This window comes from Eschrichtius robustus, chromosome 17 (assembly GCF_028021215.1).
Source record: "Eschrichtius robustus isolate mEscRob2 chromosome 17, mEscRob2.pri, whole genome shotgun sequence".
Classification (NCBI taxonomy): Eukaryota; Metazoa; Chordata; class Mammalia; order Artiodactyla; family Eschrichtiidae; genus Eschrichtius; species Eschrichtius robustus.
In genome coordinates this window covers 47926821-48070999 of record NC_090840.1, presented here as the reverse complement: position 1 = coordinate 48070999, position 144179 = coordinate 47926821, and the positions used below count along the sequence as shown (strand labels likewise).

The following is a 144179-nucleotide window of genomic DNA, read 5'->3' as shown; positions in this document are numbered from 1 at the left end:
AGGTGAGACCAAAGAAAACCTCATAGGTCTCCTCGTGCGCTCTCCACATAAACCAGGGACCCATTCATTCATTCATTCATTCACTCATTTCATGAGCGGGAACTTATCGAGTACCTTCTTGGAGCTAAGCGTGGCTGCCACCTCAGAAAATGAAATAGTCTCTGTCTATAAGGAGCTCACAGTTTAATGAGGCGGACAGAGAAATAAATAGAAAAACGTAATAGCAAGATAAGTGCTAAGATATGTGCAGCACGGAGCGCTATGAGAACCCCAGATCTCAGCTTTGGGAAGGTCAGGGAGGACTTCCCAGAGGTAGTGACAGCTAAATTCAGAATTTTAAGATAAGCTGGAGTTAGCCAGGGAGAGAGACAGAGGACCACCCTGGGCAGGATGGGAGCAGGATATGCAAGCGCCGAGTGGCTGGCGAGCTCCCAAGTTTAGAAGCAGCAACTAGTACAATAGCTGGGGGTTTAACATTTGGAGGGAAAGGAGGAAGAAGAGAGATGGGGCTAAGGAAGTTTTAGCGGTGTCAATTTAGGTAGGGGAGGTAACAGAAGATGAAAAGCTTTTCATGCCGTGTTCCACTGAGGTTTGGAGTATATTTCCTTAGGGAACTTCTGAACCACTGAGGGTTTCATAAATATTAAACCCATATGACTTGAAAAATGGATGTCTCGAGCTTAAGGTACATACAAATGAGATAGGCAGGACCCTCTACCTAACTTGTGGGTCCAGTGCAAACTGAAAATGTGGTGCCTCTTGTTTAAAGGGTATTAAGAATTTCAAGATGGCAACAGTGGAACCTTAAACCAAGTGTGGGCCCTTCAAAGTGTGGGATCCTGTGCTACTGCCCAGGTCACACACCCATGAAGCTGGCCCTAGAGATAGGTCCCATATTTCTCTCAGAAGTTAAAAACCAAACTAAACAACAGCAAAAAAAAAAAAAAAAAAACGGTGAGAGCTCTCTTGTTTCTGTCAAATGACAAAGAAGTGCTTCATGGAGGCTGTGATCGATGCCAATTTTATAGGAGTGTATGGAAGCAAATGTGGATGCCAGATGATTCATTAAAGAATCTGGATCTTGTCCCAGTCAGGGGTCAGGACTCTGAAGGTCAGAATGTGAAGCTGGCTCCAGCCCTGAACTGTAGCCAAGGTGGAAGTCAAAAATCATGATTGACATGCTCTGAGATCCATGTAATGAATCATACATTTATTAAAGCACACATTTGGGGCTTGGTCAGCTTCTGGACTGGGGGTTGGGAGAAAGAGAGACTAAGACACAATCCTTGCCTCCAAGAAACTTATAAAGTAATGAGAGAGACAAGGTGGACAGAGGGATACATTAGCGGTGGGTAGTATGGCTAACAACGGAGCACAGTATTCTGATCAATAGTGATATTAACATGGCACGTCATACAGTTTATCAATGTTTAAAGATTTGGAGTGCAATCGAATGCATCTGTATCCATCAGAGCTCAGTCAGGAAAACAGAAGCCAGTCTAGACATTTTACACAGAGGGAAAGTAGTCAGGGAATTGGTTGCCGTAATAATATATTTCACAAGTGCCATCTTGACCCAGTTTTGAAGACATGGCTGAAAACTCTCAATTCATCTTCTCTCAGTTGCTAGGCCCCCACCCAAACTACTTGCCTTATCAGGCTCTAACATGCCTATGTTACAATACGCACTTACCCAAGGCCAGAGGCCCCAGATACCTAACAACACCCAGGGTGGCGTTTTCTTCCTTAGGTCCACAGAGTTATTCAAAATACCCAATCCCCAGGAAGCCCTCGAAACCTTGCTAACCTCACCCTGCCTGCCATACATAAGCCACCTCCTACAGTTCAGCTTGCTGCTACCCTGTCCCCAGGTGGTCCCGCCTGGATGGCTTCTCTCCTCTGGAGCTTTACGTAACAGAATTCTGCCTATCATCTCTCTGAGGGTCATTGTGTTATGTCCCACCAGTGAAAGAAACCTTACATCTTATATCACAGTTGCACCCAGATGAGAAGGCAGACAACAGACAGTGAGGCAACACAGATATTGGCAAAAATAGGAAGGAAGCTGCCATCACCTCCTGGCTAGAGCTGTGCCCATGGTGGGAAGGGTGGAGCGACACAGGTGGCACAGATGCCTTTAGCCGGGCTGCCGCTGGTGGAAATGCCTCCCAAAGCAGAGAGAGAAGAGGACAGCCTTGGCCTCTCCCCTCCTGCCATCCTCCAGGCTTCTGCCAGAGCTTTCCACTGGCTGAACTCCCGGAAACCAGCTGACAAGGAGTCTGGGAGACATACTTTCCTGCTTATGAAAACAGCAGGGTGTACTCCGTGTTCACAGCAGCATTATTCACAAAAGGAGGAAGCAATCCAAGTGGTGTCCATTGAGATGAATGGATAAACAGAATGGGAGATGTATATATACATATATATATATATATTCCATTACATATGTATCATGGAATATTATTCAGCCTTAAAAAGGAAGGAAGGGACTTCCCTGGTGGTCCAGTGGTAAAGAATCCGCTTTACAATGCAGGGGGCCCGGGTTCCATCCCTGGTCAGGGAACTAGATCCCGCATGCCGTGGGGCAGCTAAGCCCGTGCGCCACAACTACTGAGCTTGCGCGCCTCAACTAGAGAGCCTGCCTGCCGCAAACTACAGAGCCCACGCGCCCTGGAGCTGGCGCACCACAACTAGAGAGAGAAAACCCGCACGCCACAACTAGAGAGAAGGCTGCGTGCTGCAACGAAGAGACTGTGCTGCAACCAAGACCCGATGCAGCCAAAAATAAATAAAATAAATAATAAATAAATCTTTAAAAAAAAAAAAAAAGGAAGGAAATCATGTCATGTGCTACAACACGGGTGAAACTTGAAGACCTTATACTAAGCAAAATAGGCCAGTCACAAAAAAAGGCAAACACTGTCAAACTCATAGAAACAGACGTAGAATGGTGGCTGGGGGGAGAAGGAAATGGGGAGATGTTTTTCACAGGTAGAGAATTTCAGATTTGCAAGATGAAAAAGTTCGGGAGATCCGTTTCACAATAATGTGAATAGACTTAACACTGCTGTACTATACACTTAACAATGGTTAAGATAGTAGATTTTGTGTTAACGTGTTTTTGCCCATAATAAAAAACACTTTTTCAAGGAACGAAATTCTGATACCTGCCACAGCATGGATGAACCTGGAAAATGTTAGGCTAAGTGAAATAAACCTGTCTTAAAAGGACAAATGTTGTATGATTCCACTTAAGTGAGGTATCAAGAGTAGGCAAATTCTTAGAGATGGAGAGTAGACTAGAGGTTACCAGAGGTTACAGGGAGATGGGGAGCTATTGTTTAATGGGTACAGACTTTCTGTTTGGGATGATGAAAAAGTTCTGCAAACAAACAGTCATAACAGTTACACAACATTGTGAATGTATTTAATCCCACTGAATTGTACACTAAAAAGGGTTAAAAGGCTAAATTTTATGTTATGTATATTTTACCACACACGCAAAAGAGCAGGGAAGGGGAATGGAATGGATTGAGAGCAATGCGACATCTGACCCTGAAATGTTTTCAAGTATAATTTATCTTCGTTCACGATCTAGAAAGGCAGAATCTTGCAGTGCCTTAGGTCTTGAAGTAGGAAGACCAGTTAATCTCCTCTTTTTCAGTTTGTAGAATTTTGTAATAAAAGGGCATCAGTTCAAGACATAATTTGCCAATGGCTGTGTCTTTGGAAGAGTCACTTAATCTCTCTGATCTTTACAAAATGTGAATGATAATCCTACTTTTATGGTTGTTAGGAGGTTGTTACAGAATAAAGCATGTTACAGGCCTGGCACACAGTAAGCGTACTAAACCGTAGATTAGACAAAATTAACATTATGTAGCACCTGCTAGTGTTTCACATGTATTAGGTAAAGCTCACAACAAACCATGAGCTAAGTATTAAAATCCCCTTTTTTTCAGATGAGAAAACGGAGGGCCCAAGGCTTCAAGTCACTTGCCCAGTGTCTTGCTGCCAGGCGGTGTTAGCGCCAGGATTTGGATCCAGGATGGTCTCACTGCAGAACTTGAGCGCACTATGCTCTCCGTGGTGCCCCTTAGATACTATCCTCAGGGATTTACAATCTGAGGAAACAGAGCACATGTACAAAGCACTAAATAAAAACATCAGCCAACACAGGGAGCCCCTACATAATATGTTCCTGAAAATATACATATGAAACTAGAATGTCCAAAAGTTGATGCAATAGTTTCTGTTCCCAGAGAGTTAAAAATCTTTTGAATCACAACTTTTTTTTTAAAATTAATTAATTAGTTCATTTATTTTTGACTGTGTTGGGTCTTCATTGCTGCGCGCAGGCTTTCTCTAGTTGCGGCGAGTGGGGGCTACTCTTGGTTGCGGTGCGCGGGCCTCTCACTGCAGTGGCTTCTCTTGTTGTGCAGCAGGGGCTTTAGGCGCGTGGGCTTCAGTAGTTGTAGCTCGTGGGCTCAGTAGTTGTGGCTCACGGGCTCTAGAGCGCAGGCTCAGTAGTTGTGGCACACGGGCTTAGCTGCTTCATGGCATGTGGGATCTTCCTGGACCAGGGCTCGAACCTGTGTCCTCTGCATTGGCAGGCAGATTCTTAACCACTGCGCCACCAGGCAAGTCCTGAATCACAACTTTTAAACACAAGTTTCGTTGATATTGCTCTAGCTCTTTACAAGTTTATTAATTTGCTTCCTTCACAAATGAGCAGAGTCAATTAGCTTAGATTTTCCGGGGAACCTCTGACTGAGACATTCACAGCTCTGGCATACCTGAGGATCCTCTCCAGTGTTTTAAATTATGAGACCTGTGTTCCTTATGACTCATATCGGCACTTTAATTTTCCATTTTCCATCCATGGTTATAAATTAATAAGGGCTAAAATGCAATAAAATATTTAAATGCTTGTACAAAGAGTTCCTTAAGAGGGCAACACTGCTGAAATTGGCCACATCAGCAGGTGAGATCACAGAAAGGTTGTTGGTCAGCTGAGAGTTGAAAGTTCAAATTCAGCAGAAGAAATGTTTCCTAAGGGAATGGTAGATTGTGTTACTGACCTGTTCACCCAACAGCCTGGTTCCCTCTCCGTGGTGCCCCTCCCACCAGGAAGATTAGCCATCCCTGACCTCTTAAACTCAGGAGTCCCCGCGTGACTTGCTTTGGCCAATAAAATACGGTTAGAAGCCAGGTGGATGGAAGTTTTCAGAGTCAGATGACGGTTACCAGGTTATTCCTCTTCTACCTGGAAATAGGCAATGTGACAGGTTAAGACTGCTGCATCAGCAGTCCCAGAGTGAAGATGATATGGATCAAACCCACAGTCAATCCACCGTGGACATGTTGTGTGGGCAAGAAATGACTTGCGGGGTTATTAGCACAGTGACCTTGCCCATCCTGATAACACGGGGTATCAGTGTACCACAGATGAAAATGTGGGTTGTTGCACAAGCAGAGTGTTAAAAAGTAGTGGATTAAGTGCCCAGAAGTGGCACCTTACAACAAAGGCACCAGGCAATGGGCTGAAAGTTTCTGTAGGAGACTGAGGCAAACTGAAAGGCTTTGTAGAGGAGGTGGGACCTAATATGAGCTGTAAAGAGAAAGGAGAACTTAGACACGGGGGTGCTTCACCTCTTCTCTGTCCTATTTTAATTGACTGGCTATGCATTTTCAAATAGCAGATAGAAGGCCAACAAAAGGAAAAAGAAGGATATGAGAAGTTTTTATTCTTAAGAAAATGATTCGAGTGATTCGAGGAAAGTGAGAAATATTCACAATCAATCATGTAACAATTTTTGTATCTGTCACTCAGATTTCATCACATTCTAAGATTTTGCCGTCTGTGCTTCTTGTTTTTTCTAAAGAAATAAAATATTACAGCACAGAGAACTCTATTCAGTGCTCTGTAATGAACTATATGGCAATGGAGTCTAGAAGAGAGTGGATATATGTATATTTATGGCTGATTCACTTTGTTGTACAGCAGAAATTAACACAACATTGTAAATCAACTATACTCCAATAAAAAAAATTAATAAAAAATTTTTTTAAATAAAATAAAGTATTACAGATACAGATTCAAGCTTCCTGCATACACCTCCCTGATCCAATTTTTCTCCTTTAAAAAGCCTACAACTTGGGACTTCCCTGGTGCTGCAGTGGTTAAGAATCCACCTGCCAATGCAGGGGACACAGGTTCAAGCCCAGCAACGAGGACCCAAAGCAGCCAAAAATAAATAAATTAAATAAATTAAAAAGTTCCTGTCTGAAAGAGTTTAAGGTAAAAGATTGCAATTGTGTGGACCACTTCTGTCTGAAACTAAGATGTCTCCTCCTAACAAGCTGAAAACGGTTTCAATAAAAAGCTTTTAAAAAAAAAGCCTACAACTCAGTAAATTAGTCATCTTAAAAAGCTAGATACCATCAAAATAAAAATCCCACTTAGAAAAAAATACACTTAAAAAAAAGTTTATTTATTTTTGGCTGCGTTGGGTCTTCATTGCTGCACGTGGGCTTTCTCTAGTTGCAGCGTGCAGGCTTCTCATTGCGGTAGCTTCTCGTTGCAGAGCACGGGCTCTAGGCGCACAGGCTTCAGTAGTTGTGGCACTCGAGCTCAGTAGTTGTGGCTCGCGGGCTCTAGAGTGCAGGCTCAGTAGTTGTGGCGCACGGGCTTAGTTGCTCCGCAGCATGTGGTATCTTCCCGGACCAGGGCTCAAACCCATGTCCCCTGCATTGGCAGGCGGATTCTTAACCACTGCGCCACAAGGGAAGTCCCAAATACCCCTCTTTGATGGCAAAATTGAGAAGCATACGTCTAAAAAAAATGAAACACAATTTATTATATCTGGGTATAAATACCAGATAATCATTAAAAATGCCCCGGCCAGAAGAGGGAACTAAGGGAAAGATAAGACAATATTTAAGGACTACATCGCTGTTTATCTAGTTGTCCACACAACTGGGAAACAGTATTATCCTGGCCTTTAAGGATTTAACAGGATCATGACATTTCAAAGTGAAAGCGTTTGGAGCTGACTTGAAACCAGTGTCTTCATGTTACACTTGAGAAATTGGCCCAGAGAGGTGAAGCAACTTGCCCAGGGTCACACAGATAATCTGTGTCAGAGCTAGAACTTTGTCTCTGCATAGCATTACCTTCCAAAACTGGTGAGGAAGGGAGACTGGGAGGGGAGGGCCAGCTCTCAGTCAGTGCAGGGTACAGGGGGGCTTTAGGAGGTGTGAGAAGAGGAATCCTGAGGTTCTGGAGGCGGCAGCACAGTGAAAAGAGAGGGAGGGGCTGCCACGTGGAAAGAGGCAGTCTTCCGGGGGCCCAGAGACCATCAGAAGTCAGGAGAGGCCCAGTGAGTGTGCCCCAGACCCACGGCTGTGGTGGTTGTCTGAAGGCAGTGCTGCCTGCTGGCGTCACCCTGACAACCAGGAGCTTCAACGGAAGGCTGAGTGGTCTTAGGACTTGGAAAGACTTACCGTGAAAATGAGTTCTTAGGGCCTCGGGATTCTGAGGGCCCCAGGAAAGCTGTGGGACAGGGAGGTCGCTGCTTCTCCTCCCTGTCTCTCTGACCAAATCATCCCTGAGCATTGTTGGTGGTGGTATTTAATTTAATTTAATTAATTTATTTATTTAGGAATTTTAGCACACACTTTCATCTTCATAGGTGTGTTTTAGTTTTGCTTTTATAGTCTGAGGGAGATTTTCTGTCTTTTTTTTTTTTTAACATTGATTTGTTTATATTTTGCTGTGGTTTAAATAATACGTAGAAACAAAGAATGCATTTAAATTTCATTTTCTTGAAATGAGGGATTTAGATTAAGCAAATACTAGAGAAGTTTTCACGAGGGTGTTTTCATTTAGTGAGTCAACCATTTTGATCACATCAAGCAATCCCTCCTTATCTATGCCAAGTCCCTGGCTACACAGAGGATTTAACACATTCCCGAGATGTGCTTGAGAAAAGGTTGAGGGCACTTTGTTTATGGAAATGTTTGGCAGCGTCTCCTGTTTTCCCCATGGGGAAAAAATTTGCACTTTAAAAAATGAACTGCGCTAATATCCTTGAGTCCATACTGATGTCAATAAATGATTGAATAAATAAATAAATGAGGGAGAAGAGATAAATCCCCTGGTGCAGAAAATTCCAAATAATTTATGTGGATGTTTCGCCCACAGGGAAATGGAGCATAGCTCTCACAGTGTGGGCTGCGCAGAGTGACAGCATAGAGAAGAGCACAGCATAGAAAGCGGGGGAAGAGTGTGACCTGGAGAAACCTGACAAACACTACCCCGGCCAGGTGGTCAAGGTCAGCATCAACAGTGCTAAGTCTTTTTTTTTTTTTTTTTTAAGATAAGGATGTCCACTCTCGCCACTCCTTTTTTTTTTTTTTAATTTTTATTTATTTATTTATTTATTTATTTATTTATTTATTTATTTATTTATGGCTGTGTTGGGTCTTCGTTTCTGTGCGAGGGCTTTCTCCAGTTGCGGCAAGTGGGGGCCACTCTTCATCGTGGTGCGCGGACCTCTCACTATCGCGGCCTCTCTTGTTGCGGAGCACAGGCTCCAGACGCGCAGGCTCAGTAATTGTGGCTCACGGGCCTAGTTGCTCCGCGGCATGTGGGATCTTCCCAGACCAGGGCTCGAACCCGTGTCCCCTGCGTCGGCAGGCAGACTCTCAACCACTGCGCCACCAGGGAAGCCCCCAACAGTGATAAGTCTTATTGATGGCCTGTACCTACCCTTGAATGATGTAATGAGAAGGGCACTTGACCTCTGTGCTTGTCATCCCCCCAAACCCATGACCCCAGTCTCATGAGAAAAGCGTCAACAAATCCCAAATGAGATTCATTCTACGAAATATCTAACCAGTGCTCCTCACAACTGTCAAGGTCATCAAAAACAAGGAAAATGAGAAACTGTCACAGCTAAGAGGAGCCTAAGGAGATTAAAGTAAATATGATGTGGTACCTGGATGGGATCTTGGAACAGCAAAAGGACATTAGGGAAAAACTAAGACTATCTGAATAAAGTGTGTACTTTAGTTAACAATAGTGTACCAGTATTGGTTCTCTAATCGTGACAAACGTACCAGACTACTGTAAGGTGTTACTAATAGGGGACACTGAGTGTGGGGTATGTAGGACCCCTCTGTATTATATTCATAATCCTTCTGTACATCTAAACTGTTCTAAAAAATAAAGTTCATTAAAAACAAAAATAAAAAAGTGAACTGTGCTGTAGTGAGAGAGGGAATTATTTTAAAGCAGTATCAGAGAAATTTTAAAATATACTCAGGTAATCATTAAAACAAAACATTTGAAGAACTCAATTTACTTTAGTATCGCCTATGCCAAGTAATTTAGCATCATTGTCTTTACAGAGAGAAAAGGATGTTTTGTGAGTGGATGAAAATATGATAAATATACATTTTAATAAATTAAATGAATCCATGATACTCCTCAAAGTGTCTTTTGCTTATCATGCTGCAAATGCCCCCTTTAAATCCCTGGTAAATTTATATAAATATTTTTTTATTGGCTAAAGGACTTAAAGCAAAGAAATATGCCATTTTCAACTTCAAATATCTTTCTCATTTAACTCAGCTCTTTGCTGCCTTTTCATTAAGCCTTTATTATTCCAATGGGGACTTACCTGGTGGCGCAGTGGTTAAGACTCTGAGCTCCCAATGCAGGGGGCCTGGGTTCGATCCCTGCATGCCACACGCATGCCACAACTAAGGAACCGGCGAGCCGCAACTAAGGAGCCCACCTGCCGCAACTTAGACCTGGTGCAACCAAATAAATAAATATTTTTTTAAAAAGCCTTTATTATTCTAATAAAAATGCTCATTGTGTGAAAGCTTTTATTTTACAGTTCACTCACCTTTACAGTTTTCTAGGAATTGTTTTTTGGTAACAGTTCCCTTGCCACTCCCCTCTTTTTAAAAAAATGTAACATCAATACATTCTTCATTGTGATCTCTCAAGATTTGACACTTCATGTGCAAGATTGGAGGTTATCATGAACTATTTCAGAAATTGAGAATTCAGTAAATATTTCTTTTGTAGTGTTTGAGAAGAAAAACACATCCACTTTTAAGCAGCCAGTAGCAGTCACGTTGCTATTTGGATAAGCAGCTGAGACCATTTCGTGTTTCTTTCAGGTTCAGAGACAGTGGCGAGCAGAGCAGGAGGAGAGCTCCCTAGTACTCTGCCAGAGATCAGGAGACGGCCTCACTGAAACATGGGAAAAAACCCTCAACTCTAGCGTTAAAAACTCCAGTATGGTGCTTGGGTTGGGCTGAGATTGGGCCAGTAGGACTTCCTCATGTGAATGGCGAGGGGGCCCTTTGGATCAGCCGGTGGAGGTCTTTCAGTCCGTTTCCACAGCATTTATTGGTAACTACTTTGCACCACATCCCTGGGACCCAAGCTGATTAAGACACAGGTGCTCCCCCTTCCCTGAGTGTGGGAACCAGTCAGGGAAAGTCATATCCAAGGCTGCTCTCACCGCGAGACCCAAAGTCACCAGGCCCTGAGTCACATCGGTAGCACTAGTCCCAAGCTTCTGCCCTCGCTTCTATGGGGACCTCCTCCCTCTTTCAAGTCCCCGCCCATCAACCTGAAGGAAGGAGGAGCTTCTCCTTGCTGACAACTAGCCTGTCAGCTTCAGGCTTCTCGCATCCCTCCCATTCCCACATCCCTTGCAGGCATCTCGCATCCCTCCCGTTCCCACATCCCTCGCAGGCTTCTCGCATCCCTCCCATTCCCACACCCTTCCTCTTGCTCCCATGACGCTCACTGGTTACAAAGCAGCTCAGAGGAGCCTCACTTACATCTAGTCCCAGGGCGGTGCTGCCGTTGCTTCCAGACCCCATTTGTCCGGAAGGAACAGAGCAAGACTGGACTCTGCCCAGGGCTGGGGGTGCTGTTCCCTCTTAACTGGGCTGCCCTGTGGTCTTGGGCCCCAGCAGGAGAGCTTCCTTGACTAGTGGATCACTAGTATCTCAGAAGAACAACTCCCTCACCCTCTAGAGACGACTGCTCCACGAAAAACCCAGAGATCTCCAGAAGCACAAACATCGGTGTGTAGGTGTGGCGTCTTCTCTCAGGTGGGACTGAGGGGCCCCCTGAGATGGCCTGTTGGGTCTCTGTGGGTGGCCAGTCTGCTCAGTAGCCCACGTGGATGGTGGACTTGATACAGAGAGGGTGGCACTGGGCCAGAGAGGTTGTGGAAGAACAGAAGCTCAAGGGAGTGCTTCAGTCATCAGCCTGAAAGAAGCATCGTCCAGGAGGATGACGGAGAGACTGAGGGAAGATGGAAGGTCTGAGGGTCTGCGGGCAGCTGCAGGTGGGGAGATGGGTGAGAGACTGCTCGTGTAGAAGCAGCGTTGAACGCGGGCACGGAGGCATGGGGCAGAAGGCCCCAAGGGGAGCCAAGGGACTGAGAGGCAGGGACTTGTACGAGTTGTCCACATGGATGGGTGGTCATTATGACGATGGCAAACGGGCTAAAGGGGGAAACTGAGCCAGGGGCTGGAGCCTTCAATTCCACGTGGAGAGAGACCTGGAACTTGGTAGATGCAGGATGCCCTGTACCTGGATGGGTGTGCTCTGCCCACCTGGGCAACCCAGGGCTGAAACCCAGCCCACACTCCACTGGAAGGGCCAGGCGCCCTGGCATGGGGCTGTGATTAGCTGGAGGGAAGGCACCCTAGTGCAGCCCTGGGTAGATGACCACGATGAGGCAGGGTCAGAGGCATAGTGGGATGGCATGGACCTCAAAGAACGGGGGGCTTTTTACGAGAAGACAGAGGAGAAGTAGTGTGGAGTACCATAAAGAAGGGAGGAGAACGCCCCTGCCTTCTGGCCCTGTAACACTAGATTCTTCTGGTTAATAATAATAATAAAAAAATAATAGTAATGGCCAACATGTCCACAGCTTACTGTATTCCAGGCACTGTGCTAACTGCTTTATATAGAAGCTCAGTTAATCCTCACAACAACCTTCTAAGGTAGTTACAATTATTAGCTCAATTTCACATTGGGGAAACCAAGGCACAGAGATCGGGTTACTTGCTCCAGCTCACGTAGGTAGGAATCAACCCCCAACTGTCTTGACTCCAGAGTTTGCCCCCCTACCCACGATACTAACACATAAGGTCTGCTTTCCTCCAGAAACAGCTCACAAAACTTGTTTTCTATCCTCCAGATTGACAAATGTTGATCCCAGTTTAAATGAACTCTAGTTTAAAAATGCAAATGGGAATCCAAAACTAAACTTTATTTCTTTCAAGACAGAGAAGGCCTCAGTTGACTGTGTTTCTCTCTTCCTCCAGCTTTGCTCACTTGGCCCTTTGTCTCCTTCCCACCTTACGTTCCCCTCTCCTCCTTACACAGCCCCCCTGTAGGGCTCAGATTGCAGCCTGCTCTACCTTCTGCATCTTGCCTTCATTACAGGATTAGCACTAACTATATAGCCTGTAGTGTTGTCTAACTGGTTTTGCTGATGTAAAAGTTTGCCATTGAGCTCCTTCCTCTAATTGTTTAAACACTTAAGCGGTATATGTGCAGGTTGATGGGGCAGCCGACAGCATGGCCTGCGGGGAGGAAACTGAAATTCCAGCTGTAGCCCTTGGTTCTGAAACCTCAGACCAAACACACAATCAACAGTTATTGAGTGTGTAGCACGTGCCAGGTGCTCTACTGGACGTAGATGAATACGAATTCACCAAACCCAGTCCCTCCCCTCTGCACACATGTGTAGACCGTATTTCCCAGGTTTCCTTGCAGTTGAGTGAGGACTTATGCTTGAGTTCGGGCCATGAAATATGGGTGGAAGTGACGTATGCTTCTTTCAGGCCCTGCCCTTAAACAGCCCTCATATAAGCCTCCACGTTCTCTCTTCTCTGAACCTGAAATTCCTGCTAGTGGAGCATATTAGATTTTTTTTTTTTTAACAGTATTTGTGAATACCTGATATGGTTTCTACAGTTGTTAGCTTTGTGTTAGGGCCATCTCTCTGTGAGAGGGTGAACAAATTTTATTTTACATACCGTGGGATTGTTGTTTTTTTTTTTTTAAAAGATTTCAAATTTTATTTATTTATTTATTTATTTATGGCTGTGTTGGGTCTTCGTTTCTGTACGAGGGCTTTCTCTAGTTGCGGCAAGTGGAGGCCACTCTTCATCGCGGTGCGCGGGCCTCTCACTGTCGCGGCCTCTCTTGTTGCAGAGCACAGGCTCCAGACGCGCAGGCTCAGTAATTGCGGCTCACGGGCCTAGTTGCTCCGCGGCATGTGGGATCTTCCCAGACCAGGGCTCGAACCCGTGTCCCCTGCATTGGCAGGCAGATTCTCAACCACTGCGCCACCAGGGAAGCCCTAGATTTTTTTTTTTAATTGGAGTAAAATTGCTTTACAACGTTGTGTTAGTTTCTGCCGTACAATGAAGTGAATCAGCTATATGTTTACATATATCCCCTCCCTCTTGGACCTCCCTCCCACCAACCCCCCCCCCATCCCACCCATCTAGGTCGTCCCAGAGCACCCAGCTGAGCTCCCTGTTCTATACAGCACGTTCCCACTAGCTATCTGTTTTACACATAAACAGCAGATTTTAGACAAATACTTGGTGGTTCATGCACTTAACTCTGTGATTTCCAACGCTAGCACTCGGAAGAGATCTGTTGGTTAGGTGTTGCTGAGACAATTAAAACTGAATTAGCACTTTTTATACTGAATTCCCTCCAAACACATTTTTAGAGTTTGTTTGGCTGAGTGATGATTGAAATAAAATACCGTTTTGCTGAAATCCTGCTTTTGGGGTTTTTTTTTTTTTTTTTTTTTAGTATTTGTTTATTTATTTATTTATGGCTGTGTTGGGTCTTCGTTTCTGTGCGAGGGCTTTCTCTAGTTGCGGCAAGTGGGGGCCACTCTTCATCGCGGTGCGCAGGCCTCTCACTATCGCGACCTCTCTTGTTGCGGAGCACAGGCTCCAGACGCGCAGGCTCAGTAATTGCGGCTCACGGGCCCAGTTGCTCCGCGGCACGTGGGATCTTCCCAGACCAGGGCTTGAACCCGTGTTCCCTGCGTTGGCAGGCAGACTCTCAACCACTGCGCCACCAGGGAAGCCCCTGCTTTTGGTTTTAAGGTTCGTTGGATTCGCTGGCAAAATAAGCACTTGTCTCACACGAAGAAGCAGCTTTAATGAATTCTTTAATGAAAGGTGATTTAACTGAATTCTAATATACAATCATTAGAAGGAAAAGAATAAGATTATTAGGGAAACATAACAGGGTATACATCACCGAATTGGGCCGACACTTCCTTCCAGATCCAAACAGCAGCTGGGTAGTCCCGAGTGACAGCAATCTGGAGCTCCAGCTGGGAAGGGTCCCGGGCAGTGCGTCCACCCCACGGGTGAGACTTCAGTTTACGGTTCTGGGGGCTTTCGTTTATAATTCCAGGCCGCAAACTGATATCATCAGTTTGCGTGCAAAAATGCAGCTCTGGATTCACTTTAACAATGCTGTTGCTTTCACCATGTGAGTCACAAGATTTTCTAGACCCCGGGGGACTGGCCAGGTCCCCAGGGCTCAAGAAATTCCAAGACCCATCCCCCTTTTTACCATAAGCACCGTTTGAGTTGCTAGCGGCAATTGTTAGGTGTGCAAGCAGGCACGCGGTCCAGGCAGGGTCACAGGTCGGGCAGAGGCATGCTTCTGCCTCTGAAGCTTGAACAAGACTATTTTATTAATTTTCCCAACAAATACCTAAATATCATCTGTCTCCTATTAAGTCAACTACTCCTTCTATTATTTATTCCATTTTTATAAACACAATTCTAAAACAGTTTATATTGAAGTCTTAGTCCAATCTTATTTCAAACATTTCTTCCTTGTTACGAGTAATATACTTGGTTACTGGACAGCAAAGCATTGTTATCCCCATAAAACATTTTGCTGCATAGCAAAACCTTCTAGATTCTGTGACCTTATGCCATTTTTTTCCCTGATGCTGTAATTCTCAGATCAGTTACTGCAGTTACTTTTCTTTTGGATTTCAGGGAATGTATAAAGCTTGTAATAAAAATAATAAACACTGTTCATCTTGATACAGCTTTCTTCAAGAAGTCCGGACATTTCAAGGGAAGGGTTATAAAATAAATATGAGATGAGAGCTGGACAGACAGCAGCTGAAGTCAGACAGAATTCCTAAGTGTTTGGAAGGCTATGTATCCACATCGATCTTATTTAAAAGATGGTCCATCATTGTGGTGTTAGGACAGAAAGTCAGAATTCCTCTGTGCTTCATGCAGCTCTCAGTGTCCTGGCCGTGAACAGGTCGAATGATGTCAACCATCAAATGAAGATAATTGTAACGAGAAGGCAAGATTAAGAGACGTAGAATAGGATTGTTTGCATCCAGAGCAAAATGTTATTTTTTGGTCTTTTTTTGTCAATCAAAAGGAATTGCTTTAGACCTTGACCATCATGATTTGTCCTCCTCCTGGAGTTTGGTGGCCTTGTAGTTCTGGTTTACCCAGACTTCTGCTCACAAAGCGTTCCCTAGTGTGATTTCTTTCTTTCTTTTTTTTTTTTTAATTGAAGTATAGTGGGTTTACCATGTTGTATTAGTTTCAGGTACACAGCAAGGTGATTCATTTATGCATATATCTATTCTTTTTCAGATTCTTTTCCATTATAGGTTATTACAAGGTATTGACTATAGTTCCCTGGCTATACAGTAGGACCTTGTTGTTTATCCATTTTATATACACTTGTATGTATCTGTTAATCCTAAACTAATTTATCTCCCCCCTTCCCCTTTAGTAACCATAAGTTTGTTTTCTTTGTCTGTGAATCTTTCTGTTTCGTAAATAAGTTCATTTGTATCATTTTTTAGATTCCACGTATAAGTGATATCCTATGGTATTTGTCTTTCTCTTTCTGACTTACTTCACTTAGTATGATCATCTCTAAATCCATCCAGGTTGCTGCAAATGGCATTATTTCGTGCTCTTTTATGTCTGAAATACGATGTGATTTTTGAGTGCAGGAGCTCTGTCTGAGCAAGAGCAGATAGGTGGCGTTCGTTTCACTGTGCAGTAACCTGGAACCTTCCCTGTATCCTTATCCCTACTGCCATAGTTCTCACCTGGGGTCATGCAGCAGCCTTAGGGTGACCAGCTGTCCCTGCTGGCCCGGGATAGCGGGTGGAGAGAGAGGTTCCTGGAATGCAGAACTCCCAGTTCTAAAATTGGGAGAGTCCTTGGCAAACCAGGATGAGTGGGTTCCCCTGAGCAGCCTCCTACCTACCTCTCCTTGCATTCAGCTAGCTCCCTTCTCTGATCTGTTTTCCACAGAACAGCCAGAAAGATCAGCAAATCTGGTCATGTCACTCCCGTGCTGGAAAGCCTTTGATGGCCTCCTACCATCATTAAGGCTAAGCCCTTTAACCCCGGCATCCGAGGTCTTCCTTATGATTCTGCCCAGCTGTCTCCCCGGCTTCCTCGCTCATCGCTGCTCGCACCCCTGCCCTGCCCTCCGGGCTCCAGTGAGCTGCACTGTCCACTCAACCACACACGCTTCCTTCGCCCCTGCATGAGGCACGCCTTCCCTCCCCGGGCCTTCTTCACTCTCGCTGGTCCCCCTAACCAACACTCTTCCCCACCTCTTTCATTTGTCTGCCAGCGTCTTGCCTTTGATGTTACCTCCTCAGGCAAGTCTTCTCTGATTTACCCTATTTGACTTAGGCGCCTTTATCCTTAGGATGATTTTTGGCTACTCATTACAGAGGCCTGACTACTGTGGCTTAACAGGGTAGAAGTTCGATTTCTCTCTCAAGTGACGTGAATGTGGAGATAGACGGTCCAGGGCGGTTTGGCAGCTTTGCAGTCACTGGGGACCCAGGTTCCTTTCTGTACCCCCTGTGCTAGCATGGATCACCTCATGGTCCAGGCTGACTGTTCCAGCCATCGTGTCCACATTGCAGGTGAAGCATTTTAGATTTTGTGTTTGTCTAACTGGCATCCATTAATCATAAGACAAAACTAACGGCCGAGGTTGTTTGCATCTCCCCTGTGATCCACTCTGAACCATTTCCTTTATCTCACTCTCACACACCAAGCCAACATTTCCCCTGCCCTAATCAACCCGGGGCCAGGTGCCAGGCAACTAAGGACAGCCCTTATGCCCCAAAGCCCACTGGAATTATTCAAGGAGCCAACATTAAGCTTGCCTTTCCCTCGGAAAACACAATAAAGGCTGTGGCCTGTGCTTTCCCCTTGCTCCTGCTTCTGCATCCTGACTGAACCTGGTACTTCTCCACATGGCCCTGGTGGCATGTTGTGCCCCCGCCTCTTGGGAGTTGTGAGTAGTAAGTTCTTCTTCCAATGGTATTAGCCTCTCCACGTCATCGCTCAGTATCCTTTATAAACTAAGACCCAGACACAAATCACAAAGTAAGTCAGATCCCTTCAATCAGCCTTCCCTGGCCTACATACCACTGCAGGGTACTAACTAGTCTGCTCCCCACAACTAGCTCCAGAGGAGGCTGGGAGGGTGCAGTGCTGTCCCAAATAAATCGGGCTCTGTCATGGTGACTTGTGCTCTCCTGGCCTGAGCTCACATTTATCTTCTTGTCCCACCATTACCTGCTTACTTCTGTGATGTCTCTTTAAGGGCAAGTTGGTAAGATGAGGGATTGATTTGTGATGGTACCTTGCTGACTGCTGTATCCCTGCACCTAACATAGCGCCTTGAACATTGGAGGTGCTCAGCACTGCAGAAGGAAAGTGGAGCTGTTGACTGTTAAGTTAGGAACAGAGGCGACACAGGTCTGCATCGTTAGCTTAAGCATACCTTCTTTATAACATGGGCAACACATGTGACATGGATCCCTTTATATATGTAGTCACTGAAAAAAATTTTTTGAGCACCTGAATCAGGCTAATTACTAGTTCTAGGTGCCAGAGATACAGCACTGAGCTAAACAGATGTGGCTGTTTATTCAGTACTATGTTTAGAATAAATTCCTGGCAGCAGATCTGAGCCTTGCTGGGCTCACCTTCCTCTTTCCTTCAGAGTTTAATTCTATGCCTCTTACGGTAAGTATTCAATAATTCTCAATCGAGCCGCTGGTTGAAACAAGAAGGATAAAGTGGGAGATTTTAAATGTCCTCATTATCATCCCAGTTTCCTCTTTAAAATGTTACTTGGTCATTCTTCCCTTTTAAGTTTTACAGCCCTAAAGAAATGAACAATTGGATAATAAGGGCTGGATATAAATTCTTTTTTAAAAATTCATTAATTAATTTTTGGCTGCATTGGGTCTTCGTTGCTGCGCGCAGGCTTTCTCTAGTTGCGGCGAGTGGGGGCTACTCTTTGTTGTGGTGTGTGGGCGTCTCATTGCGGTGGCTTCTCTTTGTTGCGGAGCATGGGATCTAGGCGCACCGGCTTCAGTAGTTGTGGCTCTCGGGCTCTAGAGTGCAGGCTCAGTAGTTGTGGAGCTTGGTCTTCGCTGCTCCGCGGCATGTGGGACCTTCCTGGACCAGGGCTTGAACCCTTGTCTCCTGCATTGGCAGGTGGATTCTTAACCACTGCACCACCAGGGAAGTCCCGAGCTGGATATAAATTCTAATTCTCTTTCCTGGAATGTATCTTTGTAACACTCTGTACTGTTTTCCTTTGAACTTTGGATGGTGTAGAAATTTATGCAGAAGAGGTTTTTAGAGTGAGTTGAGCCATGCAGCATCACACAGTATTTTCTCTCCTGGTCCCACAGCGTCAGGTTTAAGGTCTGGCATGGCATGAAAACCCCCAGCCACCATCACCTCTCTGTACAGATTCTTTAAAGACATTTTTCCTAAGCCTGATATCTGAGAAAATAAGTACACCTCCAACTAGTTATTGGAATAAAAGTAATATTTTTCTATTTTTAATCATTTATATACATTTTTCAAAAATGTTTTTCTCTGCTCACCTGCCTTTTTTTTTTTTTTTAATTTATTTTATTTATTTATTTTTGGCTGCGTTGGGTCTTCGTTGCTGGGTGTGGGCTTTCTCTAGTTGCGGCGAGCGGGGGCTACTCTTCTTTGCGGTGCGCGGGCTTCTCATTGCGGTGGCTTCTCTTGTTGCGGAGCACGGGCTCTAGGCACGCGGGCTTCAGTAGCTGGGGCGCACGGGCTTAGCTGTTCCACGGCATGTGGGATGTTCCCGGACCAGGGCTCAAACCCGTGTCCCCTGCATTGGCAGGCGGATTCTTAACCACTGAACCACCAGAGAAGCCCTCACCTGCCTTTCTTATGGTAATGGTGACAGAAGTGAATTAAAGCAGTGTGTCCTAACTTGGGGGTCTCTCAGACAATATATTACCAGTTTAATGGTGTCAATGCAAATGGAGTATAAACATGAAATTGAAGGACTTCCCCGGCGGTCCAGTGGTTACGGCTCCGAGCTTCCACCGAAGGGGTCACGGGTTCGATCCCTGGTTGGGAAACTAAGTTTCCCATGTGCCGCACTGTGCGACCAAGAAACAAACAAACAAAAAACATGAAATTGAGTCTCTCAAACAAGATACCGCCATTTTTATGCATTAGTGTCAGAGCAGTGGGATCTAAACACAGAATGGTTTCTTTTGCTCCATCCATGACTTCCTTCATCCATTTTCTGTTGAATCTTCCTTTCCTGTCCTTTAGAGACATCCCTGGAAGGTTCCATCATTTCACAGTCACTTTCAGAAATAAAAGTCCGGTCTCATTTATAGCTCCTGTTTAAACTTTACTTGGGAATTCCCTGGCGGCCCAGTGGTTAGGACTCCGCCCTTTCACTGAAGAGGGCCTGGGTTCAATCCCTGGTCAGGGAACTAAGACCCCGCATGCCGCGAGGCATGGCAATAATAATGATGAAGATGATGATGATGATGATAGACTTTATCCCTTGTTCCCTCCACTTCCTCTTCCCACCCCCAAGCACTCACCAGGCTTATGGCTTGCGGGTGTGGAGGTAGATGGAGATTGCTCTGTGCTTTCACTTCTTTCCTCTCCCACCTGGAGTGGAGGAGGGGGCTTGCGATCTACCTTGGGGATTCCGCGCCCTTCCCTACTCCAATTTCCACAATGTGTGAGGGTAGCCAGCTGGGAGAGGGACAGGTTCTGAGTCTTTTTCTAACTGACTGCTGATCCTCTCTTGGGGGTTGTGATGGTTAATTTTATGTGTCACCTCGGCTAGGCTATGGTGCCAGTTATTTGGTCAAACACAAGTCTAGATGTTGCTGTGAAGGCAACTTTTAGTTGTGATTAACATTTAAATCAGTGTACTTTGAGTAAAGAAGATTACCCTCCATAATGTGGATGGGCTTCATCCAATCATTTGAAGGTCTTAAGAGCAAAGACTGAGGTCCCCTCAAGAGGAAGGATTCTGCTTCCCGACTGCCTTTGGACTCAAGACTGCAAATTGACTTCTTCTGCAGGATTTCCAGCCTGCCAGCATGCACTGCCAATTTCAGACTTGCCACCTCCCACAACTGCATGAGCCAATTCCTTAAAATAAATTTCTCTCTCTCTCAGAAATGAGCTATCAAGCCATGAAGAGACACGGAGGAACTTAAATGTATATTCCTAATTGAAAGAAACCAATCAGAAAAGGCTACCTACTGTATGATTCTAACTCTATGATATCTGGAAAAGGCAAAACTATGGGGACAGTAAAAAGATCAGTAGTTGCCAGGGTTTGGGGGTGGGGGATGACCAGGCAGAGCACAGAGGATTTTTAGGGCAGTGAGGATACTCTGTATGATGCTGTAATGGTGGAGAAATGTCATACGTGTCTCCAAACCCGTATAATGTATAACACCAGAGTGAACCTAAAGGGAAACTGTGGACTTTGGGTGATAATTAAGTATCCCTTGTCCTCCCCGAGTAAATGTGCCACTCTGGTGGGAGATGTTGATAATAGGGGGGCAGGGAGTATATGGGAAATATATAATATGTTGATAATAAGGGGGCAGGGAGTATATGGGGGACAGGGAGTATATGGGAAATCTCTACTTTCTGCTCAATTTTGCCGTAAACTTAAAATGTCTCTAAAAAATGAAGTCTTTTTAAAAAAGTATTTATTTATTTATGTATTATTTATTTTGGCTGGGCCAGGTCTTAGTTGCAGCACATGGACTCTCTTAGTTGCAGCATGCATGGGGGATCTAGTTGCCCAACCAGGGATCGAACCAGGGACCCCTGCATTGGGAGCTCGGAGTCTTACCCACTGGACCACCAGGGAAGTCCCTAAAACATGAAGTCTTAATTTAAAAAATTATTTTAGAAGGCTCATATATATATTTTCCCTTAAGGCCATCAACCGATTGGATGAGACCCTCCCACACAGTTACACACACACACACTCTGCTGGTTCTGTTTCTCTAGAGAACCCTGACAAGGGGTTTTCTCTGCCACCACTGACTTGTTTGCGTCAATGGCCTCCTGGCGCAGTACAGGGACCCAAATCTTCAGAAGAGTTTCTCTGGGAGCCCCTCTTCGTTTGGCTGGGGTGGTGGTGAAGGACCTCCACCATCCACCTCACAAAGAGGGCAGGGAAAGCCTGCTCTGAGCCAACAGCCTTCTTCTCTTGTGACTCTTCCCAACTCCCCTCCCCAGTCTTCTTGGGTGGGCTTCGGGGATTGACTTGATGGGAGCGCAGGGACCAGAACAGTGCCCTGGTGATGGCCATTCCCTTTAGAACGCGTGGTACTTAATGTCCTTTGGTCCTCAGCTGGAGGCCTCAGTAGTCGATTCCTCAGTAGAAGTCAACTCAACAGCAATTACAGTAAGTTTCCAGGATGTGACCAGGAATTCCTTGAAAAAAAAAAAAAAAAAGAGTTCCAAGTCCAAACATATTTGGGGACAACTAAGTGAAACAGAGTTTTAAACACTTTTTTTACATGCAACGTTTCTCTGAAACTCTAATATGCTGATATGAATGGCAGACTACAAAGGGAGGATACAGTATACTGGAATTCCTAAACTTTGACTCTGGAACACAATTTTGAGATTCAACTAGTAACTCCCATACAGTGGTCACACAACACTGGCTTGAAAAATACTGAGTTAGCAAGATGCCTGAGATGCCGGTTCGATTCCTTGAGCCCTCACAGCTGCACAGACTCTCTGGGATTTGAGACTATTACTTAAAGTTCCTTAAGTTAGCTTTTGTGAGCATCTGAGATAGCAAACATAAAGCCCCTGCTATGAAATAGATGTTACATACATGATAGCTATGACTAGGAGTAAGATCTGAGATTTGTGGACTTGGAATCAACTCATACTCCATCCTACCATCAGTAAGTATATTTTACTGATGATGTTTTTGTGGTAAGAACAATCAAATGTGTGATGTGCTATTAAGTCCAAATTCTAAACTGTGTTTTAAAAACCTTTCTGCTATAATCATTCTTTACTGGGACTTCCCTGGTGGTCCAGTGGTTAAGACTCCATACTCCCAAGGCAGGGGGCCAGGGTTCAATCCCTGGTCAGGGAACTAGATCCCACATGCATGCCGCAACTAAGAGTTCACATGCCACAACTAAGGAGCCAGTGAACCGCAACTAAGGAGCCCACATGCTGCAACTAAGACCCGGCACACCCAAATAAATAAATAAATAATAAAATTATAATCACTCTTTATCTTTCCATGTTTCAAAATTGGTACGTGGATGAAATCTGGTGCAATTTTCCTAACTCCAAGAAGACCTGAATAGGTTTTCTACTGGCCAAGTCTACTTTAAAGAGATTGGCGAAGGCAGGACTTCCCTGTTGGCGCAGTGGTTAAGAGTTCGCCTGCCAATGCAGGGGACGTGGGTTCGGGCCCTGGTCCGGGAGGATCCTGCGTGCCATGGAGCAGCTGAGCTCGTGTGCCACAACTACTGAGCCTGTGCTTGCTCCTAGAACCCTCAAGCCACAGCTACTGAGCCCGCATGCCACAACTGCTGAAGCCTGTGTGCCTGGAGCCCGTGATTTGCTAGGAGAGAGGCCACCGCAGTGAGAGGTCCGCGCACCGGGGTGAAGAGTGACCCCCCCACTCTCCGCAGCTGGAGAGGGCCCGCGTGCAGCAAAGAAGACACAACACAGCCAAAAATAACTAACTAAATAAATAAATTAAAAAAAAGAGAGATTGGTGAAGGCACAGAGAGTGAGTTAAATAGTAGAAAACTCAATTTCCTATGACAAACATGCAATGAGTAAACACAATTTCCTAGAACAAACAAACAAGGAAAGCCCAGACCTGACAAGCCCTGAGATAACAGGGACTGAAATCTAGTTAGATTTCTTCCCTCCTCTGTCCAGGCCCCATTCTCATTTGGCAAGAGGGGAATAGTGAAGCGGAATTGTTTCCTTCTTCTGGGGGAGGTTGAAAAGGAACTGCCTTGTGATGATCATTCAACACCTACTCAGACCAGGGTTTGGCCAGATGTGATAAAGTCCCTTTATCTTTACTTTTATGCCTTATGAGACAGTATAGATTGGCTGAAAAAAATAGCGTTTTTCATTATTTTGCAAAAACGCCTTAGATTTTATGTGATTTACGTGATGAAATATTTTGGGCTCCATCCCTACGTTATGGCCAGTTGTTTACTGCCTTACACAGCATTGATGTTGAAAGCTATACAATACTTATTCATCAGAGTTCAAATTCTCAGAGAGCTTCTGGCAAATAAACTATTTAAATTTATGCTGATAATAGAGAGAGTGTGTATACACTTTCCAAGAAGGTCTTTTACCTGGAACTGACCACTGTTTATATTGTTGATGACTTCAAGGTCTCTGACTTGTAATATTCTCCAGCCCTTTGTCCTTATGTGAATAATAGAAGGGTAGGGTGTCGGTGCTTTCTCTTTGCACACCTAACATCAGGCCTCAGAGATTCTCAGTCTCTCAAGGATGTTGCTGTTAGAAGTATGTTTTCTTGATTTTTTATAGGTCACCCATCCCCGCACCGTGCGGCATGCGGAACTTCCCGGATCAGGGATCGAACCCATGCCCCCTGCAGTGGAAGCTCGGAGTCTTAACAACTGGACCGCCAGGGAAGTCCTTGTGTTCTTGATTTTCAAGGCTCCGTCAAAGAAAGAGCTTTATTATTTATTTACTTATTAATTTCTGTGATAAGAACACAACATGAGGACTTCCCTGGCCGTCCAGTGGTTAAGACTCCGTGCTTCCACTGCAGGGGGCAGGTTCTGTCCCTGATGGGGGAACTAAGATCCCACATGCCATGTGGTGTGGCACCCCCACCAAAAAATAACACAACATGAAATCTACCCTCTACTTTTGTTTTGTTTTAAATTGATTAATTTATTATTTGTTTTTTGGCTGCGTTGGGTCTTCGTTGCTGCGCGCAGGCTTTCTCTAGTTGCAGCGAGCAGGGGCTATTCATTGCGGTGCACGGGCTTCTCATTGCGGTGGCTTCTCTTGTTGCGGAGCAAGGGCTCTAGGAGCACCGGCTTCAGTAGTTGTGGCGCACGGGCTCTAGAGGGCAGTAGTTGTGGCACACGGACTTAGGTGCTCCGCAGCATGCGGGATCTCCCCCGGTCAAGGTTCGAACCCGTGTCCCCTGCATTGGCAGGCGGATTCTTAACCACTGCACCACCAGGGAGGTCCTGACATTTACCCTCTTAACAAAATTTTAAGTGCACAATACAGTTTTGCTGACCACAGGCACAGTGTTGTACAGCACGTCTCTGGAACTTACTCGTCTTGCATAACTGAAACTTTATACCCATTGAGCAGCAACTCCCCATCTCCCCCTCTCTCAGCCCCTGGCACCCACCATTCTGCTCTCTGTTTCTCTGAGTTTGACTAGTTTAGATTTCTCATGTGAATGGAATCATGCAGTATTTGTCCTTCTGTGACAAGTTTATAAATTTTTTTTTTGATTCAACTGTGCTTAACATTTCACCAGGAAAAAATATCTTTGTTACTTTTACTAATATCCCTAATGATCACTCTCAACCCAGAACTCACCAGCCTCACCGCATTTTTTATCAGCTACCCATAGGGTGCAGAGGAGATGACTATTCAGAACTTTACGTTCACTTCAGTTATTTCTAACAGGATCAAGCTCTAGGTGATAACAAACCAAATCAACCGTCCCCAAGTGCATTTTCTGGTCTAGTATGCAGCAGCAGGATCTAATGGGGAGACCAGAGCTTCCCTGGGTTAAAGCAAATTTATTTTAATAAAACACCTGGTTTTCAACAGAATTTGAACTTATTTCCAAAGTGGCCTTATTTTAAAAGCTTTGGGACTTCCCTGGTGGCGCAGTGATTAAGAATCTGCCTGCCAATGCAGGGGACATGGGTTCGATCCCTGGTTCAGGAAGATCCCACATGCCACAGAGCAACTAAGCCCGCACGCCACAACTACTGAAGCCCGCGCTCCTAGAGCCCGTGCTCTGCAACAAGAGAAGCTACCGCAATGAGAAGCCTGCACACCGCAACAAAGAGTAGCCCCGCTGGCCGCAATTAGAGGAAGCCCACGCGCGGCAGTGAAGACCCAACGCAGCAAAAAATAAATAAGTAAATAAATAAATAAATTAAATAAATAAATAAAAGCTTTGCTTTTGGGGAATGGTATATAGCCACTCTGGAAAATAGTTTAGCAGTTTCTTACAAAATGTAACAAGCAATCACCATACAATGCAGTCATTTCACTCCTGAGCATTTATCACAGATTAATGAAAACTAAAAATATGTACACGAATGTTCACTGCAGCTTTCTTCATAACAGTGCAAATCTGGAAATAATCCAAACGTCCTCAATGGATGGATGGTTAAATAAGCTGTATACAAATATGCCATGGGGTGCCACACAACAACAACAACAACAACAACAGGAATAAACTATTAGTACAATAGTTTGGATGGATCTGAAGGGAATTATGCTTAGTGAAAAAGCCAATCCCCAAAGATACACACTGTATGATTTCATTTATATAACATTCTTGAGATGAAAAAATTATACAGATAAAGAACAGAGTGTGTGTTGCCATGGGTTATGGACAGGGGTGGGGCTGGGAAAGTGTGTGTGATTGTAGAAGGGGAACATTGTGAGATGGGGCTGTTGTGTAGCTTAACTGGTGCTGATTACACAAATCTACGTGTGATTAGATTGCATAGTGTTAAATACACACACAGAAGAGCATCTAAAACTGAGGAAATCTGAATCAGATGTTGAGTCATACCAATGTCAATTTCCTGCTTGCCACGTTGTGCTGGAGTTTTGCAAGATATTGCCTTTGAGGGAAACTGGTGAAGGGGTCTGTATTATTTCTTACAATTGCATATGAATCTACAATTATCTCAAAATAAAAAACGTTTAATTAAATAAAAGGCTTTGCTTATAAAGTTGAATAATATATTGCCGAGCAAGCAATTCTTTCACTCGAAAGACTATTACAGAGCAAAGAAAGTTCTCATCGGTTTCTACTGAGGAATGGCACACATTGCAAAATAGAACTGTAGGCCTCAGGAAAGTTATAAATCACTTGTGTTATTGAGAAAGCAATTTGGTGTCAGTATCCTCTGGAAGTCAATGAGAGGATAAGAGCAGCATAAAATGAGAGTAACCTAGATAAATTCTCAATAAATTCTAAAAATGAGATTTTAATCAACTTTGTTATTCTTTGAGCTCAGAATTGGGCTCTCTACTGATGCAGGTTCAAACTGCAGATTTGCACATGAGCAAATTTCTGTGTTTAGACATTAACAGTTATTCTGGTCACACTTGAAAAGTGTCTATCCAGCGAATGGCTCTCCCATTTTCAACTGTGAGGATGGCACGGTGGAGGCACAGGAAGATAATGGACAGAGAAGGTCTCAAAGAATGCAAAGGAGTCGGCTGAGGAAGACAGGGTAGCAGTGATACCGTGGGCAATGGATCCAGGTACAGGACAGGTATAGATGCAGGCCAGGGCCATGCAGAGGGGGACAGGACAGTCTGTGTGTGTGTGTATAAAAGAGTTAGGGATGAGGACTGAGGAGATCAGGAAAGGATTCCAGGAGATTTAAACTGATCTGGAAGTGACTGCCTATATGGCTCTTGAGAAGGAAATACAATACAATAAATTGAATTATATTATCAGTTTGGTCCCTCGGTTGCACTCGCCACATTTTAGGGACTCAATAGGCTCATGTGGCTAGTGGCTTCCATATTTGGCAGCACAGATATAGGACATTTCTTCCACTGAGAAAGTTCCATAGGGCTGCGCATGCCTGGAATTGACTATGTGTAGCCAGGGAAGGGTATTCTAGGTGAAGCAGGCAAAGAACAGTCAGGAAGGGGTGTGTGCAGGGGAACAGTGGGAGGCAAAGGTAAAGGTAGCTTGGAATCAGATTGTGGAGCGTCCGAAGGAACAGAAGGTCTAGGGGTATGAAGATCAGCACTTACTTTTCTTGCTTAACAATATATCCTGGTGATCATGAGATATCAGGAGATGGAGATTTGCCTTATTCCTTTCTGCAGCCACACAGAATGCCATCACTGCGTGTCACGTAAGTTATTCAGCCAGCACCTCCTGATGGCTCTCTGTGTTCTTCCCAGTCTTCCACTTACAAGCAGTGCCTAATGTCTAAGGCGTTTTGTGTTTTAAGCCATGTCCTCCTGAACTCAGGGCTTCCAGTGGTGGCCTCCAGGAGCCCAGCCTAGAGCCCACTTTTCTAGTTCTTTCGTGTTTGAAAAATGGCAGTCGGGGGATGGGATGGGTATCGTGGTCCGGGCGCAGGTTGGAATAAGAATTTCCAGACACAAAGTATTTTAGAAAAGAGTGAGTTTATGGAGAACAAAGAACAGAGCAGAGTTAGTGAGGGCGCGGCAAGTACAGCGGGCCGACTTCCTGGTAGACCAGGGAGAGCCGACCCCCTTTGTGGGCTAGTAGCCAACTTTTATAGCCTCAAGACAAAGAAAATTCCAGCTGGCAGGATGGCATTAGGTAATTGGTCAGGATGCTACAAGGTTACTACATGGTGATTATTTTGCCTAATATGGAGTCAGGGGTGGGGGGGGTGCTGTCCGGTTAGATTAGGAGCGCCCATGGCAACAGTTGCTATGGGGGTTCGGTTAATTCTGGAATTTCTGTCCTGCGTCCTTTTTTTTTTTTTTTTTATTTTTAAATTAGGTTTATTTAGCGTATGTACACATAAAAGAGAAATCACCCTCTGTTCCCACTCAACAGAAAACATGCACAAACCCAGGGTATACACAAAGGGAAGGGGTCCCAGCCCCAAGTTAGTGGTTGGGTGGGGTGGTGCAATCCTGTAAGTCACAAGCCCCAGTCAGGAGAGGCCCGGACTGAAGTGTTCCGCGGGCTGTACCCCCTGCAGCTGGCCCTAAAATAAGCGTGTGCCATAGCCAAAGGTCTGTTTGAGGCCCTCAAAGTAGTACCGCTGCCAGCCCTGCCGTGTCCTCTCCTCCTCAGGGGCAGGGATGCCTCAGCCTTCCATGCACAGCTCAGTCTCTCCATTCTTGTCAATGAAGGTCAAGGTGATGGTGGCAAAGTGCCCTTCTGGCCAAGATTTAAACCTCCACTTCATCACAATATGTCTCTCAGGGATCAAAGAGATTACAACCTTAAATTTTATCTACAGAGCAGATCAGTGAGTTCTCCAGAGACATTGCCATCTACCAGGTGAAACTTGCCCCCTTTGTCTGCTTCTAACATTGCAGGAGCATGGGTAAAGGCCCAAACAAGCCCCTGGGTGGTAAAAACTCTATGGAGCTCCTCTGGTGATGTCAGGAAGGTTTCTCTAAGGGTGTTCTTACAAGTGGGGATTTTGACACCAACAGGTCTGGCCTGGGTTTTTGAAGGAGCAGGCTTAGCCTTGCGCCCCTCAGTTTTCAGTGCTGGCTGCCCGACTGGGTCTACTGCCTCTCCGTTCATCGTAGGCAAGATCATACCCTGCGTGAACTCTGTTTTGAGGGTGCTGATGTAAATTCCCATTGCTTCTCTTAGAAGTTTCACCCCTTCTTCCCTCATTAAGGCCGCGAGATTCGTGTCAGGCTCACCCTTGGCAGGGCTCACACTAATCTCCACTTCATCCACAGTATTTTCATCAGACAAATTGGGGATCTCCACATGGCCCTTGTACTGCACCCCAGACTTAGAGGTACCTGTCCAGTTTAGTTTGACGTGCCACTCATAAAAGAAGATAAGTTTGCCTTTGCGATTGTTAATAGATGCCTCTCCATCAAGCTTATTCACTTCGGTCACCTCGCACTTGCCTTCCTCATTTTGCACATGCACTGCTAGGAACAGTGTTTTCAGCTTATCTGTGGATCAGTTTGAAGCATCTCTCTCTGTCCTGTGGAGACACAAAGGACACTTCTCATTGTTTCCCTGAACCCTTAATCAGCCATGCTGAGCCTCATGGGAGTTGTAGTCTTGTTGACTGACCCGCCGGATAACCGCAGAAGTGTCCTGTGTCATTGATATAGGGTGTCCTTGATGTAGGGCTGTATAGCGGGGGCTGAGAGCATGCCCTGTATTCTAATTACCATCTGTAGTGGTTTCAGATTCCTCCTTCAGGTTTTAAACCTGCCCTGTGGTAGTAGGCGATGGTAGGCGCACCAGGCTGGAGGGCAGGGGTCTGTCTCAGCACTTACCAGCCAAATTATTTGCTTGGAGTCAAAGATGCCCTTAGTACCTCTTCAGCACCATTATCTTCTCCAGCTGTTACTCTGACTGTAATGTCTCGACTGTCACCTAGGGTCTTTTTTTTTAACGTATTTATTGGAGTATAATTTCTTTACAATGGTGTGTTAGTTTCTGCTGTATAACAAAGTGAATCAGCTATACATGTACATACATCCCCATATCTCCTCCCTCTTGCGGTTCCCTCCCACCCTCCCCATCTCACCCCTCTAGGTGGCCACAAAGCACCGAGCTGATCTCCCTGTGCTATGCGGCTGCTTCCCACTAGCTATCTATTTTACACTTGGTGGTGTATATATGTGCATGCCGGTCTTAAAGAGACTTCCCATTGCTCTGAGTTTGCATTAAAGCCCAGTGAAGGGAGTAGGGTTGTCCCATATTTGAGCTTAGAGTCTCTGCGGGAGTGCATCTTCAGCCATTCTCTCCTACAGTTTTATTTCCCTTTGTTTCCTGCCTCAAAGGACACATAAAATGCCCCTTTATAACAAGGCTAGATACCTTTGTCTTGGTCCCATTCTGCAATTCTCAGAACAACTTTTTATACTTCATACCTTAAAAATCACACTTCTAAATATTAATACCTTGAGTTTATAGCTTTGCTCATGAGCCGCTATCTGTAATTTACTTCTTCTCATTGCAGTGGCTTCTTTTGTTGCGGAGCACGGGCTCTAGGCGCGAAGACTTCAGTAGTTGTGGCACGCGGGCTCAGTAGTTGTGGCTGGCGGGCTCTAGCGCGCAGGCTCAGTAGTTGTGGCACACGGGCTTAGTTGCTCCAGGGCATGTGGGATCTTCCCGGACCAGGGATCGAACTCATGTCCCCTGCATCTGCAGGTGGATTCTTAACTACTGCACCACCAGGGAAGCCCTAAGGAAAATTTTCAACAACCCCAGATTCTTGCATCTTCCCATACATAGAAAAGTACTAAAATTATTAACTTGAGTTGCCTATTCTTTGTGATCAATAGTAATCTTTTATTCTCATTTAAAAAATATTTATCTATTTGGTTGTGCCAGGTCTTAGTTGCGGCAGATTCCTTAGTTGCAGCTTGCGGGCTCCTTAGTTGTAGCATGCAAATTCTTAGTTGCGGCATGCATGTGAGATCTAGTTCCCCAACCGGGGATCGAACCCGGGCCCCCTGCACTGGGAGAGCAGAGTCCTAAGCACTGCGCCACCAGGGAAGTCCCAATCTTTTTATTCTTGACTACATGTTTTCACAGCCAAAAAAGTTCATATATATTCTGGCTCATCCTTTACTTCTTGGGAGCAGTTCCTCAGAGCTATCTGAGTGGCTGTCCCCCAGGATATAGTCCTCAGTAAGTTCCCAGAATAAAGCTTAACTCACAACTTTTACATTGTGTGGTTTTCCTTTTCAGTCAACAGTTTTGGCCACCATGAAGGAACCCAAAGTAGACTTCCCTCCTTTGCCTGAAATCTACGAGGATCTGGAGCCTTCGTGCTGATCTCAGAGTGACTTGAAGCAGGATCTCGGTTCCCCAGCCAGAGACTGACAGTCAGGCCGCGGCAGTGAGAGTGCTTCATCCTCGCCACCAGACCGTGAGGGCCAGTGGCCAGTGACAAGGCCCTGGCCCATCAGCTGTGTAGAAACGAATTTCCACAAAGAGACGGAAAGCAGTGAAACAAGTAAAGTGTTTATTAGGAGGAAAAAGAGCACGTGTGGATGGACACACAGGCGGACTCAGAGAGAGAGCGCCCTCATGGTAGTTTAAATGACTTTTATGGGGCATTTCTTCTGGGTTTCCTCTGGCCAGTCATCTTGCTTTGCCTGGCTCTGAGTCCGTATTTGGTTTAATACACAGGCCCTCCCCAGTGTGCGTGCACATTTTTAGCCAAGGTGGATTCTAGCGAAGAAGCCTATGGGTCGGTTGACATCACCTACTATGGGGGTGGCGCCCCCTCCCTTTTTGACCCCTGAGGAGACTTTCTGTGCTTTTGTAGTTGGGAAGGTCTCCTTGACCTTGAGAATGAGGAATATGTGGTCTTTTATCTCTTATCGGGGCAGAGCTCAACTCCTCTCTGCCCCTGCCATTACTGTGATCTTAAAGAGTCCACCTGAGGGGCTTCCCTGGTGGCGCAGTGGTTGAGAATCTGCCTGCCAATGCAGGGGACACGGGTTCGAGCCCTGGTCTGGGAAGATCCCACATGCCGCGGAGCAACTAGGCCCGTGAGCCACAACTACTGAGCCTGCGTGTCTGGAGCCTGTGCTCCGCAACAAGAGAGGCCGCGATAGTGAGAGGCCCGCGCACCGCGATGAAGCGTGGCCCCCGCTTGACGCAACTAGAGAAAGCCCTCGCACAGAAACGAAGACCCAACAGAGCCAAAAATAAAATAAAAAAAAAAAAGAGTCCACCAGAGGCAAAGTCCAGCTACTTACCCTGTTCCTGTTGTTATTTCTATCTGGAAGTGTAAACAGGAGGCTGGCTGTAAATGTCTAACCTGCAGCCCATCTATCTCCTGCCTCAGTACCAGCAAGGATCACATGCCCTCCCACTTCCTTGCTGGGTCCAGATGAATTTGGGTGAGTCTCTTCTGGGTCTTGGATCTCCCAATTACTGGATGACAGTCCTAAGTTCTATTCAATGGTGGATAAAAAGGTACCTGATTCCTCAGTTCAGAGACACTGAGGAGGATTTACCCAGTTAAAAGATACTGGGAGTGCCCAGTTAAGGACACCAGAGAAAAGTGCCCCAGTTGAAAGACACTGAGATTTGCTCAACTGAAAGATACTGATTTGTCTGGACTTGGTGATTAGGTAGGAAGCTGGCCAAACATCTTTCCTGAACAAGGGGCATCAGAAAGTCAACCTCCAACTAACACCCCAGCCAGGTTTATGTATGTTCAGAATTTATACTTGCAAGTACTTACTTAATTGGGAACTAGGGAAATTGCACCCTAAAAATGGCCAAGATGGGGCCCTTTCTGACATTTCAAAACTGGTTTTTGAGTACCCCATTAGGGGAAGCCAGTTGATAAACATCTTTTCAGAATTCTGAACTTAAAAGAACAAAAGTCCTTCTAGGAGGAACTTGCATTTCTCCCTCTGTGCCTTTTAAAATGTTTTTAATTAAAAAAAACTTTTTATTGAAGTATAGTTGATTTACAATATTGTGTTACTTTCAGGTGTACAGCAACGTGATTCAGTTTTATATGTATGTATTCGTTTTCAGATTCTTTTCCATTATAGGTTATTACAGGATATTGAATATAGTTCCCTGTGCTATACAGTAGGTCCTTGTTGTTCATCTATTTTATATATAGAAGTGTGTATCTGTTAATTCCGAGCTCCTAATTTATCCCTCCCTCCCCTCTTCCCTCTCTGTCTTTGAGATATAAATGTTCTACCTGATCTTCTTAGGTGTTTTGTCTTGTGTTTTGAGAGCATAGTCTTTGCCATCTGGAAGGTAAACATACAGTGTACACTTGGCAGCCTGTTGAAAAGACTGGGATTCTGAGCAGTCTTTTTTTTTTTTTGGCTACATTGGGTCTTTGTTGCTGCGCGCAGGCTTTCTCTAGTTGCGGTGAACGGGGGCTACTCTTGGTTGTGGTGAGCGGGCTTCTCATTGCAGTGGCTTCTCTTGTTGCGGAGCATGGGCTCTAGGCGCGTGGGCTCAGTAGTTGTAGCTCACGGGCTCTAGAGTGCAGGCTCAGTAGTTGTGGCGCACGGGCTTAGTTGCTCCGTGGCATGTGGGATCTTCCCGGACCAGGGCTCGAACCCGTGTCCCCTGCGTTGGCAGGCGGATTCTTAGCCACTGCGCCACCAGGGAAACCCTGAGCAGTCTTTTTGTCTGGCAGTGCTAGTTCTCAGGAAAATCTGTCATAAGGGGCCTTTGTCATCTCAACCTTTGCTGTGTCCACCTGTACAATGAAGGCCTTTACTTTCTTAGACTATTTTTGGGAGCAAACGTTCTGGATCTGTTACTGAACATAGGTTCGCGTGCCTGACACACAGTGAGGCCAAACAAACCGAAACGTCAGAGTTTGGAGCAGAGATTTATTGCAGGGCCGAGCAAGGAGAATGGGTGGCTCATGTTCAAAACCCCTGAACTCCCCAATGGTTTTGGGGGGAAAGTTTTTATAGGCAAAATTTGGGGTGAGGGCTGCAGGGTGTGTGACTTTCTTCTGATTGGCTGGTGGTGAGGTAACAGGCTTATGTGTGATGACACCAGGGTATCCTTCCCTGTTGTGTGGGGATTTGCCTGTGGCAGACCCTTGGTTGGGATGTTCCCTTTTGCACTAGCCTTGGTCATTCATTCAGCCTCCCTGGCCTCTCCTGAGTTAAAAGGGCAGATTCAAACAGTTGCTAATCAGGGAAGGGAGGGAATGCAGAGGAAAAGGAGGAGCAGTCAAGAAACAATAGTGCAGCCTTGTGGGTCATGGTCCTGGTTTCTCTCCAAGGACTATACATAACAGTATCTTTGAGTTCTTCTGCAGAAACTAAGGCCCCCGCTCAGGTGGAGGATGGTAACTGCAGGTTGAGTGCAAGATTCCTGGAGCACCTCCCTGTTACCCCACAACTCTGATGGATCCAAGGCCCTTATGCTGAATGAAAAAGCCAGTCCCCAAAGGTGCCATACTGTATGCTTCCAATTAGATAATATTCTCAGAATGACAAACAGCAGGTTAGTGATTGTCAGGGATGAGGGCAGGGTTGGGGTGGGGAGTGGGAATGCTTGACTGTAAATAGGAAGCACAAGGGAGTTCCTTTGCGGCCACGAACAGTTCTGTATTCTGATCATGGTGGTGATTACGTGAATCCACATGCGATAAAACTGCATAAACTGCACATACATACATACTGAAGTAAAAACTGGTGAAATCTGAATAAAATCTGTCGATTGTACCAATAGGATCTATTTCCTGATTTGGATATTGTACTGTTCCTGGTGAATTTAAGGTCCTTGCCTTGTCGTGGAAAGAATTTGGAGAAGAGGCAGGGAGGTTAAGAAAGTGAGGTGAGAATTTATTTAAGCAAGAATACACTCTCCGAGGGACAGTGGGCAGACAGATGAGGAGCGGCTGCCCTGGGCTTCTTTGGCAAGCTGGTTATGAGGGGCACACAAAGGAAGGGGTGGAGTATTCACTGCAGAAGGAGGAGTTTGGGGGTCGTATTCCCTGATTTTCATCCCAGCTTGATCTTCCTGAGGGAAGCAGGGATTTTTGTCCTTATTTAGCTTAGATCACAAGTGTCATGGCCTCGATGCATGATGGGTACTTCTTATCTGCAAGGCTAATTTTTTCTTTTTTTAAAAATCTCTCCAATTGTGTATTTTATAGAAGCATTAGTTGTTAAGGTGGTTCCTTTATTTTTTAAAATTTATTTATTTATTTTTGGCTGTGTTGGGTCTTCGTTTCTGTGCGAGGGCTTTCTCCAGTTGTGGCAAGCGGGGGCCACTCTTCATCACGGTGCGCGGGCCTCTCACTATCGTGGCCTCTCTTGTTGCGGAGCACAGGCCCCGGACGCACAGGCTCAGTAGTTGTGGCTCACGGGCCTAGCTGCTCCACGGCATGTGGGATCTTCCCAGACCAGGGCTCGAACCCGTGTCCCCTGCGTCGGCAGGCAGACTCTCAACCACTGTGCCACCAGGGAAGCCCTGCAAGGCTAATTTTATTGCAATGAGAGCATAATGAGCAACAGGTTACATTCGGATGCAGGAGATTCCCGCCTTTCCTCACCTTTCTTTGTCTGCTTCCAGGACACTTATCACCCAAAAGGTGTGGTTTCCTGTCAGTCTGGAGGTTCCTGCTTTTCTTGGTCTGCCCACAGGACCGCGCTGTTTGCAAGATGCGTGATTTCCTGCCACCTGGCCCCTGCCCCCATTTCTCTGCTCATATGTAGCTACCTGCCTGCTGTAACAGTACTATAGTTATGTAAGATTGCAACTGGGGGGCACTGGGTGAGGTGACACAGGACCTCTCTAGACTATTTTTGCAACTTCCTGTGAGTCTATAATTATTTCAAAATAAAGCATTTTTTAAAAAAAATTTATTTATTTATTTATTTTTGTCTGAATTGGGTCTTCGTTGCTGCACACAGGCTTTCTCTAGTTGCGGCGAGCGGGGGCTACTCTTTGTTGCAGTGCACAGGCTTCTCATTGCAGTGGCTTCTCTTTGTTGCGGAGCACGGGCTCTAGGCACACAGGCTTCAGTAGTTGCAGCACGTGAGCTCAGTAGTTGTGGCTCTCGGGCTCTAGAGCGCAGGCTCAGTAGTTGTGGCGCACGGCTTAGTTGCTCCGTGGCACGTGGGATCTTCCCGGACCAGGGCTAGAACCCGTGTCCCCTGCATTGGCAGGCGGATTCTTAACCACTGTGCCACCAGGGCAGTCCCAAGATAAAGCATTTTGAAAGTTTTAAAAATTGTATACAGGGCTTCCCTGGTGGTGCAGTGGTTGAGAATCCGCCTGCCAATGCAGGGGACACGGGTCTGAGCCCTGGTCTGGGAAGATCCCACATGCCGCAGAGCAACTGGGCCCGTGCGCCACAACTGCTGAGCCTGCGCGTCTGGAGCCTGTGCTCTGCAACAAGAGAGGCCGCGATAGTGAAGAGGCCCGTGCAGCACGATGAAGAGTGCCCCCGCTCGCTGCAACTAGAGAAAGCCCTCGCACAGAAACGAAGACCCAACGCAGCCATAAATAAATAAATAAATAAATTTATTAAAAAAAAAAAAATGTATACAGTCAAATATGTTTATCTTCTCTTTTACAGCTTCTAGGTTTCCCATTCTTGGTTAAGAATATCTTCCCATATAAAGTGATATATGTCAATTATTTCTCAATGAAACTGAAAAAAATTTTCCTTTATAAAAACAAAGAAAAAAAGAATATCTCCTCTACTCCTGGGTTGTACATGTAGTTTCCTGTATTGTCTTTTAAGATTAAACAAATTTTTTTTCAGTCTTTGATTCAACTGGGATTTATTTTCATATTAGGTATGATGGGGCCCAGCTTTATTTTCTTCCAGTCAGATAAGTTGTGCCAGTACCATCTATTAAAGAAATCAACCTTTCACCACGAAACTAAAACACCACCTAAACTGTATACAGAATTCCCATGAATATAGGAATGTACCTCTGGATTCCCCATCCTGTTCTTCCAACTTATTTGACTATCTTTTTGTTGACAACTTATTAAACTGCATTGGTGCAATGCTCAATAAATTTTGAATATCCTTTATGCTTGGAGTTGCTCACACAGCCAAAATTCATTGTCTGGTATCCCTTGCTGCTTGACACACATGGATATGACCTTGCCCCTGCCCAACACTAAGAAAGGAGGGAGGAAACAGGAGGCCTGGGCAGAACCCAGTTGTGGAGGCATGGCCTGCAGCAGCAGCTGAGTCAGGAGTTCAGGTCTGGGCATCCTCATGGGAGCTGGTGGGGGGGTTGTTTCTGCTCCAGCAGACTATGAGGCCAGGTGTTACTCTTGGTAGGATAAGGGAATCTGGATCTCTTGTGCTTCCAGATTCCTTTTCAGCATAAACTAGCCAGAGGGGATTCTGGGTTTTACCACTAAGAACCCTGATGGATACAAGTCATTTAAAATTTTATTCTCATAACTGGTATTCATGAGGTGGGCCCCCTTGCCCTCTCTTGCAGCTGCTCGCTACTTTTTCTTACTTCATTTTTTTCAAATTATTTGTTTCCATAGTCTTTGAGGTACTTGAAAAATCTGTTTCAGTCTAACTGGAATTGAGCTGAATTTATATATTTGGGAAATATTGATATTTTTGTTTTCCAAATAAAGAATGATAGTTTTTCATTTGTTAGATCGTTATTCTGTCCTTCAAAAAGACTACAGCTTTCATTTGGTCTTGTATCTTTCTTGAAACATTTATTTCTAGATATGGTAGTTATGGAAATTCCCTGGTGGTCCAGTGGTTAGGGCTCGGCACTTTCATTGCCGGCGCCCTGGGTTTGATCCCTGGTCAGGGAACTAAGATCCCACAAGCCGTGAGGCGCGGGCAAAAAAAAAAAATCACAGTTTTAGTTGTGATGTAATTGGATTTTTTTTTCCATTTCCTTTTCTAGGTGCTTATTGCAGTACATAAAATTCTATTGGTTTCGTGTATCTGCCACTTTAGTGTATTCTCTTCCTAGTGCTCATAAGCTTTTTATTAGAATCTCTTGGGTTTTCTAGGTATGAAAACAGGAAAAAATGATTTCTTCTTTGATGTTGTACCAATTTAAACATTTTTTAAAAATACAGATGGTTTCTATGTTTTTTTTAAAAAATACTTATTTATTTGGCTGCGCCGGGTCTTGGTTGAGGCACGCGGGATCTTTTGTTGCGGCCTGCAGGATCTAGTTCCCTGACCAGGGATTGAACCCGTGCCTCCTGCATTGGGAGCACGGAGTCTTGACCACTGGACCACCAGGAAAGTCCCAATTTAAGCATTTTTTTAACTGTTCATACCTAAGACAATGTTGACTAGCAAGTAACCCTGCCTTGCTCTGACTTTAATGGATATGACTTTAGTATTTCACCTACTTCAAGTTTTTAAAATCTAAATTGGAATAGCTGTGGGATTATAATACTTCAGCTTAGTGTCATGATCATGTACTTTTTCTGCTTTAATCTTGTGATTAAATGAAATGTTAGATTTCTTGATATTATACCTGTTTTATTCTTTCGATAAATTTCTGGATTTTGATTGCTAATAACAGAAATGCCCCCCGGTTTCTGGCATTTGGATGCGCCTTTCCTAGTTCCAGTGCTAAGGTAGGTTTTCTTCCATTGTTCATTATTGTGGTCATTTCAGTTTTGATAAGAAATGGGAAATAGCTCCAAATTTTCCCGGCAATATATTTTTTAAATTATTGAAGACAGTTTAGAAGAGAAAGAAATCATTCGTAATTCCAGGGTCTTAAGTAGCTAACAGCTCTGGTTGTCCTGCCAGTAAACACCCTTGTGGTGTTTTTCAGAATGTCTGCAGCCCCCTCAGCCAACTTTGCAAGGAACCCTTGCCCTAAGGACACACGCTGCTCTTCTGAACCCTGGGGGAAGCTCCTGTCTAGAAAAGAGCCTCGCTACCCTCTTTCCCTGGGGAAAGGCTGCCATGTAAAGCGTGCACTACGCAACTCCGAGGGCACTATTCATGTTCAGATTCACTGTGCGTATGCATATTTCTTACAACAATTTCCCAACAGATGTCGGTGGAGTGACTCGAGGAAGCAGTAGCAGCGAGGCTGTCATGACACCCTTCCAAGACCAGGCTACGTGTTACCTGGGACCCCTACTCAGTTGTGGCCCCGAAAAGGAGCTGTGCCCAACTGGGCACCTGAGAGCAGCTAGTTTCATCCATGCCTCCTCAGCCCGCCCCTACACCCCGCCTTGGTCCTGTTACCTGACAACAACAAACAGCAAGCTCACCCCCAAGATCCCCCTACTGGTAATGTTCTATTTCTTAAGCAGAATGGTGGTTTCAGAGGTGTTCATTTTATTATGCTTTATAATTTATGTACATGTTACATATATTCATTTTGAATGCTTTGATACAATAAATAAAAAAGGAAAGCACACATACAAAAAAGAATGCCATTATCACGGGGATGACCTTGAATCTGCTTAAAATTTTCTTCAGATTAGCCTATTCATGAACCTCAGTATTGTTAATTAAGTAGGTAGCAGACATCTTACAATGCACCTCATATACCTTTCTTGATGGTAGGATTAGAAATCATTCTGTTAAAGTATTTAGAATAGTAACAGTGCCTTTTAATTTTTTAAAGATTACATTACACACCAGGGTAACTTCTACTGAAAACTGTTATAATCTATACTTGCAGTGTAGGTGTGAAAGCAGGCTGCTAAGTTTTTTTAAGCCTCTAGGTCTCTAGAATTTCAAGCAGTCACTGAGTGGCAGAAATTTCTTCCACCATCTATTACGTATAAGTTGAAACACTATCAGCTGCTACTCTGAGCAGCATCCAAGAGATTTAAAAATTTCTGCTCGATTGGAAAAGCTAAAACCTGACCTTAAAAGTGACACTTGGCTGCAGGATATACACAACGTAGTCAACCCTGTGACAGAACACTGCTAGCTGTTCCTGATATCCACTTCTCTGCTGCTTCCTCAGTAATGAATCCTGAAATGTTAATTTGGCCAATGACAGCCCAGGATAAACACTATTACTTCCCATCCCCCTCTGTAGCTCGTAGGATCAAGTGATTGAGTTTGGGTGGATAAGCCTGTGTGGTGTGAATAACTTGTAAGAAGTGTTCTTAAAGGAAGGGAGCAGAAATGCTCAGAGGAGGTTTCTAGCTGGTGCAGCTGTCTGCAACCGTGACATGAAAGCCACATGTTGAGAATGTGGAAGGGCAACACAGAAGGACCTTGGATGCCTGGCCCTGCAGAGTGTCAGAGTAGCCCTGGCCTGCTTTCTCAGGCCTGCTTTCTCTTTTTTTTTTTTTTTTTTTACATGCAAGAGAAATAAACTTCTCTATTAAGTCACTATTGTTTAGGACACAGCCATACTAATACCTAATGCCAAATTTGAGTTTAATTTCCTTAATTTAAAAGGTTGATACAAGTGATACACTACACCTGGTGGCAGTTACATCTACTGCTGTAAGATGGAAGCTGTTTCCCATAGAGAACACTGTGTCACGAACAGGGACATTTCAAGAGATGCTTCACTCCAAATACTTGACTTGCCGGTGGTAAAGCCTGCAAGTACACCTACGGTTTCAGAGCATCAAGAACATTTGAAACATTTAGAACCTATAGTTTAGAAACATCAAGAACATCAAAAAGTCACTGCCTTTAGACTAGCTTAGGATGCGAAGTGCCCTCCCATAAGAGAACCGTAAGGAGCAACTTAAATCAAAAATGGTTTGTTTTATTTACAATACTCAATGCATTTTACAAATAACATATTTGCATTCCCTAAGTCTTTCGGAAAGTAATTCCAGTTTGTGCAATGAGTTTATAGGAAAGTCTTAAGACATCTGTTAGACATCTTAAATTCTAAATTTTGAAAGATATTTCACACTCTATTAATAGAGGACTGTTTGTAATTAAGAAAAACTAAACTCTGTAGTTAAATATTGCCCTTCAATATCTTTAACCCAAGTACAAACTGGATTAGCCTATGAAATAATACCATTAGATTCAGATGAGTCATTCCCACTGCCCGCCTAATAAAATGCATGCACAAAGTAAACACGGTCAATTACATTAATGACATTTTTTTTCAATACTTGTTTTTTGGACTCTCTCAACTACTGTTTTGCTCAATTCAGGATACAGAGAGGTAGGATTCCAGTCTGGGGAAGTCCTAACCCACTACTCCTTGCTCCAGAACAGGGAAGGATTTTCATTCAGTTAAGTACGGGGAGACAGGTCAGGATGAGGGAGAGTTTTCAGTAGTTTCTCTAGGAGGCTCTGTTTGCTAATCAGAACAAGGGTCCCCTCCAGGCCTGACAAAGCCTGAAGGGATCACTTATCTCCCTACTAGTGGTTTGGGGAGCATCTAATCCAAGCCTCCAAAGGACAACAGGCTCCCCTCTCTCCTCTCTCCCCTGATTCACTACCTTGATTTTATTGCCTTCTGAGTTTATGTTGGAAAACAGTTCCTCTGTTCAGACGCCAGAAACTGCTTTCATGTCACATAAACAACTTTATGGAACAAGAGCGATGAACAATGATACTTTGTGCAAGAGTTTGCATCTCATGCATGTGTAAGAGAAAGAACTTATTAATTTTATCACTCATAGCTGCCATGTCTTAAAACATAAAAATCCATGCCCTAGTTCTTGAGCCAGAGAGAAGGGACAGGTATCTCCATCCTGGATCCACCCCAATTTAGCAGTGCACTTCTCCGTCTCCACACCGAATCTTCCCTCAAAAGATGGTGTTTCTAACACCTGGTGTTGGTGGTTGAATGAGAGATACTAAGCTGGAGAAATAAAGTCCGACATTCGACATAGCCAACACAATTCTAAGATAAAGAAATGGTGAGGTAGAGTTGAGAGAGTTCAATTAAATTTTTTGAGCATAGATCTTTTGGCACATTCTAAAATTACACAGACTCCCTAATTCAATTCTCCTTTGTGATACCTTTACAAAGTGCTGCAACGTAGGAATCCTTGGATCTCTTTAGGAAGCATCTATATAAAGCGAACAGACCACAGTCATTTGAAGAAATCCACTCCTGGCACTTTAGCTTATTTACCCCGATATTGAAGCAAATAAAAACAATGCTATCCATTTGCTGAATTTATTTAAACAAATCAATTTAGAAATATAGAATTAAACAAAACTTCTGACATGTAAACATACTGCCATGTTCCTGAAACAGATGTTAACACCTGATAAAAGTTAATAATCACTTGTTAGGAAAGCTGTCCATTAATAAGGCCAGTCTTCAGCAAAACTAAAAGCATTTTGTTTCTTTAGCTTTCCTAGTGTGACAATGCAATACTATCAAACCACAGTCAAATATAATAAAGACAAGATTGGATGGACAGATCAGTACCATTGGTTACAGCTGTTAAACAGTTTCATTCTTGGCGCCACAGGAAAACAATTAAGCCAATCACATCGAATAAATCATGGCTTTTTTTCTTTATCACAATTCACTAAGTGATGTTAATTATGGTCCTTGTCAAACACGTTTGGTAAAGGCTATTTACAGTGTACATGGCTGAGCATGCACTATTTATAGTTACAAAGATACCTGCCAGTTTATTACAATAGAATTACACAGTGCCTGAAAATGGTGAAACATCTCACACATCATTTAAATCAACACAGTTTCAAGCAGGAAACGTTCCTTATTTGATCACGATTGCAATAATTACATGAAAATTCTTATAAAAACACGAATCCCCTTCAAGAAATTGATGCATATTCTACGCACTACAGGTTAAGGCAGTAAAAAAATGTATTCCTGATAACTGGAGGTCTTGACAATGTCAATTAAAGCTGTCTGACTTTAGTTTTTCATTCTCCATCATGTAATCAAAGTTCTGTCTATATAACTAGTTTGTGAAAGATTTCATTTTTAAAGTCAAAAAAGTATTAGTAATGAAGAAGAGTTGATGCTGGAAAAAAAGTAATTGCTAGGGAGAGGAAAAAATGTAAGGTGGATTTTGCCTGAAAGTTTTCAAATCATCAACAAGAGCATTATTTGTGAGTCTGAACCTTAAAAGTATAAAACAAATACATATAGTTTACCTTTCTTAACTTAAAATATACTGTACTTTGAACAATTCAAGTAAAGTAAGACTATCAAAAATAACTTCATAAGCCATACAAGTGTCAACTGCATTTTGAATGTTTTAAGAACTTTTTAAAAATTGTAAACTAAACCATGACAGTTTAAACAAATAATAAATGACTTTTTATTTGCACTTGTGATTTAATACAAATTGCTACCAACAAATATGTAAAGATATGGCAGATTATGCATTTGATCAAAGCACTTTGATTTAAGCATAAAACAGATTCAAATGGTTTAAGTTCCGTGCATAAGATCCAAGAAGCTGCTTACTAATATGTAGGCAACCCTCTCTCTAATCAGAATCCTTTATTCCTCAGCTGCAGATGAGACAGGGCACAATCTGTTGTAAACAGGGCACTGTTGTAAAACCAGGATAATATTCTTAAATTAAGATCGTTGTTAGATTGAAAAGACTTTCCCCAAGTGTCTTCCAATTCTGCTGACCTCTTAATTTCATAAATTAACTTTCCTTTGATTCCATTTTTACGGTGGCTGTGTTCACAGTTTTGTTTTAAAAATTGGTTTAAATTTATATAAAACTCTGTACATGTTCACAAATTATTGCATAAACAGCATAATCTTCAAGACAGTGTTTGCAAACACATGTCCAATTCAGGAAAAAAAATATTCACGTTTCCCGTCTGGCTTTTTTCTTCTTTTTTATTTGTTTGGGAGATTCCCAACTAGTTTCAGACTTGGCTAAAAGGCGAAAAAAAAAAAAAGAGAGAGAGAAGTTATGACAGTAAATACTGTTCTGTTTCAAAAATATGAAAGTATCAATAAAAACACGCTTTGAAATCCACTAATGATGCCTCAAATTTTATGTCTACATTTTCAAGTTCTAGTTACATGTTTTTAGGTTATTCTCTGGCTGCCTTCCTCTCTTCCTTTCCTCTGTATTATTTGGTTTAACGATATGGATGATATTTCATCAGTTTTGACCTAGAAAAACCATTGTTTAAAAGACTCAATCTAAGTAATAAAAGTGAAAGTGGGTAAAATGGACACTAAAGGTAGCTAAAGGGAGAAAAAGAGGTGAAAAAAAGGGCACAGGACAATTTGCAGTCTCAAGAAAATGTGCACAGAAAAAGGGAGGGACTGGGCGAGTAAGGGCAGGCATAGCCCTCCTCTGTGTACGTCCTTGGCCACCTATTCTTGCCTGAAGTGACTTCAGCTCCCTGGCCCTCCCAACTGAGGTCCACAAGGGTCCAAGGAATCTAGGCTTTGCAAAGGAGGAAAGGGATGCTGTAGTAAGTAATCCATTAGACTTCTAAGACAGTAACACTTATAGACAGTACAGAGAACACCAAAAGAACCAAAAATGAGAATTACTTACTCTGTGAAGGAGGCACACTATTTTGCTTAGTATTCGACTTGGATTTATCTGTTTCTTGTAGCATCGGTGGCACTTGGGAAGAGCTCTTGTCAGAATCACTTTTTGATAAAATAACAGATGGCTCGGTAGAAATAGCAGGTGGAAGAGTCTTGATAGGCTATTTTGAAATGAAATTATCTTAGATTTTCATTAAAAATTTCAAATAAAAGTAAGTATCATAGTAATACAAGAGGCTGTATAGCAGTAATATGAACATGGTTGCCAAATAATTTATCAGCAGAAGCGCTACAACTCATGCCTGCCCTCTAGTGACATATAACCAAATAAGTCTTTATTTACAATATCCACAAATACAGGTTGGGATAAAAATGGATAAATGTGTAAAATCACAAGATGTTTACTGAATTTCACATAAGAGTGAATAATTCCATTTTTTTTTATAATCTTTTTTTTTTAATTTTTTAAAATTAATTAATTATTTATTTATTTTTGGCTGTGTTGGGTCTTCGTTTCTGTGCAAGGGCTTTCTCTAGTTGCGGCAGGCAAGTGGAGGCCACTCTTCATCGCGGTGCGCAGGCCTCTCACTATCGCGGCCTCTCTTGTTGCGGAGCACAGGCTCCAGACGCGCAGGCTCAGCAATTGTGGCTCACGGGCCTAGTTGCTCGGCGGCATGTGGGATCTTCCCAGACCAGGGCTTGAACCCGTGTCCCCTGCATTGGCAGGCGGATTCTCAACCACTGCGCCACCAGGGAAGCCCAATAATTCCATTTTCATTAACTTTTACACTTTTCTTTTTCATTACAAGTAACAGGATTTTTTTATGTTTTGGTATTCAATGGTTCTGTCCACTTCCCACTAACTCTCACCTCCTCAAAACCTTTTCATGTGAAGGCAAAAAGAAAATAGCAAATTTCTGAACTACCAGTAGGTGATACTCCCTTTTGTCCTTCTCAAGAGTTAGGGATATCTCAAAGAGCAGCAGCAACAGGTTCAGTTTCCTCTCCAAGGAAAAAGATGGCCTCAGATACAGCAGGCTATGGCTACTAGTCTTATCTATTAAAGCAACAAGTAAAACTCAGGTCCAAATCGTCAGTTTTATTGAGTCTGGTAGTGAAATCATAATGCGTAGGGTCTGAACTCTTGAATCTTCCTTCTCCTCTGCAACCTCAGAGCAGAGAGGTAAACTAACTGATTTGCCTGAATGAGGCCTAACTGTTAATGAATGTTCAGGACAGGTAACAACAGAAACCCCAACACTTACAGTGCCTTGAGGCTGTAATAGATGAGTAAGAGATCATCTCACCCTTTAGCTCTACCTGTGATGATTATTTTGAATATAGAAACAAGGGTAAGTCATGCTTCTCTTGCCCCTTGTTCTTCCAGGCTCCATGGGTTCAAGAAAGCACAGCGGGAAAGGAAACAAGAGGAAGATGTGTGTACCCAGGTAACTACTAGGATTCCTTCTTCCTATTTCAGGTATCTGAAGCTGCATTTATGTTGCTTGGTTCAACTTTAATAATGTTTCCTGTATTTATTTCATACCCAAAAGTTTTAGTACTCATTTTAAATCTCTTTCCCCCCCCCATTCTCTCACTTACCTATATTAAATCACAGAAGGACTCAAATATCCTTTACAAGATGGCTTCTGAAAATGACTTATTAAGTAAAACATCAAAATGTCATATGACCCTTTGCAGTCTATTAAATTTATGTATGTATTTTTTTTAAAAATTAATTTATTTATATATTTTTGGCTGCGCTGGGTCTTCGTTGCTGCACGCAGGCTTTCTCTAGTTGCGGCGAGCGGGGGCTACTCTTCATTGCGGTGTACAGGCTTCTCACTGCAGTGGCTTCTCTTGTTGTGGAGCACGGGCTCTAGGTACGCGGGCTCTAGGTACGCGGGCTCTAGAGTGCAGGCTCAGTAGTTGTGGCGCACGGGCTTAGTTGCTCTGCGGCATGTGGGATCTTCCCGGACTGGGGCTCGAACCCGTGTCCCCTGCATTGGCAGGCGGATTCTTAACCACTGCGCCACCAGGGAAGTCCTATGTATGTATTGAGACTGCATTCTTTTATGTCAAAATACTCTCAGGGAATTAAAAGCATCAAGTCCAAATAGGAAGTATGGTTAAGATTTTTAGTACCAGACTGTTACAAATTCTTTCTCTTAACAGTAATTCAGGTTCTTGTGTAAAGCTGTCTCATTAAATATGTAAGCTCCATAGAGGCAGAGATTTTTTTGTCTGCTTTGTTCTTTGATGTGTCCCCAGAATCTTAAATAGTGTGTGGCATTGTGGTAGGTTCTCAATACATTTTTTGAATGAGTATATAAACGAACCATGCAGAATTTCATGGTCATTCATATTTCTTATATTTCTATACGATATAACTTACCAAATTAGAAATCAGACTTTAAAGAGCTATGGTCTTTGTGTCACTGGTCTAGACCTTTTGTAAAATGGTCCCTTCTGACATATCAAAATTTTCCACAGATGGCACACAGTTCAAGACACTGTCAGCAAATTTTAAACAAATGTTACATTCTGAGAGGTCGGACCATAGTCACCTTATATTATGTGCATGCTTTTGGGGGAGTGGAACCAGTCGCATTTTCTGTAAGGCATCTATCCCTTGTATGCCTAGATATTTAAGAAAAAAATACAGTCTAGTGGCTCTCTCTAGTTTGGCCTCTGATAGTTATGGGACTTGGGCCAACTTATTCAACTTCTCTAAACTCATTTATATAATGGTTTGCACCTTTCTTGTGGGGTTGTTGTGAGGGCAATTTGGTGTATTTAAAATGTTTAGCATGGGCCTCCATAAAATATTACTATTAATACAATTCTCAAGTCATCAAAATTTTATTCCTTACATATCAGAAAGTTACCTGGCTATTTTTGATGAGTGCTTCAGCTGGATCACTAGTGCTTATGGTCTTCAAAGAAAAAGCTTTTTCCTGTTTTGGACGGACCTTAGAGGTATTCACTGGGAGCTCTTCTCTAATCTCTTTTTCTAATTCTTCTGTGTCCTACAGAGAAAAGTAGTGCATTAGATGATACAAATCACTCATTTTTACTAATTAAAATCTATTCGGTTTATAGTACTACTGTCCAGAAGGTATTCCAAGAAGAAAATTTTATTTCAGAAACTGCCCAAATGGCTTAAAAGAGCATAAAAAAATAATCATTCAAAGAATTTTAACCATAGGTACATTTGGAATATACGTTCATCATCCCTGCTTTCCTCAGGGATTTAAATCAACTGTGAATTAAAAAACAACACACTCACACCCCCAAATGGGAAAGGGAACCATTTAATTTACTAAACCAAACAAGTATTTTTTTCCTTTTAGAAAAAGTACATGGGGAATTAGGTGCTACTTGAAGACTTTAGAAATAGCATTTCACTTAATGACTTCTTCAAGGAATGAAATATTTATACATAAGTGCATTTTCTAGATAAATTAAGCTTACACAGTAGAAAGGACACAGATAGGAATTTCAATTTTGGCCATGCCACAACCTAGCTAAGTCAAGGACAAATGCTTACGTCAAGGACAAATCTTTGATTTCCCCAAACTGCAGTTTCCTCAACTGTAAAATAAAATTTGTGTAGATAATTTTTATGGTCTTTTCCAAGTTTAAACATTTCCATTCTTAGGTCTTCAAACTTTTTAAAAGACATTACATGCTTAGGTATGTGAAATAAGTATGAATTAGAATATATTAAATAGGACTATCATTGTGAATGGTAAGGAAAAAAAAAAATTCCGAAACGTAATCATTTATGCATAGGCTACTCTGTGCTATATACTTTACACAGAACTTCATGGATATCTTATTTAATTCTCAAAGCAACCTATGCAGTTAAGGAACTTGTGCAAAATACAACAAACAAACAAAAAACAACACAGTAAATGGCAGAACTAAAATGTGAATACAGATCTGACTCTAAAACCTGTATACTTATTCACTATATTTAAAAAACAGATCAAACTTTTTTTTAAAAGGAGTATCAGAATACCAAAGGAACTTTCACAATTTAATGACCTTTGCCAATTAAGTTGAAATTTAAGGAATACATCTACCCCACAAAATTTCCTTTAAAAGGAACTCACCTAATCTACAAGCCAGAAAAGCAGTACTAGTAAAGGCCATAGTATGAATCACAGAAATCCAGAAAAAGTTTGGCTAAATGGATTTCAGATAGTATTACTAACAAAGTATGGCTATCAATAACATTTCTCATCAGCTAGTTCAGCTAACAAGAAAAGCACACCCACTATATAGTTTTTGTTTTTATGCCCATTGATCTTAGTTGTTAACCTTAATGCCCACCTATTATTACTGAGAGAAAACTAATATTGATAATGGATTGGTATCATTTATGAAGGGTTGTGCTTCCCACAACAAAAAAGAACTGAACACATACTTCTTTAAAAAGTCATGCAGAAATTTTTTCCAAATAGAATAAGTAGGAAAATTACTATGTAGACTATCCTCTAGAAATTTTGGTCATCTCCTACATTTAAAGGAATGAAAACAATTAGCCACATGGTTATAAGTAAGAAATAAGATTTTCATAAGTTGTAATGTAATAGTGATAATGCTTTCAAAAACAAATCCATGCGTATTTCTAGTAATCTATTACATTTGAAATTAAAATATCTTTGTTTTCCTCTATATAATGATCTAAAAATACTTTCCCAGATAGGAAAGACCAAAGAAAAGAAAAGGAAAATGTAGGAGTGATATAAATAGAAAGTTTCTGTTAGAAGCCAAAAAATCAGGAAAGGATACCAAGTGGAACAGCCAGCAAACTCAGAGTCAAGGGAAAGACTCCACTTGTTATGCGCATGGTTCTCCTAAATGTGCTAAAATTCTAATTTGCTAAATTCCATTACTCAAAGAATTTCTGTATGTGTGAAATACTGTACCCCCTGTTCCATTTCATCATAATATAAACTAAAATGCATCTAATTTAGAATTTTAGTTATTTGCTTTTGGTTTATACCTTTGATATTTTCTTTAGAGCAATAACATTTTTATTACAGCATGACATATAAAATCTTTAAAACATTCTATGACTTTTCAAATGCTTCTCAAGTAAATTTGATGTCTCACATGGTGTCTTTATACCTCTACATTTTCTTAGCATCTGCAAATCATCTTTTCACAAGTCGGCAGTAGGTGCTTAACGAATGATGTCTGTTGTTTTATACTCTACCTGTGCAGGAGAGTTATCTTCACCTTGCTTCTTCTTTTTCTTTTTTTTCTTTTTAGATTTCCCTGTTGGAAGAGCTCCCTCTCCCTTTTCTTTATCATCATCTGAAACCTGATGTTAAAAGCAAAAATACTGAAGTGAACCAACTGGTTAAGTTTTCATTATTCAGAAAATTATTATGAAATAATTCATTAGGTGCAGTCTTTTTCTCCCAAATTCTAAATAAGAATTAGTAACAATAAAACTGATCTGAAATCACATACTCAAAAAATAACAAAAGTGCATGGAACTTCACTCTTCTATTACAATAAACCCCTTTTTCGTACATCTTTCATCACTCACTACATGATCAATTAGACAGCTGTGCAAACCTTGGTTTTTAAAAACTCGTTTCTTAGGTAATTTATTTTATTTAAACACAGAACTATTTGCATTAAAATTGAACTTGACCCTGTTAAGAGAATGACAAGCTACAGAGTAGGAGAAAATATTTGTAAACCACATATCCAACAAAGGACTTGTATCTAGATTATATAAAGAACACTCAAAATTCAACAGTAAACAAATAAACAATCCAATTAGAAAGTGTGCAAAAGATACGAACAGACATTTCACAAAAGACATTAGAAATGTTCTGTATCTTGACTGTATCAATGTCAATGGCCTGGTTTTGACACTGTACTATGCTTTTGCAAGATGTTACCATTGGGGGACACTGGGTAAAGGGTACAAGGGATTTTTCTGTATTATTTCTTACAAGTACATGTGACTCTGGGACTTCCCTGGTGGTCCAGTGGGTAAGACTCCGTGCTCCCAATGCAGGGGCCCTGAGTTCAATCCCTGGTCGGGGAACTAAATCCCACATGCAGGCCACAGCTAAGAGGTAGCATGCTGCAACCAAGAAGCCCACATGTGGCAACTCTGAGCCTGCATGCTGCAACTAAAAGATCCTGCATGCCGCACTGAAGACCCAGCACAGCCTAAATAAATAAATAAATAAATAAATATTAAAAAAGTACATGTGACTCTATAATTACCTCAAAAGAAAAGAATTAAAAAAATTGAATTTGAGAAGGAATGTCATTGAAAGTAACATTCTGCATGACAAGAATAGCAAATTAGAATTGTTAAATTAGTATGAATGATATTTCTTCACACATACCATATAGCTGAGTTTTCTATGGAAAAGTGCTTTTAGTTTATTCTGTACAGATGACAGCCAAGATTCTTAGACTCTACTTAAAGGGAGAGATGATATAGCTAACTTGCTATTTCTCTGCTCAGCACCATAGTCATTAGGATGATTTTGGAGGTCTCATGAACCATCAAAGAGTTTACAGAAATAACTAGCAGATGGAAAAACAAAACCAAACCAAATCCTGCACAAATCCTGCTAAACTTAGCTAAGAGACTTTCTGTCCAAGTTGGTTGCTAGTTGTGGAGAAACTTCCACAGAAGTTTTTACCATAGGCTCACAATGATTAAAATGTCATATGAAAAGATGTATCCTCTGAAGGATATTCAGGTCACAAGGACTCTGGTCAGTCTGCTTCTCAGCCAATTTATAATCCATCCATACTGTCTATGGCTGCTTTTGCACTAGTGCATGGCCTTTTAAATAAAAGTTTGCTGACCCCTGCACTAAAATCTCTCCTATCATTAAAATACAAACGACCCCAACAAAACCCTTCGTCATACTTCAGTTTGCTGTTATCCACTACTTCTCCATCCATACCCAAACTTGCTTAAGAAAAAAAATCTTTTTAAAAAAAATATCTATTTATTTATTTGGCTGCGCCAGGTCTTAGCTGCAGCATGAGGGATCTAGTTCCCTAAGCAGGGATTGAACCCGGGCCCCCTGCATAGGGAGCGTGGAGTCTTACCCACTGGACCACCAGGGAAGTTCCAAGAAAAAAATACCTTATTATTTTTTAAGCATCATTTTACTCAACTTACTCTGACAGGCTACTAGTCCAAGGTTTCTAATGAAACTGCTCTAAATTACCAGAGAGCAAATGTCTCAGCCTCTGTGTCCTAGAACTCTCCTCCCTCAGTTTCCTTCACAGGCTTAAAAGTTGGGAGTTCCCCAGATTTCTATGCTCATTACATTGCTCTTTTCAACTCTATAAAATTTTCTACACATTTCACTCACCCTCAAAGTTTTAACAACCATATACTAATAACTTCCAAATACAAATCTTTTCCCAAAGCTTTAACCCGTTGCAACCAACTTTTCTTAGGCATATCTACAAAACACCTTGCATCTAACACATCCCAAACTGAACCAACCATCTTTCCCCCAATTAACTAGCTTTTGCTTTCTCTGTTGGGAGCACCACTTTCACCATCCCAGTTACCTAAGCTACAATTCTGGAAGTCATTTTTGATGATTCTTTCTCCAATCAATTCTAACCATATGTTCTGTTGATTTTGCTTCAATTTATTTTTCAAATCTGTCCTCTACTCTGTATACCATTCTTACCACTACTGTACAGGACTACTAGAACAACCTCTAAACTGGTATTCCTGCCTTTATTCTCATTATGCCTCCACTCCTTTTTCTACATTAATTGCCAGAGTAGCCAAAACAAAAACAAAACAAAACCCAAAGAACCCACAAAAACAAAAAAACCCCAAATCAAACCAAAACCAACCAAACAAAAACACCAAAAACCAAAAAGCACACCACTTTAGATTAAAATTCTTCCATTATTTATAGGACAAAATCCAAGTTTTTTTAAAAAAATTAATTAATTAATCAATTTATGGCTGCATTGGGTCTTCGTTGCTGTGCACGGGCTTTCTCTAGTTGTGGTGAGTGGGGGCTACTCTTCATTGTGGTGTGCGGTCTTCTCTTTGCGGCGGCTTCTCTTGTTGCGGAGCATAGGCTCTAGGCGCGCGGGCTTCAGTGGTTGCAGCACGTGGGCTCAGCAGTTGTGGTTCATGGGCTCTAGAGCACAGGCTCAGTAGTTGTGGCACACGGGCTTAGCTGCTCTGTGGCATGTGGGATCTTCCCGGGCCAGGGCTCGAACCCGTGTCCCCTGCATTGGCAGGCGGGAAATCCAAGGTTTTAAACATGACATTCAAGGGCTTGTAGAACCTGGTTTCTGCTTCCCTTTCCAATCTCATTTCTGACCACTCTTTGCTACACATTCTGCTTTTACCTCTGGGATGCCTTTGCTAAAACGCCGAAGTGCTTCCATAATACCTAACACATTATAACATTACTTTTATCTTCCAGTGTGCCTGTCTCCCTCCTCTCCTCCCTAACTAGACTGTAGGCTCCTCGAAGGCAGTAATCGTGTCTTGTTTCTCTATTAGCACAATACCTGACCCATGGCAGATGCAATTAATGTCTGTTGAATAATAATGGCCCTAGTATCTTCAGAGCCTCTCTGACTTTTCACCCTTCTTTCTATAACCAACCAGTAGAAAAGTTCAATCAGTAGCTTAATGTCTCTTGTAAATAACCACTTCCATTTATTTTTCAAAGTTATCAACTTAGTTCATTATCTCCTCCTGATTCATGCAATCAAAATAGTACAAAATAGCCTCCCAAACCAGTCTTCTCATTTTTGTTATATCCAGCCTAATTTTTCTTTTTCAAAAAATTTATTTATTTATTTATTTATTTAGGCTGTGCCGGGTCTTAGTTGTGGCACACAGGATCTTCGTTGCAGCATGCAGGATCTTTTTTAGTTGTGGCATGAATGATCTTTTTATTCTTTTAATATATATTTATTTATTTATTTGGCTGTGTTGGGTCTTAGTTGCGGCACGCGGGATCTTTGTTGTCGTGTGCGGGATCTTCGTTGTGGCACATGGGATCTTTTTTTAGTTGTGGCATGCGGGACCTTTAGCTGTGGAATTTGAACTCTTAGTTGTGGCATTTGAACTCTTAGTTGCGGCATGTGGGATCTAGTTCCCTGACCAGGGATCGAACCTGGGCCCCTTGCACTGGGAGTGCAGAGTCTTAGCCACTGGACCACCAGGGAAGTCGCGGCATGCGGGATCTTTTAGTTGCAGCATGAGGGCTCTTAGTTGCAGCAAGCATGCAGGATTCTAGTTCCCCGACCAGGGATCAAACCCGGGCCTCCTGCATTGGGAGCTTGGAGTCGTACCCACTGGACCACCAGGGAAGCTCCCAGCCTAATTTTTCTAACCCTAGCAATGATTAGGTTATCCCTAGTTTAAAAGCTGTCAGTAGGTTCTCATTACTTCTAGAATTCCATTAAAATGTGGCAAGGTATATATATCACTCATTTCATCTATTTATTCATTTACTGAATGTGAAGCACGTTTTGTAGCTCTAGTTTATAGAGCTACAAAAATAAAAACTTCACGGTCCCTTTCTTTAAGGAATGAAGCCTAGAAGGGGAAGACTGACATACAAAAACAACTGATCCTACCACCAATTGATTCCACACGTGTATTATACCTCTCCACCAAACATGTTACTTTCCTGCCTTGGTCCCTTTTTCATAAGGTTCTCAGTCTTATCTTGCTATGAAGCTTTCCTTAATTTTTCATTGAGAACTAATCTACTCTTCTCTAAACACACTAAAGAGTTGGTAGGCTGTTATAATAATTCTGATGAGGACAGGAATTGTGTGTTTTTTTTTCTTATCAGTATATAATAGTGCTTTCCACATAGTAGAATCCTCAATAATTTGTGGAAAGAAGAAACAGTAATAGAGAGAAGGCATGCGGACATAAGATGACTGAAGCAAATATGATTAGAATGTCTCTCTGAAGCAACTCTATCCCTGGATATATTTGTAATACAGAATGTAACCCTTAATAATTCCAGTACAGTTGATTGCACAGAGAAATAAATATACCCACCAATCCCTTTACTCACTTTTTGATCATCAGGAATTGGTTCCTGGGACTTTTGAAGTGAAGCTCTTTCTTCATCTACCCAATTTCCCCACTCTTCTGCTGGCGCATTCCAATCAGAGCTGGGATCAGCAGAAGACATACCATCTAAAATTTAACAGTGTGAATTAGGCATCTGTCATTTCTGCCAAAAACTAAATGCAAAACCCAAAATTCCTTATGTTGAACTAAGCTGTAATTTTAAACTACTGCTCTTCTTCCTCCCAAGTACATTTTAAGAGCTAGGAAAAATACCCAATAACATGACGGTAAAAACCTTTACCCAACTTCTGCTGGGCACATCATATGACTAGATGGAATGTCTAAGAAACTCCAGAAAACATGAATGAACCATTTATTCCACTCTCGCTACTTCCTTTATTATCAAAGGAAGTTTATCCCCTGAATTTGCTTTCTTTTCACTGTTTATGTCTAACTTCGTCTAGGACTTGGTCATTTTTTCTGATTTATACCCTCAGGGTATAAAATGAGTCAGTCTCTAAGAGTAGTGCCAAAATCATGCTCCTCCCCTCCTTATGAACTGTTTAAGATTAGGTTCTTCTTCAAATTCACCAAGTCATGCAAAATAGTCAACCTCTTCTTTTTCTCCTCTTTTTTAAAAAACACTTTACCTTCTTATATTTTTTCAGATTATTCAATGGTACTTTTATCTTTCCAAAATATGTGAGTCACTTTCAGGGCTTCTACACCCTCTTCTCAAGAATAATTTTTTTTTTTTTTAAGAATAAATTTCTAATCTAGACTTCCAAATTCTTTCACTCTAGGAAGCACTGAATTTTTACCTCCTTTGGGAAGCTATCACTGGCTTATTCTAAAAGAGAAAAACAATCTTCGGCTTTACCCTGGTTAGATAAGTAGCTCTCAAAATTAATTCTTCCCTCCTCTCCCTGGACATCATACACATCCATATATACATCTATAATAACTACTTAATGTTAACATAACAGAAGTTAGGCTTTATTTCTAAATGGTTAACAAGTCATTCTAACATTGCTCTTTATTGAAAAAAAATCCAACCTTTCCCCAATTAATGCCAAATGCTACTTTTACCAAATATTGAATTCTTAAATATATACTTCAGTCTGTTTCTGGAATTTCTGTTCCATTCATCTATTCCTGTCATACAAAATATAACTTGTAATACATTTTATTATCTAGAACAACAAATCTGCCTGCATTACTCCTATTTTCTTCACTATTCTTATTTTTCCACATGAATTCTATTATTTTTGTTTAGAGGGGTGGTATTATTATACGACCTCATGAAGACTTTTAAAAAAATCTATGTTTTGGATAAATATATTATGATCTGGGAAAATGCTCATAGAATAAAAATCATAGACAAAATTGCCTGTGCAACATGATCCCAAATTTATAAGAGGAAGAGATAAAAGAAAAGAATACATTAATAATAGATACATCTTAACAATGGAGTTATAGGAATTTCATCTTATTAAGTACTTATTAAATACTAGAACTTGAGCTAGACAGGTAACAGAGGTAGAAAAATGAGTATGAAATAATCCCTCCCCACATGGAGCTCACTGTCTACTCAGGGATGAAGATAAGTACAACAATTAAGTACAGAGTGACAGATTCTGTCATGGGAAGTGCGAAAAGGGAGAAGAGGGGCTAAACCAGTAGAGGATGGGGAGAGATTGAAAACATCATAAGCAAGAATTCATGGTCCAGTAGAGGAAAAACATGGAACAACTGAGTACAAGTGTGAAATGTGTTACAAAAAAGGAAGTCCCTTCCTATATTTCTAAATTTACTACCATGAGCAGGTATCCAGAGCCAGTATTACATAGTAACAGCATAGAGGTTAAGAGCATGGACCTCAGAGTCAAACAGACCTATATCTGAATATTGCTCTACCACTTAATAACTATGTGATTTTGGTCAAATGTCTTAATCTTAATTGGCTATGTACCAACTTCATAGGATTGTTGAAAGGATTATATTAGATACATGTAAAGCAGTTCAGAGCAATGCAGTAAGTGCTCAGTAAATGGTACCTACTGCTTTTAATATATCACTGATGACATTAACAATAGAAAGACAGTTTCTAAGCTATCAGGCATAGACAATTAAGAATTTATTTCTCACAATCCTGATAAGTCTCTCCATATGGAGAGACTTCTTTAATGTAGAAGTCATTTTTATAAGTAAATATGTATGTAGCATGAGACCTCCGGTACTAGAAGTATGGGACTTCCCTGGTGGTCCGGTGGGTAAGACTCTGTGCTCCCAATGCAGGGAGCCCGGGTTCGATCCTTGGTCAGGGAACTAGATCCTGCATGCATGTCGCAACTAAGAGTTCACATGCCACAACTAAGAAGTCCGTATGCTGCAACTAAAGATCCCACATGCCGCAAGGAAGATCCCGAGTGCCACAACTAAGACCCAGCACAGCCAAAAAAAAAAAAAAAAAGTATCTAGTAGATGTCTGGAACCAACTGCTCATCTTACACCAGGCATTTATTAACAATATTATTAGGAGATTTGAATTCCAAAGCTGTCAATTGTTTTGCCTAAACCTCACAAATAAGACACCCAGATTTGGAAAATTGCTGTCCATAAGCCAGGTCTCTTAGGGCTTCCTGTCGGAAAAAAACCTTTGTCAAAAAAAAAAAAAAAAAAAGTTTAAGGAAGTGAATGGGCACTATTTAACATATAAACTCTTTTCTTAATAAATGTGGTGGTGGTCGGGGGGGGGGGTGAGGGATAAAAATCTAGTAAAGTACTCGGTAAAATTATCTTTTTTTGTAAAAGGCTTAGACAGCCATAAAGTTTGAGAAGTAACTGTAGCCTATGTTTCAACTTCTATCAGAACATTAATAGAAGCATAAATCTCTACAGGCTTTATAAAGCTTTATGGTGATTTTTCCACGTTTATTGATTTCAGGTTGGTTTTTATATAATTTTTAAATTAACTGGGATCAAATAAAACTACTCCCCCCCGCCGCCCCTCACCCCCGACCTGTGGGATTTTAGTTCTCCGACCAGGGATCTAACCGGGGCCCTTGGCAGTGAAAGTGCAGAGTCCTAACCAGGGAATTCCCCAAATAAAATTACTTTAAATCAACAGATCAATCAACTAAGCCTAAAAATTGTCACCAGGAGACAACGCATAATTCTTAAGGTTCATGGGCCTAATGAACCTTAGTTCATTAGCACCAAGTATACATATACTTGGTGCTAATAATCTTCTTAGTTTCCTGGAAACTATGTAGTACAGTTTCATTCATAGCATAGTTCCCTTCATTTATAGAGTAATTTCTCATTTCTTAAAATTCTCCCATTAGTTTGCCAAAGTCTTTCCAAAGAGCTTTATATTAGCTGTCTTTTCAAAATGGTAAGGCATTTGTCTCTCCATTGAATTTGCTTGTGAAATAATGTTTTAGGTTTAAGCATCCCATAGCTATTTTCCTTTTTATCTCAGTAAGAAAATGGTTGTCAGCTGTTTCTGGTCAGAACTTAATTCAGCATTAACTTTAATAAAATAAAACAAATATGATAGAAAGAATTTCTCCAGTGTTTAAACAGATAATTTACAAATTAACCCCACTGAGTAGACTAATTATGCCCCTAGAAGAATATCATCAATAGCATCACAGCACTTACTGAATATTTACCATGTATCAGGCAGTGTTCTAAGAGCTTTATAAGTATTATGTCACTTAATCCTCTCAACAAGTCTGTGGGGGAAGAAATATTATATTTACAGATGATGAAACTGAAGCACTGAAAAACAATGAAGCTAAGATTCGAACCCAGGTAGTCTGTCCTCAAAGCCCATGCTCTCAACCCATTCACTATGCTGCCGTTAATTCTTTCACTCTGGTGTGCCAACAAAAACAAAATTCTATTCAAAATCTGACTTTTTACAGGGGTTGTGATGATATTGTTCCTTTATGGTCAAGATAATTGAATGATTAACATCTGTCTTTAAAAAACATTACCTTCTGTACTTTAGCGTCTTTAACTTTATTTAAAAATTGTTTTTGGTCTCAATGAGCGGCATTCGGGATCTTAGTTCCCCAACCAGGGATCAAACCTGTGCCCCCTCCAGTGGGAGCGCAGAGTCCTACCCACTGGACTGCCAGGGAAGTTCCAGCATCTTAACTTTATATTCAAGTGCTTGGGTAAATTCAATGCCTTTCTGCTAGATAATGATGTTTATGCCTCAAACCAGAGGGTCAATATATTAATCGTATCACATTGTTAAATGTAAAGATAGTATATATATACTTTGTGGATTAGTAATCTCAAATACTTCATGCATTCTATAAATTTAGAAGGAATAACTAAATTCACTGAGTACCAAAATTAGCGACATTAAAGAAGATAACACAAAAAATAAAATTCACAGAGAAAATGAGGTTAAAGAGTAACTTTGGACTGAAAAGACTGCCAATACAGCATAACAAACAAAAAAGGCGTTCTGATACTTATTACTTAAGTACAGAGTCCCATGGATATGTTTATTTCAGTCTCTTATTTATCAGCCAATTGTGTTTTTCATTATCACAAGAATAAAAAGATAAAAGTAGAGCTATTCTTTCCAAGCAGGGAAGCCTAGAGCCCTGTTTGCTCCATTTTCCTCAGCTTCAACCCACAGCTGCCCAAGACACCTCAGTGCTATTTTCTTACAATCACTCCTCAATTCTATTTTGCACATAGCAGATCATTCTTCCGGAAGTACAGACTGTTTCCTCCCCTGCCCCCCACAAAACAGTGCTTTCACATCCTTGTAATACTTTGTATTTATCTGATACTTTATAATTTTCCAAGAGCTTTCCTGTTCATTCCCTCATTAAAACCTCACAAGACTCTATGGAAGTAGATAGGAAAGATTATTTGCTCTGTTTTACAGGTCAATTAATCTAGATTCCAAGATAAGTGACAAAGTCCAAGACATATGAGGTACTACGCTTTAAAGTCAGGACGAGAACTGGGATCTACCTTCTGAACTAGTACTCTGACCCTTGGCTCCCTAATACTTAGCCAGCAATTCAAGGCTCTTCACAATATGGTCCTTCCTAATATACCTTTCCAACCTCACCTCCCTCAACTGTGCTTCAACTAATCTAACAGAGACTAGTCTAAGACTAATCTTTGGATTGTGTTGCAAGCATACCTTCATGATTACAATCATCATCGAGGCTGTACCATGCAGTGGTTAAGAACATGAACTCCGGGGGCCAGACTACCAAAGTTTGATACCAGCTCCTCCACTTAACTGTGTGGCTGGGGAAGATTAGATAATTTTTCTTTACCTCAGTTTCTTCAACTGGAAAGTGTGGGAAAAAAATAATACCTACCTCACAGAATTGTACTAAACAAGCTAATAATATGCATAAGACTTAAACCATCTAGATCAGTGCCTGGCACAGTCAGGTGTTTGCTTTTATTATCATTATGACTATTGAACACCTGTGTATAAAACACTGCACTAGGTACTGAGGATAAGGAAAGTCAATGAGAGTTCCTGTTTCCAGAGGGTTTTAAATTCTAAGATTTAAGGTTGTGGGGAAAAAAAAAAAAAAAATCTGTCTTTTTTTTTTTTTTTAAATGAAGATGGTATGAACTTTCTGAACATGAAAACCATATTCTTCTTTTTCCCTTCCTCTTTTTTTGTGACTCTTGCCTTTAACTTTCCTATGCTTCTACTGGAAATTAGACTAAGAAAATGGTTTTCTACCAATATAAAAACGTGCATACCTCATGAATTCAAAGCCATTCCCGTATATTCTATTTACTCTATTATATTAAGACTAGGAAAAGAAATAGAACATTCATTTAAAACAATTTAAAAACTAGACAAACTACAGAGCAATTATAAGAAAACTTCATGTTTAAATATTGCCTCAATCATGAAAAGTGAATTTAGTTTTAATTCTACAGGTATTCAATAGTCAGTTTACAAGTAGTACACATTTGGTATTAAACTATATTACTATGACCTAAAAGGTGAAAAATTAGGATTAAAATGAAAACATAAAGCATGAATTAGGGTGCTAGAAAGAAAATTCTGAAAACAAAAACAAAAACAAACTGATAATTTTTAAAAGGACATACTTAACCCAGACCATTCATCATCGATATAGGGTTGATTACGGCTAACATCCCACTGATAATCAGAAGTGGTAGACTGAGAAACTGGCTCAGCAGTAGACCCTTAAATGAAAACGAATGCAATAAAATTAAAAATGGAATTTTCTACTGATGTTTCATAACAATAGTTCTATACTTTGCACACGAAGACTTTAATTATTTTTTATTTCTCCTAAAAGGAAAACTGCAGACATTAGAAAAAGAGTTAAGATAAAGAAAAGCAGAATTGAGGGTAATTTTAGTTTAAGCACGATAATCACTGGATTGAATTCACTGATCAGAAATATATTTTTTCCCTAGGACCAATCCATTAGATTTTGTCTTTTATAATATATACTTCAAACCGGGTATCTACAAATTTCAAGAAGTCAAAGAAAGTTGTTTTATTTTTCTTCTTCATGAAAAATAATAAAGCATAAAAGAAATACTGGAAATTTCAGGGTATGCCTATATCCTTAGAACCCTGAAGGACACAACTAGAAAATGTCTGAGCTTGCTAGAACCTTCTGCCTAAGAAAAAATAAAAGAAATAGATGACTATCTAGAGAGGTGAGGCAGAAAGAAGCCAAAGAGAATAAGACAGTTGTGCTGGTGGTTTAGAGACCAAGGTAAGTTCAAGTGCACTTAAAAACAAGAGAATATTATCTTCTAAATGTTTTCCGTTTTTACTTTTTTGGGAGGTGGGGAATAGATGGGGTGAGTGGGGTCACACAGTCCTTTAGCAATATGATGAAAGCTGTGGTTGGACTACTGTCCAGGACTTACACAAAATTTTGCATACAGTTTTTGGGGCATATAAATTAAAGGATGCCAGGTCAAAAATCCTTGGCTCTATAGCCATAAATTCGTTTTAGAATAGAAATGTAAAGCAGTGGTTTTCCATCAGGTATTTATATACCCCAGACCTTCTGAATCAGAATTTGCACATGTTTTGGAGTCCTTCTTAGGTGACTGTGATATTCACTTTGCATTCAGAGCTACTGATAAAGAAAGGGTTAAGAAGAATACCTGTTAGTATAAAAGACACTTCCCCTCACAAAAGTCCTTACTCACAAATTTTCACTTAGTTATAGATGATCTTACTAGCCTTCCACTAATATGCTTGAAATATACTCAAAACAGTTATATATTTTAAATATAAATTTTGACAAATGGAGTAACCCTATAAAATTCATATATAAATAGCACATTAGCTGCTTAGAAAGACTACAGTAACACTGTTGCTATTTCTTTAGCAGCTTTCTCTGAATATATGAATAGAATAGCATCTGTGTTGTACAAAGTCACCAAATGAAGGAATAAATTAACTTGTACCTCTGGACCTAAAATGTAGCCTATGAGACCAAGAGTTGGCAAACTACAACTCATAGGCCAAATCTAACCATCCCTTTTTTATATGGCCCATGAACCGAGAACAGTTTTTATATTTTTAAATGGTTGAAAAAAAAATCAAAAGAACAATATTTCAGAACCAGACACACTCATTTGGTTTATGTATTGCCTCTAGCTGCTTTCCTGCTACAATGGCAGAATTAAGTAGTTGCAACAGAAGACAGTATGGCCCACAAAGCCTAAAATATTTGCTATTGGGCCCTTTACAGAAAAAGTTTGCTGACCTCTATTCTAGACTAGGTGACTCCAGACACTGTGGAACTACAAGATTAGTACTGGGTCCATGAATTCCAACGTGAACCAAACATTACAAAACTAAATGTGTCCCATGTTTACGTAGTATTTGTTAAGTATATATAGCGTCTATATTATTAATAAAAGGCATATCCATGTAAGTAATGCTGAATTATAGTAGTTTAGTAGTAATAATGAATTTTCTAACTCAACAGATACTCAGAGGGTCCACATAACCCGAAAGCTATAAACTCATGGTGAATAAGGGCAGATAGAAATAAAATGCCAAACTGCAAGTAGAATTATGGTAGGGGTAAACTAGTAACAGAAGAGTGTCATGACCTTGAAGGGAAGGCCTTCTATTTGCATTTGTCTGTGTGCCAACACACTTTCAGTTAAGTTAGGCCACAGAATCTTCCGATCTCCACCACAGAAAGGAACTAAGCCACCTGCAGGTAAGAATTTAGGTCTTTCTTTATTAAGGCCTCTGCTACTTTATACTGTATATCTATAATTTATGTGGATAGCAGTACTTGACTCTGATTATTTTTTCAAGTAGCAAGTGCTAAAATTAAACAAATTTTTTTTGTTAACTAAATGAAAGACTGTTTTCACATACCAGAAACAGCAGAGTTAAGTGTGAGAGATGCAAAAGAAGCAGAATTCTGTTCAGAGGTATTCATTCCCCTATCCACACTAGACCAAGCAGCTGTTAAAATAAAGAACGTCACTTGGAACCTTCAATTTGCAATGAAACTTGAAAGATACGTACAGATTTATAACTATGATAATAATATTTAAAGATACCCTTAGAAATCAGAACCACCTAATATGGCAATAGCTACCATTTATTGAACGTCTATTATGTACTGGGCTGTTTACACCAACTACTTCTAATCCTTAGGGCAGCCCTGCTAGGCAAAGTGTCAGAGCAGTTAAGTGACCTGCTGACAGAAAACACCCGAGCCATGACTGGAACTTAAACCTACTTTCCAAGCCCATGTTCTTTCTCTACTATAGCAAGCTACCGGATCATCTACCACAAGTAAGCTACCAGTTTGGATCAGGCACTGAAACTTGGTACTTCACACTCATTATAGCCAATCCTTACAAGTACTTGAATATGGGATTCACATAGGTTAAATAGCTAGCCTAATATCCTAAAAGTTTATATGTGGAAAAATAGGGATTCATACCAAATAGGTCTGTCTGAAGTAGGAACAAGCTCATTCCACTACACCATGATATCTTCTCAACATTTTAAAGCAATTGCCTACTTACGTATGAGTATTTTAAGGAACATATATACATCCATGAGACAAGTCACATCTGTCTCTTCTCAGTAACTCACTGCAAACCGCATTTAATATAGTTCCCTTTCAATTTCAATAAAGGTCCTAATCCATCTAGGCAGGAACTCTAATCTGCTGCTTTAAGTTTGTCTACAGCAACATTAAGCAAGTACTACCAACTAATTTATGTACTAATTATGAAAATGCTACATAGGTTTTATAAGTAAATTGCAAATATCTCAAAAGGTCATGGTTCTTAAGATTACTTGATAAAATTTGACCATTTCTTTTATTAAGTGTGAAAGGATGCTTTATAGCATAGAAATTTATGCTTTTATTACTGCTGAAAACGAGGCTAGGAATTTAGGGATTGTCTCTTCTTCCAAACAAATTTTGATATTTCTACACAATTTTTGGACATTGCAGGGGAAGAGGAGAGAACAAGCTGAAGAACAATATTAGCAAATGATATAGAGTCTGCTTCTTAGGGATGTTAGTCAACATGAGTTTTTCTAAGCTTAAAAGTGATGGGAAAAGCAAGTAACATGCGAAGAAACAGTTATTTCTACTTAAACACTAAAAACTCTGTAATGTCTATTGCTCCCCCAAACTAAAATAAACCAAGCAAAACATATCTGCAACAAGCACAACAGAAAAGATTATATGTTTAATGCACAAGGAATTACAACTTAAAGCACAAAAAACAGAGGCCATTACACAAATGGGCAAAGAACATGAATAGACAATTTACAAAAGAAACAGAAATGATCAAGAAAGTTGTGGAAAACACTCAACCTCATTAGTGATTTTAAGAAGTTAACCAAAACAATTTATGTATGTTTTCCTTATCAAATTAGAAAAGATTAAAAAAATAAGAATACTCAACCTTGGTAAGCATATGATAAATGGCACTCATACTGATGCTGACAGGATAAATTAGAACTCTCCTAGAAAATACTTTGACAACATGTCGTAGAGCACTGTAAACATTCATATTTCCTTTAATCCAATAATATCACTTCCAAGAATCTATCCTAAAGAAATAACCCCCAAACAAATATATTCAATGCAACGTCATTTACATTTCTTTAAAAAAAGAAGTTACTTCTCTGATAATACGGGAATAGTGAAATAGTTTATGCTATGCTTACACAATGTATCACATGGTCATTAAATAAAATACTTACAGAAAGTAAAGAAAATGTTTGAGGCACAATATTAAGTGAGGGAGGAGGAACACAAAAATGCATGTATGATTTGGACTGTGTAAAAAAACCAAAATGAAACCCACAGAATTGTACACAGAAAAAAAAAAAAAAGGACCATAAGGAAATGTAAAAAACAGTGGTTGTCACTGGGTAATGTGATAACAGTGGGTTTTTCCTTCTCTTTTTGCAGTTTTCCATATTAAATATGGATTTCTTTTCTATAACACATGCACACACAAACACACCTGAAATTAAGTTGCTTTTAACTCGATGGCTCTCAACAGAAATAAGCTTCTCACTACTAGTCTTTATCTTTAGAATCCAGGGGAAAAATTAATTACAAACAGGCATTTTGTAGACTGTAAAATAGTACAGACACCACATTGATGCTATAAACTGTACCTCCATTTACTATTTTTATTTAAACTCAATAGTAGAACTGTTGAAATTAATCAAAAAGTCTGCTCACACATTACTCTTATTACATCACCAAAAATACACAATTATATCAGTTAGCTAAACTGATAATCAAATGTGATAAAAGCAAGTGAAAGAATTAAATAAAGAGTAAATAATAAATGCTATTATTCACTTATTTAGTTCCCATTTTGCTCCATGTGAAGGATCTGAGATGAGCTAATCTATATTCTTTCTGTATCGCATGACTAATTTTTCTACTAATGGATCTGTTTTTCATTCTTGGAAAATTTTAAATGTACCAGATAGGCATTTTAAACAAACTTAAAATTTTCTAACAGTTCTTACCAATGCCAGAAAATATTGATCGGTCACTCCAACTCCTTCCCCAGTCTTTTCCATTTGCATTAGCATCTCCACTGTCTTGACCCCAAGCAGATGGTTCGGTTTTCCTCTTGCCTGCAGAAGCAGGTGAAACAGAGTTCCACTTCTCCTCACCTGCACTGATCTGTGAGGAGAGTTTTACAGACTTTTCATTCCAGCCTCCTCCATTTACAGTGAGGTTTTCATTCAATCCTGAAGAAACTTAAAGAAAAGAAAATAAAGATTAAAAATGGATACATGACTCCTTGTTAAAACTGGGATATTTTCAAGTTTCTATAATTGCTTGATTTATATTTATATTTTTATTTATTCTCTAAATAGCTCAAGCTTTAAAGATAAAATGAAGAATTTAAAAAGTGACATGACCACCATGGATGACTGTTAATTTAAAAACTACGAGTAGGTCTGAACTTAATATATATACTAATAATGTTTTCAAAAGCAGACTGACTTGTTCAAAAGTACAAAGAAGAAAACACATATTCTGGTATACTCACCCACTAAGAACATAAAGACCTCTCCTTAGTTACATGCTCTTTCCTTAAATATATATATATATATATATATATATATATATATATATATACCCCTATATATATATATATATATAAAATGTATAAGGCAGTGATTCTAAAACCTGGCTGCACACTAAAATCAAATGAAAAATTTCTTAAAAGTAGACACTGGCGCCTCAGCCCAAACCAATCAAAATCAGAATCTCTAGGGACAGAGTCCAGGCATCAGTATGTTTGCGTGTATACATTTATATGCAGGTATATGTACACATGTGTATGTATGTATCTGTGTTGTGTATATATACACACACATACACAAGTACACATAGGTGTGTGTAAGTAAGTACATGTTCCTTTTTATATACGTGTGTGGTTTTCTAAGCTTCCTGGATGGCTGTAATGTGCAGCCAGGATTGAGAACCATGAGAATGAAGGAAGCTGACAGTGTTGAGAACAAGCCTGAAACGAGAAGGTGCTTCTTCATTTGTGAATTTACGTTTTACTACACTTTAGTTTTTAGGTAAGGTATATCATTCTCTACTTAATTCAATCTTTATCATAAACTAGTAAATAAAATATATTTTCTGTTTGTGAAGTACTGTTTAACTCTATACTATAGTCCATTTATTATGAAATATTTGATACTGTTCAGGAAGCAGTTTAGAAGATTATAGGTATTAAGCCTTCTTATTTAATTTCAGGGGTAAAGTCTTTTATCCCATATATGCCTATATCAAACCCAAGTCCAGAAAAAAGAAATCTTTTTCTCTATTAGCTTAAACAATGCAAGCAAGAATCAAAATTGCATATAAACTATTAACTAAAAGAATGTTTTTACATATAGGGGAGAGGGAGAAACAACCAGAATATACCAAAGACTGTTAGAAGTGGGAGTGATTTCTCTGTTTATCTATTTTCCAAAATCTCTGAACTGTGATTATGTTACTTTAGTAATTAAAATCATTTCTAAGCCTTTTTTTTCTTTCTGTGTCATTCATGTGAGGAAAGAGACATACATCATATAAGTTTCTATCTTGATGGGCCTTCAATTTAAGTTACATGTAATTTCTCTCACCCTGAAGTGTAGAATCTCCTTTTCCAGACTTAAAGTTGCTAACTTGAACATTTAGATGAGAATCACCTGGTTGAAATAGAAATAAAATTTATTTAATACTAAATAGGCCACTATGCACATTAAGTTAGGAGTAACATATAAATTAATTTTTACTAATTATTTATAATAAATTGTTCCTTTAAGTACTAAAGTCTTACACTAGAAAAGAGTCACTTTTTACTCACAACATATTTCACATGTTCTTAAGGAACAGAGTTCTCTAGTTATCATATTCTTAGTCAACTACAATGCCAAAAAAGGACCTGGAAAACTGCCCAAGTATATATAGAGTCTCCTGTTCTACAATGGTTATCAAGATTCTTTAAAGTAGGAATTGGAGAACTGGGCTCTGTAATTGGATTCAACTTTGCCACCTCTCAGCAATACCAGCTAGGTGCCTTTTCAACACTCCTGGAAGCAAACACATCAACTTAGAAGAACTTTGCCAATATTTGGAGCAGGACTTAGGAAATATGGCAAGCGGTAAGACTATATGTTATAACAAAGATACTATTTCTCTGACACTGAAAAGCATAATGATCACAATGTATCAAAAACCCAGCATGACATAGCATTCTGCTAGCAAGGAAGGCATGCACAAGACAGTGAAAAAGAGTCACCAACAGAAACACTACAGCATGGCTAATATGTGACAGTGAAAATGGATAAGCAGAAGTCACTGCTGTACCACAGCAATAAATTCCACCACATCATCAAGCAAAAAAGTAAAAGACACCAAGGCTAAGACAGAGGTTTGGAGACAAGTGGGAGGTGCTAGCAATTAATGAAAAGGTGAAGGAAGAAAAGTCAATGCCTGAAGCAAGATGAACAGCATCACTCTGTAGACTGATGTCTCCAGGGTAAAAATGATGGCAATGTAAGAACTACCAAGAAGCCATCAGTATTGGATAGTTTGAACATTTGAAATACTTGGGAAGAACATTAGCTCAATAATGTTTGCAGTTCCAGTCTAGCTTTATCAAACACCTATAGCATTCTCAAAAAGTTGGGGTGATAAGAAATGCAGATGGAACCTGCATTATCCAGAACATGCTTGTTTCATCTTGGAATGAAAAGAATGGTGACAAGTCATTTCATTTAATGAATGTCCACTATAAGAAATGGAGATGTTAGGGAGTTGGGGCAAAGCAATACACATGAGAAAAAAGCAGCAATCATTTTCTCATGTGACAAAGCAGAAAGGCAATTTAATTTAATAGGCCATTCATTAGGCAGTATGTAACAAGTAACACTGCTGGTATCAGGTAAGCCAATACGTGGTCCACAGTGCTCTCACGAAGAAGGGTATATCAGCACAATGATGTAAGCAGTTCAAAATAGCCAGATTTTGACGTAATGATATTTTGTACATCTGATTAAAAGGAGTTGGATTTGATGTATCACTCTTATGTTCCACTAATATACCTTTATTCTTCTTGGAACCAACAGGAAATGATGCAGTTGTAACTTGCTCGGTGGTAACTGTGATGGTATTTTCTATCCCAGGGATAGTTGAATCCAATGAACCAGAATCAGACTGCACCTTATCACGTTTACGCTGCTGTCGTTTCTCTCTGTGACTAATTTTAGTTTCCCAGGCTCCTGACATAGCCCCAGAAAAAAAAACGTTATTCAGTAAGGGGAAGACAAAAAAGTTGTAGTTTTGGGGGGAAAACATGGTGGGGCATCTGAAGTATCATAATAAATTTAGATATTAAACTAAAAACCAAGAGTGCTGATTATACTAATTTATCCTATGAATTTATTCTAATCTCGCTGTTTTAGACAGCTAACTGCCATTATTTATTCTGGTAATTTTTATCAGATCTGTCATCTATTGGTTTAGAAAAAATTGATGTAAGTTATCTTGCATATTTTTTTATCTTGCTGGATAGTACTAGTAGGGGAGTGTTATATATACTTACTAATAAATGGGTTTATTAGGTGAGGACAATAAATGGCTTACTTAAGAATTTCGTACCCAGCCTTCTAGGGATGGTATATTTAAGAACAATGGGAAAAAAACCAAACCACGTTTCTAGGAAACAAAGACAAAATGAATGGCAAGATACTGAGCTAGACCTTAAATTTCAAGGCAGTTCTCTTCAAGGAAAGCATTGTTAGATCCTTAAATAATTTAGGGAAAAAAAGTGTCTCCTAACAATGTCACAGATGTGTACATTAAAATCTATAGTTATTAAAAAGAAGAGCTAGATAAAAGATTAAGCGAAACAAATGCAGCTTTTATATAATGCACCTTGGTAAAAAAGGATTAAAAATTTTTCTACAGTCCTTTCACTTGCTCAAGTACCTTCATCAACTTCCTTTCCATCATGGCGTGAACTGTTTTGCACTGCTTTAGCATCTGACTTTGATTTCTTCTTATTTTTCTTTGACTGAAAGTAAAATAGAATGTTACTTAATATTTCATTATGTTTTTGAAAAGGTAGGAGTCAGTAAAATACATAATGAAATGTATGATGCTGACAACCAAAAAAATTTAATGTTTGATTAAAAAACTTAACATATTAAATGGCAATAATAGTATGAGGTTACCATTTATTCAGTGGTTACTATATAAGTACGTTACATTCAATTCTTTATTCCTTAAAACAAGCTCACTAGAAAGGTATTATTCCCATTTTAGAGATTAGGAAACAAAGACTTAGAGATGTTAAATATTAAATAGGCTGTCTGGGTTGCATTAAGTTAATAAATTAGGAAATAGGTCTAACTGGCTCCAAAGTCTGTGCCCTTAGACATCATGCTATCCTAACTTACATCATAAATAAGGCACTATAACATGATGTTTTCAGAGCAATAAAACGAAAACCTATTGCTAGTGGTCAGAAGGAAAATGATGCACTGATTATTGGTTTTTTGATTTCGTAAAGCAGATTGTTGGCATACTCTTCGCATAACAAATTAATGAGTCAACTGTACAAAACAGACAATATTTTGTCAGTTTCCAAGCAGTGTGAAAATACCTAAGATTTGTATATGGTAGATGTATAGTAATTCATTAAAGAAAAAACACCTACACATGTACAAGATATGGACATTTTTGGAATGGCTTTCCAATTCCCTTCTGCTAACATTTTCTCCTCTCAAAAGTTTGCTAAAAACTTCATAAAGCCATGATTTCTATATTTAGATGTTTCCAGAAGAGAACTAATATTTAAAAATATAGATTTTATTTATACTTTGTATTCACTCATTTAACTATTTACCAAGATCGGCTATGTATGTATTATTGTGCACTATCTTAAAGTTAAGTTTACAACTAAAAAGAAATAGGGTAAGCAGTAACTGACAGTTTGAGTAAGCAATAAATGACAGCTAATTGCTTCTTATCAAGAAACTACTTGCAAATATTCTCAAGTGGCATGGGAATACATAAAAACTAATAAAATGTTTTCTTACGTTCCCCATAGTTGATTTGCATCTGTTTCTTTGCATGTTCTCATTATCATTAACATGTATCATGTTTAAGGTACTGGTTTATTACCTCTACCAAACCAGGCTCATATCCACTTAAAAAAAATTGAGATATCTTTTTCAGTGTAGTTCAGCGGTTTTCAGTATCTTCAAAGTTGCACAACTATCACTGGTATCTAACTCCAAAACATTTTCATCATCCCTAAAAAGAAACCTGGGACCCATTAGCAGTCACTCCCTACTACCTTTTCCCCACCGGCACCCACCACTAATCTACTTTCTGTCTCTCATATCCACTCTTAAGTAAAGATGTAACACACTGAGCATCTATCAGTTACAATCTAGAGCAAGGGTCAGCAACCTTTTTCTTTCTTTCTTTCTTTCTTTTTTTTTTTTTGGCCGTGTGGCCTGTGGGACCTTAGTTCCCCAACCAGGGATTGAACCCACGTCCTCGGCAGTGAAAGCGCAGAGTCCTAACCACTGAACCGCCAGGGAATTCCCAGCAAACTTTTTCTATAAAGGATAAAACAGTAAATATTTTAGGCTTTGCAGGCCGTATGGTTCTATATGTAGCAACCAAATAATTCTGCTGCTGTAGCATGAAAGTAGCCATATACCATATATAATTAAATGGGTGTGACTGTGTTCCAGTAAAACTGCATTTCTAAAAATAGGAATCTGGCTGAATTTGGGGGTCAGAGTTTGCCAACCCCTGGTCTAGAGTAGTACTGTCCAACAGAAATATAATGCAAGCCACGTATGTAATTAAAATTTTTCTAGCAGATATTAAAAAGTTAAAATATGTAACATTAATTTTTATATTTCACCCAACACATCCAAAATACTATCATTTCAAAATGTAATCAATATTAAAAACTATTAATAAGACAGTACAAAAAAGAATGTTAAATAGCCACATGCGGCAAACAGCTACTATATTGGATAGTGCACAGCTACAGAAACTAACTAAAGTAAGTACCCCCGCCTTACAGATAAGGAAACCTGAGGCCATAAAGAGATTATATAAATTGCCTAAGATACAGTGTTAAGTGTTGAAACCAAGACTAAAAGCCAGTTCTGACTCCAGAGCCTTGCCTCACAAATACTTTCCTTTCTGACTCTCTACATATAATGCCAAATATAAATTCAATCATGTATTAGCTATGTGATTTAGGGTTGAATCACTCTAAACCCTTTTCCCCAACTGTCATATGGGACAAAAACTCCTACTAACTTCACGTAAGGTTCTTTTAAGGATTAAATAAGATGTGAAAGCAGACTGCTGACTACAAAGCCGCATGCATAAATCAGCTTATTTTTAAAAGAGGGAAGCTATGGAAAAAGGACAGGAATTACATTCACACTGAAATATACTATGATTTGTCATTAAAATAAACTCTGCAGAAAAGTAAGGGAAATTATCTTGATTTAGGCTTCCATCTTGTTTGATTTTATACTATTACCTTTAAAAGTAACCTCACTTTAAAAGTAACCTCTCACTCAGATGAGACTTAGTAACATAATATACTATAAAAAGCTTTAAAGTAAATATGTATACACACTACTAATTGACCCAGCCATCCTACTGAGGTGAATGTCTTACTTCTGATCAGCTCCATTACAGCTAACAGTTGAAGGAAAACTGAGAACGCAAGTTCTGCCTTCCTGTTACCCATAGTTCTTCCCCCCCCCCCATTGTTGTCAGGCTTCACCATGGAGCTGGGTGGACTATTAAACTAGCCTCTCTTGAATGGTCTTCATACAATCAAGATTTATTAAATACCTACTATGTGTCAGACATTGTTTTAGGAGCTCAGTATATAGAACTAAATAAAACTTTCTACTTATGGAAAGTGTTCTATACTAATCTAACAGGAGAAACAGACATGTAAATGAGACATTAGGAGAAATTCTTAACTTCAAGGGCTTCCCTCCCATTGTTCATCTCCCAACATATCTATACCAGTCCAATTAATTTACATTCCCATTTAAAAAATCCCTACCATTTTCTACCATCTATAAAGTCTAATATAACTTCCTCATATGATACAGGTCTTCCACAAATTAATCTCAACCGTATATTCTTTAATTCACATATATAATCATTTGGTTCCAACATGACTGTCATCTCTAAATATTCTTGTCTTTGCCCAAACTATACTGACCATGAATTTTCTTTCAAAATAAAGTACGGTAGCCTGGGTGCTTAGGGTGACTTTCTTTGTACCCTTTACCATGTACCCCCTCCCTCTACTGATGTCCAATGCCTAAAATGATGTGCATTATTATTTCTTAACCCAGCTCAAGTTCCACCCCATTTGCTTTATCTCTGTCATTTTCCTCTCCCCAATTAATTAATTAATACCTTTTAACATCCTAAATAAGGATGCCAATGACTATATATAAAACATGAGTAAAGCTTAATATTTTGATTAAAAAACAGTATAAATAGAAAGCCTAATATTTTCTTCCTTCATCCCAATGGATCTTCTTATGTATTCCAATTTGGAGAGTACAGTCTTTAAAGCACATGCTAAAGTAGTTCTAAGACTATGAATAATTTGCTCTCAAATTCACAGAACTTAAATATAAAAAAAAATATGAACTGGTTATCAAAGAAAACACACAAAAATAACTTCTATAATTAAGCTCATCTTTTAACCTTAACATAAATGAACACTCCCTAATATTAGACAATACCCAAATAAGTGCTATCATTTATTAGAGTGGCAAAAGGTATACCTTGACAGCAAAAGCAGATCTATTCAAATGGCTAACTGCTCTCTTAACAGATACTGCTATTTTAAAGAACTGCAAAGTATAAAGAAAAGCAGAACAGTGTCCAATTAATGCTTAAAAGATTAACTTAGGGAGTATAATCTAATATTTGCATTGCAACAAAACTATCAGAAGAGGAATACTGTACAAATTTTTAGTTAAATGATACTTTATTTTGCAATTAGCCATTTACACACAAGGTAAGTTGCCAGGTTCTGAATGTAATCCTTATTCAATTTATTAATTCTCTAATCTGGAAAGTACTAGTCCTTAAAATTTGGGGGAACTGACCTCTCTAATACTTACAGCTCTGTAATCATCTAAAGTCTCTGCTGGTAATGTCAGGAGTGATAAAGTAAACAGAGCATGAAAAAGAGGAATGCTGAGTATTTTCTAAAGGCTAGAAATGGATACTAGAGTGCTCTGGTCTGCTGACTAGTGGCTGGTGTATAAGGTTTTTCATTAACTCATGGCAAAAACTTTTTTCCGAGATTTTTGTTCTTCTTCCATTGTGTCAAAATTCCTTTCTTTTTTTGCAATGGTGACAGTGGTTTTAAAAATGTACTTGTATAATATCGCTTATATGTGGAATCTAGAAAAATGGTACAGATGAACTTATTGGTAAAGCAGAAATAGTCACAGATGTAGAGAACAAACTTACAGTTACCAAGGGGGAGTGGGGGTGGGACAAACTGGGAGACTGGGATTCACATATACACACTACTATTGTATAAAATAGATAACTAACGAGAAGCTACTGTTTAGCACATGGAACCCTACTCAGTGATCTGTGGTGACCTAAATGGGAAGGAAACCTAAAAAAGAATGGATGCATACACGTATACGTACACATACACGTATACACATACATATACATGTACGTATAACGGATTCACTTTGTTGTACAGCAGAATCTAACACAACATTGCAAAGCACTATACTCCAATAAAAATTAATTTTAAAAAAATCAGCAAAAAAAATTAACAGATTAAAAAAAAATGTACTTGATGGGATTTCCCTGGCAGTCCAGTGGTTAAGACTCCACGCTTCCACTGCAGGGGGTGCGGGTTCGATCCCTGGTCAGGGAACTAAGATCCCACATGCCAGGAGGCGCAGCCAAAAAAATAAACAAAAATAAAAGTGTACTTGACAAAATTAAAAGTTGTTAGTGAAATTTATTTTGAAAAGTTTTAGCAATTGCCACTTGAAAAGTCTGAAAACCATTGCTTTAGGATCAATTTCATCCACCTCCTGCCTAAATGTGGCAAGTCCCTAATTTTATACTGCTCCACATTTTGGCACTATTTATTTTTCTCACTTGTCTCAAACATACAGATGAGTTGGGCATGGTTAAATGGCAAAGGATGAATGGCCCAAGAGGCATACGAATTCCATTTCTCTACTCTGTCTGAACTAGCAGTTCTTAATCTTAGTAACTTTGTGACACAATATCAGGATGAGATTAATTATGAAAAGTATCACAAACCTTTTTAAAAGTAGACAGGCTTGCAATTGATTTCCCCCATTTTGGGGAGGAGGTATGATTTAAACTAGACTCAGCATCTCTCCACTCACCACTATTCTGATACTTTTTTTTTGAATGGAAGGAAGGAGTAGAGATGCAGGTGCAAGGAAGTGCCCACAATTAGCACTTTACCTCTTTCTCCTCACCCTGGTTAGTTATTTTCTTTCACAGCATTTAACACCACCTGACCTTAGAGACTATACTTGCTTGTTTTTAGTTGTTTTCCCCACTAAACTTCATGAGAATAGTGACTCTTTTATCAACCATTTTATCCTGTTTTATCAACCATTATATTCCTTGTGTTTAGAATAGTATATCCTGCACATAGAAGGTATTCCATTAATATTTCGTTAACCATTGAAAGAGCCTAAAATTAGACTGCATTACATATAGCCCTGTCTTCCCAACTCTCATTGTCCCCCCAAATAAAATCTTTGAGCTATTACATTTGTATACTTGATTCACCATCCAAGCCATTAAATTATTTAAATATGTTTGGTGTGAGCTCGTAAGTTATGGAACACTGCATAAGCAGCATGGTTATCAACTCATAATCTTAAAAAATTTACAAGAAACATTTCTTAAGAACTTCTTTTATCTAGCCCTGAACTCTTTCCCAGATTTGGTTCTCACATTTCCAATAGCCTAAACTAATTCCACTTGGAGATTCCACTTTCATTCTCACTTCAATCATAGCATTATAAAATACAAATTCACCATTTCACTTTTGACCCCCCTCTTGCCACTTCCTGCCTGATACAACCATAGTATCGTGGAAAAACGATGGGTTAAGGCAGATGTCCTAGTTCTGGTCTCAGTTCCACTATTCATTAGGCGTTTAGACAGAAAAGTCTACGGGCAGAAATGAGGCTTCTCTGGTAAGATATTACCACTTTTATTAAAAAAACCACTTGGTTTACCTTAAAGAAGTTCCTGAAAACTAATTCCTTGGGTGAAACCCAAGAAATCACAAAGCTATAGACTGCGGCACAAGGGAACCTGGAGAGTCAAGAGTCCAAGACCTAGAGAATCAGATGATATTAAAGCACTCCAGATAATGAAACATTTTAATGAACCCAAAAGACTGTATCAGGAGTTTAAAACAGGGGTTCAGCAAAAAAAGGGACCAGATACTAAATATTTTAGGCTTTGTAAACTATAAGGCCTCTCAACTTTGCTGTTGTATTGCAAAAGCAGCCACAGTCAATAAACAAATGAATAAGTGTGTCTGTGTTCCAATAAAACTTTCAACAATAGGCAGAGAACCTGATACGGCCAGCAGGTCATGGCTTGCCAATCCCTAGTTTGAAACTACAGTTTCTAAGATGTATTATGGAACATAAAACAAATGTATGTAAGCTCCCTGAGCATGCAGGTTTTTCTCTATTTTGCTAACTGCTAGAGTTTATGCCTGTATAAAATCTATGCTGCCTCAGAATAATTTTGTCTTTGGTCTTCTAAACACTAATCACTCAAACTTCTTGGTCATACGATACTCTTTTCTACTCTTAAAAGATATTGAGGGGACTTCCCTGGTGGTCCAGCGGTTAAGAATCCGCCTTCCAATGCAGGGGACGCAGGTTCGATCCCTGGTCGGGGAACTAAGATCCCACATGCTGCGGAAGAGCTAAGCCTGCACACCACAACTACTGAGCCCGGGAGCCACAACTGGAGAGCCCACGTGCCACAAACTACAGAGCCCATGTGCTCTGGAGCCCGCATGCCACAACTAGAGAGCCTGCATGCCACAGCTAGAGAGAAGCCTGTGCGCTGCAATGAAAGAGCCCACACGCCGTAACGAAAGATCCTGAGTGCCGCAACTAAGACCTGACGCAGCCATAAATAAATAAACATATTTTTTAAAAAAGTATTGAGGATATCAAAGAGCCTTTGTGGGGTTCTATCTGTTGATATCTACCATATTGTAAATTTAAACTAAGAAATTATTTAGCTATGTATTAATTTATCTCAAAGTAATAATAAGCTAATTATATAATTATACCTATATAAAGAACTATATTTTCCAAAACAAACATTTTAGTGAGAAGCATGTCATGTTTTACATTGTGCAGATATCTTTTATGTCTGGCTCCATTAAAAAAACCTGGACTTGCATATCTGCTTTTGCATTAATTTGCTGTGATATATTATTTGATTGAAGCATATGAAGAAAATATGGCTACACATACATGTGGATACGTAATTGGAAAAGGGAGGACTTTTTCAATAGTTTTTTTCAGATAATTGTGATATTCTTGATAGTACATGAAAGATTAGCAGTTGCCAAGCGGAGGAGAGGGGAAATCGGGGAGCAACTGCTAACAGGCACAAGATTTCTTCTTGGGAAGAGGAACATGTTTAAAAATTAGACTGTGGTAATAGCTGTACAACTCCGTAAACACACCAAAACTGTACACTTGAAAGAAGTAAGTTCTATGGTATATCTCAAAATAAAGCTGTTTAACAAAAAAGAAAGAAAACCAGGGAACTTCCCTGGTGGCACAGCAGTTAAGAATCCGCCTGCCAATGCAGGGGACACAGGTTCGAGCCCTGGTCCGGGAAGATCCCACATGCCGCGGAACAACTAAGCCTGTGCACCACAACTACTCAGCCTGCGAGCCACAACTAGTGAGCCCATGTGCCACAACTACTGAAGCCTGCGTGCCTAGAGCCTGTGCTCCGCAACAAGAGAAGCCACCGCAATGAGAAGCCCGCGCACCGCAATGGAGAGTAGCCCCCACTCACCGCAACTAGAGAAAGCCCGCGGGAAAAGACCCAACGCAGCCAAAAATAATAAAATAAATAAATTAAATTAAAAAAATAGAAAGTTAAAGAAAGAAAACCAAAGTGTCTGGAGCTTAGAGAAGGTAAGAGGTAAGAAAAGAGACTTGAGCCACAGTGCCATTGGATTATGTTCAAGACTGTCGAGTAATAACAACGGGAAATCATGAAGGATTTTAGGTAGAGGAAGGAAAAAATATTACATCAAAACTTGTCAAGTGGTAGTTTCTTAAAAATTGTTGCAATTGTTGTGGAATCTGAAACTACATCAATGAGCTTTCTATACTTTACTACATTAAAATCCATTGGTCTACCTTGCACCTTAAATGAATCTTTTATACTTGTCTACTTTTGTAACATGCAAGCATTGAGCGTTTGGAAAATATTGATTCACTGAGTTACATACATCTTCCAAAAGGTTAAAAAACATTCTGGGGGGCTTCCCTGATGGTGCAGTGGTTAAGAATCCGCCTGCCAATGCAGGAGACATGGGTTCGAGCCCTGGTCCGGGAAGATCCCACATGCCGTGGAGCAACTAAGCCCGTGTGCCACAACTACTGAGCCTGCGCTCTAGAGCCCACGAGCGACAACTACTGAGCCCGCGTGCCACAACTACTGAAGCCTGCGTGCCTAGAGCGCATGCTCCGCAACAACAGAAGTCACCTCAAAGAGAAGCCTGCGCACCACAACGAAGAGTAGCCCCTGCTCGCCACAACTAGAGAAAGCCTGCGCGCAGCAAGGAAGACCCGACGCGGCCAATACATACATACATACATACATATATACATAAATAAATAAAATTTATAAAAAACAAAAAAACAAAAAACATTCTGGGGACTTCTCTGGTGGTCTCCCAGTGGTTAAGACTGCGCACTCCCAATGCAGGGGGCCCGGGTTCGATCCCTGGTCAGGCAACTAGATCCCACATGCATGCCCCACCTAAGATTTCGCATGCCACAACTAAGGAGCCGGCGAGCTGCCACTAAGGAGTCTGTGAGCTGCAACTAAGGAGCCCGCGTGCTGCAACTAAGACCTGGTGCAACCAAATAGATAAAAACAAACAAACAAACAAAAACCCCAATCCATTATATACAATATTTAAAAAAAACAACACATTTGTTAACATCACTGCTGATCTCATCAGCAATTCATTAAGTACTGGGATGTTGCCAAGCTCATGGTGGTAGACACAAATTTTCCAAATTTCTAATTTTCACTTGGCAACAAATCATTTTATCATTTGTAACAGCACTATCAGTTGTTTTCCTTGAACTGTCTTGATTATTTTTGAGAAAATGTCTACAAATACCCAACTCTAAATAACCATGGCCTCTCAGTTGTTCTCTCAAGTAAAAATGGAGTAACAAGAAATAAGTGGCTAGTCCAGCTTGCAACTCAACTGCACAGGTGCTTTTCCTCAAGGCAACCACTGTTTTTCAGTACAGAGCATACTTTATGCATACTTCCCATTTCATCATACAGAATATTAAACGGCATGTATTCAGAAGTCAATAATTAATCAAATGAATAATGATCATTTTTTCAGATTCGTCAAGGATACTCTTAAGTGGAATTAGCTTTTTTATTTTTTTTTTCCTTTTTATTTTTCCAACTGTAAGTGGATTGCAGTAAAGAATTCAACTACAAGTAGCTTGGTGTCACTGCCTTTATTTGTACTAAGGAGTCAGTAGTTTTACTCACTACTGCTTTTCGCACCATTAATGCAAATATTAACACAGTGGAAAAGACAAACAATGTCTTAATTATTCTGAAAACAGTTTTGTCTTCTGGGACCCAACAAAAAGGTCCCTGGAACCCCTTCACAGGGGTCCACGGACCACACTTTGAGAACTGCTACCTCAAAGAAATTGAGAGAGCATTACTTACTAGCTATGTGATCCTGGGCAATTCATTAAACTCTTTTCAATAAGCTGTATAAAAAAAATGATAATACCCTCCTCCCTGTGCATTAGGATTAAGAGATGTGAAAATATTTTGTACTCTGTGTAGCATCCCGAAAATGTAAGAACTTGTTAATATTTATAATGAATATTTCAGTAGGACACCACTGACTTTGTCCGCAACAACCTGATTGTGACCAAATTTTATACATTTTTGCTTTTGCTATTTTTCTTACTAACCATCTTTACACTTCTATCTTAATTCAGACCTTTACAATCACAGATGCAATGTTGATTTGTTAATCATAAATGTTGCTGCCAGCTGAGCATATCTAAGTTTTTATCATACCCCACCCCACCCTGACCAGTCAAACCTGTCTAGGGCTTTCCCTTGAGTCTGAATATGTTGTTTTGTTTCAGCTGAACAATGACTGACTGTGTTCATTTGTTTCTCTCCCCTGCCAAAATTGGCCTCCCCACTTCTACTCACTGAAATACCATCCCCATCCTCAAGAGTCCAATTAAGTCAATCTTTTCTGGCTACCCAAATAGGATAATCTTACTTCTCTGAATACCTGGCACTCAAGGCCGTATGTTACCTGGTATCTTCTCTTATGCTTGCCTTTCCTTAACTAGACTGTAATCTCTCTGAGGGTAAGTACGTCTTACATTTCTCCTTATTCTCTTCATCATCAAATAGCACAATGCATTCAGCCTGGCTAATGATCCAGTGTATACTCTACTAGAGACTAGCATCAATGAAGCATTAACCTTCATATCCAAATGGACCTGGTAGCTTAACTTGCTTTATAGACCCAATATCTATAGCTCTTGTCATATACGGTTTTTAGACAGTTTTATCTATAAGGCTTACTCAAGTGACAGGACAAGGTATTCAATATCACTGCATAGAGTGCAACTGCTTTACGGGCAAACTGTATTTCTTAAAGTGCCTAACGTGGCTCTGAGAGGAAAACAAATACATAATAATACATATTAAGGTGCATAAGTAGACCTAAGATGTTTATTTACGAAAAAAGACAGTAAGAAGTCTTAAAAAAAACCCCACATATTTAAAACACACAACAGCACACAGCACAATAGCATAAAAAGTTAACTGAAATGAGAGTCACCTGGACTGAACCAAGTTAAAAAGCATAAATTCAAGATGTAGGATTGCGAAAAGAAACATTAAGCATGAGTGGTAGCATTTATTATTATGCAAAAAGTCAAATCAAATAGGCGACAAACCAAAGGTAGAAGCCTTGCACTAAAAAAGCAATGGCAACTGAAAGGAGGTGGTTCTGTCAAGTGATTAAACAGCACATGGGCTTTGGCATCCGAATGAGCTGGGTTCAAATCCCAGTTCAGAAACTACGTATGAAATTAGAGAAATCACACAATCCCTCTATGCTTCAGAGCCCTTATTTGTAAATGGGACTAATACTATTTGCCTGGAAGAGTTTTTGAAAGGATTAGAAATAATACAGAGCAGTGAAAAGTACAGACTTTGGAGTGATGGGTCTAGGTTAGAACTGACTGTACTTTTAAAAGCTTAGGTAACTTAAGCCTCAGGTTTCTTATTTGTAAGACAGGTATGATACCACCTCCTCAGCATTCTTGCGAGGATAATTAAAGTAACATGTATAAATATTCTATAAAGTCTTAAAAGTACACCCAGTAAGTGCTCAATAAGTTGTCCCTACTATATTATAAGTAAATATATTTACTTATAATTAAATAAGTAATTATGTACGAAGTAAATATGTACGATATATACACATACCTCACCTTGCACAGTGCCTGCCATGTTATAGATACTTAACAAATGTCAACCATTATAATTACTTTCTAACATAAGAGATTTCAGAATGATTTAAAACTTTAAACTATGGTTTTACATCCCGATACATACAATCTATATATAATTAATCAATCAGAGATGAATGGTAGTTGATTAATTATTCCAACTACAGATTTTTCAGGATAATTCAGGGAGTGGAAGCAGGAGTTAAGTATAAAATGCTCACTAGTAAAGAGAAAGCCCAGGAACAAGGAAACACTAGATGGGAGAAGTATACCTCTACATTAAGCATATAAACTATTCACAGTGTAAATTCACAGTCCCTAAATTGTATGCTTGTTAATAAAAGTAATTTACTATTTATTTTTCTGCCAAAGGCAAAGTCGGACATATATTTAATTCTTTCCCACAACCATCCTTCATTTTAAGCCATCCTACCTGCAGCTGTCTTGGCCCTAGACCAATTTCACCGGGTTACAGGGCAGAATTGATCTCACCAGTTCTTCAGTGGTATTTTGAAATTATGAGCATTAAGAAACTGTACCAAGCACTTCACACCACTACGCTACGGGGCTGGAGTTGTGGCACCTTGGTTCCTAGAAACCACTTACCTACCTGTGGTTGTTTTTTTGTTCGTTTTCCCTGAAAAGGAGTCATGCATGCAAGGGTTAAAAAAAAAAGGGGCGGGGGGAGAGGTTGCAGTTTTTAATGTACCAAAAAGAATTAAATAAAAAGTCTCTCGCCCACAGCAGGAGGTACCACTGTTAACAGAGTCTTGTACATTTTGCCTACTTACAAACTAAAGTAAGTCAAATAAAAACGGGTTGGTTCTAACACTGGCAACTGGAAAATGAATAAAATCCCAGGAATGTACCATTAACGGGGTATAATAGATTGTCTTATTTGAAAACTTAAGAGTGCACATCCAAACCTTTTAATAATGACCTGAGTACAGAATATTTTCCTTTGTTAAACAAATTCAAATTGTATCTAATAAGTAGATGATTATGTCGCTGTCACAATAGAAATCTATATTAACACTTAATACCATAGAACAATTTTGCCAAGCCTTTTCATGCCAAAAGTGCACTATTAACAAAGGTATCACAATTTTGTTTTCCAATAAGAGGTATGTTACATATCTGGAACCTTACTCATATAAAAGATGTTCAAGTCATGAATAAATTGTTTCTGGCAAAATGAAAACTTAATAATGTCACGGCAATGTTTAAAATACTTGGTGATACATCCCTCCTTAAAAAACAAACAAAACCAACTTACTTAAACCTCCACCACCCATCCATCCGCTATGATAAATTCAGATTTTTAGTTTTCCTTAAATGGGGGTGTACATGTAACACTTTATATGTCACCCTCTTTATTAAGAGCCTTGCATATATTTTCACATGCTCCCAACTGACCTTTTCATTTTTCTTGTGTGTCTCTAATGGCTGCTTAGCTGCTGCACTCCGAGGAGTTCGGACGACCTCTTCCTCAGCCACTTCGATGGTCCGTCCGTTTGGCTGCACAGCAACAATAACGGATTCTGTTATCAAACTGCTTGGCAGAGCAAATCAAAGATTTGTACTCAGGACACAGAATATACAACAATCAAATTCTACCCCCGACCCAAATTAAAGACTTTTGTACAGCTGTGTTATCTAAGACTATTGTCCCTAGGAACTACATCTTGTAATATAATAAAGAATGAACTTATAAGCAAAACTGTACCACAAATTTATTTTCTGATTTCACCCAGGCATCAGTACCTCCAACAAAAAATAGTGGAATGGAAGCAGGAAAAAGAACTAAATTGTATTTGCATTCTGACCATCAATTGGCTGTGTAATCTCAGAGTATTTCACTCGTTATCTTTGAGTCTTGTTTCTACATCTATAAAAATGATAGGTCTGATCTATTCAAAAGTCCACAAACTTTTTTGGTAAAGGGCCAGATAGAAAATATTTTAGGCTTTGTGAGCTATGGAGTCTCTGTCCCAACTACAAAACTCTGCTACTGTAGCACAAAAGCAGCCACAGACGATACATAAAGGAATGAGTGTGTCTGTGTTCCAAAAAACTTTACAAACACAGGTGGAGGGCCAGATTTGGTCCATGGACCACAGTTTGTTGGTCTCTGTATTAGATCATCGCTAATGTCCCCTGTAATCTTACAATCTAATAGCTCTACTATTCTAGGATTAAGAAGCTTTACTAACCCGCTGCCACAGTTTAAAAAGGCTACCTCAGTTTTCCTAACATCCCCAAAATAAAATGATAGCACTTAGAGGTATTCATGAGTAGAATTAAGTCTGTGAACACCAATTCTGGCTTTTAATCAGAATCACTAGTTTGGGTTTTTTTTTTTTTTAAATGAAGCATTTCTGAGCCCCATCACCAGAAATATACTTAGATTCAGAACTCTGAAGAAAAGGGCCCAGGTATCTCCCAGGTATCTGTCTTTCTAACCTCTTCTTTCTGGATCTTACTACTTCTTTTCACTTGCCCATTCTTCTCATATTCAACACAGTAAGTTAGCAAATCAATATACTAGTTTAAATTGCTTTATTTCTAGTTCTTGCAGAACAGATTTCCACCAGATTACTTATTACAGCAGACCTATAGCCATGAAAACAAAATGAATGTTCAAAGTTTTTCTAATGTGACATTACCTGCATTTGTGCAAAATTATCAGGGATATGCAGTTGGAAAGAGAAACCATTAATATCCCAAAACCCAATCTGCAGTTTTCCCAAAGATTTATGGCGGAAAAATCCAAACAAAAGCTGTCTTTTAGCTGATTAAATTCCTAATTAACTCAAATTTAATATGCTGAGTCTTAAGCAACTTGTTAAAGTCAGACAGCTAATGTTGAAACCAGGTGTCCTCACTCTCGGTTTGGTTTTCTTTCCTCTGGGCTGTTTTGCCACTTTAATGCCGTCTCTTCTCACTTCTCTGTGTTTATGTATATTGGGGGGGTGGGGAGGGGTGGAGGAGACAATGCATTGAGAAAGGTCAGAAACCCCAGAAAGGAATTTGGGCTTAGAGCCATATCCACATCAGGAATATAAAACTTTATTTAATCCTACTTTCCAGTATCACCATCTTACTTGTCAATTCTCATATGCCATTTCTTATTTCAGACTAGTCAAGCTTACTTTTTCTGATTTTCTGGGGTCGTCCTCACCTTTCCATGTAAGCTTTACTCCAACTGACCAATCTTACAGCTCTAAGTCCACACAGTTTCCCTCTCTTCACTTGTGGCAGCTCACAAGCCTCACATCTGTGAAACTTCATTTAACTAATTAATCCCTTCAGCAAACTATCATAGTCACTTATATGATACCTCCATTTTACTCATGTAAATGACTAAATTGAGTCATTTTAATTTATATACTAGCTGTAAAAAGGTGAAATTAAGTGGTTAAAAACTATCTTAAAAACCGCTAAAAAGTTCAATGCAATTCCTTTGAGACAACTGCAAACAATGCTGATAGAGCCTCCCAAATGAAAGATGAAACCATCTTTCCTTCTGGACAAATACAAAGTCTGAAATCCTCAATCAGTGACCAACAGAGGAACACTCAGTCTCCATTTCATAGGCTCTGCGATGATCAGCAAGCCAAAGGTGGTCCCACGTTCCAACCTGTGCCAATTTTACTTGCTTCTTTGCAACAACTTATGTAGTGGCTAGAACTGCAGCTGTTCCCTCTGGTCTATGCAGATTTCCCAATTTTCCACTAACTTTTGGGCTTTATATAGGTCTCATAACTATTGGGGTTCCATAAGTCATCAACAGCTCCCCACAAATGCCTGACACCATGAAATAATAAGCCCCCTATCCCAAGGGAAAAGTCAACAGCATTCTTAGGTAGCAGGAAAAGAGGATACACTATGGTGGTTGTGCCTCTCCTACCTATCAACAGCACTAATCTGATCTCTACTAGCTGGTCAAGGAAGCCTTGTCCTGGGTAAAGCATTAACCACATTTAAATTAGCAAATCCCTAAATGGAAGCATATTATGCAGATCTGCTCACACGCAAACTAACACTTCAAATCCAATGTGACTTCCATGCTGGGTTTTACATGAAAGTATCTTCTCTGATCATAGAGACTTTATAATATATATGGTGTTGTTTCTACAGGTTAGAATTACATGGGCCTCTTGCTGTACCCCGGTTTAAAATCCTCTGGAAAATTTTGAGGTGTTCCCCTCCAGGGCCAACCAAAGCTAATTTTATATATAGCATGCAATCTATATTTTAAATTAGACCACCCCAAAATGTCCTTCAAATTTGGTGAAAATCAACCAGTAACAGAAAAATGATATAATCATTTCTTACAGGGATAAACTTGTAGACAATGCCATGTCAGCCTTATTATTAAACATTCCCTCAACTCCCATCCCAGATCCTTTTAAAAAATACATTCACAAAAGAACGTGTGTGTGTTGGGAGGGTGATATGGCAGAATGAAGACACCTAGCTGACAATCAGGAAAATAAAATGGAGGAGGGGGCCACACAGCAGGGGAACAGGGTCTTATTTGATAACTACTCAAGGAAATAAAATTCTTCACGTTAGTCAATCTCCAATTTACTAATTCCATAAACATTTATTAAGTACTTAAGCACAAGGCACCTCGCTAGGGACCTCAGGGACGAGGACATACGAAAATAATCTGCCCTCTGGGAGATTCAAGGTTCAGAATAAGAAGATATGCTCAATAATAGACTTCTACTCCATTTGAGTGGCCTTTATATATCTGTTAAACTGATTCTAAATTGCAGAAGAATCTATAGCTAAGGTAAGCATAAACAAGGTTTAACATTTGACACTTCTAAAATGAAAGCATTTAGAATCCTATTCTCAGTTATATAAATTTTATTTTTAGCCACGAAATGTAAAAACCATGACTTCAAATTACTTGGAAACTTCTTAAGTTTATTTATTTATTTTTTCTTAATTTTTTTAAAAAATTTATTTTATTTAGTTTTGGCTGTGTTGGGTCTTCGTTGCTGCGCACAGGCTTTCTCTAGTTGCGGCAAGCGGGGGCTACTCTTTGTTGCGGTGCATGGGCTTCTCATTGCGGTGGCTTCTCTTGTTGCGGAGCATGGGCTCTAGGCGCCCAGGCTTCAGCAGTTGTGGCCCGTGGGCTCAGCAGTTGTGGCCCGTGAGCTCTAGAGTGCAGGCTCAGTAGTTGTGGCACACGAGCTTAGTTGCTCTGCGGAATGTGGGATCTTCCCGAACCCGTGTTCCCTGCATTGGCAGGCGGATTCTTAACCACTGCACCACCAGGGAAGTCCATTTCTTAAGTTTAGAAACTAGAAGGGCAGTCTACTAACTACCAAAAAAAGGGGAAATATGAAAAGACTATGGGCTTTGGAGTGGACAACCTGGGATTAAGGCCCAACTTCCATATTTAATCACCGTGACTTTAAGCATTTTCCTTGACTTAACCCTCAACTTCATCATCTGTAAATACGAAGAAAATATGTAACTTGTCTTATGTAACTTGTTAAAGTGACAGTAAATGAGAAAACATGTGAAAGCATACTTTACTTGCTCAAGAAAGTTTCTTCCCTTCAATATCCTTTCCTCTCCAAAGCTATGATGGCCCATATACTCAACCCATGTTCCAGCACTCAAGTCATTTTTCATACTAGCAAGCTCAAAATAAATGTTAAGTCCTGGTGGTCAAGAGGGCTAACAAACTGTACATGTATCCAATGGGCCCAATGCTCCAGACACAAATTCTTTTGGGAAGTTAACAGAATACAAATGATGAGTAAATGTATCCTCTCAGAGGCTAGAAATAGTCCAGGCTTGCTCTAGAGACATGTCATACTATCTTTCTTTTTTAAAAAGCTGCTTATAGTTTCACTGTTTTCTAGAAAAATTACACAATATTCATTCATGTTCATTCACTCAACATCCAGTAAGTGAACTCAGTAGAGTAATATGCAGAACCCTTAAAACCTTGAAACAAAGGCAAGTGAGGCACAATTCCTGCCCTCAAGAAGCTTAGACCAAAGCAAAGGAAGAACACAATAGCACACACTAAAATACCAGACAAAAGATGTACTCTGCCTCCCCCACCCCCCCCATCCCGTCCCCATTCCCCAGCCTCTTTTTTTTTTTTTTTAAATTAATTAATTATTTATTTATTTTTGGGCTGTGTTGGGTCTTAGTTTCTGTGCGAGGGCCTCCTCCAGCTGCGGCAAACGGGGACCACTCTTCATCGCGGTGCGCGGGCCTCTCACCATCGCGGCCTCTCTTGTTGCGGAGCACAGCCTCCAGACGCGCAGGCCCAGCAGCTGTGGCTCACGGGCCTAGTCGCTCCGCGGCATGTGGGATCTTCCCAGACCAGGGCTCGAACCCGTGTGCCCTGCATTGGCAGGCAGATGCTCAACCACTGCGCCACCAGGGAAGCCCCCCCAGCCTCTTAAAGGAGAAGAGTATGAGTTTTGAAGGCAAGCTGAGACCACGGTTGAATCCCCAAATGTCTATCACCCTGGACAAGTTACTACTTCACTGGAGTCTCAATTTTCTTAGCTGGAAATTATACTGAGCATACAGGAAGCGTAAGACTACATATTATGTCCATGATAAAAAAAAATAAAGGCAAGACATCATGGAAATTCAAGAGATATCATCTTTAGCTGATAGACCTAATAATTTCCAAGTATTTGCCATGTGCCAAGCACATGCATTATCTCATTCAATGGACAAGACTTAGTCTTGGTCAGTTTCTTAGTTTTAGTTGTGAAGAGTGCTGATACATATTCAAGACAGAACAATTTCTTGTCATTTATTTGAAAACACAAATTGTGTGTTTTTTCCTGCCAAATGTTGTGCACATATCAATTACATAAACTAAACATACACATAAACTACAGCTTCAGTCACAGTAATTTACCAACTTATTTTTAAATTCAACCCCAATTTTAAACTCCTAAAAACTAAGAGGATAATCTTACAAATATGGCCTATAAATCAAATTTGCAAAATCTTGCTATATATCCTGAGATATTTCCTTTAGGGTAAAGATCCTTGTGCCTTCTCAACAGCTAGCCAAAACTAAATCCTCTTCGGGGATTCCAAAACATCTCTTTGTTGATTGCATCAGGGATGCTCAGGGCTACTTTTATAGGTTAGAGAGATGACATTCAATACCTATCACATGGCCAAATTATTCTAAAGATGATTTTTGAAACACTAAATACAGCATTGGTTTTCAAGGTTTTATGTCAGATGGGTACTGAGGTAAGGATTACAGGTGATACAGCAGACACATATCCGTGTAATTCTTTCTCAGATCCTGATGGATGCCTTCTGGAACACTGGCATTCTGTGGAACAGTTTGAAAACCACTAGCATAGTTGGAGAGAAAACAGAGTAAATTTAAAAACTGGACAGGAATTCCCAGGTGATCCAGTGGTTAGGAACTTGGTGTTTTCACTGCCAAGGGCCGGGTTCAATCCCTGGTGGGGGAACTAAGATCCCACAAGCCATGTGGCGCGGCCAAATAAAACTGGTCAGATAACACCAAGTCCTCACAGAGATCTTATGATTTTGTTTGAATAGTAATAATAGTAACAATCATTTAAAAATGCTTTCAAGGCTTTCACAACCTTAAGAAGTAGTACATTACTCAATAAAGCCAAAGTGCAACAAAAACAAGTGTTCGGAGGGTTTATTGCTGCTCTTGGTATTTAAGATGAGCACAATTATTTAAGGTCTTTTCTGTCAGAACTATTGAAGGTCTTTTCTGCAAGGCCTCTGGCAGAAGAAAATGACAGGATGAAAAAGTCCTGTCATGTAACCAAACAAATGGAGCCAAAATTCTGGAGCTTCTGTAAAGGTCATTATAATTTTCAGCAGAAACTTCTGATTCTAAAAGTAAAATTTAAAAGCAACAAAGTTGTAACTCACTGAGAAAATTAGATTTGTTCTCTGAATGCAATATAATATCCTGGAACATGCTATCAAAATGAGAGGTTACAAAAAAAAAAAAATCAGAGAGGTATAATGGAAATAACAGTGAGTTCTTAGACTAGAAATCAGGGTATTGTTTTGCCTTTGAAATGCCTTTGCTCTATGACCTTGAATAAGTCACTTAATCTCTCTGAATCTCAAGATTCCTTTTTGTAAAATCAGGAATGTTTGTTTTACCTATCACTCAGGATTTTTAAATCAAATGAGTATTCTTCTAAGACTTAAAACTAAGAGGACTAGTGACTTAAAGGGAAAAAGAAAATCCTGTAGATGACACGAAACTTTAGTAATACCTGGGATGACATGGCAAAACCACCACCTATGAATAAAAGACATAATTCTATTGAGAATACCTTAAAAAACAAATTTACTTAGCCCAATAACAGATTAGATTATTCAACTAAACAGTGAGATGTCATTTTAGATACTTCATTCAGCACTTAGTTTAACAAATAATTATCAAAGGCTCTTATATGCCAGTCACTGCTTGCTATCCCATATCAAGGCTTATAATCTAGTGGAGAGAAAAGACACCGAGCAAAAGTAAATGAGTAAGTTACTAGACAACTTACAAACTACAATAAAGGAAACACATATAAGAGGTTAAGACAGAAAATAGAAGGGGATGCCTATTTCAAATAGGGTGATCAGGAAAGCATTTTCTGGGAAGGTGAGTTTTAAAGTGAGATCTAAAGGCTGATTAGAACAGTGCGGTCAAGATGGTTCCAGAAGTGTTAATAACAGCTCACATAAAGGTACTGGGTTGTGAGAGTTTGAAGAACTGAAAAAGATTACTATAGGTGAAGGTAGCAAATGAGAGGAAACCAACTCAAAATTGCTTAGAAAAAAAAGCAGGTGCTGGGCCATATAGGAAAGAAGTTTAGATTTTAAATGCAAAAGCTACTGAAATGTTCGTTTTAGACAAGATGGTGACTTGTTTTTAAAAAGACTCCTTACTAGGGTGTTGAGGAAGGACTGGGGGCAGCCAACAGAAGCTACTGCTGTACAAGTGAGTTAAGGTGATAATAGCTGGACTAAATATACGTTTTGGAGATAAAACTGATGGTACTTGCTGAAGGATTAGGATATGAGGTGAAGATGAGGAGGTAAGGAAACTAGAAGAACCAAGAACGATTCTTAGATTTTTGGCTCGAGTAACTGAAGGAATGGCAGAGTCATTTACCATTTACAGAAATGGGGAAGACTGGGAAAGGGCAGGGAATTATAAGCCCTGTTTTGGCGATGTTAAAGTTTTTGAGACAAACATCAGGTTTCTAATTGAAGAAATCCAGTGTACATCTAGACATGAGGTTTTGGAGATGAGAGGAACAGTCCAGTTACAGATACAGGCAAATAAACAGTTGATCACCACTATTTGAAGATTCCATATTGGCAAATTTGCTTACTCACTAAAATTTATTTCTAACCTCAAAATCAATACTTGTCATTCTTGGACATGCACAGAGCTGTGAAAAGATCTGAGTCATCCTACAAGCACATTCCCAGGCAATGCTCTGCCTTCTTGTTTCAGCTCTCATAAAAAATATAAAATAAACATAAAAAAGAGAGACCAACTCTAGCTGGGGAGCTAGAGAAGGCTTTATAGTAAAGGCAGCAATGTAGCTGGGCCTTGAAGGACAGGTAGAAATTGGTAGAGATACAGAAAAAATATGCCTTTCAGAAAAAATAATATGAATAGAAGAAGATAATATGAATAAAGAGACAATGACGTCTAGCTAATGGTAATGTCTTAGGGGTAATGGTATGAGATAAATCTAAGATGGGGTTAGATCTTGAAAAGGCTTGAGTGCCATGTCACTGGATCTTATTCAACAGGTGTTGCGGAACTACTGAAAAGATGTGAACTTGAAAGTCACATGATCAGAGTTGGGCTTTAAAAGATTTAGCTGGCATAAGTGGGTAGAAAGGATTGGCAACAAAGGGACTGGACGCATGAAAACCAGTTAGGATGCTGTAGGACAGCCTAAGCAAAAGGTAACAGTCCACAAGTAGGGCAGCGGCAGTGAAACTGGAAAAGAAGTAATGACTACAAAAGACACAGCATACTATAAGAATGATTTATTGGCTGTATAAAGATGGATCTTACAAAATTTTAGCCAGAGGAGGCAAACACAGCCATTTTCCACTGTAAAAATAAAAAGGTGGCTCACATGGAATTCACTAGGCATGAAAAATAGGAGTATGTTGCATAAGTACTTTGGTGGGACATCTTACTATATTATGCATTCAATAATTACTTATTGACTGCCAGCACCGTGCAAGGTTATACAGTAGCAAACAAGACAAAACACTACTCTTTTATTTACTGAGCTTATAGATATTAACAATCGCACTATGGCAAGTCTTTATGAAAATTCCTAAACTAATATGAAAAAAACTTGTCCACTAAAATGAATTTTCTTTGACGATGATCTTGGTTACCTGCTTCCAGCTGAAATTCAAAGCAACAATTGTTAAAGACCAGTTATCTGAGATCTTACATCCATCCATATCGCTGCGCAGATTAAGTCAAGCGAAAAATATTTACTGAGTGCCTATTTAACACTCACAATGAACTAGGTGTCATGAAAAATACATGTATGAAAACAATGTTTTCCAAAAATGCCAAGAGCTAAGCCCAGTGAAAAGTGCTGCCCCCTTCATCACCCCCTCCACTTTTAACAGGGGAACGAACTGCAATTCATGCCCCCCAAAACTTATGGCAAGAAATTAGGGGGTAAAAAGCAAACCGATATAAGAATTAAAAAAAAAAAAGCTTATGAATAGATTTTAAAAAGCTAAACGACATCTACTCTACAAATAAAAGAAGGCAACTAGAAACAAATTTTGAAAATTCAAGTTGTAAAATTTGGAATGATTTAAGAGAAAACTAAAAAGGATGGACTGAAAGGACAAAAATAAAATATTTAAACAAATATGGAATGTCCTTTTAAAAAACTGTAGTAGTTGACATCATTGATTCCACTTGAATCAGAATTAAGTATATCTTAAAATGTTTATCAGAATGATGTAGTAATAAAAGATGGATCATAAGATTAAACATGACTCCATTTAGAAATCTCTCTTATACTATGGATCTTATGGCCCTATTGCAGTGAATGATTTTCAAACTCATAGACAAGGGAGCTTGTTAAAAATGCAGATTCCCTGAACCCAGTTCCACAGATTCTGAATTTACAAGATCTGTAGTAGGGCTCAGGAATCTACACCATTTAACAAGCATTCAAAGTAACTCTACTGCAGGGACTTCCCTGGTGCTCCAGTGGTTAAGCCTCCATGCTTCGAATGCAGGGGACGCTGGTTGGACCCCTGGTCAGGGAACTAGGATCCCACAGGTCGGGTGGCACGACCAAAAAAAACAAACAAAAAAACCCCCAAAGTAAGTCTATTGCAAGTAGTTAGGGTTAACACCCTGAGGAATCCTGCAGTGTTTTAACTCAACTAAGATCTTCAATTTATAAACAAGATAAGCTAATCGGAGCATGGTTAAATGCCTTACTCAAATTTAGAGGTCCTAATTCCTGCCAGGCTGACAGAGTTAAGTCTTCCTCCCCTGAGCCATGGCTGTTTCTTCAGTCTCTCCCACTATCCTGCTCCTCCCCACTTTCAAAGTCAAATTCTGTGATAAGGTTTTTCCTGGCCACCTGGGCCCACACTAGGGTTTTCTGATATCTTTTTCCACAACTGGAATAAGCAGCTCCCTGGGGAAAAACTAAGCTTTTACTTTTGTATTCCCTTCACTGTGAGACATATTCCTTTTTACTGCCTTCAATTTGCAAGCAGTATCCTGCTTTTCCCCAAGTAAATATTTAGCACAGTGCAAACCATATGAGTACTAACTAAATAAATGGAAGCTTGTATTTCTTAACCCTATAAAGCAGTGTTTTTCTAACTGTGGGTCACGCCTCACAATCAAATGTGAAACCAATTTAGTGGGTCACAAATATCATTAAAGAAAAACAGTTTGATACATGTGTGTGGGGTATTGCAATGTAAAATGTTTTCAATGTAGGTTGCAAAAACGTTTGAAAGCCACAGTTTTGTACATGCTGATGAACTTCTCCAACACAACTTTACCATTAGGTAGGCAAATACGTTTTCTCACGCCATTCTCCACTCCCCAAAGCTAAAACTGGATTTATTTATTCATTCCCCTTTCCTTAACTCAAATGAAAAGGAGAAGGAATAAGTACTAAGTTTGATAAGCATTTTTCACAGCACAAGTTCCACAGGAGCCTGTCTGTGCTCCTTCTTCAGATGGGTCGTCCAAGTGTTGTGATGCACGTCGGGTGGGCTCTCGGAGCACCTGTCTCTTGACCCAAGTCTATCTGAAATTCCAGACGTCCCAAACAGGGCTTTGAAATTTTCACATCCTGCTTCATCCACACTGGTCCTAGGCTTATTAATATATGTGTTTTTTTCAAGATCACCTTCTTTCCTGTCTTGGAGCCAGGTTCTTTATTTCCACCATAACATTACTTTCTGGTAATCCTTGATACTCTCTACAAGTTTAAATATAATTACCTATGTTCCAAATCACTTGTATTTTCTCTTCTCCTAACCTAAGGTGGTATTCATACTGACAAAGTTGTATCCTTTCCCAGGTCTTGCATGTATCTTGCATCCTCTTAACCAGCAGGTCTAATCTAGACCTAATAATGCAGTAACTGTGACCTGTCACATCTCTACTACAGCCTTATCCTTTGTACTGTTACCAACCATACTCTCATTGCTTTAGCTTCAACTCAGATCTCACTTCCTCCAATAACTTGCCTAAATCCCTCCAATGGAAACAGTCTCCCACTCTCCAACCCTCATTTATACTGCTCACACCTCTACAGCACCTGTCAGTCTACAAAGTATTAGAATTATTTTTGAATCTGTCTCCTGTATTAGTTTCCATGACTGACTTTAACTCTCACGTGTATACTTCCCACTGTCCAGCAAAAATCAGAGGGCAGTTCACACAGTATTGTACTTTATCGTACTGAAAAGGGGAAGAGCTAAATCCAGTGGCTATAAAAATAGGTTAGGAGCTGTTTCTCATTTTGCACACCCTCCATACCCTGCTCAACTGCACGGTATTTTTTTAAAAAATGAATAAAACCATGAACATTCCAATGGGAGAACCGTGGGGAAATAGCCATAAAGGCCGCAGAAATAAAACGCGAAGGCATGATAAAACGGCTGTGATGCTCTCTGCATTTCCACACGTGGCCCGGTAAATCGGTGCCGGAACGCCTCGCGCAGCCTGCGCCTTTCTGCTCTGTCATCCCTTTACTCTATTTCAAAACCGCCCACACCGCTCCGCCGAACTTGCCTGAGCGCTCTCTCGGAGGGCCCCGGAGCCCCGAGTACCCGAGAAAACAGACCCCCTCTTGCCTTGCTCCAGGTCCGGCCTCCACTTGCCACAAGCACCGGAATGAGAGGGGGCCAACGTCTCCCTTCAACAGTCCCAACTAAAATGGAAGCGCGTCCAGACCTGGGTACCTTTAAGCCTAGAGTCAGCCCCGGAGTCTGCAGGCCGCCGTATCTCCCCATCTCAGTGTGACCCGAGCCAGGCTCTGCCTCCCCGGCGCAGTCTTGCCACAACTTCCCCACCGTCAGGTCCCATCAGCCTCCGCACACACATGCAGCCGACCCAGCAGGCCTCGGGGACGTTGGCATGTCGTTCCGGCGGTCAAGGTTCCCGAGAACGACCTGACCGCCGGGCGCTTCTATTTAAACATACCCCGCACTGTCTAACTTCCTTCCTCTAAACTCATCTTCCCCACCGGTCCCATACTTCCTGAGTTTCCACCGTTCTCCAAGTAACGTGTCCACCGATCACCTCCTCCGCCTGGGGAGACTGCGTCCCTGCTCTCGACTAACCTCACTCTTTTCCTTTCCCATTCCCGGCTGGGGCGGCTCGCGTTTGGCCTCCCGCAAGCTCGAGGGGCTCCACGCTGGCCCCTCGGCCCTACTCTCCCGCCGCTCCTCCCCTACTCACTTTGGGCTTCTCCGGCAATTTCTTCCGGTTCTTCTTCTTCTGCTCCTCGCTCCTGAGATTCTTCAGCACGCCTAGGTCGTCAGAGGCCGGGCCCGGCGCGGCCGCCGCCTCCTCCCGCTTGCGGGGCGGGCTCCTCCGCTTCTTGCGGGCGCCGGCGCAAGCCGCGGCCCAGCCGTAGCCGAGCAGGAAGAGCAGCAGGAGCCCGAGCGCGCCCATGCCCACCAGGATCACCCAGCCCGGGTACCGCTTCGGCTCCAGCCCCAGGTCGAGGCCCAGCTCGGTGCGCAGAAAGCCTAGGCCGACCGAGAGCATTTCCTGCAGCCGGGCTGAGCCCTCCTCGGCCTGCTGGGCCAGCTCGTCCAGCCAGCTCCGTGTAGCCATCTTCCCTCCCGTCAGGGGCACTCGCAGAATGACGCCGGGGCGCAGAGACGCCGTGGAACAGTCAAGGGAAGCAAGGATAAGGCCGGGCCGGACCGCCTCAGGCCGAGCGCATTGCGGCCGCCCCTCGCGCCGGAGCCGGGGATCGGCCGCTGCCGCCGCCAGGAGGACAGGGGGCTCCCAGTGACCCCCGTCAGCCTCACTCCGCCGCCGCCAGGAGAAGGGGGACGGCGGGAGGGAGTGTCTCCAGCGGCGGCCGCTAAGCGGCGTCTCCGCGCCAGGGCCAGGCCCCGCTGTCCTCCCTCGGCGGAACAATGGCGGCTCCGGCCGCGATCCACGCAGCGAGCGTAGACTAGGAGCAGGGCAGCGGGTCACGTGGGCGCCGGTGGGCGGGGCGGGGGTGTCACGTGGGCGCGGGCGAGGCCGGGCGGGGCTGGAGCCGTTGGAGCTAGCGCGCCGCGGCTGCAGTTGGCGGTGACCCTTTCGGGCCTGGTGGCGGCGCCGAGCCTTGGGGATCGGTGACTCTGGGCGGGTGGCTGGGAGGGGTTAACCGGAGGAAGTCTTTGCGGGATGGCTGGTGGCCCGGAGCTAGGAGACGTGGCGCTTTGAATGAGTCCAGGGGAGGGGCTCTCGGCGAAGCCTGGGGGTTGGGGGGTGTGGAAGAGGGCGAAGAGCGAGGAACCGGGTCACGGGGTCTGGGTTAAAATTGCCCTAGTAGCTGTCTCTTTTCTCCATTCTTTTTCTGGTAGTGGTGTCGGGGTGGAAGCGGCTTTTTCTCCCTGGGTCACCGGTCGGCTAGATGCTTCCAGGTGGGCTCAGCCGAGTCTGAAACCGGTCACTCTTCTTCCAGCGCATAGGTTTAGTTCACAAATTGGGTTTGTCTCTTCACGGCCAACCTACCCACATTGCGTGTCTACCATTTGCCTGCCAGGCTAGGGCGCTTTTGCGTGGTTTCTCTCCTGCGCTCTTGCTCTCGCTGCTATTAGTCGCCAGAATTCAAAAGTTGGAAAGCCCGTGGGCAGTATTCTTTTCCTACTCGTTTGTAGCTTTAATAAGAAATAATAAGAGGCATACTGGATTGTGTTTTACATGTAGAGGTAGATTCCTTGTTGCGTTTTATTTTAAGCTTTTGGGCCAGATCACAAAAGGAGTTTGCAAAAATTCTGTTTTTATATGCTGTGTTGACCATATCTGGGTAGCGTTATAAGAAATGAATTTTCAGATCTCAGTTACAAAGATGATATTCGGGGCTGCCGTAGGGTTTTCAAGTTACATTTCCCTGTAAGGAAACTGGGTGTTTTATCATTAAGTGATAATTAGCATGTAAGCAGGTGTCTTAAGTGAACTAAAAACAGGCTTTCTCAACGAATAGAAAGGGGGGTAATATTAATAAGTACCGAATCCAAAAATGTATTTAGGAGTATTTTGACCTACTTTGCAACTGTGTTGTAATGCATGTTGTGATTAATGGGTGGAAGGGAGTTTGGTAAATAATAAATAATAAAAATAAACTGCTACTCTTGCAAAGCTTTATACAGACTTATAATTAAAGGTTGTGTAAATTACAAGGCCAAAAACTTAGAAGATGTCATTGGAACTACTTCATCTCTAAAAGGTTGCAAATTCCACTTATATTTATGAAAGTAGATTTATCATTCTACATTTATGTTTTGGTTCCAGAGACATGAAGGATGATAACTTTCCTAAGAAGTTCCACTGCCCATTCTAGGTTAACACCTGTGGATTCATGAATTAAGCTATTACACAGTAACAGTAGCTGGGTTTGCCTGTTCCTTTGGCAGCCTAGCAAGTATTGATTATGTAAAATCCTGTCACCGTTCTTCTTTCTTTTTCTGTGACTCTCCTTTGATCTTAAAAAGAAAATGTTTACTGTATTTTGGTAATACAGGTATAATCATTTTTCATATATAACTTTGTAGTCATCTTTTTAAGTTTTTAAGAACAAAAATGGAGTCATACACTATTTACTGTTTTGCATTTGATGTGGTCATGAACATTCATGTCACTTGATAAAGCCCACCTGATAAAGCTCACCAGGAACATACCAGTAGCCCCACAAAGTTAGGTTTATTAACTTGCAGCAGAATGAAGTTTAGGTAAAATTTAAACGAAAGAATGCTTTGAAAGACAAAGCAAGCTGTGTCTAAAAGAGTTAATATCAGGCCTAGCCTAAGTAGACTCAGAATCCTAATTCCCTGGACATGGCAAAGTTAAGAGACATATAAAACGTCATTCCTGAAACCTCTTTCCTGGAGGCAACTGGGTTGGGAATGAAGACTGCTTATCCTGAGAGTCAGAGTGACCCATACAGTGGAATACCACTCAGACATAAATACATGCAGCAACATAGGTGAATCTCAACATAATTACGCTGAGTGAAAGAAGGTGAAAGAAGCCAGGCAAAAAAGAGTATGTACTGTATGATTCCATTTGTATAACACTAGAAACTGCAAACTAATCTATAGTGACAGCAAATCAGTGGTGACTTGGGGAGGGGAGTGGGACCAAGGAGCAGTGGGAGGGAGGGGTTTAAAAGGGGCACCAGGAAACTTTGGGGAGTGATGGCTATGTTATCTTTATTATTATGGTTTTATGGGTCTGTGGGTTTTATGGGTTTATGTATGTCAAAACTTACCAAATTGTATACTTTAGATATTGTAATTTATGTCAAATATACCTCAATAAAACAGTTCACAGAAGTTTTTTGAAAAATGACCCATGTGGAACAGCTGTGTATAGGCGTGGCATGCTCCATGCTCGCCGATAGGATTTTTTTTTTTAATGATATTTATTTATTTATTAATTATTTGGTCGCACCTTGCGACTTGTGGGATCTTAGTTCCCTGAAACCAGGGATCGAACCCTCGCCCTCGGCAATGAAAGTACGGAGTCTTAACCACTGGACTGCCGGGGAATTCCCACTGATAGGATTTTTAACAAAGTTTTTACCAATCTATGATTTTAAGGTTTCTCAGCACTATATCCATTTATTTATTTATTTTTGGCTGCATTGGGTCTTCGTTGCTGCGTGCGGGCTTTCTCTAGTTGCGGTGAGCGGGGGCCACTCTTTGTTGCGGTGCGCGGGCTTCTCATTGCGGTGGCTTCTCTTGTTGCGGAGCATGGGCTCTAGGCACACGGGCTTCAGTAGTTGTGGCTCACAGGCTCTAGAGCACAGGCTCAGTAGTTGTGGCGCACAGGCTTAATTGCTCCGCGGCATGTGGGATCTTCCCGGACCAGGGCTTGAACCCGTGTCCCCTGCATTGGCCGTCGGATTCTTAACCACTGCACCACCAGGGAAGTCCTCAGCACTATGTCCTTGATGTTAATTATCAAAAAAGTTTTTTTTTTTTTTTTTACAGGTTTGCGTAATAAATATTCACTTATTCTATGATCTGGCTCTACTGTAATTTATTTAACATACTTTATTGTTGGATAGTTAGGTTATTTACAAGGTTTTCTTTGGTTTTTTGCCATTAAATGCAATTCTGTCATGAATATGCTTGTAACTAAATAGCTTTGCGAATATCCATAGTAACTTTTTAAAATCAGTTTTATTTTATTTTTTTAATAATTAATTAATTAATTAATTATTTTGGCTGTGTCGGGTCTTAGTTGCAGCATGCGGGATCTTTCCTTGCAGTGCACGGGCTTCTCTCTAGTTGTGGCTCTCAGGCTCCAGAGCACATGGGTTCAGTAGTTGCCCCACGGCATGGAGGATCTTAGTTCCCCAACCAGGGATGGAACCTATGTCCCCTGCATTGGGAGCCGGGTTCTTAACCACCAGACAGCCAGGGAAGTCCCCATGATAAGTTCTTTTTTTTTTTTAGAAAGATATTCGCCATGTATTTCTTCTTTAGGTCTTTTTTTTTTTTTAATTAATTAATTTATTTATTTTTATATTTATTTTTGGCTGTGTTGGGTCTTCGTTTCTGTGCGAGGGCTTTCTCTAGTTGTGGCAAGCGGGGGCCACTCTTCATCGCGGTGCGTGGGCCTCTCACTGTCGCGGCCTCTCTTGTTGCAGAGCACAGGCTCCAGACGCACAGGTTCAGTAGTTGTGGCTCATGGGCCTAGTTGCCACGCGGCATGTGGGATCCTCCCAGACCAGGGCTCGAACCCGTGTCCCCTGCATTGGCAGGCAGATTCTCAACCACTGTGCCACCAGGGAAGCCCCCCATGATAAGTTCTTGAGGGTAAAATCCTGGCACTGTCATTGCCTGAGGCATAGCCCACAGTATGTGATTTAACGCTTAGTTTGGAAGTTTTAAGAGACCTGAAGAAGTTCTACCTAAGGCCTCTCACTTCATAGAAGAGAAAAAGGAAGCTTCAAAGGGTTAGGGCTCCTACCGCAGTGTCAGGGTGGCTGAGCTCATAGTAGAACCCAGTCTTCCCTGTTCTTGACCCCTTGGTTGCTCCTCTTCTTCATATACTCTGGGATAAATTCTTGGGATTAGTGTGTGTTTGTCTTCTCCGACTGCTATAACAATATTCCATAGACTAGGTAGCTTAAACAACTGAAATTTATTTTGTCACAGTTCTAGAGGCTGGAAGTCCAAGATCGGGTGCCAGCATGGTTGGGTTGTGGTAAGGGCTCTCTTCCTGGTTTGCAGATGGCCACTTTCTTGCTGTGTCCTCACATGGTGGAGAGAAAGCCAGTGAGCTCTCTAGTGTCTCTTATAAAGACGCTAATCCTCTCAGATCAGGGCCCCACCCTTATGACTTCATTTAACCTTAATTGCTTCCTTAAAGACCCTATCTGCAAATACAGTCATGTAGGGGTTAGGGCTGCAACATATGAATTTGGAGGGGGGACACAAACTTTCAGTCCATAACAATGCAGGAAGCTTCCATTCAAGTAGCTTATCTTTCAGGGCTGATGAAAGAAAAATGCTGATTTGGGTCTTTAAAATGGAGGCTATTTACATTATGAACTCCTGGGTCACAGGATTATATACCTAGGAGGATGATTATTTTTTAAAATTTCTTTTATTTTTGGCTGCGTTGGGTCTTTTACTGCACGCGGGTTTTCTCTAGTTGCAGCGAGCCGGGGCTACTCTTCATTGCAGTGCACGGGCTCTAGGCACACGGGCTTCAGTAGTTGTGGCGTGCAGGTTCAGTACTTGTGGCGCATGGGCTTAGTTGCTCCGCGGCATGTGGGATCTTCCCAGACCAGGGCTCGAACCCGTGTCCCCTGCATTGGCAGGTGGATTCTTAACCACTGCACCACCAGGGAAGTCCTAGGAGGAGGATTTTACAGTAAAGCAGGGAATACAGTTGAGTGTGCCAAGAATTTGGAGATATAGTCAGGAAAGGGTTACCCTCAGAATAAATTTTGTAAGAATTAGTAAATAATAAAGTTCTCTGCAGATGTATCCTAACTAAGCTGAAAGATAGTTTATGAGTGTGTCGCTGAAAGGGCCAGGATACTTCCAAGCCTCTTTAAAAGATTGGAGAATTTGCTAAGAACCTGTGTGGAACTAAAAACTGGTTGGGGCATGAGGGCAGGGGCCAGGGTAAGCAGAAAAGACGGTGAATATGGTAACAAAAATGAAAGTTGTGGTGTATCCATTCAGTGGAATGCTGTGCAGCAGTGAACATGTCCAAGGACACTCATTGCGATACCATGTATGTAAAGTTTAAAAAATAGATTTATAGATAAAGATGTAAAACCATGCATGGGAATAATGAACACCAAGTCAGAATAGTACTTATTTATAGGGAGAGAGGGAGAGAGAAATGGGATTGGGGTGAAGTATACACGGGGCTACAAGTGAATCTATAGCGTTTTTATCTCTTAAATTAGGTTATGGGTAAAAGAGTGCTCCTTATCTCTACTTTTTGTATGCCTAAGATACTTTGTAATTTAAGTGACAAAAATTAAATGACAAAAGCAATAGTTTGCACAGAGGCTAGGCAAAATAATGGAGGCTCCCCTGACTATTTAATTGTGGGGTTGCTGTGATCTTATAGTGGGGAAAGGTATATTAGACCATATCAATAGATATCCCCTAAGGTCATTTAACCCCCTTTGCTCTGATTTCATGCTCAGCACACCATACCCACCTTGTAATGAGGCATCTCCTTTACTACAGGAAGATCTGACTTAAGTAATCTGATCCTCTTCACAGTTATATTTATTAGTGTAAATCATACATTCTCAGTGGCGCAGTATTGCTCCCGTGTGGGTGAAGAGTATTGGTTTTGGGGGCAAAAAACCCTTTTTTAGTGTATAAAGTATAGATATAATATAAAGTATAGATATAATATACTACATGTGCAGATTGATACAATATATATGTGGCATTAAAATTTCATAGGAAAAAATAGGCCCTCAGAGGGGTGATAACGAAAAAATGAGTGAGAAACATTGGTGCAGAGGAAGAAATCGGCACTCTGTTTCGTCAATTATGCTCCTGTGTTTTTGGTTAATCAGTTTCCCTGGGTCATTTATTCAATCATTTCTTCACTGGACTTTTATTAAATCCCAGCTGTTTGGTTTAAATGCATCCTATCTGTCCTCAAAAATCTCAGAACCTAGTGAGGACAATGGACCCTTTCTTAAATAGCTTTAATGCAAGAGAGTATTGCCATAGTAAGTTGATTTGAGCATGAAGATTGTACTGGGTGCTATGATGTACCTCCCAGGTCCCGCTTCAGTAATGAAGAACTTATTCCCCAGCTCTGGGAGTATTACCAGAAGACATCTCTTAGGTGTCAGTCTGTGGGGAAGATTACTGAGGAAAACTTCCTCAACCAAGGTCATGTCTCCTTTCAGGGACAACCCATATCCAAGGGCTCATCAGCCTGGGCTACACAGTCCTGGCCTTCTTGCCCCAACTTGGGTCAATTTTGAAAGACCATCCCGGCCCCAGTGTACTCCTTGAGCTTGGCTCAGGACTGTTGGTACTATATCTCAGCCCAGTTCTTCTGTTCAGTCCCACTTCCTTTTCCTCCTTCCACTGGCGTTAGTTTCAAGAGCACTTCCTTATATGCTGATCTGTCTCAAAGTCTACTTCACAGAGAACCCAGTCTATAACTCGGATGATGAGGTATTTACGAAGTGTTTGATATAACCAACAAGGGAAAGGTTATTTCTGCATAGGGGCAGTGGAACACTTCAAATACAGTATGTTGAGGTTCAGTCTAGAAGGATGAGTAGGATGTTGCTAAGAAGAGAAGGAGGAGAGTGGAGAGGAATTTCCAAGCATGGGGACCAGCGAAAGTGAAGGCTTTGGGACATGAGAGAGCAACGTATGTCTGGATAATAGTGAGCTCTACTCTGTGGCTAGTGATAAAGTCTTAAGATTTTGGCGAGAGATCGAAGAAGAAGGAATTGTCAATAATGACTCCTAGGTTTCTCACTTCCAGTTGGTCAGATGGTGGTGCCATTCACTGAAATGGGGAATATTGGGAAAGAGCTAAGTTTGGCCAGCGAAGATGAGTAGCTTGGTTTTATACACATTGATTTGGAGAGTACAAATTATCCAGATGAGATATCAAATAGGCAGGTATACGTGGATGTGGACTCCAGAGGAGAGATGAGAGTTGGAGGTACCTCTTGGTTTCCTTGCTCGGGTCACACTTTCACTCCTTATCATTTGCAAGTGAGACTTCAGGTGAGACCCCAGCCCTGCTTATGCCTTGACTGCAGCCTTGAAGGATCCAGTTAAACTGTGCCTGGACTCCTGAGTCACAGAAACTGAGATAATGCATGTGTTTTAAGTTGCTGAGTTTGTGGTAATTTGTTACACAGCAATAGAACTAATTGCTAAGAAATTGTCCAAAAGAAATAATTGGACAAATACACAGAAGTAGAATCGCATAGTCATTACATTGTAGTTTACAATCTCAAAAAATTGGAAGCAACCTAAGGAGGTGATTATTTGAATACATTGTGACATTCACAAGGACAGGAATATTATGAAGCCATTAAAGAGTATGACATATATCTATGTATATCAATTATTCATTGACATGGAAAGCCACACTGCTAAGTGAAAAACATCAGGTTACAGAATAACATGTTGAGTATTAGATAATTAAAATTTTAGGATATCTATGTGGGTATACATGGATAGAGAGGCATCTGGAAAGATATTCGCCCAAATCTTTACAGCAGTTTACAGTAGCCACATATGGGAAGTAGGATTTCAGGGTGTTTTTAAACTTTTTTCTGTATACTCTCCTGAATTGTTTGAATATTTTGTATGAATATACACTATCCTTTTAATCAGAATAAGATAAAGGTTTTGTTTTGTTTTTGTTTGCTTTGTTGAAACTTTACCTACAGGGTGACTGCAGCATTCATATAAACAGTCTCAAAAATCAAAGAAACAGCTTCTAAGGTTTCAGTTAAATTTTAAGATGTTTTTCTGAACTTGTGAAAGCTTTATTACTAAAAGGAAAACTTCTTTAGAAGGTGGTAAGTTACCTCTGCAGGACAAGAGAAAAAAAATAATACCTGAAACCTCATTTGAGACCTAATGTTTGTAAAAATGAGTAGCTATTCTGGTGACTGAGCAGAAGGGAAAGACACAGGTGTCCTTGCTGGGAAAGACCAAAGTGTTTAAGTAAATTAGTAACCTCAGATACTCAAAAGCTGACCAAAGAACTGATATTGTAATCGAAAAGGTAAACTTGGCAGTTAATAAGTTTATTACTCCCATGTGGCCTTGCTTCATCTAAGAAATCCTAAATTTGATGAATTACTTGAACTCAATGTGTTTTTGTTTGTTTGCTTTTGTTTTTGCTCAGAATATGGTGCAAGTGAACTGCAATATGTAAAGTATGGTTACTACTTGGACAAATTCCTTTTGTCTGTGTTGTGACCCATATTCCTGATGAGCCATTTTGTGAATACATGTGAGAGCTTTGCTTGCTTCAGTACAAATCTACCTCCTTTACCAAAAAAGGACATTTTTGATAAACAATGTATCTTTTTCAGATAAATAAGTTAGAACACATTTTTTCCTGAAAAAATAAAAACAAAAAAACTGTAATATGGAATACCTAATTACTTTAAAATAGTATTTCATAGCTGTGTCTAGTTTTTGGTCAAGATAATTGTCAGCTTCCTACTCTTCTGTGGGCATCAGATGAAATCTATATATGTGAAAGTGCTGGACAGATGTTAATGTAACAAGCAAGCAGTTAGTTTATATTTATGATTCCTATTCTTAAGAGGTGTTTAGTTCCGTGTGTGGACTTTGTCTGCAATTAGAGTAAGAAAACCCCCATTAGTGCTTTAGTTATGGCCTCCTGTTCCAAACAGGCTTCAATCATAGGTACAAGGATCTAAGAGAGAGATCAACAAACTTTGCCTACATTTATGCTTTAAGAAATAATGGCGTTCTTTATTAAAACAGTCAGGAATATTGATGATGAGGAGTAACATGGTTAAAGGTTTAAAACAGAAAAGGAGATGTGTGTCTTTGGAGAATTTTGCTTCCCTGGAGCTGAGGGCTAGTATTAGAGAACAGTGCCTGTCTGGTGAGAATAAGAGTAATAGGATTTCTTAGTCAGCTTGGGCTGCTATATAACAGAAGACCACAGACTGGATGGCTTAAACAACAGAAATTTATTTTCTCATAGATCTTGTGACTGAAAGTCTAAGATCAGGGTGCCCTCAGGGTTGGTTTCTCCTGTCTACTTGTCTGGTAGACAGCTTCCTTCTCACTGTGTGTTCACATGGCCTTTCATCTGTGTGTGTGCAGGGGGAGAGAGAAATCTTTGGTGTCTCTTCCTCTTCTTATAAGGACACTAGTCCTATTGGATTAGGGCTCCACCCTTATGACCTCACTTAACCCCAATTACCTCCTTAAAGGCAGTATCTCCAAATGCAGTCACATTGGGGGTTAGGGCTTCAATGTCGGAGTTTTAGAGGGGACACAATTCGGTCTGTAACACAGGATAAGACCTGGGATTGTTCTATAGAGCAGGGGTCCCCAACCCCTGGGCCATGGGCTGATAACGGTCCACGGCCTGTTAGGAACTGGACCACACAGCAGGAGGTGAGCAGCGGGCAAGTGAGCGAAGCTTCATCTGCCGCTCCCCATCGCTCACGTTACCGCCTGAACCATCATCCCTACCCTCCCGCCCCCCCGACCGTGGAAAAATTGTCTTCTATGAAACCGGTCCCAAGTGCCAAAAAGGTTGGGGACCACTGGGGTAGAGTCTTTAAGGGCAAGAATACCATAAAATTGATTTGCTGGTATCCCTCGCTAGAACATAAGCTCCATGAGGGCAGGAAGGGCATCTTACTTGTGTACCGTGGTATCCCTAACACTTACTGCACTGCCTATTATTATTAATATTTGATCAACTGATGAATTAACAAATGTGGTGATTGGAGAGTAGGGTGGAATGGAGGTTGTTGCAGTGGTCTGGGGTCTGAGGGACCAAGTGCCTAAACCCAGTGGAAATGAAGTGAAAGTGAGACAGTGAGTGACAGTAAGAAGGTGAGATAAAGGGGAGGGAAGAATCATGGATGACTGGCATTCTGTTTTTGCGTGACATGATGATCACTGTTCCATTAGTGGAAAAAGAGAAGTTGAGAGAAGTTAATTTATTACCATGAATCCTCATTTTGCACTGAGATACCTCTTAAGACTTATTCATAGTTTGTAAAACTGAAAGTCCTCGTAGTTTCTTCCAGATATTCCTTACGGCTTCTTTGAACTCTGTGATTTCTTTCTCATCCATCAACATTTAGGGCTTCTATTTTCTGACTTACCTCTCTCACCCAATTTTGGTAGCCCAAAAAAGAATTAGAAGACTAGAAACACACATTTCTTCTCCTCTTCTAATAATACTACTTCTATCTTCACTGTCTTTTATTTGTGGTAGCCATAGTAGAAACAGAAATTATGGTCTTATTGGGCATCACAGTGAAATAAAACTTCTAGCACTAGTGCTCGTTATTTCAAAATTATTTCTCTTTTTCTGACTGCTTCCTTATCTTTATAATTCTCAAAACTTACTTTCTCGCTTAGTTCTCTAACTGAATTATTTATGAGTGCAAATTTGTGTCTCATAGCAATCTACTTTCTGAAATTGCTTGTAGTTACAACAATCTCAGTTTATATCAGAAACTTTTTGAACATGTCCATTATCTCTTCTGAACAAACTATTCTTAGCTAACTTTAAAACCGAAACTGAAAAGGTTGTTAAATATAGATTTAGAGTAATTTGTTTGTATCTCCTAAGAGGATTTAGCAACAGGAAATCATTTATCTTGAATGACTGGAATGCTTTCTTCTAGTTTGTGCCCTAGTTGTTCCAACAAGAAGGAAGTTCAATATTTAGGTGCACTTTCCCTAACTATGTTAATGGTTCTTTGCGAGTAGACAGCACTGTGCATAACCTTGAGAATAGGGTTTGTTCCCTGAATTTGGATTTTATAATTGGCTGATAAAATGACCATTCTGAACTATCACGTGATGTTAACATCTACCAATTTTAGCAAAGTTACCCTCCCTCTTTGTACAGAAATGTGTATAGTTCTTTGAATGTTTTGTTGCTCCTTGATTGAAATGCTCTGCAACAGCTAGAGAAAATGAAAGAGCAATTAGTAACCAAAAACATAAATTCTAAATGTAATACAAGTGAAATTGTAAAGTGTTTCAATTAGGATACAGGATAAGCTGCTTTAACAAAGACTTACAGGGGTTTAAACAATATAGAACAATATAGAATTTAAGTCTGATTAATTTCTCACATAATATTGATATGTTGGCTCCTTCCATCCTGCAGTTCTACCAGTGGCCCTAAAATATTAGCCTCATCTGCTTGGTCATTGATGGCTTGTCAACACGTCTAACTTTTAGGCACTAAGATGGGAGAAGGAGTAGGATAAAAAGACACATCTTCCATTTAAGGGGCGCAACCAGAAATTGTGTATGTCACTTCTGCTCATATTCTGTTGGCCAGAACTTAGTCATATGGCCAAACTTAGCTACAAGTTTTACAAGCTAAAACTCAGGGTTTTACTTCTTAAGGGAACGTGAGAAGATGGATACGGCACGCCGAAAGTTGTGACACTTCGGTCAAATGAGCACTCATTGGACTAAGCTGGTTGACTGTGGATTCAACTTTGAAGGAAAAAAGAAAAACAAAATTATGTATCATAAGCAAAATGTAGACAATATGTCAAAAACCGAGTCTAGAAGATGAAGTTTAATTAGCTATTTTATATATCTTGTGGGTCTCAGCAATGGAAGTGCTCCTTCCAACTTGCAAGTCTATTGTTTGACTTTCAAAGATTTGGACTTTGAATTTATTTAGAGTAACACACTTTGTATGAAAACAATGAACAACCTATGTGTATGGAAATTTCTGGCTGTCCTTTGTTCTGAAATATTATGGTTGAATCAGTGTTACTGAGTAAGCCAAATGCTTTGAGTAGCCAAGTTTCAGTTAAGAGTATAGTGTGGTGGGTTTCACTAGCTGGAGCTTCTCTGTTGAACCTTAGAAAATGCCTTGACTTTGTGCACAGGGAAGACTGTCGTCAGGCGTCGTCAGCGTCCACCTTAACCAGAGCTGCTCTGGAGGCAAGCAGCGTTCTCTGGTCTCCTGGCCAGTGCTCTGCTGTGGTTCTGTGAGCCTGTCCGGGAAGAGGGAGAAGAGAGCAGCCTGAGAGCAAGTGAAGTGCCAGGAAAGCATGGGGCTACTTCCCAAGTAGACCAGAGAAAAAGATGATTAGAAAGGTCAGGGGTCCCACCTCAGTAGGGAGAAGAGTCACATGATGCTTCCCTGCTCTGGTTCCATTTGAGAGCATCAGAAGCGCAGCAGGTGGTGGGGGAATGACCAGTGTTGGCCATCTCCTGAAACACCAGAGTCATGATGGCTTGAGAGGTTTGATACCAGACCAGGACTAAGTAGCCATATGCTTGGGCTTCTTTGAGGATTCCTCCAAGTCTTACCTGGACGTATTTCACTTAGTAGTCTATGACAGCCCTTGGGGACCTCCGAAAGTTTGAGATGCCATAACTTCCTTCTGGCTCCCGTGGCATGAATTTTCTACCACTGAAGGCATTCCTTTAGGTTAAGCCGTAGAGGTGAAGATGTTGTCTGTGAAAGCCACAGTCTCTTATGTCTTCTGGGAGGGCAAGGAAGTGGGATGTTGTACCTCTGGTCTTCAGCTCATAACCAGTTATAACTGACCTGTTTATCTCATTAACTGGTTGCACACTGGGAGTAAGAGAAGTTTGACTAAGTACGTCGGCAACAATACAGTCTGATGACCACTGGCTGTTTTGAGGGCATTAAGCTAAGGAGGGCAGGGCCTGGGTGCTGTGTTGTATAAAGGTGAGTTCCTGGTGGCTGTGCATCAGAAAAGTAGGAATGGGGCTTCCCTGGTGGCGCAGTGGTTGAGAATCTGCCTGCCAATGCAGGGGACACGGGTTCGAGCCCTGGTCTGGGAAGATCCCACATGCCGCGGAGCAACTGGGCCCGTGAGCCACAACTACTGAGCCTGCGCGTCTGGAGCCTGTGCTCTGCAACAAGAGAGGCCGCGATAGTGAGAGGCCCACGCACCGCGATGAAGAGTGTCCCCCGCTTGCCACAACTAGAGAAAGCCCTCGCACAGAAACGAAGACCCAACACAGCCAAAAATAAATAAATAAATAAATAACAAAAATAAAGGAATTCCTTAAAAAAAAAAAAAAAAGAAAAGAAAAGTAGGAATGGCACACAAGTTTCATCCAGTGAAACATATTCTCCAAGGCTGCTCCTGCTCTGACTTCTTCTAGGCTTAGAATGTCTGGGCTGGAAATAACGTACATTATTATGGTAGCCTGAGTCATGGTGGTTTAATATATTAAATAGTTTTCCTCTAAGGATCCATAATTTCTTTTAACTAGTTATGTCACTGCAGTTTTGATACCATAATCTTTAAAAAGATATATTGTGATAATTATGAATTTGGATAAAACTTTTATATTATAGTGTGGGTATGGCCAAGAGCAAGCCTTTGATGAGCTTAGTGTATCTCTATGAGAGACCTATGAACAGTATAGATCTTCAATGATATGTCTCTTTATCCAAACTAAACAAGTTAAAAAAACCCTACATTTATTTATGTATAAATACTTTTATAAACCTTCATGGGATTAGAGATGGTTCCTTTAATAATGTAAGCAAAGCTGCCAGTCAATGGAAAGTTCACTGGACCTAGATTCAGAGTTCCTAGGTTGTTGTCACAGGTGTTGCTGAAATGATTTTGTTGTGCTTTTAATGGATTAGTTACCTGGTTAATAATTTACAATGAGAAATACACCTTCAAGGCGTTCATATCTATTGACCAAGAGCCTAATCAGGGTATTTGGGAATAGGTATAATATTATTTCTGATGTAGTTTCTCGTGATCTTAACTCATTTTTTGTAATATTAGAGGTTTGGATAAACCTTTAGGGCTCCTTTCAATTCGAAAGATTCCTATTGTATGTTCTGCATTATAGAAAGGAGAAGCCCCACACAGAACTTAGAAAGTAGATGGTTCAGTGTCAGACACTGTGATAAGCACTTAATGTGCATTGTTTCATTTAATCCTTGCAATTTATGAAGTAGGTATTATTATCATCCCCTTTTTATGGATAAAGAAACTGAAACCTTACAGGCTTTACATAACTTGTTCAGTGTCCTACAGCTAGTGAGTGGTAGAGTCGAGATTTTGAACACAGGCCTGTGGGACTCCAGAACTTGGGGACTGCAGTGTACGCCTCTTAACTATCATACACTAGCAGTTTTAAGGAATGTTTAATTACCCAAGAGCAATAAACAGTCTGACCAAGAATTTTTACTTTTTAACAAATTATGCATCAGCAATATCTCTCTAGATATTTTCTGTTCATTATTATAAGTTTATAAGATTTGAAAATAGGGTAAATTGACCTCTGAATACAATGGCAAGATAAATCCAGATTAAACACCCTTCCTCCAAATCTAATGAAATGAACAGAAATAGTGAAAGAAAAAAAAAAAAGGCAACAATTTATGAATGGCATCCAAACAAAGGAGAATAATTTTACATCATAAGCTTCAAGAAGTGATGGCTAAGGACAGTGTGAGAGGTTTTGGGGTAGCTCTTTTCTTCACACCCACTCCACAGGAGTAGTATTGAGAAGTCTGATAATTTTTATTAATGCCTTCCAAATGGACGTAAGCAGTCTGAGGGAGTGAGTAGGTAACCCTGGGAAAGGTAAAGGAAAACGCCTCAAGTGTAGCCAACACCTACTTACCCCTTTGGGGCCTTGACAGAGGCAGGAAGGGCCTCCATGGCATCTGAACTTCCAGGTCCCTGTGGGGAGCTGGATGAATGAGAGAAATACACCCACAGCTGGGTGGGGTGGGCACTGGTACAGGATGTTTAACTGGACTTCACAGGAGAAGTCAGAGGCTCCTCCTGACCCAGTGTGGGTCTCCCCTCACATATTACCCACCATGACCTCAGGCTAGAGATAAGTGGATTGAGAGCAACTCCAGTGCATTAAATTATCTCCAAATGGGGCAGACTGACTGATCCTAATCAGGACAGAGCTATCTAATGAAAAATGAAAAGAAGTGGAATGGCAAGTAAGCAAACTCATTAGAGCGGGAAAAAGAAGGAAGAAAAGAATGAAAAGAAAAAGAACAGAACATGGTATAAAAAAGACAGACGTTTTAAGGGGGAGAATGGGTTTTTAAATAAGAAAAATATACCCTCTCCAAACAAACAAAAAAGATCTCTTGGGAGTGCTTTAAGGTATAGAATAACTTTATAATACTATTTTATTATTTTTTTATTTATTTTTGACTGTGTTGGGTCTTCGTTGCTGCCTGCGGGCTTTCTCTAGTTGCGGCGAGCGGGGACTACTCTTCCTTGTGGTGTGTGGGCTTCTCATTGCAGTGGCTTCTCTTACTGCGGAGCACAGGCTCTAGGCACGCAGGCTTCAGTAGTTGTGGCACTCAGCCTCAGTAGTTGTGGCTCACGGGCTCTAGAGCACAGGCTCAGTAGTTGTGGTGCACAGGCTTAGTTGCTCCGTGATATGTGGGATCTTCCCGGATCAGGACTTGAACCCATGTCCCCTGCATTGGCAGGCGGATTCTTAACCACTGTGCCACCAGGGAAGTCCTGAGAATAACTTTATAATACTATTATTTTATAAAACTAAGTCCCCCAAATGAGGTAATAAAAAAACAGAATGAAATGAATATGGAAATTTCTGTGCTAAGGAAACTGAGACCCTACAGAGCACCATAATACAGTTAATATATAATTTAGGAAGAGCAAGGAACAGGATGGACAGTGGGTGAAAATAAAATTAGTGACATGGAGGAAATGCTTGCAATAATCAGTGAATGCAGAGAAAAAGACCAAGATTAAAATATGTAAAAGACAATATGGAGGACGGAGACCATCCAATATAGACAACAAATGGAATAGGAAAAGTAGCTAGATACTTAAGAAATAAACTTTCTCTGAAATTAACAAACTGACTCCTTAGATATGAGGGCACATTGTATGCTAGAAGAAATTGGTACAGCATCATAAACATCAAGACATACTTTGGTTAAGCTATTGACATTCAAGGATAAGAAAAGAAATTTTTAGCTGTTCAGGAAGACAAAGTAAAAATCACCTATAATGAAAATTAGGCTTGCCTTAGACATCTCAGCAATATCCAAGGGCAGAATGCAATGGCACAATATTTATAAACTTCTGAGGAAAAGAAAGTGTGACCCAGCCGAAACACTGGATATAAAGTCAACAAGTAGGTTTTCTCAAATATGAAAAAGCACAGGGAAAATAGTGTTTAGAATCTAGTGTGTAAGAGATATAAAACCTGTGAGTCCTCAAACAAACAAAAAAACCACTTGACATTGAAATTCAGCCAAAGAAATGAATGAAGATCAAGAATTTAAAGTTGTGGGAACTTCCCTGGTGGTCCAGTGGTTAAGAATCCGCCTTCCAATGCAGGGGGACATGGGTTCGATCCCTGGTCAGGGAACTAAGATCCCACCTGCTGTGGGGCAACTAAGCCTGTGTGCTCTAGAGACCATGCGCCACAAATAGAGAGCCTGCGTGCCGCAACTACAGAGCCTGCGTGCTCTGGAGCCCCTGCACCACAACTAGAGAAAAGCCCTTGAGCCGCAAGTAAGAGCCAGCGTGCCGCAACTAAGACCCGATGCAGCCAAATAAATAAATATTTTTTAAAAAAGAATTTAAAATGGTAAAAGAACCAGAAATGAGCACTGGATCCATTTTTAAAAAGAACAAAGACTGAATAACTAGGAGTACCACTGTTACAGAACACAATGTGATGGTTAATAACCTGGCAAAGTAAAATTTCATAAGCATTGAAAAATGGAATGAGGGAAAGTGTAGGTAGGAGAAAACACAGGAGTGTATCATCTCATCTTTCACAGCAGAGAGTCATGCTATCTAAAATTTAACCTCGTAGTTAAAAAAGCGTTTCCAAACCTTTGATGACTTTTATAATCTCTTTGCTTAACCTGAGAGCCAGCATGACAAGCCGGCATATGCGTGCCAGAATCACCTCCAGCTGTATTTTGGTTTTGTAAAGGATGGTTCAGTGTTTTTAAATATTTTAAAATTTGAATATCTTTAGGTGGGGGCAAACTTACCAGTCAACCCTTATTTTCCACCTTCTTATTTCACACATTTAGGGGCCTTCCTGGCCCTGCTGTTGGAGGAGTCTTTAGGAGCTAAAATTTCCTGTAGTGAAGAATCATTTATCTGAAGTTCAGTAATTCCTAGAGTAAGATAAAATAATAATTGACCAATAGATACATTCTTCTCATTTGTTTTGTAAAACATGTTTGTCTCTGGCATCACAAATGGTATTTTCCCTACTCTATAATGACAGAAATCTGTCTCCTGGCAAATGGAAGCACTACTGCCCCACTTTTTTCTTATCTGCACTGCAACCAAGCCTTTGACTCCAGTGCAATCGTGAGGGATACACAGGGAGTGATCACCGTGTAGGAACACTCCAGGGAAACTCCTTATGTGGTGTCTCACTCTATTTAAAGTCACGTGGACTTAGCTGCTGTCACCTCCTAGATATTTCTTTGGCTCGGTTTTAACTTTCAGCCCTTTAAATAGTGTACAGATTGAGACTGAAACAGCCAGAAGAAACAGCTGATTGGCTGTGAAGGCCCCCCTTGGGAGCTTCTGGAGCTGGCCTTAGAGGCTGAGTTGGTTATTCTAAGAAAAACTGTGTGGACAGCCCCAGGGTCTACTCTGATGGCTTTAGGAGGGGCATCGGATGGACGTTGGAAGGACTGGTACTCCAGCAGGAGACCATAGATTAGGCACTGAAGAAGAACTGCAGGATTCATAAGTTAGAATTTCCATATACAGGTACTGTAGTAGTTCTTCAGCAATCTGCTGAAGACAAAAGACACTACCTTCAAAAAGCAAAACTAACCTTTTATTTAAATTAAATCCTGCAGTAATCAAGAGAGAGATGCCTGCCTCTCATAGAGTTTTGAACTTCTAAATATTTCCATATTTAGAAGATATTTCATGGGAAAGAGGGAAGGCTGGACTGTATAATAGCGGCAGTGAGAATTGGCATTGGGGGGTAGGGAGTGGGGCAAGAGGGGGTAGGTATGAGCCCCACCCCATTCTCACTGCCATTATCATACAGTCATAACATGTGAAAAGAAGAACCAAAGGCTCATACCATGTGAAAGGCTCCATTCTATATCAAAGGAAGAACCAAAGTTTGGTTCCCGATTGGATATGGGAACAGAGAAGGAATCAAGCTTGATCACTTCAATGGCAGGTAACATTAACCATGAGCAAGTTGAGGGTTTTAAACGCAATGTGTTCTCACTTGCACACTTATTGCTTTTGCAATAATACCATTATAGTCAGAGCATTTCCTCTGATGAGATGAATTTCCTCTGTCTCAGCAGTGCTTACAATGACAGGTCTCTTAGGATAAAAGCACCATCTCTGAAAGCACCATGACAAATTATCCAGTGCAGATGGGCTTCTTGTGCTTAACAATTTTGTTATGGAAAAAAAGTTCGTGAATTTGTGTAAAGCTGACCACACTTAACCTATTGATTAACTTAAAAGTTCAGCACTGAGAAAGGTAAATTGCTTACAATGCTTCAGGCATATATATGGAATGATATATTTTTCAACTGTTTGGATGCTGAGAAGAAATCTCAACGGAAATTTTTCCCTCATTCTGTGTGCCATCTATGACATCCTTTCAGTTTATACCTGAGTGCTATCATGCATGGAAAGTACTATCCACATTTGCTTGTATTTAAATAATGTCCAATTTATTATAAATTGGGAAAATTCATTTTTCTTCAGCTTCTAAATCCAATTTGTTATTTTGTTAATAAATCTTGTGAATTTTTTTAAAAGTTAGGAAAAATCGCTTTCGCTTGCTTTTTAAATCGATGTTCCACTAAATTACAAATGCAACAGATTAAATGCCCCTAAATAAAACTAGTTTATTGAGCTTCCTGAGACATTTCAAATTACTATTACAAGTTTAATACCATCGAATCTATGATGCCATCGATTGTGAGATGCACCATTATTTCATGTATCATGAAAGGAAAAATACTGCCAATGCTATCTTATCACACTGATTGTAAGTCACACTCAGGTTGCAGATTTGTTAAAATGAGAAAAAAAGTGCATCTTGGAGTTGATAAACTATTGTATATCTGAATATCTCGAATAGTACAAATGCAGGGCATTTCACTTGGGAGGTTTGAAACAAACAAAATCTTTCTAAGCATTTAAGCAACTCTCGTAAATCTTGTAAATACATTAAATTAATGTACATGCTATGGCCTGAAAATTTGTTGTCCCCTCCCCCCCACAATATTCATATGTTGAAATCCTAACCCCCAAGGTGATGGTATTAGGAGGTGGGCTTTTAGGAGGTGATTAGGTCATGAAGGCAGAGCCCTCATGAATGGGATTAGTGCCCTTGTAAAGGGGGCCCAAGAGTCCCCTTACCCCTTCCATCTGTGAGGACTCAGCAAAAAGAATTGGCCATTTACAAACCAGGAAGTAGTCTCTCACCAGACACCTAATTTGCTGGCACCTTGATCTTGGACTTCCTGACCTCCAGAACTGTGAGAAATAATGTCTGTTGTTTATAAGCTACCCAGTCCGTGGTATTTTTGTTATAGTAGCTTGAACAGACTAAGCACAGATTTCTAAATGTAGTATATCATAAGTGTTTAAATACTGTTTATAAATGTAAACAAATTCTGTTATGCTTTCTAAAATAAGTAAAAAAAGACAGATGGAGGGACTTCCTTGGTGGCCCAGTGGTAAAGAATCCACCTTACAGCCTAAGGGACGCGGGTTCGATCCCTGGTCAGGGAACTAAGATCTCACATGCCCCGGGGCAGCGAAGCCTGCGTGCCACAACTACTGAGCTCGTTGCATGCCTCAACTAGAGCCCGCGTGCCCTGGAGCCTGCGCGCCACAACTAGAGAAGAGAAAACCCCACACACCACAGCTAGATAGAAGCCCGCACACCATGACGAAGATCCCGCATGATGCGACTAAGACCTAGATATTTTATTCTTTAGGAATAAGTTTTTAAACGTCAAGAAAATCTTGGTGTATTTGCCATTTAAGGTGTTTGAAATGTTTAAGAGAATCCAACATATTACAGAAACTGACATATTAGCCCTATGAGTTACTGAAATTTTCCATCTATCTTTTTTTTTTAAGATTTATTTATTATTTACTTATTTATTTTATTTATTTTTGGCTGCATCAGGTCTTAGTCACAGCATGCGGGATCTTCGTCATGGTGTGCGGGCTTCTATCTAGCTGTGGTGTGCAAATGAAGCAACTGACAAAGGATTAATCTCCAAGATTTACAAGCAGCTCATGCAGCTCAATAACAAAAAAACAAACAACCCAATCCAAAAATGGGCAGAAGACTTAAATAGACATTTCTCCAAAGAAGATATACAGATTGCCAACAGACACATGAAAGAATGCTCAACATCATTAATCATTAGAGAAATGCAAATCAAAACTACAATGAGATATCATCTCACACCGGTCAGAATGGCCATCATCAAAAAATCTAGAAACAATAAATGCTGGAGAGGGTGTGGAGGAAAGGGAACACTCTTGCACTGTTGGTGGGAATGTAAATTGATACAGCCACTATGGAGAACAGTATGGAGGTTCCTTAAAAAACTACAAATAGAACTACATACGACCCAGCAATCCCAATACTGGGCATATACCCTGAGAAAACCATAGGTCAAAAAGAGTCATGTACCAAAATGTTCATTGCAGCTCTATTTACAATAGCCAGGACATGGAAGCAACCTAAATGTCCATCGACAGATGAATGGATAAAGAAGATGTGGCACATATATACAATGGAATATTACTCAGCCATAAAAAGAAACGAAATGGAGGTATTTGTAATGAGGTGGATGGAGTTAGAGCCTGTCATACAGAGTGAAGTAAGTCAGAAAGAGAAAAACAAATACAGTATGCTAACACATATATACGGAATCTAAGGGAAAAAAAAAAAAAAAAGGCCATGAAGAACCTAGTGGCAAGACGGGAATAAAGACACAGACCTACTAGAGAATGGACTTGAGGATATGGGGAGGGGGAGGGGTAAGATGTGACAGGGTGAGAGAGTGGCATGGACATATATACACTACCAAATGTAAAATAGATAGCTAGTGGGAAGCAGCCGCATAGCACAGGGAGATCAGCTCGGTGCTTTGTGACCGCCTAGAAGGGTGGGAGGGAGGAAGATGCAAGAGGGAAGAGATATGGAGATATATGTATATGTATAACTGATTCACTTTGTTATAAAGCAGAAACTAACACACCATTGTAAAGCAATTATACTCCAATAAAGATGTTAAAAAAAAAAAACTTATTCCTAAACTTAACACAAAAGAATTAATAATGGTTTGGTTACTTCACATTATTCTTCTTATTTCAGTCCCTTCATAGTATTATCAAATCACTTATCCAGTGAGCATATTTACCATCTCATTTGGGCCGGGGTTACTGGTTCTCAAAACACCCCAACTGGATTATAAATTAGATCCAGTGGTTCTCAAACTTTTCGGTGTCAGGACTTTTTTATACTCTTAAAATTTATTGAGAACCCCAAAGAGATTTTATTTATGTGGTTATAACTATCAATATTCACTATCATAGAAATTAAATGTGAGAAAAATTTTTTAATGTTACTGATTCCCTAAAAAATAACAGAAATAATCCCATTACATGTTAATGTAAATAATACATTTTTATGGGGAAAACTATTTTTTCAAAGCATAAAAAACTCTTTAAAAAATTAGAAAGGTGGCATTGTTTTACATTTTTATAAATATTTGAAATGTCTGCCTTAATTAGAGAAAACTGGATTCTCATATCTGCTTCTGCAGTGATATCACAGGTCATGTAGCCTCTGGAATACTTTACTGTATACTAGTAAGAGAATGAGAGAGACAAAGGCAAGAACTTATTAGTTTTATTATAAAGATAGTTTTGACCTTAAATCCCCCTGAAAGTGTCTCAGACACCCCTGGACCACACTTTGAGAACCACTGAGTTAGATAATAATGAGTTAAATAATCAGGCCAGGACTTGGGTGCTACGTACCCGGATAATTCTACCGAAGCCACAGGTTAACAGGCTGAGCTTCCTGTCACAGTAGATTTGTCTGCTGTGTCAATGGGGGTAAGTCTGTATCTTTCATCATGTGTCCCTTAGGCATCTTTCAGTTTTCATCCCTCCTTAATTTTTTTCAACTTTTCATCAGCTGATTTAGGAAGTTGGAAATCTTTTTGCTGCATGATTAGAGCTCACTGACCCCTGAACTCTCTCATCTAGATTGTAATACTCTCCTTTGCTGTCTAGTTGGACTGTTGACCATAATTCTGTAGTCAATTTATTGCTAGGGCCTAAAGTGCTATTCTCTTGCAGCTTGGATATCAAGCATCCAAACACCACTACGTTGTGTGAATTCAGCAGAAGCTGAATGACCATGTGTTAGAGAAGCTGTAGAAGTAACTCCTTCATAAGGCAGGAAATTAGACGAGACCAATGATCTCAAAGATTCTGTGCTACTGTTCTTTCTCCTATCAACCCTGAAAAACTGCAGGCTGCTCTGAGGACCACTAGAGATCAAGCTGTCTGTTCTCTTCCCTGGTATTCAGTCTCTCCTTTTCCCTTTGTAACAGAAACTCAGTTGTGTTAGATCCTTACTGTGTCCAGTTAAAAAGAAAAAATTCCCTGGATCCTTTGCAACTAGGGGTGGCCTCATGACCTAATTCTGGCCAATGAGATGTAAGCAGAAGTGCATGGGTGAGGGTTCTGGGAAAGTGAGTATTTCCCTTATAAAAAAAAGAACACACTTAGAAAATTTGTGTCTTTTTACTTCTTCCTTTCCAAAAGGTAGGTGTAATACCTGGGGATGGGGTAGCCCTTGTATGACCATGAAGAAGAAAGCCACATGCTAAAGACTGAGCAGGAAGCTAAAGGAGACGGAAGCCTTGGTGATCTCCTTGAGTCAATGCATGAGGCCTGGTCTACGTCCTTTTGACCTTCTTTAAGAAGAAGAGTCCTTCTTTAAGACACTGTAATTGAGTTTCTGTTACATGCAGGCTAAGTGTGCTCTTATTTGTCTAATCCATTTGCTACTCGCTAGTTGTGGCAGCTGGTGCTTTAGCCTGTCATCTCACTACTTGAGTGTTCTGGAAGAGGTTAATACCATGGTCCAGGGCAAAGAGTGCCTTCGGCATCCACCAGAAGAATCCTGGCTCTGTATCAGTGGCCATGTGACCTCGGGCAAGTTACCTAATCCCTTTGAGTCTAAGTCTTCTTATCCATTGAAATGAGACTGAGATTTAATATCTCCTGGTTTTTGTGAGGATTAAATGAGGGAACAAACAAAATCCCCAACACAGTGCCTTATGGGCCAAGGTAGGTACTCAAAAAGCACAGGCTCCATCTCTCTCTTTCTGTTACAGTAGTAAATCAGTTCCATTCATAATATTCCAGACCTATCTCCTACTAGTTTGAAGCTGAATAACAAAAATAGAGCAGGATTTTGATATACTGATACTTAGGCAAATATTTGTACAGTAAGTCAGATAGGGTGGACTGGCCTGTGACAACTGGCAGGCTGTGCAGATGGCAACGGTGGTGTCCTGATGATCTGTGAAAACACTGAATGGTGACCCATCAAGGGTAGGAGATTAATAAAGATGATGATAGTAGCTAATATTTCTTAAGCACCTACTAAGTGCTAGTCACTGTGGTAAGTGTTTTATATGCATTATCTCGTTTTTATCACTCAAGAACTATAAAGTAGCTGCTGCTGTTATCTCCAGTTTATGGATAAAGAATTGGAAGCTTAGAGAGGTTAAATAAGTGTCCAAAGTCACCCAGTGGTAGAGCTGGGTCTAGACTTCAGCTCTGCCCAACTCCAAGGTCATACTGTTAACCACAGCCAACTGATGAGATGTAAATCAGTGGTGAGTTGAAGTTGGTAGTGAGAGCATATTATGCACATCTCTTCTCAAATCTGTGTTCAGTGAAGTCACATTGGTAGCTTGAAATCAGCCACGGTGAGTGTATTTATACCACAGAAATTGGTAAATGCTACAAATCGGGTTTTTCCTCAACTTCCCTGCCCTAAGAGCTGGTTGTTATGCATTTACCAGCACATGGCTGGATGCAATATAGCTGTTTTTAAAAATCTGTGATTGGGAAACAGTGAAACTGGTGAATAGCAGACATCAAAGCATTGAATAATTGAGGGCAGGGAAGCCTCTTGTACATTTGTCCTGAGTTGTTTGCCAGGTGAGATAGATTCCTGTGAACAGGGGAATGGGAGAATGAATGATCCTTGGAGCTACAGAGAGAAAGGAGTCAAGCTGGAGTGAGGGTCTGAGGATCTCAAACAGAAGTATGCAATGTACATTTCCCCACTTATTCCTTGATCCTCTTTTTGAGTGCTGGTATTTCTTATGTGTCACATATAGGAACATAAATAAAATAGAATCCCTTTTCTTGTGACGCAAACACGTACACAAATAATTGCAATGTAATGTGAGAAAAAGTAATAAAAAGCTGTGCGCATCAATTTTTAGTGAGGTGGGAAATTATTTGTCAAAACTACTGCAAGTAACCTTTTTAGTGCTTCACGGATCTTCTGAGGCTCCTTTACTATGATGGATTATGTTTAAAAAAGCCCCAGGTTACACAGACGTTGTTGTGTTCTCAAGCCATGATGTTAACGTGAACAGCAGTAGAGACCAAGGTACCCCATGAACATCTGTTTGTCCAAGTAAGTTGGTGAAGACGGTCAATTTTAGCTTTTTGAGGGTAACTTTCTTCTCCCTTTCTGTAGCCTTCATGTTTTCTTCAGGTTGTCAACTGGGAAATAATCTCGTATGTCGTTCTTTATGTTTATTGATAGACTGCATGCCTATCCCTACTGTGTACCATTTCTGTCACTGTGTTGTTTAAACACACTTTTAGTCTTTTAACTTCAACTTTTGAATAAAAGGATTTTTCTGCTGCTAAAGGGACTTCAGCAAACTGTAATAAGCCATAATGGAAAAGAATACGAAAAAGAACATATATTTCAAGAATTTTGTGAGATAATTGTTAAACACAGCTATTATTAAAAACTTAATTATACTCATGTATAATTAAATTATATTAAAACAAAGATAATAAATATTCAAAGTTCCTCGCTCCCTAGGGTTTTTCTTTTTAAATCTTCTGAAAATATTGAAAATATAGCTACCTGAAGGCCTGTTCTGCAAGTTTGTCCCAGAGAATAGAGTGCCTCATTCCTTTATTTATTTATTTCTTTGATGTGGACTTTTTTTTTTTTTTCACACACACACACTGTATTTTATCTTTACAAGAGATAAATAAACTGACACCAAGCATTGTAAATGGATGACCACAATAAAAGCAACAATGATTGCAATTACCAAACACGAAACACACTCATACTATGTCATAATATTGACGTTCAGTCCAGTAATCCTCCACTGTAACAGCTCCTTTACTTTGCAGTGAAAATTGATTTGTATATTTTTTGCCTCTGAGTCCTTGTGGGATTTTTTTTTTTTATTCAAACAGAAAGTCACAAAAATTATAATCATCCTCATCAGTTCACTCAGTCCCATGTAATTAATTTTTTTTTCATCTTGATCTTTTGTTAGCACTTTTATGAATTCATCAGTTTTCCATTAGAGTTCTGAAAATGTTTATTCATTCAGTTCAGCAGTATAGTCAGTTACCAGAAACCTGTACTTGTCAGAGGATGTGGACCAGTTTTTAAAGTCTTTATTGAATTTATTACAACATTTCTTCTGATTTATGTTTTGGTTTTTTAGCCCGGAGGCATGTGTGATCTTAGTTCCCTGACCAGGGATCCAACCCGCACCCCCTGCATTGGAAGGCGAAATTTTAACCACTGGAGTGCCAGGGAAGTCCTGCTCCCTAGTTATTTTACTACATTATACTATTATTTATGCTCCTGAGCTTATTTATGTCCGTTATGTCTCTATGGTGAAAAATTAGATTAACAGTGTGCTACTACTGCACATCTCTTTCCAACTCAACTCTGTTCTCTGTGTACCAGGATGTCACACTGGTAGCTTGAAATTGGGCGTGGCGCTCTCATGGAAAGTTAGACCACAAATCTGCGAGTGCTACAAATCAGGGCCTGATTTATTGTTTTGTTGATTTTTTTTTTGAATTTTATTTATTTTATATTTGGCTGTGTTGGGTCATCGTTGCTGTGCACGGGCTTTCTCTAGTTGCGGTGAGCAGGGGCTACTCTTCATTGTGGTGCGCGGGCTTCTCACTGCTGTGGCTTCTCTTGTTGCGGAGCACGGGCTCTAGGCACGCGGGCTTCAGTAGTTGTGGCTCACGGGCTCTAGAGCGCAGGCTCAGTAGCTGTGGCGCACGGGCTTAGTTGCTCCACGGCATGTGGGATCTTCCCGGACCAGGGCTCGAAGCTGTGTCCCCTGCATTGGCAGGCGGATTCTTAACCACTGAGCCACCAGGGAAGTCCTGTTGATTGTTTTTTTTTTTTTTTTTTTTTTTAAATTTTATTTATTTATTTATTTATGGCCGTGTTGGGTCTTCGTTTCTGTGCGAGGGCTTTCTCTAGTTGCGGCAAGCGGGGGCCACTCTTCATCGCGGTGCGCGGGCCTCTCACTATCGCGGCCTCTCCTGTTGCAGAGCACAGGCTCCAGACGCGCAGGCTCAGCAATTGTGGCTCACGGGCCCAGTTGCTCCGCGGCATGTGGGATCTTCCCAGACCAGGGCTCGAACCCGTGTCCCCTGCATTGGCAGGCAGATTCTCAACCACTGCGCCACCAGGGAAGCCCCTGTTGATTGTTTTTTAAGCATAATTTCTGTGAGGATATGGCCGAGGAAGAATAGGCATGTTGTAGTAATGAATGAACCTCAAAATCTCAGTGGCTTAGCACAGTGAAGTTAATCTCTTTCTCACAGAAAGCTTGATGAAATTGGTGACTTTCCAGGGTACTGTCCTCCTTGTTGTGATCTGCCACTCCAGGCTGCTCCTCTCTTGTGGAACTTCATCTCATGACCTCCATGACCAGCATGGCAGGGGAGGAAAGAGCTGGAAGGCGGCGCTGTCTCTTATATGCTTCCTTCTAGAAGTGACACATTTCCCCTCTCAGCCCATTGGCCAGAACCAATCACATGATCCTGTCTAATTGCAAGGTCGGGTGGAAAATTTGGGAGACAACATGGATATTCTATCAATACTAAATATCTCAGTGAGTTTTCTGGTAAAATAAATACCCAAATTTAGGGTCCACTTTTATATTCTCTCATAGCACCCTATACTTTCCTTTTTAGGAGTTATCAGAATTGTCATTGCATTAGTTCCTAATATCATATTATGGTCTGATTGTCTGTTTAGTAACTTGTCTTTCCCAAAGCTTCATGTAGGCAGAGGTCATCTGTCTTATTCACAGTTGTATTCCCAGTGCCTAGCACAATGCTTGCCATATAAAATTTTGGTTGGTCAAGTTTACTGCTATATTTTTTAGGTGAATGAATAAATATATAATCTACATTGCTATAGGAAATGTACATAATCTACATTTCCTATAGTAGGGAAGAAAGTTATGTGAATGATAAATAAGTGCTTTTAAAAATTGAAAATAAAGATGACAGCACTTACATGATCAGTAATCCCACAGAGTGATGGTGGAGTTGATTTGCTGTTACAGTTCTTTTAACAATTCAATGTCTATTATTCCTCTGGTTGCGTACAAAATATTGACACATTCTCTTTAGTGGAAAACACTGATAAAATAGAAGATCTACTACAGCAATTTTAGATGTTCTAATTTACCTACATTTATGCTACTGTATGTTTTCTCAGTTTTCATTAAAAAATTTTTTTAACCCCTTTGGGTACTATTAGAGCATCTATGTGGGGTGTTTTCCCTCTAAGTTTTTTATTTTATTATTATTTACTTTTCATTTTTTATTTTTTGGAACTAAGATCCCATAAGCGCCATGCGGCGCTTATGGGATCTTATTTCCCTGACCAGGGATTGAACCTGTGCCCTCAGCAGTGAAGGCACCGAGTCCTAACCACTGGACTGACAGGGAATTCCCTCAGGTTTTTATTCTTTACAAAGAGTATTGAATTAAACAGTGATTGATTCTGAGTTTACTCTTTTAATTTTTTACTTTTTATTACCATGTGACAGACTTGAAATTCAGTAAAACCATGATAAAACAACTCTGGTTGTTTATCTTTCACAATGGGGAAAGGGCTATTGAAAATCTATACCGCACACACTTTCTCCATGAATCTAACGAGATTTAAAAATCATCTTTTTGGACCGAAATTGAGTTATTTGTAACGAGGTGGATGGACCTAGAGTCTGTCATACAGAGTGAAGTAAATCAGAAAGAGAAAAACAAATACCGTATGCTAATGCACATATATGGAATCTAGAAAAAAAAAAACGGTACTGATGAACCTAGTGGCAGGGCAGGAATAAAGATGCCGATGTAGAGAACAGACTTGAGGACACGGGGTTGGGGGGAAGGGGAAGCTGGGACGAAGTGAGAGAGTGGCATGGACATATATACACTACCAAATGTAAAATAGATAGCTAGTGGGAAGCAGCCGCACAGCACAGAGAAATCAGCTCGATACTTTGTGACCACCTAGAGGGGTGGGATAGGGAGGGTGGGAGGGAGACGCAGGAGGGAGGGGATATGGGGATATATGTATATGTATAGCTGATTCACTTTGTTATACAGCAGAAACTAACACACCATTGTAAAGCAATTATACTCCAATAAAATGAATAAATAAATAAAAAATCACCTTTTCATGATCAAATATTTTATCTCTGGTGTCTGAGGAATCCTTGTGATTATTGTAACTTTGTTTCTTAGAAAAGAGTAAAGAATTAGGCTGGTTTCTTACTGTACAAAAAGCTATTTCCTCCCAAAACAGAATGTTTAGGAGAGATAACAGTTTTCAACCTCAAACCTATATATTTATGTCAGAGACTTAATGTCTGGGTCGTTAAATACAAGCAGAATCATAAAGATAGCATTCCCAAGTTACATTCAGGGGAAAAGATAATATTGGCCCTAAATTAGACCAGGGATAAGCTCCAGACCAATTTTTAAAAGCTTGGTAATAAGTCATTCTAAGCTTGATTTACTCTTGTTTCTGAAAAGCCTTTCTTAATATCTCGAGGAGACACTTTAATTCCTTTGAGGTCGTGGGTGATTTGGAGTTGATGTTACTCCTCTTTAACCTTACTAGTAGTTCCACAAGTACTATAAAAATGGACAAACAATCCAGTGCTGGTGTCAGCCTGATCAGTGTGTGGCCGACACTTATCTTTCTTCCAGATGGTCTCACAGGCGGGCCAGCTGGGCCATTGCCAGCATCTTCTGATTGCTATTGGAAATGGACCAAACTTTATACATCAGGGGATCTAAGAAGCAGACTGTTCTCCATTGTTCACATTCTTCTATTCAAATTCATATTCCCTTAAGGACTATATGTCCTTTTGCCTGTCTACAACTATTATGCCTGTTTTTTCACTCCCTGAAAGGCTCAGTAATACTTTTGGGGGGATAATGTGTTGGCCTAAATAGACTTTTTATTGAGAATAGAAGTAGTGATACATTTTCCTTGACATGGCTTGGACATGCTATTGTTTTCCCAATTATTTTTGTTATGTATTTTGGAGATTTTAAATTTTTTTAAATGACTGAAACCCAGATGTTTGCTGTCCCCAAGGACTACTTCTGTTCTCATTTCATGCAAACCCAGACACACAACTCAGCAGCATTATACAGTCTTTAGAAAACCCACTATAGGATGGTGGTTAATAGGGTGAATTCAATCTGTATTCTGGCTGTGGGACCCTCAATATGTTAATTACCCTCTCTAAGCCTCAGTTCCCTTATTGCTAAAATAGAGATGATGGTAATAGTACTCACAAAGTTGTTGTCAACATAAAATTTAAAAATTCATGTTAAGTGTTCAATAAATTGTGGCTATTTAGTAGTGGGCAGTATAAAGTTTAGAAATATTTTTTATTAAAGAATAATTGAAACGTATAAAAGTGGAGAGAAAAGTACAGTGTACCCTCATGTACTCATTTCCTAGTTTCAATGATGATTATTTCGTGGTCAATCTGATTTCATCTTATTTCCCATTCCTTTCCCCAGTATTCATTTGAAGCAGATCTCAGGTTTCATATCTTTTTACCCCTAAATATTTTAGTATATGTTTCTAAAAGATAAAGAGAAGCCTCATGTCTTTAAATATTATCAGTAACCTCATAAGGTGATGATGGGCTTGATCTGCAGCTGTAGTTCTTTTCCTTTAGCAATTTGACATCTATTATTCCTCTGATTGCATACAAAATATTGACACTTTCTCTTCAGTGGAAAAATTGATAAATAGAAAATCTATTTTCTATTTAAAATAAAACCATAATAACATTATTAATATTGGTTAAAATTAATTAAATTTATAAATTTTTAATAAATTCCATTAAATTAATAAAATTAATAAATTTAATGTCATCAACTATCAATCCACGGTTCAAGTTATTAATTTGAACTCAATTTAAAAAATATCAGTTTAGGGCTTCCCTGGTGGCACAGTGGTTGAGAATCTGCCTGCTAATGCAGGGGACATGGGTTCGAGCCCTGGTCTGGGAAGATCCCACGTGCCGCAGAGCAACTAGGCCCGTGAGCCACAACTACTGAGCCTGCGCGTCTGGAGCCCGTGCTCCGCAACAAGAGTGGCCACGATAGTGAGAGGCCCGCGCACCGCGATGAAGAGTGGCCCCCGCTTGCTGCATCTAGAGGAAGCCCTCGCACAGAAACGAAGACCCAACACAGACAATAAATAAATAAATAAATAAAAAATAATAATTAAAAAAAATCAGTTTGTTTGTATCTGGATCCAGTTAAGGTCTACACATTGTTATTGTGGATATTGCTCCTAAGTCTTTTTAATCCATGGTTTTCTTATCCCCTCTTTGCTTTTCCCCTTGCAGTTTAACTGTTGAAGAAACTGGTCGTCTGAATTTTGCTAATTGCTAACACCTAGTGTGTAGCATGTTCCTTTGTCTCCTATGGTTCTTGTGAACTGGTTGTTAAACCTTTTTTTTCTTTTTTCTTTTTTTTGAATTGAAATATAGTTGATGTACCTTATTATGTTAGTTCCAGGTGCACTACATAGTGATTTGACATTGGCATACATTATGAAATGATCACCGCGATACGTCTAGTAACCATCTGTCCCCACACAACGTTATTACAATATTACTGGCCATATTCCTCATGCTGTATATTATATCCCCATGGCTTATTTATTGTATAACTGGGAGTTTGTGCCTTGTAATCCCCTTTACCTATTTCACTCCTCCCCTCTGGCAACCACCTGTTTGTCCTCTGTATCTATTTTCTTTGTTTTTTTAATATTTGTTTATTTATTTAATTTTATTTTTTTGGCTGCATCAGGTCTTAGTTGCAGCATGCGGGATCTTCCATTGTGGTGCTCAGGCTCCTCGTTGTGCTGGCAGGCTTCTTTCTAGTTGTGGCCTGCGGGCTCCAGAGCGTGCAGGCTCCAGAGCACGTGGGCTCTGTAGTTGCGGCACAGGGTGTCTCTAGTTGTGGCCCGCATGCTCAGTAGTTACAGTGCGCGGGCTTAGTTGCCCTGCAGCATGTGGGATCCTAGTTCCCTGACCAGGGATCGAACCCACATCCCCTGCATTGGAAGGAGGATTCTTAACCACTGGACCACCAAGGAAGTCCCAATTTTCTTTGTTTTTAATTTAAAATTTTTTAATTATTTTATTTTTTGTAAAATAACAGTTTTTTAAATAAAAAATTCTTATTGAAGTATAGTTGATTTACAATGTTGTGTTAGTTTCTGGTGTATGGCAAAGTGATTCAGTTTTACATGTATGTATATATATATATATATATATATATATACACACACATACATACATATGAATATATATATTCATATTCTTTTCCATTATGGTTTATTGCAGGATATCGAATATAGTTCCCTGTGCTATACAGTGGGACCTTGTTGTTTATCTATTTTATATATAGTAGTTTGTATCTGCTAATCTGAAACTCCTAATTTATCCCTCCCCCCTTTCCCCTTTGGTAACCATAAGTTTGCTTTCTATGTCTATGAGTCTGTTTCTGCCTTGGAAATAAGATCATTCATATTATATTTTATATTTCTTACATAAGTGTTATCATATGATATTTGTCTTTCTCTTTCTGACTTATTTTGCTTAGTATGATAATCTCTAGGTCCTTCCATGTTGCTGCAAATCTTTGTTTTTTAGATTCCACATATAAGTTAGATCATATGGTATTTGTCATTCTCTGACTTATTTCACTTAGCATAATACACGCTAGATCCATCCATGTTGTCACAAATGGGCAAGATTTCATTTTTTAATGACTGAGTAATAATATTGCATTGTGTATATATACCACATCTTCTTTATCTGTTCATCTATTAATGGATACTTTGGTTGCTTCCATATCTTGGCTATTATAAACAATATTGCAATAAACATTTGAGTGTATAAATCTTTTTGAATGTGTTTTGGTTTTTTTGAGTAAATACCCAGAAGTAAATTTACTGGATCACATGGCAGTTTTATTTTTAATTTTTGAGGAAACTCCATACTGGTTTCCATAGTAACTGCACTAATTTACAATCCCAACAACAGTGCACAAATGTTCCCTTTTCTCCACATCCTCGGCATCACTTGTTACTTGTTGTCTTTTTGATAATAGCCGTTCTGACAAGTGTGAGGTGATATTTCATTGTGGTTTTGATTTGCATTTTCCTGATGATGAGTGATGCTGAGCATCTTTTCATGTGCCCGTTGGCCATCTGCATGTCCTCTTTGGAAAAATGTCTATTCAGGTCTTCTGCCCATTTCTAAATCAGGTTGTTTGTTTTTTTGATGTTGAGTTGTATGAGTTCTTTGTATATTTTGGGTAATAACCCCTTATTTGATATATCATATGCAAATATCTTCTCCAGCTGCATTAAAAAAAAAAAAATTATTTATTTATTTATTTGGCTGTGCCAGGTCTTAGTTGTGGCATGTGGGGTCTTCGTTGCGGCATGTGGGATCTAGTTCCCTGACCAGGGATCGAACCCGGGACCCCTGCATTGGGAGCATGGAGTCTTAGCCACTGGACCACCAGGGAAGTCCCTGCATTTTTTTTTTTTTTAATTTTTAAATTTATTTTTGGCTGTGTTGGGTCTTCGTTGCTGCGCACAGGCTTTCTCTAGTTGCAGTGAGAGGGGGCTACTCTTCGTTGTAGTGCACAGGCTTCTCATTGTGGTGGCTTCTCTTGTTGCAGAGCATGGGCTCTAGGTGTGCGGGCTTCAGTAGTTGTGGCGTGCGGGCTCAGTAGTTGTGGCTCGTGGACTCTAGAGCGCAGGCTCAGTAGTTGTGGCACAAGGACTTAGTTGCTCCACGGCATGTGGGAATCTTCCCTGGCCAGGGATTGAACCCATGTCATCTGCATTGGCAGGCAGATTCTTAACCACTGTGCCACCAGGGAAGTCACTCCAGCTGCATTTTTGTTTTGTTGATAGTTTCCTTCACTGTGAAAAAGCTAAAAGTTTGATGTAGTGTCATTTGTTTATTTTATTTTTTGTTGTTTCCCTTGCCCGGGAAGACATATCCAAAAAAATATTGCTAAGACTGATGTTGAGGAGTGCACTGCCTATGTTGTCTTCTAGGAGTTTTATGGTTTGGGTCTTACATTTAAGTCCCTAATCCATTTTGAGTTTATTTTTGTAGATGGTTTGAAAAAGTAGTCCAGTTTGATTCTTTTGCATGTAGCTGTTGAGTTTTTCCAAGAGGAATTATTGAAGGGGCTGTCTTTTCCCTGTTGTATATTCTTGCCTCTTTTGTCATAGATTAATTGACCAGATAAGTGTGGGTTTATTTCTGGGCTCTCTATTCTGATCCATTGACCAATGTGTCTGTTTTTGTGTGAGCACCACACTGTTTTGATGACTGTAGCTTTGTAGTTTAGTTTGAAATTGGGGAGCATGATACCTCCAGCTTTGTTCTTCTTTCTCAAGATTGCTTTGGCTATTTGGGGTCTTTCATGTTTTAGTACAAATTTTAGAATTATATGTTTTCTGTGAAAAATACCTCTGGTAGTTTCATAAGGATTACACTGAATCTGTAGATTGACTTGGGTAGTATGGTCATTTTATTTATTTTTATTTTTTAAATATTTATTTATTTATTTGGCTGCACCGGGTCTTAGTTGTGGCATGCGGGATCTTCATTGTGTCATGCGGGATCTTTTTTTTTTTTTTAGTCGTGGCATGCAAGCTCTTAGTTGTGGCTCGTGGGCTCTAGAGCGCAGGCTCAGTAGTTGTGGTGCACGGGCTTAGCTGCTCTGTGGCATGTGGGATCTTCCCGGACCAGGGCTAGAACCCATGTCCCCTGCATTGGCAGACAGATTCTTAACCACTGTGCCACCAGGGAAGCCCCCCCCCCGTGTTTATTTCTATGTGTTACTTTAAGTTACGTTTCCCAGTCATGGAGATGTGGCCTTATGTAGGAGAAGTCCTATGGGGCCCAGAAGCATGTTCCCCTGTGATCACCAGAGCTATATGCTCTGGGGGTGCCCTCTATGTGAGCTGCATGCACACTTCTGTTGTGGTGGGACCAACTACTGTGGGTGCACTGGTCGGTGGGGCTGGCCCCCAGCCTGGTTGGCTGCGAGGTTGTGCCTTGTGCGGTGGCTGCAGGCCCACTGGTGGGCAGGGTAGTCTTCCTGCATGGTTGGCAGAGCAGCCGCAGTTCCAGGGTGGGGCACAGGACTGCTCCTGGCCTGCTGGTGGGCAGGGTGCGGTCCTGAGCAGCTATCTTTGTGGGCCTGGGAGGGCTTGGGGCTAGTGTTGACCTGCTGGAGGGCAGGCCTGTGTCCCTGCACGGCTATCTGCAGAGCTGAGGGGGCTTTGGGCTGGTGCCAGCCTGCTGGACGGTGGAGCTGGGTCCCTGCACGACTGTCTGTGCAGCCTGGGAGGCTCAGTGGTAACTCGATTTTGAGACTTTGTCAGATTCAGGTTGGAGTTTTCAGCAGGACCACTTTGTAGATCACATGGTCCCTCTTACCAGAGGTACCTGATGTCTGGTTGTCTCTTTGGGATGACATTGATGGTTAGTGCCTAGATCCATTAATTCACTTGGAGTTGCAGAATGGTGGTATTCTAATTCTGTCATTCATTCTTCCTTTCTTAGCTGGAATACTATTTGGTTACACAGTGGTACAGTTTACATAGGAAAGTCAGGATAAATGCTTGATTCTCTGTCTTTATCAATGTTCAAAATAATAAGCCAGTTCACTAGTATCCTCCAGTGGTGACCAATATGTTTTATTTTGCTTTAATATCTTTGCAAACTCCTGAAGTCAACATATTTGTTGTATTTAAATCCTTTTCCATTATTTTTTGTATTGATGCTTAATGGTTCCATCTTTGGTCAAGTTGATGCCTGAGCCCCACTGACATGACTCTAGAGTCTTTGACAACTTCTCCGTTGTCTGACAAGATGTTGCAAGCTCATCCTTTATTTCTCTGCCCCTAGAATTAGTCCTTTCTAAGGAGCCCTTATTTCTTTCAGTGAAAATAGTATTTCAAGTTCACAACTGGGGCGCTAGGGTGCTTATTTCTACTTTTTTTGGGTCTTTGTTTCTAGAACTTCTCATCAGACAGTGCTGGGAAATATAGTTTTTGTTTTAAAGATAAAATGAATCATTTGTTCATACTGATACTTCATATTCAAATTCATGACTACAGGATTTTTACTTAATCTCTTCTATCTAATTTATTTATTTTCTGTTCATGCTAAGATCCCCAGTTCTCAATAAGGCTGGGTATGAGAGAATTTTTTTTTTTTCAAATTTTTATTTATTTATTTATTTATTTATTTATTTATGGCTGTGTTGGGTCTTTGTTTCTGTGCGAGGGTTTTCTCTAGTTGCGGCAAGTGGGGACCACTCTTCATCTCGGTGCGCGGGCCTCTCACTGTCGCGGCCTCTCTTGTTGCGGAGCACAGGCTCCAGACGTGTAGGCTCAGCAATTGTGGCTCACAGGCCTAGTCGCTCCGCGGCACGTGGGATCTTCCCAGACCAGGGCTGGGTATGAGAGAATTTGAACATCACATAATTACTCTCATTTGCTTTATCCCAAGTTATACACACAACAGCCTCAGACACTGACAGTTCATACTCTAAAACTTTAAAGATTTTCATATTAGTTTTTGTTCTTAACAGTCCCTTCTATCCCTAGGGTGTATCCCACAGGGGATGTCAGTCAAATTACTGTGTTTTTAAGTCGTTTAGAATAGTCCCTCTCTGGTGGTTATGCCACCATCTGGATATACAGTTATGTTCATTTTTTCCTTTCATTTTTTGTTAAGGATTGATTGCTTTTTCTCAATTTAAGTATCAATTATTTAAATATTTACATGATCCCAAAGTTAAATCTACCAAACAAAGTGCATCTAAAGAAGTCTAGTTTGTGTTTGTTTCTTCTCTACCTCATTTCCTCCTTCCTTCATAGGAAGGAGGTATTATTATTTTTATTTCATGATTATCCTTTTGTTGTTTTAAAATATAATCATATATGTTTAAAAAATATAAGCAAATGTATTTTTTATACTGTGTTTCCTTATAAGCCTAGCGTACTATTCTTCTCTTAATATATCCCAGAGCTTATGATAGACTTCTAGGAACAGGGCTGCTAGATATAGGAAATATAGGTTTGAAAGCAGTAGGACAGAGGTTTTTCTCCTCTCCCCAGTACTTTCCTCTGCCCCAGTAGGAGCACTCTGCAAGCTCCAGGCTCCCCACTCTCTACTTGCTCTTTTTATTATGCAGAGCTCTTTAGGGCTCACTCCTTCCTCCCTCCAAAGCTCCTGACTCCCCCATCCAGCAAAGACTCAGATATCAGGACCCTACCATTGGAAGCCACTGGGAAAATAAATCCATAAGTAAACAAACAAATACATATATATATTTCAACTGGATATATTATATATTTCAAACACATTTTTGATCTTTAAAATGTATAACAGCAAAACTCAAATTGTAATGCCAATGTAAATAACCAGTAGAGATAAACATCTCTACAATTTAAAACTTCTGTGTCTAAGCCACTGAAATCTGTGGTCTTGGCTTATAGAGAGAAAAATTATTTTTTTAAAATGTCTAATTGATTGGGAAGTAGGAATATTGTCCTTTAAGCAAACTCCATAGAAAGAAATCAAGTTAAGCGTGATCACTCACATCAGCAGTTTTCAGCTTTCTTGTCCCTCTTGAACATCTTCCTCTGGCTAAACTAATTTGGTTGCCATCCTAACCAGGAGTTACTTGCTCATCTCGATTTCGGTGCCATGGACACTCGCTTCCCACATTTGGAATGTCTTCTGTTTCCATCCACTGCTTTCATCAGCAGTTGGCTTAAAACTCACGTTCTCCAGGAAGCTTATCTGACCCAATCCACTCTATTAAGATCCTTTCTGTATCCCACATGCCTCAAATTTAGAGTTGTCAGATTTAGAAAATAATAATGCAGGATGCCCAGTTAACTTGAATTTCAGATAAAGAGCAAATACTTTTTTCCTCTTCCTTTTAGCATGGGACATGCTTATACTAAAAATTCTTTGTTATTTATAGAATTAAAATTTTAACTAGGGGTCTTGTGCTTTATCTGGCACCTCAAGTTTAAAGGTCTTAAAAAACAAGTAATTTCCAAATATTGTTACACTTGATTATTATGTTGCTTTCAAAATTTTCCATGAGTTACTTTATGTGTGTGTTTTGCTTTCTAAGTAGATGACAAACTCCTTGAAAGTGGAAACTGTGTCTTCCGCGTTTGTAGTTAGCCTCTCCCGCACTTTGCTCCCCACACTATGCTAGTCATCAGTTCTGAGCTAATGTTTGATGAATGAATAAATCCTCAGAGTGAGTTTTGTTTTTGATTAAAGAGAGAAGTCTTTGAGTTAAACATAAAATACTATAAAAATAATTTAAACTATTTTAAAACCAATCTAAATTCCTAAGGTTGATTTAGAATAAAATCAGAAACTATTATTAACATTATTATTATTATTTTTTTAAAATTTTATTTATTTATTTATTTATTTTTGGCTGTGTTGGGTCTTCGTTTCTGTGTGAGGGCTTTCTCTAGTTGTGGCAAGCGGGGGCCACTCTTCATCGCAGTGCGCGGGCCTCTCACTGTCGCGGCCTCTCTTGTTGCGGAGTACAGGCTCCAGACATGCAGGCTCAGTAGTTGTGGCTCACAGGCCTAGTTGCTCCGCAGCATGTGGGATCTTCCCAGACCAGGGCTCGAACCCGTGTCCCCTGCATTGGCAGGTGGATTCTTAACCACTGCGCCACCAGGGAAGCCCTATTAACATTATTAATGATTTACATTCTAAGATTTTTATCGATGAACTTACATGGACAACTGTTATTAAACATATTTATAAAAGTTGGGTCAAGTTGTGAGTTCTTTGTGTGAGTAGAAGTTATTTTCATTTACTGTATCTTGTCCTTACAAAGTTGTACCATTATCTTAGCTGCAATGTACATTTATATTAATTAAATTTGGTAGCTGCTTCTTGCTTCACTTAAAAAAAAAATTGTAGTAACAGTTGCTTCTAATCTCTTTAATCACTAGAAGTCAATGCAAAAAATTGCCTTCTGCCAGAATCAGTATCTGTTGCGTCATATTCTCAACGTCAGCAGTGCTTCGGCCCTTTTGAATCAGCAGAGGGAGCCAACTCCAGTTTTGCTGCAAAGTCACTGCCTTCTAGTTCCAAAGGTGCAAATGTAGGGGCTACTATGTGAAGGCCATTTATTTGTTCTTAGTATCGAGAATGAGGGCGTAGATAGAAAAGCTAATTGAGATAACTCCATAACCAGTAGCAAGTTTATGTTGGAAATTGAGTGGGGTGCAGTTAAAGCTAATGCCATGAATTACGGTAATGAAAGCAGTGTAATTTGCTGTTAATTCTCTAAACAAAACAATCCCATGCATGTCAGGATTTTGACACTTTAATCTTGGTTTCTGAAGGCGCTGGCAAGGTTGTAAAGAGAAAACCTAAGGGGAGGCATGTTTCATCACTGGGACAAAGGATACAGAGCAACAGACAAAGAAAAAGGAAGGGGGTTTGAGGGGTGGGCGGAACAAGAGAGGAGCTCTTCTTTTTATCTAAAAGGAACAAAAAGGGAAATGGTGTTTAAAAACACACAAACACACACACACACACAAAACAGAAACAGTGTGACCGGAGGGAACCTAACAGCGGAATTCAGTTTTCTCTAGCAAGGAGTGGTTTGGGGCCAGTGGAAGAGGAAGTAGGGATTGAATGAAAGGAACCCTTTTTAGTCCACCTGGAGGGCTGGCAGGGGTGGGGAGGGGTGGGAAACCAGCACAGCCAGGCCAGAGCAGAAAGCAGTGTTGACTGCAGCCTTGGACTAGCCTGGGCTGGGGAGGATCCTGACAACAAGCTAGAATTAAGGGTGGGTATAAAAATAAAAACATTCAAAACAAGCTCTGGTGAGGTGAGAGGTGGAATCAAATTTAAAAAGAAAGGAAAAAGGAAAATTATTAGAGAGATACGCTGTAGACTTTATTTTAAAACAGTGATTTTTTTGTTATTAAATAAAAAATTGAAAAATTATTTTTCCTAGAAATGTGGTATGGAAGATTATAGTTACAGATCTCCATGCATTTGAGCATACAGAGCCATCATCAGAATTTTTTCCCCCAAATTGCTAAGAGCTTTAATTAAAATATCACCTGTGATCTCACCACCCCAATATTATAATCATTGTAACATTTTGATATGTATCCTTTCAGAAAATGCATGTGTCCACATATAGATATATTGGATATTTAAAAAAACAATGGTATCACCCTATATGTAATAATGGTAGCTAAGGCCTGTTGAGAGCTTAGTAGATGCTAAGTGCTGTTGTCAGGGCTTTCCCTGTAATATTGCATTTAATCCTCACAACAACCTGGTGAGGTAGTAATATCATTCCTATTTTGTAAATGATGCCCAGAGAGGTTAAGAAACTTGCTCAAAGTCACACAGTTTATAGTTGGTACTTGATCACCGACCATCTGACTCTACAGGCTTTTAATGCTTATAGCAAATTATCTTCCATATCAGTATTGGATAATCTGCTTTCTTTTCACTTAAAAATAACATATAATGGACATCCTTTCCTGTCAATACAGAACTTCATCATTAATAAGTCATCATAATGTATCAGTCCTCCACTGATGGACAATTTAGGTAGTTTCACATTTTTTGCTATTATATATATACATGTCTTTTCATTTATTCCATTATTTTAATAATTTATTCCTAAAGGTGGGATTTCTAGGTTAAATGCTTTTTGGGGGGTAACACTGTGATTTCATTTTGAGAAAATTTCAATGAGCATTCCACCAGCATTGAGTTCTGAAGGCTTTGCGAGCTAACCTTGAAGTTGTACTCACATGTCACAGACTCCCTGTTGCCACCTAGTGGCACCATCTCTAAATTGTTAGTAGCAACATTGTGTGATCATTCAAGAACTCTTCAGGGACGATCTTGAGCAAAATGTCCTCAATTTTTCATTATTATAAATAATACTGTAATGATTAAATTTATTCATATTTAAAATCACTTCCTTAGGGAATAGAGTCATAGACATTCTACACATTGTCAGAAGGTATAAACATTAATTTTTTGTCTTATAAATGTAATACATATTATAAATATAATAAAGAATGAAAATTACGTTGAATTATAAGAAAAAATAAAATGACCTGTAATTTCATCAGCCAGAAAAACCACTTTCTAGGGGCCATTTAGGTAAATTTTATTTTAATATTTTAAAAAACAAAATTAGTGTTGTAAGTGTCACAATTTAATAACCTGGTTTTTTTTTTAAAGTTCATTTTTGGGGGAGGGGTTATATCTTACTGATCTGACTGCCTCCTGGGGCTCTTAAGATCAGGAACTTTGCCTTATTTACTGTTGTATTAGTAACACCTGCAACAGTGCTTGACAAATACTGGTTGACCAAGCAAGTTTTGCAAGAGCTGAAATTAGCATGTCTTTTTCTTTCCTTTTTTCCTCCCCATTTTTATGAGGTTAAGTCTCCCGGGCTATGGAATGCTTGATCCCACCTTAAGGGGAAATAGTTTCAATATTTTTTTTTAAAGATTTTTTTTTTTTGATGTGGACCATTTTTAACGTCTTTACTGAATTTGTTACAATACTGCTTCTGTTTTATGTTTTAGTTTTTTGGCTGCGAGACACGTGGGATCTTAGCTCCCCGGACCAGGGATTGAACCCGCACCCCCTGCATTGGAAGGTGAAGTCTTAGCCACTGGACGGCCAGGGAAGTCCTTATTTTCAATATTTTAATTTGTTGATTATTTCGGGCTATTCTTAGCTCTGCTCTCCCTCTTCTTTTCCCTTACTGCTTTCAGTAGTCAGGTGGCATGAGAGACAAAAGGAGCTCCCAGATGAGTGCAGTTAGAAAACTTGCTGTGAGAGAGAAGTGGGCAGCCAGGTAATTGAGTGGGGAGAGCCTGGGGCTGGTGGGGAGAGCCTGGGGCTGGAGGTTCAACCAATATGTCCCCGTGGTTGCCCCTTAACCAACCCCTTGGTTGCCTGGGGTGTAAAATGAAGGGGCTGGCCTCTGGGGTCCTTTGCAGCCTGAAGGGTGTGGGAGTCGATGATCCTAATGTCTGCTTGTGGCGGGCTCGAGGGGACGAGTGTCATCTTGAAGATAGAGGCAGAAGGGTGAGGAATGAGGCACCAGAAGAGAAAGGGGGGCAGGGCCGGCTGTGTGCGTGTGTGACCTGCTCTGTGACACAAACCCCTACTGCACGCAGAAGGACCCCTGCTTGGTTTACTTTAAGTTCTGCTTTGGCCATCTTGCAAATTTTTAATCATTTTTGAAAAAGGGACCTCACATTTTCATTTTGTACTGGGCCCTGCAAATTATGGGTGGTGGTCCTGGGTAGAGAAAAGGATGGAGGCGGAGGGACAGAAGACAAGAGAGATGTGGCATCGAGGGCAGAAAGAGCAGAATGTGAAAAGAAAGGGGCATGGTACCCCCCCATCTAGTGCCTGCCACCCAGGTGTTGCATCCCCAGAGTCCCCCACCAAATGCTCCACCAATTACCTGAATCCTGGGGTCCCTTTCGGCCTCCTTCGTGTATCCCATAACCCCTCATCAGCCATACTTTCCAGTATCTACTGTTCTCCCCCTTCACAGAAAATTGTCAGGCAGCCTTCGTTAAGAGTAGTCACTTTTTTTTTTCCCTGTGAATTCAGCAGAATTTGCACCTTAATCCACTAAATATTTTGAAGTATAAGCTTATGTCTACTTTGCCTGACACTTATGCTCAGGCCTGAAGAATCGGGAAGTTAGAAAACATCCATCAAGTGTGTGCACCTTGGCTGAAGGCAGAGAAGCCGCTCCCACCTGCTCAGGTGTTCTTTGTCTCACCAGGCACAAGAAAGCCGGGAGAGAATCTAAAGGCGTGCTTTCAAGAGTTTGTGGCAGCTCGCTCTTTGCAGAGGGAGTGAAGCTATGCAGGCTGGGTGACAGCAGCCTGGAAGTTAAAGTAGGCCTGGAAAGACGCAAAACATGGTCTCTAAATTTAATCAGTCATTTCTTACAGAATCCCAGACATTTAAACCTCACAGCTGAATTGCCAGATTACCTGCGGGCATTGCAAAGAATTGAGGGGTAAGGTACCACGAGGTATTATTAATTTACAAATACATATTATTTACTTACCTTCAACAACATGCCAGGTGCTGTGATAGGAGCTTTAAGTATTTTTCTGCATATGATCCTCGTAACAACCCATTGTGGTAAGTAGTTACTGGTTTCATTTTACAGATTTTAATCTCGAATACAGAGATTAAAAATATGTATTAGGTCTCAATAGTAGAATCAATATACAGAGAGCTTTTTGAAGGCAGGGAAGGTGGTCCTTAAGGGATATGGAAATAGCTATATTCCCATTTATTTGATTCATTCCTAGATAAGTAAAATGACTTATTCGAGTCTTCAAGGTCCTGCTCTGGCCATCGAGTTTCCTCTGACCTTATGTCTGGGAGTCAGGGCCCTGGACGTGAGACTTCTTGGACCGCTCATGTTAGACTTCTCAGATTTCCCCCATCTGAGACTTCCCATCTGCAAAAGGAACAGGTGGAGCAAGATGGTCTGTAATGGGAGATCATTATTACCTCTCTTTCCTCATTAGCCTCTAACAGAAATTCAGTATTTCCTTCAATTACAAATACAGGCCACAAACCACAGTTTTATTAGCAGTATCTGAGACTTAAAAAAAAATTTTTTTGTATACATCATTTAATTAATTTATTTATTTTAAAATTATTTATTTATTTATTTTTGGCTGCGTTGGGTCTTCGTTGCTGTGCGTGGGGTTTCTCTAGTTGAGTGGAGCGGGGGCTACTCTTCGTTGTGGTGCGCGGGCTTCTCATTGCGATGGCTTCTCTTCTTGCGGAGCACGGACTCTAGGTGCGCGGGCTTCAGTAGTTGTGTCACGTGGGCTCAGTAGTTGTGGCGCACGGGCTTAGTTGCTCTGCAGCATGTGGGATCTTGCTGGACCAGGGATCGAACCCGTGTCCCCTGCATTGGTGGAGCTTACATTCTAGTAGAGAGGAGGGGAGGGATAGACAATAACCAAAATAAAAAAAGGGCACTATATAGCATATGGTGACAATGAATTCTGATAAAAAATGAGGTAGGGAAGTGCTGTTGGGGATAGGTTGTAATAATTACTACCAATGGGAAGCGGGTTGACTGAGGAGCGAATTTGAGGAGGAAGTACACCGTGGGTAGCAGAGACCCTTCTGCTGCCTTCCCTTTGCGGATCTGCCTGCCAGCAGAGAACATTTGTTCCCACTTGTTTTCGGCCACGTGTAAACCTTAAAGGCCCAGTGGTGTGGGGAGCACTGCCTGTGGTGATCCAGCGTCCTCCGTGACTTGACTGGATGAATCTCCAGGGGGACCGGGGCTCCTACATCTAGAGCCAGATTCTCTGTATTAGCTTGGTCAGTTTTCTTATTTTTTTAAATTAAAAAAAAAATTTATTTATTTGGCTGTGCCGGGTCTTGGCTGTGGCACGCGGGATCTTTGTTGCAGCATGCGGGATCTTTTTTTTCAGTTGTGGCACGTGGGATCTAGCTCCCTGATCAGGGATCGAACCTGGGCCCCCTGCATAGGCAGCGCAGAGTCTTAGCCACTGGACCACCAGGGAAGTCCCTGTCAGTTTTAAAAGTGATGTTTTGGTCTCCACACGTGGACACTTCAATTTCTTCGTTGCTTTAGAACATTGGCAGGGAAATGGGATGCTATCTGTTGGTGTTCCAATCAACTCCCCCGTTGTTTTTGTATTTGGGTTTTTGATGCATTTCTTCCCTTCTGAACGTGAGTCCTCCAGGGCAGGAAGGATATTGGCCTTTTCCTCTGCCTGGGATATCCCTACTGCCTGGGATAGTACTTGGCACAAAGAATGTACTCCATAAATCTTTATTTAAGTTTCATGTAAAGCACAGCAGTCACTGACTTTTGGCTGTGGATTCGTCGGAAGCTTACTGTGCTATAGGTCAAATGAACTGTAAGGGCAAAGGCATTTTTTGTCTGAAACTGCCCCCATTAATCTATAACTTATTTAAAGGGATAATAATACTTTCCATGGAACATATATTTAAAACAAACCCTTAGACATTATGAAATCTTTTCTAAAAAGCAGGATATTAGGTGATTTTTTTTTTCCACACAACTCATGTTAACTTGACAGCTCCCACAATTAACATTGTAATTGACTTGTGAAGTCCAAGGTGAGTCCGTATTTAAGGTTTCTACCAACATAGCATTGAGTATAGCCTGGAATGTAAAATTGTACATGTGCTATTTCAAGAGCTTCAGATATTTGACAACCAAGTATGTAGCAGACACGATGCAACTACTGTATACACACACGACACATTGTGCTGGACACGGGATTACACAGAGATAAATAACATACACCCTCAACCAGTGAGCTCCTAGGGACTAGGGTTATGAAATAATATTAGGGCTTATATGTACCTACACTATCTTAAAGGCTTTTTTTTTTTTTTTTTTTTTAACACATTTAATACAACAACCTGGTAATTTAGCTGCTATAACATTCCCCACATTTTACTGAACATGTAGCAAGCAGCCTTGGGAGATATACTGTCTCCCTCTGGAGCAAAGAGCAGTTTCCCTGAACTCAGGGTTCCTCTCCTGTAATCACACTGCATGTGCAGGTTTTTGCATCTCCCTGTGGGAACCGGGGCTCAAGGAACCAGTGTAATACATGCTGATACTCTGGCTACCGCAGTTGTCTTCAGTAATAGACTTTCATTCATTTCTGACCCAGGAGTTTCGTGTATTCTGCCAGCATCTATGAAAGTATGGCAGGCTAACTTGCTAGTTTGCAAGTAGGGCAACATCTCAGACCCTTCCCAGTTCTTGCTGTTCATGAAGGGGGAAATTGGAAGACAAATGGTTCAAGAACTTGCCCAAAGTCACTCTGCCAGTAAGTGGAGGAGGTGGGATCCAAACTCTTGCAGTCTAGGGAAGCTGATGAGCTTACTTCCAGGCATATGCCGTTTGAGGTGCCTTGGGCCATCTAACTGGTGCTATATCCAGTAGATCTTTGATCATATATGGAGGAACCCAGAACGTAGATTCACATTTGGGAACCGGTCCTATTAATGTTGTTGCCGAGATGATGAAGTGGGGATTGAATGTATGGATTCCTCTAAAATCTTGGTTATGGAGAGACAGAGATAGCTTGAATGCTAGAGAAGGACATAGAGGAAAAATCACTTGTTTATGAATTTTTAATTTGAGATAGACCTGAACATGTAAAAATATTGTTGGAAAAGAACCACTAACCGGATGAGATTGAAGGTAGAGGAGAGGAAAGTTGGTGGAGTCAGTGCACTAAGGAAATGGAAACTGATGAAACCCAGATCATACATTTTCCGCTGAGGTGGAAAGGAAGGAGGGAAAGATAGGTAAGGTGCTGATAGGTGTGTGGATATCTGGATGGTGTAGGGAGTTGAGGGAGTCCTTCTCTAGAATTGGCTAGATCACTGCCAAGAGGAATGAGGAAGGTATTGGGGTGGGGCTTCAGGAGAACAGTGTAGGCTAGAGCGAGGAACAGAAGATGGGGCTGTCTGTAGACCACTGACTCTCCTATGTTTGGCCCAATGCCTTGCACATAGTCGGTGAAATTAAATGAATTGAATTAATGAGTAGACACATGTAGAGGGAGTCTTAGGCAATGTACTGAAGTGCTGGTCGAGGTTGGAGACCACCTTTCTGCAAAGGCTAGTTTCTGAGATGCTGAGTTTGATGGAGTTATGGGCAGGGAACAGTCTCCTATTTGGTGACTGCCTGCAGCTGCTAAGTGGGTAGCACCCAGCCCACCTGCTGAGAGATAGCAAGACAGTCAATCCTGGGCCCCAGGCAGGGCCAAAGTGGGGATCAGCTGGGATGGGGAAGGAATAGTACAGCTTGAGTTCTCCCCTTTGACCACTATGGATGCCAAGAGGTTGAAGCCTGGTCATGCCTGGACTCTAAGCATATTATAGAGCAAACAAGAATTATTTGTCAAGATGTGCTCTGAGAATAAATTCAGTGATATGACCTTGTTCCAAATGGGATCAGTTTTTATTTTTAATGTATTTATAGAATTGAGGTTCAGGCTTCCAAGGGAATGAGATAAAGGGATAGAGGTCAATAAAGGGGGTGAGAAATACAGCTCAAAATGAACCAAGGGGCATTCCATTTTAGAAGAAATGTGTCTGTGACCAGCCAGAAAATGATGATAATGGTTGTAAAGAGAAGACAGTCATGAGAGAAAGATTTTAAGTAACTTTCCATTACTTGACCATGTTTTTAATTTGGCTACATCTGACACCAAGAGGTGAGGGAGAAAGCCAGCCCATAATTCTAAAACTAAATTAAAACTGCTCCTGAGGCATCTGAAGATTTTGATTTTGGAGAATAATTGGTTTTTGTTACAGTTCACACAAGTCAGCAGGCAGGGTGAAAAAAGCACTGACCTGCAGCAAAGCATTAACCTTTCAAGCAGTGGGTCTTGGTTTCCATAAGTGCAGTGTAGGAAAAAACTCTACAAACCTTCTGCATCTAAGCTGAATGGGTGCTGTACAATTTAAATGTGCAGGAACCTCCACCCACGCGCATTTGGCAGGTGTCCAAGGATACAGCAGCTCATGGTCTTGACTTGCAGTGAAGGACAGAGTGACAGTACATCTCAAGACAGCTATTTATAGGACACTAGTGCATGTCATTTTCTTTAACTATCATCTATTCTTGATGTTTGGGGGGCTCTGCCATTTATTTCAACTTTAAATTATAGGTTTTTAAAACTACACCATTGTGCCTGACCATCCAGTGGTTTCCTATTACTCACCTGTCACGGCTTGGGAAAGTCATCTGAGGAAATGTAATGAGATCACTGGGGCAACCCCTTTTCCAGGCTAATTATTCCAGCACTCCCTATTGCATTGTTATTTTTAGCTTACTAACATTAGCTTGTTTTCTTCCTAAGGAGACTTGAGTCCACTCAATTTCCCTAACTGTCAAAGATGCAAATTGCAATTTTATTTATTTTTTCTTATTTCCTCGGAAACTATAACCCTCATGTCCAGCCCCATTTTCTCTTTTCTCTTTTTTTGGATTTTCTTACAGAGCAGGGATTAAATCTGATCACTGC

At 40.5% G+C, this 144179-nt stretch overlaps 2 protein-coding genes across 3 annotated transcripts; both read right to left on the bottom strand.

Annotated features, from left to right (window-relative positions):
- Positions 1-28411: 28411 nt before the first annotated feature.
- On the bottom strand, positions 28412-29366 carry LOC137751373 (activator of 90 kDa heat shock protein ATPase homolog 1-like). The gene is made up of 2 exons (XM_068525948.1): positions 28671-29366; positions 28412-28635 (listed from the first exon to the last, which is right to left on the bottom strand). The coding sequence occupies exons 1-2, from the start codon at positions 29051-29053 to the stop codon at positions 28509-28511; spliced, it is 510 nt and encodes a 169-aa protein (XP_068382049.1). The 5' UTR covers positions 29054-29366; the 3' UTR covers positions 28412-28508.
- A 9792-nt stretch (positions 29367-39158) lies between these two features.
- MTDH (metadherin) lies at positions 39159-96056 on the bottom strand. 2 transcript variants are annotated; one of them, XM_068525317.1, is made up of 13 exons: positions 95332-96056; positions 82746-82847; positions 69409-69493; positions 68523-68699; positions 67059-67124; positions 65433-65669; positions 62787-62876; positions 60506-60604; positions 54384-54508; positions 49526-49633; positions 47187-47327; positions 44303-44459; positions 39159-43665 (listed from the first exon to the last, which is right to left on the bottom strand). In XM_068525317.1, the coding sequence occupies exons 1-13, from the start codon at positions 95710-95712 to the stop codon at positions 43595-43597; spliced, it is 1839 nt and encodes a 612-aa protein (XP_068381418.1). In that variant the 5' UTR covers positions 95713-96056; the 3' UTR covers positions 39159-43594. The 2 variants fall into 2 exon arrangements, with proteins under 2 accessions (XP_068381418.1, XP_068381419.1); XM_068525318.1 differs by lacking the exon at positions 62787-62876 and having other exon boundaries at positions 95332-96054.
- Between the last annotated feature and the right edge of the window lie 48123 nt (positions 96057-144179).

What these genes read in the sequence shown, in the direction of transcription:
- LOC137751373 (XM_068525948.1), bottom strand. Translation starts at nt 29,053, where the DNA reads ATGAGGGAAGAAGGGGTGAAACTTCTAAGAGAAGCAATGGGAATTTAC. An exon ending in GTCTCTGGAGAACTCACTGA is followed by an intron (nt 28,636 to 28,670) that starts TCTGCTCTGTAG and finishes GGTTGTAATCTC; the next exon opens with TTTGATCCCTGAGAGACATA.
- MTDH (XM_068525317.1), bottom strand. Translation starts at nt 95,712, where the DNA reads ATGGCTACACGGAGCTGGCTGGACGAGCTGGCCCAGCAGGCCGAGGAG. An exon ending in CACACAAGAAAAATGAAAAG is followed by an intron (nt 69,494 to 82,745) that starts GTCAGTTGGGAG and finishes TTTTACTTTCAG; the next exon opens with TCAAAGAAAAATAAGAAGAA. An exon ending in CACTCATCAAAAATAGCCAG is followed by an intron (nt 44,460 to 47,186) that starts GTAACTTTCTGA and finishes ATTTCAAAATAG; the next exon opens with CCTATCAAGACTCTTCCACC.